Source organism: Podarcis pityusensis (assembly GCF_964106645.2).
Source record: "Podarcis pityusensis genome assembly, chromosome: 17".
Lineage (NCBI taxonomy): Eukaryota > Metazoa > Chordata > Lepidosauria > Squamata > Lacertidae > Podarcis > Podarcis pityusensis.
Genome location: NC_138042.1, coordinates 19,335,683 through 19,479,861, shown reverse-complemented (window position 1 = coordinate 19,479,861; position 144,179 = coordinate 19,335,683). Strand labels below are relative to the sequence as shown.

The following is a 144,179-nucleotide window of genomic DNA, read 5'->3' as shown; positions in this document are numbered from 1 at the left end:
TCACTTCTTCTTTCATCATTCTCATCATCTCTTCTACGGGTGCTGCTATCTGCCCTCTGTCTTTGAGCTCTTTGCTCTCCTACTTTTAAGGCTCGCTGGGTTCTGGGAGATGGTGGGTCTGGAATGCTTTCTAATGACAATGTGTCAGCCAGGTGTTGTTCTGGCTTTCTGATGATTTCCCACCTTTCCCCCTCATCTGCCTCTGAGCTGTGACCTCCTTCAAACCCCTGTTGTAAATCTATACTGTCTTCCTCTTCCTCCTTCCTGGAAGGGTCAGGATGGGGAGGTGGTCTCCACCATTCAGCTCAACTTATCTCCACAAGCTACGTGGTCTTCAGGTACAAGCCAGGCTAATTCCCTGGTAGCAACAAGGTAGACAGGGAGAGAACCATGGGGTGAATAGTGGGAAAATACTTCACACAGGAGAAAGGCAGACAAAACACACAATGTGATTTTTACAACAACAAAGTTTCTGCTGCTGTTGATGATGCCCTTGTTTTCGGTTCACACCCAAGTGCCAAACTGCGAATGTGAGAAGATCCTGTGGAGATATGGTCTCAGTGCAGTAGCAACCCATTCTCCTTTGACTCCATCTATTTTTGTTGACGTTGTCTGTGGGGGATACTGAATGAATCTCTCCACAGTTTTCCTCCTCTACTTTTTTTGGGCAGCCCTGAGCTGAATGTGAGAGATGAAGAACCACCAGCACAAGAGGTGGGGCAATGTCAGGGATCGTGCTGAGGAGGGCTGCACTGAGGAGGAATGGTGGGAGACTTCCCTTTTCCCTGCTTCTAAGCAGGATCCTGAATCTTCCCAGGAGCAGCGGGACAGTATAGATTTGGAACAGTGGTTTGCAGAGGGACATAGTTCAGAAGACAGAAGTTGGGAAATACTGGTTGGGGAACAGCTAGAAGAAGATGCACTGGGAGAGAGAGAGTTAACAAATTCACTGTCTCTAGGATTGGAACTGCCCAAAAAGGATGTTAGACTGTTTTTGTATGCCACTACAGTGGCAAGACTTTTATTAACCAAAAACTGGAAATTGCAAGAAATACCAACAATAGAAGAATGGCAGATGAAGATGTTGGACTTTTTGGAGCTGGCCGACCTGACTGGAAGAATCCGTGACCAGAAAGAGGAGAAGATACAAGAGGACTGGAAGAAATTTAAAGAATATTTAGCTAAATATTGTGATATAAGATAAATATAAAATTCTTGGAACTAATAAATAGGCTTACGGGTAGAATAAGAAGATGTTAGAGTAAATATTAAGGATTAAAATATTAATAAAGGGGAAGAGGCTAGTAAATGAAAGGAGTCAATATTATTAGAAATATGAATTTGGAGAACTGTTATACAAGTGACATAATGAAATTCAGTTAGAGGGGATTTGAGGAAGTCAGTTATCAATGTAATGAGAATTAGGTATTTGAAGAAAGAATTTTTTGTGTGTTTAGTTTATTGTAGTGTGATGTTTTTTTCCTTATTGTGTGTTTTGTTATGTTTGTTTTTGTGATAAATGTGGAAAATCAATTAAAAAAATTGGAAAAAAACCAAAAACAAATTCACTGTCTCTGGAAAGCATTCATCCACTCAGCCCAAGGTCAAGAAGAGCTGATAAGGTGGCAGCACAGAAAGCACAGTGGTTACAGGACAAGGTTACAAGATGCGGTAGTGACATGAGTGATTAGGTAGGAAGTGGGTGGAACCCTTAATTGGGAGCACCGCCATTCCTAGGAAAGAGATTCTTTGTTCTCTTGCTGTGATCATTAAAATCTCTAACTGGTAAGAGACTCCTTCGCTTTGTTCTGTTTATCTACTGCCAGCTGTGTGTGTGTGTGTGTGGAGCTGAGTCTGTGATGGGACGATGAGCTGCTTGTGTGTAAAATCCTAGTCCCTCAGAGTTTGGTCAAGTTTGCAAACCTCTGTCTGTAACGGAGCCCCTTAAACATGGCTCCGTCAGTCGCTGGCAGATTCCGACAGTGGTTGCTTTCGGAATCGCTTCCAACATAAAAGCTCCTTAACGGAAACACGTCTTCTGGACTCTCTGCGTGACAGTTTCCGGCGAGGAGTGGGTGTCCCTACAGGAGGTCCTGAAACCTCCCCACTGTTTTCGCTGGAAGTGTCTCTGAGCCATCCCTCCAGCTCACTTTCCCTCAGCTCAGCTCCTCTCCCCCTACTGGTTCCCTCTTCAGCTGCTGAGTCTCTCCCAACCTGTGTGAGCCCTTTCACTTCCCTTCCTTCCGATGGCAGTTCCCTGACATCCACCTCCCCTCCAGGGCCCCCTTCATCCCCTCTCGCCCCCTCCTCTACGGGCGGTGAGGAGGCAAAACCCCGGAATGAACTTCCTTCATCTTCCGATGTCCCGAACACTTCTCTCCACCTGTTGCGGTTCCTGGTCTCGAAGTACTCCTCCTCCTCAGAGTCCATCTCCCCTTCCCCTTCCGAGTCCGAGAATCCTTCCAACTCCTCCTCCTCATCGGTGGTCCCAAAGTATTCCCTCCGGAACCTCTCCACAGGCTGAGGTTTCCTTGGGAACCTTTGATGGAACGTTTCTATCAATACCTCGTCATTGATATCTTCTGCCATTACCCAAGTGTTTTCTGACTCCGGTTCTCCTTCCCACGCTACCAAATACTCCACCTGATCCCCCTTCCACCTGGCGTCGAGGATTTCTGCCACATGGCTGCTGCATTCCCTTTCTTCTATGACCGGTCCCCGAGTGGCCATCCCTTCTCGTCCCCCCTCATACGGTGACAGTAACGACCTGTGAAATACTGGGTGCAGTTTCATGTGGTTGGGTAACCGGAGCCTGAAAGCCACTGGGTTGACCTGTTGAATGACCTCAAAGGGACCCAATCTCCTGGGTCTTAATTTCTTACAACCTCCTTTGAACGGCAACCCTTGGGTTGACAGCCACACCCTATCTCCCACCCTTATGGTTTCACCTTCCCTTCGGTTCTTGTCTGCCTGCCTCTTGTATTCTTCCTTCGCCCTTTCTAAGTTGAGTTGGAGCTGACGATGGATTGCTTCCATTTCTTCTACAAAATGCTCGGCTGCCGGGACGCTCCATCTCTCCCCTTCTCCCCCTGGGAAACCCCTGGGATGACACCCATAATTAGCCAAGAAGGGGCTCATCCCTGTGGACACATTCTCGGCATTGTTGTAGGCAAATTCCGCCAGCGCCAACTTTTCTACCCAGTCATTCTCTCTGTCATTGACATAACACCTCAGGTATTGCTGGAGGACACCGTTTGCTCTTTCCGCCTGCCCGTTGGTTTCAGGGTGCCGGGCAGTCGAAAAGTTGACCTCCACCTGCAGTAAGCTCATGAGCTTCCTCCAGAACCTGGAAGTAAATTGTTTTCCTCGGTCTGAGACCACCCTCAATGGCACCCCGTGCAACCTAAAAATGTGTTCTACAAATAACTTCGCTGTCTCTTCCGCCGTGACTGCATGCGAGCAGGCTACAAAGTGGCACATCTTTGTTAGTAGGTCTACCACCACCATGATGGCTGTTTTCCCCTTGGACTTCGGCAGATCAGTCATAAAATCTATCGACACTGCCTCCCAAGGTCGTTCTGGGGTTGGTAAGGGTTCTAATAGCCCCGCCGGTGCCCGCCTCTCCCCTTTGGCTCGCTGGCATTGCTCACACCCTCTTACATACTCCCGTACATCTTCCCTCACCTTAGGCCACCAAAATTCCCTGGTGACCAACCACATGGTTTTGTGTTGTCCAAAATGCCCCGCCGTGGGGCTGTCGTGCAACTGCTTGAGTACCCTCCCCCTTAAGTCTCCTTCAGGGATATACAGTGCCCCTTTGTAATACAAAGCTCCATTTCTTTCCTCGAAACCCCCTGGTTCCTCTCCCTCACCCCTAAGACCTCTGAGCTTATTCTGGGCGTATTCATCATTCTCTGTTTCCTCTACCAGTTCTCTTTGTCCCACCAATGCCGCCCCACACACCCAGCGGTCCTCTGGAATGACATGTCTCTCTTCGGGTGCTCCCTCCCCCTCCAAATATTCAGGTTTGCGTGAGAGAGCGTCCGCCCTAATGTTCTCTGGGCCTGGCACGTAACAAATCTCAAAGTTAAATTTGGAGAACTCCTGGGCCCATCTCACTTGCCGTTGGTTGAGCACTCGTGCCGTCCTCCAATACTCTAGGTTCTTGTGGTCAGTGCACACTTGCACCTTATGTTGTGCGCCAATTAGCAGGTGCCTCCATCTCCGGAACGCCTCATGAATGGCTAGTAGTTCTCGGTCATACACCGTGTAGTTCCTCTCGGATTTGTTCAGCTTTCGCAAAAAAAAGGCACACGGTCTCCACTCTGACTCCTCCTTCCCTGGCTGCAGAAGCACCGCCCCAATCGCTCTGTCTGATGCGTCAGTTTCCACTCTCATCGGTTTTTGTAAATCCACATGCAGGAGTTGTTGTTCCGAGGCGAAGGCCCTTTTTAGTTCCTCAAATGCTCGCTCCGCCTCCTCAGTCCAAACGAACTTCTTCTTACTGCTGAGACAGTCCGTAATGGGCGCCGTCAGGTGGGCAAAGTTTCGGATGAACTTACGATAGAAGTTCCCAAATCCTAGGAACCTCTGCACATCCTTCCTTGTTTTGGGTGTTTTCCATTCCAGCACCGCCTGGACCTTGCCGGGATCCATGGCCAATCCCTTGTCTGACAGGCGATACCCCAGGAATTCCACCTCCTTGGTATGAAACTGACACTTCTCCAGTTTCACCCACAGCTGGTTGGCTTGCAGCCTGCTCAACACTTCTCTGACGTCTCTCACATGCTGCTCCTCATTCTCAGAATACACCAACACGTCGTCTAAGAAGGCCACACAATTCTTGTAAAGCAAAGGCCCCAGGACGTGGTTCATAAACGATTGAAAGCACGCGGAGCCTCCTTGTAGGCCGAAGGGCATAACTAAATATTCAAATGCCCCCAAAGGGGTGAACATGGTGGTTTTCCATTCATCCCCCTTCCTTATTCGTATCAGGTTGTACGCCCCCCTTAGGTCCAGTTTAGTAAAAATCTTTCCCTTCCTGACCCTTGTCAAAATGTCGTCAATCCTGGGCATAGGGAAAGCCACTGGTTCTGACACTGCATTTAAGGCCCTGAAGTCACACACAAGCCTCGGCTTGTTCGTGTTTTTTTTATCCACAAAAAACACTGGGCTGCCCCCCACCGCCCTGGACTCTCTGATGAACCCTCTCTTCAGGTTCTTGTCAATGAACTCTCTTAGCTCCTGCATCTCTCTGTCTGACATGGCGTACAGCTTGCCTACAGGGAGCTGTGCCCCAGGGAGTAAATTGATTTGACAGTCAAAGGGTCTATGCGGGGGTAGTTGGTCAGCTTCCCTTTCGCTGAAGACGTCGCGGAGATCTGCGTATTGTCGTGGTACCTTCACGTTCTCCGTTACTTCAGTCCCTGCTAGGGTGGCTTGGGCCCCTGCCAAACCCTTTCCCTCTTTGCAGTGTTCTAAGCAATGTGCTGAACCAAAAGAAACCACTCTCTGATGCCAGCCCACCAGCGGATCATGTAACGCTAGCCAGCTCATCCCCAATATAATGGGAGCTCCTCCCAAGGTGGCCACATTAAACGCTATCAGTTCGGTGTGCCTTGCCACCTTCATTATCATTGGGACGGTCTGCAAGCTGACTTCTCCTCCCAACAGCTCCCTGCCATCGATCGTGGTCACCTGCAGGGGGTTGCTTAAAGGGATCGTCTGTATCTGGTGTTCAGCTGCAAACTCTTTGCTCATGAAATTGCAGGAGCTGCCTGAGTCCAACAGCGCCTTTATCTTTAGAGGGTGTCCGTTTGGCAGCTCTAGCGCCACTTCTATCACTAGGGCGGGTTTAGGAGGTTCTGGCGTGGGCACTTTCACTGCTCTTTGGCCTGGCTGCTGTGCCCCGACGGTGGCAGCCAGGCGTTGGCTTTTACTTGCTTCGGTATTTCTTCCTCTCTTCCCTCCACAGCTCCTACCATCCCTTGCCATTCCTTCCTCTGGGGGCAGACTCTGGCAAAGTGACCTGGCTGTTGGCAGAGATAGCATTTCCGGGCGCCTTTTCCCTCCTTCTTTCCCCCCTCACTGGGCTTTGAAACTGCGCGCGCGCGCGCTGTTCCGATTTCCATCGGCTCTGCCGGCGGGAAAGTTGGCTCTGGAATGTCTGGAATGCGGAACTCCTTCCAACGTTCCCCCTTCCCTTCCCGCCTCTCCAATGCTCTCGCCTCCTGGCGCGCTCCTATGGTCAGCGCTGATTTGGTCAGCTGGTCCATAGACTCCGCCCTGGGCGCCCGGGAAAGTTCGTCTTTCACAGCCGAAGAAAGCCCTTCTTCAAAGAGCATTTGAATGGGTTCCGCCGATAGATCCCACCCCAATTTATGGATCAACATGGTGAACTCAGTCCAGTACTCACGGACAGATCGGCTCCCCTGTTTGCAAGCCATTAACTGTCTGCGCACCACTCCCTGTTCAATATCGCTGGAAAACATCAGATCCATGGCGCGAAAGAACTTCATCGTGTCCTTTAGGACGTCACTATTCGCTGCCATCAGGGGTCTAACCCAGTCTCTCGCCCCCTTTTCAAGATGCCCAATCACGAAAGCCACTCGTGATTCCTCGTCAGGGAATTCATCAAACTGCAGATTGAGGGCATATTGCATCTCTGTCCGAAAGCCATGATAGTCTTTGGGCTCCCCCCCAAACTTCTGCACCAATCCTGGTACCTTTCTGACGAGCTGGGTGTCTTTCCCCTTTTTGTCTGCATCCTGAGCCCTCCTCTCCTCAAGCCTCGCCGTCTGCAGCGCTAGCTGGACCTCCAACACCCGGTACCTTTCTTCCAGGCTTGGACCCGCTCCAGCTCCTGCTTCTCCGGTTCCGGCTGGGTTGCTCATGATGCCTTCTCCTGCACAAGCTGCTCACGGAGACTGTCGGAATGCTGTGATGGGACGATGAGCTGCTTGTGTGTAAAATCCTAGTCCCTCAGAGTTTGGTCAAGTTTGCAAACCTCTGTCTGTAACGGAGCCCCTTAAACATGGCTCCGTCAGTCGCTGGCAGATTCCGACAGTGGTTGCTTTCGGAATCGCTTCCAACATAAAAGCTCCTTAACGGAAACACGTCTTCTGGACTCTCTGCGTGACAGTTTCCGGCGAGGAGTGGGTGTCCCTACAGGAGGTCCTGAAACCTCCCCACTGTTTTCGCTGGAAGTGTCTCTGAGCCATCCCTCCAGCTCACTTTCCCTCAGCTCAGCTCCTCTCCCCCTACTGGTTCCCTCTTCAGCTGCTGAGTCTCTCCCAACCTGTGTGAGCCCTTTCACTTCCCTTCCTTCCGATGGCAGTTCCCTGACAGAGTCCATGAAGCCTGACAGGCAAGACCAGATCAGCACCCAGAGTGTCTTAAGCACCCATGCATACTCTGTGCCCTGGACCTCCCCAGCTAAGGAAGGCACGCATCTGAGAGTTAAGTCTTTATGGACCAAAGAAGTGTGTACAGCAACTCCCATGGTGTTCTGGATGCACACGCATCTAGCCACTTGGCAGCTGTTCCCCTCGGATTTGCACCCTGCAAAGTAGTTGCAGCAACAGTGAGACCTCATTGCAAGCTTCTATAACCTCCCCTGGTGAGTTGCATGCTTGCAACCTCTCCTGCACAGAGATCATCACTGCACTTCCTGCTTCAAGCCTCTACTAATTCTAGGAGACAGCAGGGCAGGGGAAGGTGGAGAGTCTACTGACTCGTCTGTCGCCCACACAGCTTCTTCTTCATCTGCCACATCCTGTGTGCCTCTCTTCCGTCCTGGACTCCCCTGACTCTTCCTCCTCTCACTGCCCTGGCTCCTGCTTTGTGGGTAGTGTAACTCACGCAACACGTTTTTTATTAATATACACAGAACAATAATTATACATACTTTATCAACCTTCTGAGAAAAATACAAAACATTAAACAAAGCCACAAAGACTTGTGAACTACCCAGCCTAAAATGAACTTATAATGTCTGGTTTCAATAGATTTTTCAAATGCTTCACTCAGTCTTTTAGATAAGTTCATGAAGGTACCAACAAAAGGTAAGTTCGGTGATATTCACAATACCAAGAGATGCTAGTAGAGTTGTAGATCGATGTTAATAGACAGGGTGCGGGCGTTTTGCACCTGTTTTGCCCTGGCAGTCCAAGTAATCAAAAGGTTGCTGTTCGCCCCCGATGAGGCCCTTTAACTGGGGCTTGCAGGTAGCACACTCCCAAGATAGTTTTCCGGGCTTCTTCAATGGTCTAATCTCAAAGTCTTGATATGTATATTGATATTCAGTCTTATAGAGGTCAGTGGCACAGTGGTACAGTGATACAGTGGTACCTCGGGTTAAGTACTTAATTCGTTCCGGAGGTCCGTTCTTAACCTGAAGTACCACTTTAGCTAATGGGGCCTCCTGCTGTTGCCACGCCTTTGGAGCACAATTTCTGTTCTCATCCTGAAGCAAAGTTCTTAACCGAGGTACTATTTCTGGGTTAGTGGAGTATGTAACCTGAAGCATATGTAACCTGAAGCATATGTAACCCGAGGTACCACTGTACTCTTTCTTGGTTTAATCTTAAGAGACTGATTTGCTTTGTGGGTGGCACCAAACCCCATAAATCACTGGTCTCTTGGGTTGCTCCCCTGGTCCCCTGCCTCCATCCCACCCTCTTCGGAGTCTTGCTATGGACCTCTGTGCAAAGATATCAACATGGCCCTTGAATGCATAACACTGGTATTAACTGCCTTGAGTTCGTCATGTCAATGAATGAACCAGTTGCAACAAATATTAACAGAATTTCAGCCAAAGGGATTCCCTGATCATTTTTTCATGAAAAGAGCCCTTTGCTCACCCCACCATTGTTAAACTTGTATTTTTCTCATCTGTCACACAATACAGCTGCCTTTTCTGTAAATAGGCTATGGGTTTTTCTGCCTTTGCCCTTAATTAAACGCCACCTCCATTTCACACAGCGTAAGGTTGTTCTACAAATATGTCTGAATATTAAGAATGGTAGACTCCCAGGATCTGTTCCTCTCTTCAGACATGAGCATGTATATGCTGCAGAAGAGCATCAAAAGTAGAAGGGGACATTATTAGAGGATTCTCTAATGTGAGGGGAGGAAATGAAGTTGTGAAAATGCAGAAGAAGATATGCAAAGAATAAGAAACATTGAAGATATGTACAAACTCACTTCACATCAACAAGTTGTCTTCAATTGTAGACTTCCCATGGACAAATTTAATGATATTTGGAATTCATTTTTAGAAACACCATATTAGGTTAAGTACGGCTGCCATATTTCACAAAGGAAAATCCAGACAAAAGCTGTGTGTGTGTGTGTGTGTGTGTGTGTGTGTGTGCAAAATCTCCCCCCCAAAAAAGTTTTTGAGCTTTTTTGTTTTTAAGGTAATTCGCAACAACAATGCCATAGTTGCCATATGCCTGGGTTTCCACAGACATTTTAACCGATTCTCAGGATGCTATTTTCAGCACACAAATCAAGGATATGGCAGCCCTAGGATAAGGTCTGGTTAACTACAATACCCCCCCTTTTTTAATTCTACTTTGTTTTCTACATGGGTACTATTGCTTGTTGCTTCTTCTTTTTTGTGTGTCCTATTTTACTCTGTGCACTTGTAATTTTGTACTTTATATCACACACACACACACACACACACACACACATAAAAGAGATTCTTACATTGCAATATCTTCACTTCAATGGAAGGACCCAAATTATATATGGGTAACAGTTTTCTGTTATTTACTGAGACTGTTGCTGCCACTATCACCCCCCCCCCATACAAACAGACCTAGAGATACTTTGGGTTTGTTCACGGTTTATTAGCTTATTGCTGTTTCATTTTTTAAATTGACTTTTTTTTTATTCTATCTATTAAGCAACCTTTTTAATGTAAGAAAGCCCTTCTTTACTATCACCTGTACTGCAATCCAACAAAAATTACGTCCCTCCCTTACCACTCCAGGCCCATTGACTTCAGATGGAGAGAATTTGTTGAATGCTTAACTCTCATTGCAGCCGGTGAGACTTATCAGGGTTTCAGCTGGCTCGTACCCATAAATCATTTTTACTGCTGTCATTCTCATAGTTGCTTCTGTTTCACCTTTCCGTCTGCAAAGCAGCTTGTACAACCTGGATAAAGTTTGTCACTGGTGCATTATCCGTATTACGGATGCACGTTGTGTGTCTCGGCCGCAATAAACCTTCTGCTTTTGCAATTATCCTCAGCGACCCATAACAAGATCTAAAATAATGTTTACCTACCAGTAAACTGAGGAGGATATGGAGCTCAGGGCCGAAGGATGTGACTGCACTCATAGTCTCTCTAAACAGGTATTGAAGCAAGCAGATGTCTGGCACTGAATGAATTGTGTTTCCTCGTACAGGTGCTCTACAGTTGCCAGGGCTCCATCTCCTCCTCCCAGCCCCCCATCACCACGCAGTAGATCTCCTTGCATGCAGTGACAACATTATGGAAAGTGTCCCAGGTACATGACTCATGCAGGGAAACACAGAGGCTTGCCTAGGGTCCCCCCCCCCCCCTGTGATCTCACACACACAAACACAAACACACAGTTTCCTGCTAATTGCCGAGGGGAGAGTAATGATAAGGTGAGCCACACACACACACTGCCCATAACTCAGTCCACAGGATTCCCCTTTTCGATTTCTTTGAAATAGTGTTTCTTGCTGCAACAAGGTGCGGAAATTAGGTGAGGAAATTAGGGGTCATACACCGTTGTTGTTGTTGTTCGTTTTTTGGGTTGCTTGATGCCAAAAAGAAATCTCAGAGCGACTTAACAATGCAATAAATTGCCAACAAGTAAAAGCAATACGTTTAAAGCAGGCAGAGAGAGAGAGAGAGAGAGAGAGAGAGAGATGCAAAATACAAAAATGAAACTCCGAAGTAGAGTCAACAACATTTCTATTCCCACGCATATATTAAGAGACTAGCAATTTTCAGGCTGTAGGACAGATATTAATTAGCAAATAGAGTTATGCCAGTTTAAGCCCCTGGGACTAATTTAGGGCTTGGTTAAAATGCCAGATATGACTGAAATTAGAGATGGCTGGATCAGTCTATTTCTGTCTGTGTCAGTTTTGCATTTGTTCATTCGTAAGTCAGTTCTGCCCTGTTTCTGCATTAATCTGCAATTATACATATTTTTTTTTAAAAAGCCACATGGAAATATGTAATTAAATGCATAAAAAGCACAAACATTTTCTTTCGGAACATGTACTTCTAAATGATTTTATCCTAAAATATACAATGGGTATAGGGCAGTATATAAATTCACTAAATAAATGAAGTATTTGGGCGTGTTTTCAGAGCTGTGAACTGCATCACAACATTTGGAGAGGTGAGAAATCTGATGGATAACGGCACATTCGTTCTGAAGATGCAGATCAGGTGAGTTTGCAGAGCAACTGGCAAAGAACGATTTCCTTGAGCATCTCTAGTTAAAATGCCATTGTGTTTCTGCTCCAGCTTATGCAGCGTTCATTCACAAGATATCCACCATCCTTGTGCTAAAAAGAGGAAGGTAAAGGACTGCTGGCAGTTAAGTCCAGTTGAAGGTGACTGTGGTGTTGTGGCACTCATCTCGCTTTACAGGCCGAGTGAGCCGGCGTTTGTCCGCATACAGTTTCCAGGTCATGTGGCCAGCATGACTAAGCCGCTTCTGGTGAAACCAGAGCAGCGCACGGAAATGCCGTTTACCTTCCTGCCAGAGCGGTACCTATTTATCTACTTGCACTGGCATGCTTTCGAACTGCTAGGTTGGCAGGAGCTGGGAAAGAGCAACGGGAGCTCACCCCGTCACGCAGATTCGAACTGCCAACCTTCTGATAGGCAAGCCCAAGAGGCTCAGTGGTTTAGACCACAGCGCCACCCGCGCCCCTTGTGCTAGCTGCTTCAAATTACTTAAGTGTTGGCCATGAGGATGATAGCTCCTTTGTGCACCCCAGTAAGTCTCATTTCAATGCTACAGTAAAATTCCACCTAGTTCTACTTCCCTAGAACTTTGGCTACAGCTGCTGCTCAAACACAGGTCTGAGGACACTTAAGTTTTCTAGGCCAAAGCAAGGACAGAATGTAGCCTTGGAGAGATGCTAGGCACATTGCATTTATCATCACCCTTTGATGTGCATCAGCACAAAGTGGCACCTCCTGATCATCTTAAACTCATTTATCAAAATGGGAGACAGGAAATATGCTTGGAGAATCAGAATCCAGGCAGATTAAGTTGATGGATTATGCTGAAATGGCAAAAAAATGACCAGAAGAATCAGAAATCAGGAAGGCCAATTTTTTAATAAGGAATGGGGAAGATTTATAATTTATCTTAAGAACCACTGTAAACAGCCAAAATCATTAGTAGGATTGGAATAACACTTGTAGTTTAATGTTGAATTTTGGATGTAATGGAGATGTAAAAGATTTGGATTATTATAAAAGATGCAGGAGGAAATGGTTAACAATGGGACACACAAAGGGAAGGAGGGAAGTTCGGGAGATCCTTTGGAATCTTGTTTTTATGTTGGTTGTTGGATAATTGACTGTAAAACTCTAAACTGAAAACTAAATAAATGATTAAAAAAAAACTAATGTGGTGTTTTTGCAAGCAGGTATCTAGATCCCTGGTGATGTCTAATAGCTGTGAGTTTAGACCAGAAATGCCCAGCTTCTGTATCTACAGGAATCACTTTATTATTCAGACATTCACATAGGCTGGAACATTGTATCCCTCTCACAAATTGAGAGGCTTTATAACAACAGTGACCTTGTAGATATTGAGCATATACACTCAGGTGCATGTGATTACTGACTGGAAGGAGCTACAGAATCAGTGGGACACGGGTGGCACTATGGCCTAAAACAGTGGTGTCCAAACTTTTTTCAAAGAGGGCTAGATTTCTTGAAGTGAAGGGCCATGAGGGCTGACCAAAGTTGTTGACCTTTGACTGAAGTTGTTGATTGAAGTTGTTGAGCTTTTATTAGGGTTGAAATTCTTGAGGTTTTTTTAGGATTTTACCCCAGGAAATAAACTGCCGCAAGGGCCAAATTAGGCCCCCAAAACAGACTTTGGACATGCCCGGTCTAAACCACTGAGGCTCTTGGACTTGCTGATCAGAAGGTTGGTGGTTTGAATCCCCATGACAGGATGAGCTCTCATTGCTTTGTCCCAGCTCCTGCCAACCTAGCAGTTCCAAAGCATACCAGTGCAAGTAGATAAATAGGTACTGCTGCGGCGGGAAGGTCAACGGCGTTTCTGTGCACTCTGGCACTCCTCACGGTCCTCCATGCGCCAGTAGCAGTTTAGTCATGCTGGCCACATGACCTGGAAAACTGTCTGTGGACAAACCGCAGCCCCCTTGGCCTGAAGCGAGTTGAACTCTGCATCCCATAGTCATCTTTGACTGGACTTAACCATCATGGGGTCCTTTACCATATTTATTTTACAGAATCAGTCCAATACCTGAAACGTTTCTTCAAGGGGAAGATTGGCAGCAGTGTGGTTCATTATGGCCAGAACAAGCATTGTGCTTGAGAATTCCCCACTGCCTTCCCTCCTGCCACAGGCCAATTCCAGTGCTGAGACAGGCTTGTTTATGCCACAGTTTTCTGTTACATCTGTACCAGGAAACTATGGTTCAATATTGGACTATTAAACCAGGTTCTGATACCAGGACTTGATTTTATAGCAACTTTTCTCTCTTTCTCTTCCCCTTCTCCTCTCGCTAGATTATTTATTTAATATACTATTAAAACTGTTATTTAAAAAAATAAAAGAAATCCAGGACCACAGTTTGCAGCAATAAATTTTGCATGCAATAAAACCAAATCCACAGAACACATGAGGAAATACCAACATGGGGGACGGGGGACAGACAAATTGGGAAAGTGGTGTAAGGAGAAATCAAACATCCCTCTGTCCCAAAGCTGCAACTCTAGTCCAACTGGAGCTTCCCCACAGCTGCTTGTGGTTTTGGAAAAAGATCCCCTCCCTTCTCTTTTGGTCCTGAAGCTCAAAACATAAATGGCTAAGCAGACCAGGATGCTTGTTATCTCACCATGCAAGCACATCACCTACTCATTCTTCTTTCTGCCCCAACCCTTTATCGTTTTCATCCAGCTTTTTAAAAAAATCCAACCTCTGTTCACCTAGTTTGTAGCTACTCGAGGGTACAAAAAGCTGCTGGGTCAAGAGGATGCTTAGCAAAACCTATTTGTCAAGAATTTTCAGCCCTCACATCACATACTGTGTTGCCATAAAATATTTATTTTAGCAATTTCGCTTTGCACATCAAGCCCTGTCTTCACTGTACATTCAGATATGGGAATCTTTGTTGCCTTACTGCCTAACTCAGGGAAAGCTGAATGTCTGACGAATGCATTGTTCTTTTGCTTCCATCTAGTGGTCTGGACCAAAACAGCACAATCCTGTTTTAAAGAATGAAATCCAAACATCAGTGCTGTATCAGAAGCTATAAACCCAGTCTGGGAATGAGCAGTAGCCAAGAAGCAGATGGAACACAGGGGAAATGAATGTGATCTTAAAGGGATCTCTGTCTTCAGAGTGTCTGCATTTAGAATTTACTACCCTAAAGAGAGAGGGAGGGAGTGTGTGTGTGTTTAGTACAGTCATACCTTAGATCAGGAACGCCTTGCAAGATGAATGTTTTGGCTCCCAAACGCTGCAAACCCAGAAGTGAGTGTTCCGGTTTGCAAATGTTATTTGGAACCCAAACATCCAGCAGGGCTTCCAATTGGCTTCTGGAGCTTCCTGCAGCCAATCAGAAGCTGTGCCTTGGTTTCTGAACATTTTGGAAGTCGAACGGACTTCTGGAACAGATTCCGTTTGACTTCTGAGGTACCACTGAATATGGTATACAGTAATTGCAGAAGACGTACAAGACACATACTAAGAAACGAAAAAGAAGGAAAGGAAAAACAACCCCTGTCCCCAGTATCAGTTCAGAGTCACAGAGGTGCTTCTGCCATTCTTCAACCGGGACGGAATATCAAGTCAAAGATGATTGTGACTGGAAGATAGCTGGCATGTGCTTTTTGTTAAATGTTCCTGCATTTTCCCTAATGCCAGTTCAGTGCATGGTAAGTTTCAGATCTGGCTTGTTGGGCAAAGAGACACTTGGTTTCAGAAGGGTAGAAGGCCGTGGACCATCTCACCAACCTGCTTTGGCCGTCTGCTCCTACTTCTGTACACCAGCTTTCAAATCCTGGGGGAGAAAGAAAGAGAGAGGGGCTCCTCATGCTGGGGTGAAACGAGGCTTTATTTCACCTGGGGTTCTCTCACCAAAGAGTCATAGCTGTCAACCTTCCCCTTTTTTTTGCAGGAAATTCCCTTATTCCAGCGCCGTTTCCCACTGCTTCCCACTGCTATCCTGGATTGTTAGATATCCTGTAGACTGTCCCTGGGACAGGTGAGGCTGCTGATCCCTTATTTTCAAATCTAAAAGTTGACAGCTATGCAAAGAGTACATGCCCCAAACTCTGATTTTGGCATCCAGACATTCTCCTTTGTATATACTTTTCCCCACCAACAAATAGTACATGCTTTACGCAAAGGATCGGGAATGATGGGCACTTAGCCAGTCCCGCCCCCCCCAAAAAAATCTTGCAAAAGAATAATTTAGGCTACAAACCTTTTCTTAACATGGTTTAAACTCCATTGAGCGCACTGTGATCAATTTATGAGTAGACATGCATGAGATTGTGAGGATAGTTTAAGGTTAGAACAGGTTTCTTTTCGTTTTTGTGAAGGACGAGATTAAACTTTCAAAAGGCCCCTAGAAAACTGTACCAATGATTCAGTATATATCTGTAATGTTTAGGCTACAAGACAATTAAAAAACTCTTAATTAAATGACCCAGATGGCATGATTATATCTGGAGAGATCAACAGGTTTGCCTTGTTTTGACACTTTGCAGTTGTTGCTATTTTGTCAAGGTTGTGCTTAAAACCCCCAGGCTTCATTACCTATATATCTTATCATATGAAGACACGGTACAAAATTGTGCCTCCCATGAGGAGTTTGGCATCCCTAATGAGAGGTGCTCGTCAGCACACTGCCTGGAGGTTAAATCAGGTTTCCCGTTCACAATTTTCTCCTGGAGTCCATTACTTGCAGTTCTTCCTCTTCCTAATTGCTGTCCTGAGGCAAAATTGCCAAGGAGTGCCCTCGGCTCTGAGAATGTACTGAGCTGATTGTACTAAAGGAGAGCAGTATACCTTCATTATACAGCTTTCAGGGAATGCTACCTCGTTGCTCTGACTTTTGACACTGGAGATGCTTGTTATAGGACCCACCTCATTTCTGTGATTGTGAGTTGACTGTTTTCAATTTTGCTGTAATCTTCCCAAGAGCCTCAGGGGGGAGGGCAGGTAAAGGTGAAAAGGTAAAGGACCCCTGGACGGTTATGTCCAGGCAAAGGCAACTATGGGGTTGCAATGCTCATCTTGCTTTCAGACCAAGGGAGCCAGTGTTTGTCCATAGACAGCTTTCCGGGTCATGTGGCCAGCATGACTAAACCGCTTCTGGCGCAATGGGACACCGTGACAGAAACCAGAGCACACGGAAACACCATTTACCTTCCCACTGCAGCGGTACCTATTTATCTAATTGCACTGGTGTGCTTTTGAACTGCTAGGTTGGCAGGAGCTGGGACAGAGCAACGAAAGCACACCCTGTCACAGGGATTCAAACCACCAACCTTCCAATCGGGAAGCCCAAGAGGCTCAGTGGTTTAGACCACAGCGCCACCCGCGTCCCTAATAACAATAACAATCTCCAACTAGTTGTTTCCAGTACAAGGAAACACCTATTTTGCTGTCTATACATATAAAAAGTTGACCAGCCCTTGTGAAAACTCTTCTCTCTCTCTAGATTTATCAGCCTTTTAGGATCAGACCTGATGTTACCATAATTTCATGGCCAATGTCCAAAATGGCTGCAATGCGTCTAGCTTAGCGGTAGGGGAAATTCAGACTCTCCCCCCCCCCCGGAATTCTGCAACACTCACTGGCCTTGTTTTACATCCTCTCCTGGTTTTTTGCCCAACTGGAATGTATTCTAGAACCATGATTATACCTCTGGCTTCCTCAGATGGTGGATGCTAGTGGCCATAATAGCATCTTGGCACGCACACACATATATATATCATTAAAGATTTTCTTGGGTTACAAAAGGACGTGCATTGTCTCTTTTTTCAGGTCATAGAATCATTTCTACTGATCAGTTGCATTCAGTGTGAGACATTTGTATTGTTGGGTCAAGTAAGCCATATTGATTTGCATACTATCAGCGGGTTCTTGTTGTTGTCTTGCAGGCTAAGACCCTACCTGCCCACAGACTGTCTCGCTTTAGTTATCTCCCACTTGGACTACAGCAGTGCGCTCTGCATGGGGCTACCTTTGAAGGTGACCCGGAAACTACAACTAATCCAGAATGCGGCAGCTAGACTGGTGACTGGCAGCAGCCGCCGAGACCACATAACACCGGTCCTGAAAGACCAACACTGGCTCCCAGTATATTTCCAACCACAATTCAAAGTGTTGGTGCTGACCTTTAAAGCCCTAAACAGCCTTGGTCCAGTATACCTGAAGGAGCATCTCCACCCCCATCGTTCTGCCCGGACACTGAGGTACAGCGCCGAGGGCCTTCTGGTGGTTCCCTCAGTGCAAGAAGTGAAGTTACAGGGAACCAGGCAGAGAGCCTTCTAGGTAGTGGCACCCGTCCTGTGGAACACCCTCCCACCAGATGTCAAAGGGAAAAAACAACTACTGTACTAGACATTTAGGAGACATCTGAAGGCAGCCCTTTTTAGGGAAGCTTTTAATATCTGAAGCACTATTGTATTTTAATATTTTGTTGGAAGCCACCCAGAGTGGCTGGGGAAACCCAGCCAGAAGAGCAGAGTATAAATAACAAATTATTATTATTATTATTATTATTATTATTATTATTAGGTTGTGGATGTGATAAAGGGGAGCTTACCAGGGTGAAGGTGTCCTCTTATATTTGTCCCTGGTTAGCTTTTCTAGTAAGGCTGTTTCCCATACAATTTCATACCGGTTGTCCATGTGCACTCCTGACAGGTCTCTCAAGTGTCTGGCTGTGATGCTTCTGGCTGCTGAGAGTAGGTGGGTTATGAGCTCTTTATAGTGTGAGTGCACATTATTGTCTTGGAAAATATTCAACAGGGCCAGTTCTGGGGTGGCTTCCAATGCCTGTTTGGTTATTTTGCATATTTCTTGTAAGATTGCCATCCAGAAGGCAAGGTTGGATTTGAGGGCATTCCCACCACATGTGGAGGTATGTGCATGTAGAGGTGCAGCCTCTCCAGCATTTTTGTATGGCCTGGGAATCCAATTCAGAGGGTGAACCTGAGGAATCCCAGCCTGCACAGGATTCCCCGCCTCCAGAACAAGCTGAGCCGGGGCTGGGGCTTGAGCCTGAAGGGTCCTCACCTGTGCTGGATCCTCAGGTGCAGGCATCAGCTGAGGCTGTTCTGGCTCCTGAGGTGATGGAGGACCCATTGCCTGCAGGTGCTCCACTCTCAGCCCTGTCAGGGGAAGCTGAGGTTGCCTCTGGGTCCGGTAACCCTCCAGCCTCTCCTGAGCTGCAGAGGCTCAGGGCAGAGAGGTAGAGGGAACTAAGTTCCCGCAGGAGGAGTGCTCGCCTCCAGGCCAGGAGATCTGAGTCACCTGTGGACCGGGGCCACCCTATGCCTCAGGGCAGATAAAAGCCAGCCCCAGTCCCAAGTTGCGGGAGCAACGTTGTTGGTAGCCAGTTCCTGCCTGCACCCTGTCCTGCTGGATCTCCTGACCTCGCCCGACTCCCTGCCTTGGACCCAGCTTCAGCTTTGATGGACGGCCTCAATACTGCACCCTCGACCTCAGACTGGACTCAGACCATGCCTCACGGAAACTCACGGGACCAGCACTCGTATGCGAAAAGGAGCACCGCAGGGATGATGACCCTGTGGAGGATTACAGCTTCCATCATCCCTGGCCATTGGTCATGCTGGCTGGGGCTGCTAGGAGTTGAAGTCCAAGACCTTCTGGAGGACCACAGGTTCTCCATCATTAGTGTACTGCCTCCTCCCCGTGGAGCTGATATAATATGGCAGAAGTACTAATAAATGTGGGAATGTTAAGAATAGTAGCAAAGGATATATTGAATAAGTATTATCCTTTCTTCACTCACGCTAGTAAGTGATGTAGCAGAACAGATTCCCCTCAATATAGCTGGAAGCTAGTTAGCAGATTTGCTTGAATCTTTTAGTTAAAATTATTTCCTGGTGTCCCCTTTAATCCCTCTTAAAAGAAGAAAGACACAAGAGTCTTTCTGAGTAAAGTAACAAAAAGTTTACTCACATTTCAGTTCATGATTTGATCGCTGAAAGGCAGGCTTTACTTAACAGTTACACAAAGAAACTGTGAGTTTATCTCACATGGAGATTGAACTCATGTGCTGCTAGCTGAGAGCCAGCAGACAGCAAATTACATTAATATAACAAAATGGCTGCAGGAGAGCAGCAGGGCAGCAAAAGACAGAACAAGACAACAGCAGTAACAAGACGAACAAAAGACTTGGGTGCATGACTTGGCTCTTTTATGGAGTCAGCCAGTGCCACGCCCATCTCCCAGGTCACATGCAGGGGGAAGATGCTCCAGACCAGTAGAAAAGGAAGTTACACTGACTGGATGTCCCCCTGCCTGTTCCCACTCTAGGGAAATAAGGAATGTTGCATTTGACTGCACCAGTGGATTACATCCCACAATAAACAGGACATCGTAAAAGCTGTGCTGAAATTCTCGGAGGAAGGGCAAGATGGAGGGGTGGGGAAGAACTCTTTCCAAAATGAAATCTCCCTCTCCCCCTGAAGCCTTTGTTGAAAAAAGAGGCATCAAAACTTCAAATATCATCCCTGGGCATGCTCTCTAGTGAGACTTGATTCCAACACGAAAACACTGAGTACATAAATAGCCATTTAAAAAGAAGGCTAGGCTACCCCTTTGCTAGAAGTCAGTTTAGGACATACTTATTTTTCGCCTTCCCAAATCTGTATTAGACTTGTAAAAAAAAGAGAGAGAGTTCATAAAGTTTTTCTTGGATTTTCTTTTCTTTTTTTAATGAGCTCTCCTAAAAACTGTGCTAAATTATGAAGTGCAGGTGGCACATATTTTCTGTCACTACATCTACCTCAAAGTTTATCACAGCATGGCGGCTTGCCTCCTGTTAGATTTGGTAGAATTGGGGGCTAAGATTATTTGTTAAATGAATTATTCATCGACAAAGTAGTCATCTGTAATTTTAATGCCTTTTCTATGCAGGACATTCATGCATTTTTAAAACAACCTTGGTTTTCAGTCTCGTTTCAGGAAGTGTGTTTTTATTTTTGGTTCCTCATTCTAACTGCTCCTGTTGTGAATGAGAGATTTTGTGAGAGAGACTCGCACCCAAATCCCAGGGGGTTGCCATGTAAAGTAGAGCAGAGGAGGAGAGTGCTCATCCATGTTTCACAACATGTCTCTCTCGCCTCCACATTCACTCCATGAATGCCCCCAGTTCCTCAATTCATTATCTAAAATGGTACCTCCTGCCTAAACCTAAATATTAATATTGTTTATCTGTCCACAGCACTCTTGTGCACAGATTATGTTGCTTATAAAACAACACTTAGCAAGAAGCACATAATTGTTAAGCAACAATTATGTTGCTTAACAAACAACACTTTCCTTTAAGAAACTGTTTTGCCATGGGTACCATTTTAGGGAGAAAGGTGTGTTTCAAACCACACATGAGTATTCCTCCATTGGGCTATCCAGTTCACTACTGTCAAACCTGACTGGTTGTCTTTTCCAGCCCTACCTGTGTCAGAAAGTCGCCAAAATTACTCAGGTGGAATCGAAAGAGAACAGAAATCCTGATAACCGAGGAAACTGAACAAAACCAGAGTAGAATTTCAGGAGAAAGGAATAGAGGGGTAGACAAGGAAGTATGGAGAAATGAGATGAACAAAGAGAATTCAAAGGGGTATGTATTAAATTTTGGAAAATACATTTTTTTAAAAAGGAGGGTTGTTTTTTCCCCATTCTTACTTCAGGCCTTCTGCGTAGTAGGGAGATATTCAACCGCATATATAGAGGAAAAACTCTTTCAGGATCACACAGCCAATCAGAGCGCATGCTACCTCAGAAAACAATGTGCCATTTCCCCATTGCTTGGTTAGTGGACTTACTGATAACAGAATTAGCCCGCCAGTTAGAGACTGAATGGTCCCTGTCGCTGTGCTTCCAAAAACTCAGAGTTGCCAGGTACCTGAGGCTGTTTTTGCATGAAAAGCATGTGCTCTTCTGCTGAGCTGAGGCCCTTTGCAACAAACCCTCTCAAAACACACTGCTTCTTTTGGTTCTTCTTCAATTTCAGTCTGAATATAGTCAAAGCTGGGACCCTGAGTCTTGCTATTAGGGTTTGCCCAAAATCTCTTGCTGCCTGCACTGGTAGCTCAATTTACTTTACTGGTCCAAACTAAGACTTTGATCTAAAAATAATAAAAACATTGTGTGTTGGGGGGGAGGGGAGAAAGGAATAAAGAAAGAGAAAGAGAGAAATAAAGAAATAGAAAAGAGGTTGAAAGAGATAGGAAAAAAATAAATTTCAGAAGGTAAAGGACTTCCAATTTTTCAACTGTCCACTATATATAAACAATATTCATTTCATCCACTCCAATATAATATGCAACAAAGACACTTTCTATAAACAAACATTATCTCCAATCCACAAATCCAAATGTCATCATTTCTTTCTCACGCCAAAAGGTCTATGAGAGCTTGCCAATCGTTAACAAATGTTAACAATGACTTTTCTCTGATTAACCATGTCAATTTTGCCATCTCAGTTAAGTCCGCTAGTTTTAACAACTATTCTTCCCTTGTTGTTAATAACGAGTCCTTCTATCTTTGAGCATAGAGTGGTACCTTGGTTGTCAAACTTAATCCGTTACAGGAGTCCATTCGACTCCCAAAATGGTTCAAAAACCAAGGTGCGGCTTCTGATTGGCTGCAGGACCTTCCTGCACGCAAGCGGAAGCCGCATCGGACGTTCAGCTTCCAAAAAACGTTCGCAAACCAGAACAGTCACTTCCAGGTTTGCGGCATTCAGGAGCCAATTTGTTCGGCAACTAAGCTGTTCGACAACCAAGGTACCACTGTATATAGAAGTCTCACAGCCGTAATCATGTATTGTAGCAAAGTTCCAATATATATCCATAAGTCCCAGCAAAAAGAGTTCTGGCTTCAGCTGAAAAGCGGTCTTCAAAATTCTCCTTTTCAATGTATGTATCTGTAGCAAATGTTTTTTGGCTCTTTTGCATGTAATCCTACTTTACGGGCTCTCTTGGGTGCAGGAATTTAATCTTAATTATCTACAATTTTTGTTTAACCTGCAAGAAAAAAGGGCTTTTTCGCTGGCTAGGTTCAATTATAATCCTTCTAACCTCCTTTGGGGTAGGTTTGCAGGTTTGGCAGAAGGAGATAGGATCTGCCCACCTGGTGGAAACTCTAGCTCACATGGCCCTTAAATGTAAATTGTATGATGATCTCCACCAACAATTTCTAGACCATCTATGTATTCTAACACTGGAAACCAGAGACGGAGGTTATGCGCTTCTTATTACAGGGGAGAGACTAGGAGCTCACCAAGACAGTAGCTAAGTTCCTCTATTTGATTTTTTTGTTGCCAAAAATGCTACAGGATCCTGCCCTTGCTGGAAACCCACAGAGATGAGGCGGATTGCTCGCCTCTTCTGCCCTTTGGTGGGTGACTGTTTTGTTGGGGTGGCAACAAGATCGCACTGGCCTATCTATTCTGAATGTATTCTGAATGTTCATAGGTGATGCCAATAAAGGTTACTTGACTTGACTTGACTTTACGGGCGATGGGTTCATTTCCCTCCTCAGAAATGTCTTTTGTAGCATTTCCAGGCTGCTTACCACCAGATGGCAGAAGAACACAAAGTACAGGATCAGAGCCCTGCATATTCTTCAAATTTAAACATACAATATATATGCATTATATTCACATCATGACTTCTCTCTGAGGAGCTCAAAATCCACACCTCCTTTCAACATCTTTGCTTATTTACTAAAGCCCCTTGAAATGTCCCTATTTTCCAGGGACATCCATGATTTAGAGAAGCCGTCCCAGTTTCTGAATTGATCCTGAAATGTCCCAGTTTCCCTGAGGGTGTCCCTATTTTCTTTTAAAAAATATTTTATTTTCATTTTTTAAACTTTTTTTTTATACATTCACATCATTTTCAAATTTTGCACTCCTGGGATTACTTAAATCCCTCAGACTCCCCCACCCCCACCCTGACTTCCAAATTTTCCCCTATATTCTTTGCATCTAATTACATTTTTCTAATCCATTTTATCTCTCCCCCCCCCCCAGCTAATATTACATTATATGTGTTACATTATATGTGCTACAACAATCCTGCTAGAAAATTTAAGTATACGCAGTGGTTTTTAAGATTTCATTGGAGAACTGTTGGAGGGTATGGAGTTATCTGACCCCCGAGCCGTCTGAAGGCAATCCTGTATAAGGAAGTGTTTTTAAAAATGTTTAATGTTTTATTATGTTACTATATACCGTATTTTTCCGTGTATAAGACTAGGTTTTTTCCTAATAATAATGTCAAAAATTAGGGGCCATCTTATACACGGATAGTATAGCCCCCCCCCCATTTTCTTAATTCTGAGTCCCCAAAAATAGGGAGCGTCTTATACTTGGGGGCGTCTTATACACGGAAAAATATGGTATGTTGGAAGTTGCCCAGAGTGGCTGAGGCAACCCAGTAAGATGCATGGGGTCTAAATGGTAAAATTATTTTCATTGGAGAAATGCTGGAGGGCATGTTGCTAGCAGATGCCAGCAGAGCAGACCATATCTCCCAACACCGATATTTAAGGGATGAAGTATCAGCCAAGCTATATGTGATGGTCATGCAATGTTCTCTCTCCGGAAGTCTGTTTGTTTTTAACAAAAGGGAGCTGTGGTGAGGGGCAAGGGGGCTGAAAATAGAAGTGCCAGTCTTCAGCCCTACCTGGACCTCAAATCTGAGGTCTCCTTTGAGGAGGAACAGGGTGTGATGGCCTGGGATTTGGACTTGTAGGCTGAACCTGAGGAATCCCAGCCTGCTCAGGAGTCCCCGCCTCCAGAACCAGCTGAGCCGGGGCTGGGGCTTGAGCCTGAAGGGTCCTCATCTGTGTTGGATCCTCAGGTGCAGGCACCAGCTGAGTCTGCTCTGGCTCCTGAGGTGATGGGGGACCCATTGCCTGCAGGTCCTCCACTCTCAGCCCCATCAGGGGAAGCTGAGGTTGCCTCTGGGTCCGTTAACCCTCCAGCCTCTCCTGAGCTGCAGATGCTCAGGGCAGAGAGGCGGAGGGAACTAAGTTCCCGCAGGAGGAGTGCTCGCCTCCAGGCCAGGAGAGGCGAGTCCCCTGTGGACTGGGGCTGCCCTATGCCTCGGGGCAGATAATAGCCAGCCAGCCCCAGTCCCAGGTTGTGGGAGCAACCTTGTTGGTAGTCTGTTCCTGCCTGCACCCTGTTCTGCTCTTCTGCCAGAGTTCCTGACCTCACCCGACTCCCTGCCTTGGAGCCCACTTCAGCTTTGACAGACAGCCTCCATACCGCACCCTCGACCTCGGACTGGCCTTGGACCTCGCCGCACGGTTAACCCTCGGGACCAGCACACAGGGTGAGCTATTAATATACACATGTACCCCAGCTGATCTGCGAACCCTGAAGAGCTGTTGGATCTGGACCTCCTTGCCCCAGGACTGGGCCTTCTCTGTGGTGGCACCCCATTTGGGAAACTCCCAACACCCCCCACTAGATCAGAATAGCACCCTCTCTGAGAATTTTTCAGCAACCCCTGAAGACTTCTTTGTTCTTGCAAGCGTTTTCAAAACACTGTGTTTAGTGCAGTTTTTCTCATCTTCCATTATTTTGAACTGTTTGTTATTTCAATGACTATATTTTAACCACCAGGAGTTTTTAAATTGTATGTGTCAGGGGTTCAGGAGCAGAGGCAAGGGCAAGGGAGGAAACAGAGAGCGAGGGAGAGGAGGCAGAAGAAAAGATGAGTGATGACGACGACCCGAGATCTCCGAGTCTTTCCAGTGAATCAGAAGATTCACAGAAAGGAGCACCAGTGGCCAGGGCAAGGGGGGAGCCTAGGGGGACACCCCAGGAAGATAGAGCCAGAGGGGACTCAGAGGGGAGCAGTTGGAAATCAGGACCAGCGTCACCGCCAGAGAGCAGGGAAGAGGAAGGGCGCCAGGGATCAAGCGCTGGCAGCTCACAACAGGGGGGAGGGCACGAGTCAGGAGTGGCCACACCTCCATCGGGGAGCGAAGAAACGGTCAGACGGAAGGTGGAAGGTTGGGCGCGCGTGCCAAGTTCAAATGCACAGGAAGGTGGCGCAGTAGGCAGCCCGGAAAGGGAGCCAGGTCCTAAAGCCCGCCGAAAGGAGGGAGAAGAGTCAGGGGGGTCAGCGTCAGCGTCAGAGGAATCCCGGAAGGAAGAGACCCCGGGGGGCAGAGGGACCCAGAGAAGAACAGTCAGGCGGAAAAGGTGGAGCAAGGCTAGGATATTAAGTTGGTGTACAAGGGGCGGAGACTCAGATGGAGCTTCGCCGATCTAACCATGAGACGTAGAGTTGCACGCAGCAGCTTGAGAATGGAAACTGTAACTCAATAAAGACTTTTATTTAATGATCGCTGGCTAGCGTGATCCTCTGTGAGCTAGGATCTGGAAGCACCTCTGACAGTAAGCTCCATCTCTTGATTGTGGGCATCTACGTCCTCGCGGAGAGGAGAGAAAGCGGGTGCCTACTAGCGAGCTCACGAACGGCAGACAACATGACGGCCGAACAGCAGATAGTGGAACTCAGAGAAGCAGTGACACGACTGAATGCCGAGGCTCTTGCATCCAGGAAGAGAGAGGAGGACGCAGCTGCCGCCTACAGGGATCTCCAGGTCAGGTTGGAAGTGCTTACGAAGCAAGGGCAACTGACACCCAAACCGGAGGGGATTGGGTTGGGGAGACGAACAGGCGGTCTGGTCTCTCACTTCGATGGGAATTTGCAACAGTACCCCAACTTTAGAGCAGATGTAATGTGTGCACTGCAACTGCTGAACAAAGACTTTAGAGATGAGCAAGAGAAGGTGGGATTCATCATGTCCCATTTGCATGGAGATGCTAAAGCATGGCTGCGCAATTTGTGGAGAGATAATGATCCGGCGCTCCAAAATGCGGATGCCTTTATTAAAGCGATGGATGGGTGCTTTTTATCAAGCATTGACGTGGATCTTGCTCGGCAGGAGATACATGGACTGAAGCAAGGGAGGGCCAGCGTAAGGCAGTACCATGCCCGCTTTTTCGCTTTGGTCAGTGCCCTGGAATGGGACAGAGATTCGGCTCCTGTAAGAGACCTGTTTTGGGAGGGATTGCACGGCTCGGTTAAAGATGAAATTGCGAGGGGGGAGAGACCCCGGACCACGCAGGAGATCGTTCAGAGGGCGCTGGCGGTGGGGGTGCGGCTGGAAGGACGTCCGTGGAGCAGGGACGAAGGGCGTGGAGGGCGCGAACCAGCCAGGGGCTCCTCCTTCCTTCCCAGAGAAGCAGCGCGTGCGCACTCCACGCCTCCGCCAGGAGGAGGAGCGGAACCTATGGAGGTTGGAGGTGCAAGGGCTCAGTCAGCAGCCAGAGCCCTAGCACCGGCAGCAGTGAAAGCGAAGCCTCCTAGAGGGAACAGGAAGTGTTACATCTGCGATGATCCACAGCATATGGCGAAAGAGTGTCCCCAGAGGCTCCACAAGCACACTGCAGCCTCAGCAATGGTAACTGCAGCAACGCAGCAAGGACAACCACAGCAGGGAAACGAAGGAGTCTGGTTGGAGGAAGAGGCACTGGGGCCCAACCAGACGTGTCAGTGAAGCAGTCCCCAGAGATTTTACAGCCCATGGACCCCCTCCCGCCCAAACCGGTAGTGAAGCTCACCGCGTCGCTCCAGCTGCCCAATGGAATCACCATGGACGTGCCAATCACCATTGACTCCGGAAGCAATGCGGACTTTATAGGGCAGGACTTTGTCGACCGGCACGCTATACAGTTGCTGCCTGCCACGCTGCCCCTGCAGGTTGTCACGGTGGATGGCAGGGAGCTGCTAGGGGGGCAAGTGGTGAAGCAGACGCCACCAATGGTGATGCGACTTGGGAATCACAGGGAAATCATCAGCTTCAATGTCACTCAACTATCGGACACGCCCATTGTATTGGGCATGAGTTGGCTGGACAAGCACAGCCCGACGCTGGCTTGGTACCAGAGGCAGCTGACCTTCGGCTCTTCCTTTTGCGCTGAACACTGCATCGTGCCCAGGCAGGAAGGAGGGGAAGAGGAGTCACAGCTGCAGCTAGGCACGCTGCAAGCGGTCCCCCACAAGTACGCAGAATTTTTGGAGGTTTTCTGCGAGAAAGAGGCAGACAGGCTACCCCCCCACAGACCATATGACTGCAAAATTGACCTGCTGCCGGGGGCGGCGCTACCCAAAGGGAAGCTGTATTCCATGTCTGAGGACGAACTGCAGGAACTCAAAGAGTTCATAGATCATAATTTGGAGCGCGGTTTCATCCGAGAGTCCAAGGCAGCGGGGGGCAGTCCGGTATTCTTTGTTAAGAAGCGGGACACGCCCCAAAAAAGACTTGTAGTGGACTTTCGCATCTTGAACAGTGTGACCAAGCCATCGGACTTCCCCATGCCCCGAATCGACGACCTCCTCGCAAAGGTACGGAAGGGCAGAGTGTTCACCAAGTTGGACCTGCGAGGGGCATACAACCTCATTCGCATGCGGGAGGGAGATGAGTGGAAGACAGCCATGTTCACGCCCCTGGGCACCTACGAATATAGAGTTATGCCTTTTGGATTGCAAAATGGCTCCCACGTTTTTCAAGCTTTCATGCATCACGTGTTGGCGGGGCTCCTCTACAAGACGTGCGTCTGTTTCTTGGATGACATCCTGATCTTTTCGGAATCGCAGCAGGAGCATGACAGACACGTCAAGGAAGTGCTGAGCAGGCTACAGCAACATAGGCTTTACGCCAAGCTGGAGAAGTGCCAATTCGACGTGACCGAGGTGGATTTCCTGGGCTACAAGTTGTCTGATAAAGGGCTCGCCATGGACAGCGCCAAGGTCCGAGCAGTGTTGGATTGGAAAAGCCCACGCAACCGGAAGGAGGTCCAACGGTTTGTCGGCTTCGCGAACTTCTATCGCAAGTTTATCAAAGGCTTTGCGATGCAGACAGCGGCCATCACGGACACGCTCAGCTCCAAGAAAAAGAAGTTCATCTGGACAGAGCAGGCGGAGCAGTCCTTTCAGGCACTCAAGCGTCTCTTCGCGTCGGAAGAGCAGCTGCTTCATGTCAACCCCAGCAGGCCGATGAGGGTGGAGACAGACGCTTCGGACAGAGCCGTGGGAGCAGTCCTGCTGCAGAAAGACCCGCAGGGGGTTTGGAGGCCGGGAGCGTTTTACTCAAGGAAGCTCAGCAAGTCCGAACAGAACTACACCATCTGGGACAGGGAGTTGCTGGCCATTCATGCAGCGTTCAAAGCGTGGAGGCACTTCCTGATCGGCGCCAAGCACACGGTGCAGGTCTGCACGGACCACAAGAATCTAGAGCACTGGCGCACGGCACAGTTCCTGAACCAGAGGCAGATACGTTGGGCTGAGTTCTTTGCGAATTTCGACTTCCGAATAGAATATGTCCCGGGGGACACCAACATCATGGCGGATGCTCTCTCCCGTAAGCCACAGTATCTGGAGGAGGCAACGCCAGCGGCCGCCATGCACATCTTCGCACCGACAGTGTGGGCGTGCGCGGCGGCAACAGTTGACCTGGATGCGGTGCGACGAGCGTTGCAGGATGACTCCTTCGCGCAAGCAAAGATGGCAGAGGTGCACAGGGGCACGGCAGCGACCGACGAGTTCCAGCTGCGAGATGGTTTGCTCATCCGTAAAGGGGCCATCTACGTGCCGGGAGACGAACTTCGCGCCAAGGTACTGCAGCAGCTGCACGACGCGCCCACTGCCGGGCACTTTGGCAAGGAGAAGACGGTGGAATTAGTAGCCAGAGACTTCTGGTGGCCCGGAATGAGAGGGGAAGTCGCGGACTACGTGGCGAGGTGTGACACCTGCCAGAGGTCCAAACCAGTGCACAGACCGCCGGCCGGACTGCTGGAACCGCTGCAAACTCCGTTCGAGCCATGGGAGAGAGTGGCCCTGGACTTTGTCACGGATCTGCCCAGCTCGAGGGGTAAGACGGCTGTGCTGGTGGTGGTGGATTTGTTCTCCAAGATGGCACATTTCATTCCGTGTGCGAAGGTGGCCACGGCGGAACAAACCGCCAAACTGTTCATAGACCACGTGTTCAAGGTTCACGGTCTGCCGCGGTCTATTCTGTCCGACCGAGGGCGACAGTTCATCTCAAACTTCTGGCAGAGGCTGATGGGCTTCCTGAACGTCAAGATCAACCTGGCGTCGGCTAGACACCCGCAGACCAACGGGCAAGCGGAGCGGGTCAATGCCATCATGCAGCAGTACCTGAGATGTTATGCGAATCAACAGCCTGCGACGTGGGTGGATTACCTGCCTCTCGCCGAGTTCGCCTACAACAACACGAAGCACGTGTCCACGGGGGTCACGCCGTTCTTCGCCAACAACGGGAGGCACCCTAGAACCTTCCCGGGACTGGAAAGAATGGGGGAGGGGGAGCCGCAGACAGCAGATGCGTTCGCGTCGGAGTTGCAGGAGGTCCACGATCAGCTGCGGCGGCACCTGGAGCTGGCTAAACACGCATACAAGGTACAAGCGGACAAACACAGAAGGGTTGGCGAAGAGATACATGTGGGAGACTGGGTCTGGTTAGCAGCCCACGCAGTGCCGGCCAGGTCGTTGGCGAAGAAGAAACTAGGGCATAAACAACTGGGGCCCTACCAAGTCGACGAACAGGTCAACCCGGTGGCTTTCAGGCTGGCTCTTCCGGAGGGTTCCAGAATGCATCCGGTGTTCCACAGATCGGTGCTCACTCCCTACAAGGCACCTCACAGGTTTCAGGAACCAGGAACGGCACCGGGTCCGCTCCGAGAGAGAACCGGGCAAGGGGGAGTGGCACAGGAGGAGCGCATCAACGAAGTCACGGAGATTTTGGACTCCAGATGGGGGGAAGAGGGGGTAGAATACCTTCTCGCCAAGGAGGGCACCCCGGCCAGTGCCAACAGCTGGGTGCCGGGCTACGCTTTAGACGAACCTCTGCTCAAAGAAGAGTTTCATGCCCTCTTCCCACATAGGCCAATGCCAGCAGATTTTTTCGACGACTGGCTTTTCACGCCCACGCTTTCAGCCAGCACGTTCCGGGGGTTCGACTCGGACGAGGAACCGACACGAGACGCCCGTTCCCCAGAGGGGTCACCCTCGGGATCTGCTTCAGAACCCTCGTATTGGTGGGATGATCGACCAGAGGAGCAGTTCCGCAGAAGGTGGCTGGAGGGTCCAGGACGAGCAACGTCTCCAGAAGGCAACGAAGGAGAGACGGACATGGACGTTTTCGGGGACGACCCGGGTTTCGAGCACGGCGGCACAGAGATGGAAGCGGAGGTGACCGTCGTCAACGAGAGCAGGGAGGAAGAACCGGAAGACTTCGGATGGCGGCCCGCCACGGGAAGCGAACTGTATCCGACATTCGTCCCCCTGACACGGCAGCACCCAGATCCCGCACCGGAAGGAGGGGAGGGGGGAAGAGGGGGCTTCGAGGGGGGGATGGATGTCAGGGGTTCAGGAGCAGAGGTAAGGGCAAGGGAGGAAACAGAGAGCGAGGGAGAGGAGGCAGAAGAAAAGATGAGTGATGACGACGACCCGAGATCTCCGAGTCTTTCCAGTGAATCAGAAGATTCACAGAAAGGAGCACCAGTGGCCAGGGCAAGGGGGGAGCCTAGGGGGACACCCCAGGAAGATAGAGCCAGAGGGGACTCAGAGGGGAGCAGTTGGAAATCAGGACCAGCGTCACCGCCAGAGAGCAGGGAAGAGGAAGGGCGCCAGGGATCAAGCGCTGGCAGCTCACAACAGGGGGGAGGGCACGAGTCAGGAGTGGCCACACCTCCATCGGGGAGCGAAGAAACGGTCAGACGGAAGGTGGAAGGTTGGGCACGCGTGCCAAGTTCAAATGCACAGGAAGGTGGCGCAGTAGGCAGCCCGGAAAGGGAGCCAGGTCCTAAAGCCCGCCGAAAGGAGGGAGAAGAGTCAGGGGGGTCAGCGTCAGCGTCAGAGGAATCCCGGAAGGAAGAGACCCCGGGGGGCAGAGGGACCCAGAGAAGAACAGTCAGGCGGAAAAGGTGGAGCAAGGCTAGGATATTAAGTTGGTGTACAAGGGGCGGAGACTCAGATGGAGCTTCGCCGATCTAACCATGAGACGTAGAGTTGCACGCAGCAGCTTGAGAATGGAAACTGTAACTCAATAAAGACTTTTATTTAATGATCGCTGGCTAGCGTGATCCTCTGTGAGCTAGGATCTGGAAGCACCTCTGACAGTATGTTTCTGTTCTTTGGCTGCCTTTGGCACCTCCAAACAGAAATGAGGATATTAATACATTGAAACAAACAATGGGGCGAATGGAACACCAAACAACATCCTATTTTGGGAGTAGCTTTCAAGTATTGGAACAGCATGATTCTTAACGTTAGACGATACAGCTAAAGTCTGCCACTTTTAAATGTCAGTGGCTTTGATGGGAGTTAAGCACATAAATTTAAAAGCGCTCAACTTTGGCTGACCATGCCTACTATCCAAGAGAGATTACAGCAGCCACCTTTCATATAGTCACGATAAAACTGAAAGATACAAAATATAGGCAATTTTAGTGGACCATTACGTGGATTGTGAATGCCAGACATAAGCAAAAATTGCAGTTTGTCATGTTAATGGTTTGGAAAAAAATTGGATTGCTGGCAGACTTTGGGTTTGTCTGTTTTCAAAGGAGAAACTCCATCTAAGCCACTAGAAGGAACTGAGCAACAATTTCAGACAGAAAGGGAGCAGGTGGGCAGGAGAGAGAAGAGAGGGAGAAATCCAACATCTCGAACAATATAACCTTTGCCACCTCACATTACATGCCAAGAGTTAGTAAGGAAAAACACAAAGCTACATACCGTGGATTATTTTTCCCCCTTCTGGAAAATGGTCTCATAGTGATTTACAATGGCAATCCCTGGAGTTTTATCAAACGCTGGTACAGTGGTACCTCGGGTTACATACGCTTCAGGTTACGGACTCCGCTAACCCAGAAATAGTACCTCGGGTTAAGAACTTTGCTTCAGGATGAGGACAGAAATCATGCTCCGGCAACACGACAGCAGCAGGAGGCCCCAGTGGCTAAAGTGGTGCTTCAGGTTAAGAACAGTTTCAGGTTAAGAACGGACCTCCAGAACGAATTAAGTACTTAACCTGAGGTACCACTGTATTTAAGGATAACCAAGCAAGCAAAAAAAATTAAAAAATAAAATAAAACCAGCAACACACAAGGCACAATGTGGAACATGGATAGGCAAACTAAGGCCCGGGGGTCGGATCTGGCCCAATCACCTTCTAAATCTGGCCCGCAGATGGTCCGGGAATCAGGGTGTTTTTACATGAGTAGAATGTGTCCTTTGATTTAAAGTGCATCTCTGGGTTATTTGTGGGGCATAGGAATATGTTCATTCCCCCCACCCCCCAAAAAAATACAGTCCGGCCCCCCACAAGGTCTGAGGGACAGTGGACTGGCCCCCTGCTGAAAAAGTTTGCTGACCCCTGAATAGAAGATGTTTCTCAGTGAAAACTTGGGAGTATTGTTCTAGGCTAAATATCTTTCAGTTTCAGCACCTGTGATGAAAGACAAAGGGCTTAGTTTTGCTCTTCTTAGTGGTCTTCAGCGGCAGCAGGAGTGATAGAAAATGGAGGTTGGGTTTTTCACCCTTCCATCATGCTCTGCCCATCATTTCTCATATGCAAAAGTGGTGTGTGCCCCCTGAACTCACCCCTTCTCTCCTGCAAATGGCAACGGCAAGCCTGGGGACCTCAAAATCACACCTTGCTGCTGAATGTCTTGTTCCAACCTGTCTTCCAGCCACACACTTAACTTCTGCATTGCGGGGGGTTGGAATGGATGACTCTTGGTGTCCCCACTCTACAATTCTATGATTCATATATATATATGAGTAGAATGTGTCCTTTTATTTAAAATGCACCTCTGGGTTATTTGTGGGGCCTGCCTGCTTTTTTTACACGAGTAGAATGTGTGCTTTTATTTAAAATGCATCTCTGGGTTATTTGTGGGGCATAAGAATTCGTTCATTCCCCCCCAAAAATATTCATTCATTCCCCCCTCCCCAAGGTCTGAGGGACAGTGGACCAGCCCCTTGCTGAAACGTTTGCTGACCCCTAGGGATTTGTGCCATACTTCATACATCTTTCTTTGGTACCAAATGCAAGATAAGCGATCCCAGGTGGTTACAGTGAGAAACAGGACATGATGAAATGTCTACCGGGTGTATCAAACTTTACAACGGCATTTAAATCTCCCCTCCTTCGCCCCCAGCAAGCTCCGGGTCCCTCCTCCCTCTGGCGCCATTGATTTAGTTATCGTGCAAAACCTGGCGACGTCTTCCCCGACAGATAAGACTCATAAAAGCTACTTTGGTGCAAAACCTTTCCCCTCGGAATAAGTCCAAAGATCCCCATGCCCATTAAACTGTGGAGTGCAAAGGTAGAAAGGCAGATATCTTTCAAAGCCTAGCTCTTCAAGTATGAGGACAGTTTGCTATGTGTAAAATTTGAACCTTTTCTTGCATGTGTGCGTGAGGACTGCAATACAGACAGCTGGGGTTAGTGTTATGCTGTTTCTCCATCCTCGCTGACTGGTTTTTGTCGCTGTGGTGCAAAAATCCATCCCTCCTTGCATTGCTGCACCCATTTATTGCTGTTTCCTGGTTCCATGTTTACAGAAGTAGCTGATTTATTCTGTTTGGGCTGAATTAACTTATACTGATAACACTGTTGTTTGTCTTGGGGTGTGTGTGTGTACACATTCTTCAGCAAAACAGTATCCTGACTTTCGTTTTCTCTGAGGAAATCATACTTTTCAAATAACGCCCTGGGGTTGAGTTATGGAATAAACCTTCATAAGCCTTCTATGGGGAGGACAGGACGACTGAGAGGGATTTTGTTGCTTTTACAGGGGGATGTTTGGTTGAGAGAGGTTTGTCTGTTTGAGCGAGAGCATTCTCTACTTTTGTTGTCTGCGTTTTTGTTTTTAGGGAGTGTAGGTGTGTAGTATATTTTTTGAGATGTGGGGTGGGATACTGAGCACCCCCAACTTGTGAAATGGGTATCTTGTGGTGCTTGCAACAGTTTATTAGATTTCCAAATATGTCCCCAGGCCACAAAAGCTTAGAGAATGTGCATATTGTCAGAATATACCGGTAGTACAAAAAAAATAAATCTGCTGAGACGTACACATTTCCCAAAGCCTGTTGGGATTTTGCATAATAAATAATGTTGGCTAGAGAAGGTTGAAAATTCAGCTGATATGTGCACATTGCCCAAAGCCTGTTGGAGATTATGCATAATGACTGGAGAACATATAGAATATCTGCTCATTTCCCTAGACCTGTTGGAGACAGTGTACCTTGACTTGGAAATGTGCATAATTTCCTCTTAATGGATGAATTATATGCACATTCTCCATAACACCTGGTGAATGTGCACAACGGCTAGTTCTTGCACACAATAACTGCTCAACTTACATTCCTTTCAACACATCCGTGCAGCAGTTAAGAAAGTTTAGACTCTTCTGAGGGCCATTCCATATCAAGTGATCCAATTTTTAATGTGGTTGGTTTTTTTGCCTCATGTCATCCAATTTTGTCCACTTGTTGAGCGATCAAAACCAAGTTTAAATCTAATTTTTTTTTTTAACCTCAGCACATTTTGAGTTATGAGGATTTGAAATTTTGTAACTTGACTTTAGACTTTGAAGCTAAGTCCATCATGTGCCATATCATATTAAAGCCCACCAAGTTCTGAAGAGATTAGCATTTTTAGTTTTGAAATATCTCAATTCTGGGCTGAGCTGGGCTGACCAATTCTTTGGTCCGGCAAGGCCAACATTGTCAATTTATTTGAAATGTCAAACTCTCATGACACAGAAACGGGCTGAGATAAAATAAAAATAAAAACTGAGATCTGGGATGTTCTCTTATACTACTCTATACTATTCTGGGATGTTCTCTTATACTACTTTCAGGAAACTGTAACTGAAAGCAATATAAAACGGTCACTTGACCCCTGAACTTAATCTTATGGAAGTCCTTCTCTTTATATGTTAATGTGTATTGTTATTTAATTTACATCAGAATATGGAAAGCCAGTCCTGTTGCTTTTGGGGGTCTTTCTGAGTGGAGCCCTAGCCTTCTTCCGACAGCACCACTGCTTCCTATACATTTTTAGGAATGTCAGCCTTTTAATATAGGATAATAGAGTGATGTTTCTTCATCGGTATGGGTTGCTTAAGCCTATTTGCCTCTGGAAGAAGTTCAGGACACACTGTGCAAAAAACCCCGACTCTGAAATCACATGCAAAGAAATTGTTCATAACGCTGCGTCAAGGTTTCCTAATGTACCCTCTTAAGAAAATCAGCTCAAAATCTATTGAGTCAAGTTTCCCCCGAGGCTAAATAAACCTCTTCAAATGTCTCTGGATGCCTGTTACAAAAGGACACATCACAGGGGTTAATTTTAATATGGCTTTTCTTTTTTATTATTTGATTTTGGTTTTAAATTAGTGTCTAGACAACATAAAGTGAAGCCATGCTTGGCAGTAATGAAAGACAGAGCGACTCAGAAAGAGAAAAAAGGACTTTGTTCTTATCAAGTACATTTGATGGCCCAGGGCAGGATCCAATTTCTTCCCTTGCTGATCCCTTAAGAGGACAATAATACGAAGGCTCCCTCAAAAGGAGGACCTATTGAATGCAACAGGCTTTATTCTCAAGGCTGCAATTCTATTTACAGAACAAAATTTATGCTCGATTATAAGAAAACCTCTAAGCAGTTTACAAAAGTAGGGAAAAAAGCATGGCAACCACGAGTTGAAAACAAGCATTTAAAAATACTCAAAAGGTTATTGAAACCAGCAACGGCTTAAAGAGAAGTAAAGCACACACAACTTGGACACGTCTGGGCAAAAATTAGGTAGGCATCTAAAAAAGTATGGCGATGTCCGTGGGAAGTACAATGTCCAGTCTGTCAGGCAGGCAGGATAATCCACAGGTCAGAATGAAGACTCAGGGCTCATTGTGAAGTCATCTTTGTTATTCAGAAAAGGAAAACACAGCAGAGTTCACCTAGAATCAACTGCCCTAGTTGAAGACATTGATGGGAATTGCATCTGGTGGATACTTCCTTCTCTAGCTCTCTCCCTCTGGACTCCTCCCAACAGCTGTAAACTACAGCGAGGAGGAGAGACCCCCATTCTGGACCTACCTGGCACATTCCTCGGGGCGGAGGAAGGGAGGCAGTGGGGGCGGTCCTCCCAAGGTGTCACCACTGAGGGGGGTGGCAAAATGGTGGGCAGCACTCACCACAGGGCCTGCAGCGTACCCGAGCCATGCATCTCCCCTGGGAGTGAAGCGGTGGCTTGAGTGCCCGCAGGCTCTGTGCTGCCCCAAACAGTCCGCCTGCCGCCTTATAATTCCAGGACAGTCCCTGGAAAATCAGGACACTTGGAAAGGGTCTCAGTCTACACAGACTGGCAGAGCCTCTCCAGGGTTCCGGATTATTTCCCAGTCCGAACTGCAGGTGCAGTTGCCTCACATTCAGCTGTAGGGCGGCTGAGAGGGAGGAGGCAGGCAGATTCCTCAGAGCCCCCACGGAGCATCCTGCCCCGGTTCGCCCCACCCATCTCTGAGGGGGCGGTGACAAGAAGGCACCCTGCGGGGGGCTCATGCCCCCGCTCCGGGTGCGGTGGTGCGAGCCACCGCCATCGCACTGATGCAGCCGCGAGCGCAGGACCGTGCTGCCATCACTGCAGCTGTGAGCGGAAGATTCCACTGCAGCCACGAACGGAGGATCCTGCCACCATCCGTATGGTGCTCATCAGCATCGTCAGTAGCAGCGCAGTACATGAGCCGCTGGGCGGTTTGCCCCGCACCTGTGGGCGGGCCGCCCCACCCCTCAACACCGGGTGCCAGAGAGCCTTCCTTCGCCTCTGGTTCCCCCCACAAAAAAATAATTCACCGCACACCACTGGCACTGTCAAAGCAGATGGAGAGAGATTACTTTATGTATCTATAGTATAGTGTATTTTATAGTGTAGTGTATTTTATAGTATAGTATAGTATAGTATAGTATAGTATAGTATAGTATAGTATAGTATAGTATAGTATAGTATAGTGTATTTTAAAATTGGGGTTTCAGAGTTTTTAGGGGTTTTTATAGTATAGTATAGTATAGTGCATTTTAAAATGGGGTTTCAAAGTTTTTAGGGGTTTTTGAATGTTTTATGTAGTTTTTCAATTTCATTGTTCTGTATGGGACAATGACAATAAAGATATCTATCATCTATCTATCTATCTATCTATCATCTATCTATCTATCTATCTATCTATCTATCTATCTATCTACTTTCCTCCCCACCTATTTCTACTACATCCAGAGCTGTATTTACAACTTAATGTCAGCAAAAGAAACAGCCCTTTAGTCAGTTTTTTAAATAAAAAAACCATCACACAAAACTCGAGGCTTCCTAGGAAAAGGCGCAAAACAAAACACAAACCACAGATGCATTTGCATCAGAGAAGAATGCTTTTATCCTCCCAACCAGATTTTAGGACCCCCACACCAAAGCATTTGTGGGCACAGCTGGAGGCTTAGCTATGGCACCATTTGCTAGCAGGGGCGACTAGATCCAGAACTTGCTTTGAATAGCAGGACTCGATCCAGGAGCTATAATGATGAAGTATGAATAATGAGAAGGGTAACTCTGAGCACGTACAGAATTCATTTATCTTATTATTGTGGAGAAACAGCAAGCCTTCCAACATCTGGGATTTGAGGAACACAGGGCCACCTCTCCTAACTTTGGCCACAGTACTTCTGTTTTTAGAAACAAAGTCCTGTTTGCTTTTGATATCACGACAACTCCCATTCCTGTCTGCAGATAAAGCCAATGTTTCTTTTAAAGGCAGGGATGGCTGCTGTAGGGGTGTACGGAAACAGGCTGTGCTGTTGCACACTTCCGAAATTTCCATTCCCAAGTGAATGAGTTGATTCAAATCTTTAATAGGATGCTTGATCTCTGGTCTTCTGGTAACAAGACCCTGTTCTATGTTCTCTCATCATTGAGTAAATCAGATGAATTCAGGTAGGACAGGGCAGTTTTAGCTCTGGCAAAGAGCAGTTGGCAAAGTCAATGGAGAAATCGGGTGCTCTCTTAAAGAGGGCACGTATTGCAGTGAGACCTGGAAAACCGACACCCTGTGTTGTGGGTGGGTACGATTGGTCAGCCACAACACCCGATTGGTAGGTCCCTCGAAGCTGGGTACAATCTGGCCAATGGGACGCAGTCCAAATGGTTCAAGGGACCTATTTATGCCCATGCACATGACCCAGAGCTTTCTCTTTCGGTGCATGCATTCGGAACACCCGCCCACCTCTCCCTACTTTTAGGGTTTGTTGCGCTTGACCTTGCTATGCCGTCGTGTGTCGTCTGTTGTCTGTCATTGGGACAGGGGCACAGCAGGAATTTTCCCCACTTGGCTGATTTGCTGTTGCCATTTGGGTTTCGCCAGCTGCGTAGCAAATCTTGTAAGGTTGCGGATAGGCTCTGGTTCAGGAGATAGGGATGGGAGAATGCTCTCGCCATCCCTATGTGAAGGGTATTCCGTTAAAGGAATCTAGGGACTCGATGGTTTGGTCAACCCCTGAGAGGAGGTTGTGCCCGTGCCTGAGTCCAGGAGTGTTGGGATACTGCCAGGGAGATATCATCCATCAAGACTCCACGTCGCCTCCGGACGTCCATCGATCTCCCGTAGACACACAGTATCAGCAATTAGCGACACGAGCTCCAGAAATAGCTTGCCACATTCCAGAGCTGATGCACGCTCTTATCAGCAGATAATGTCCAGCGAAAGATGCACGCAGGAGAGCATTATTTACAAGTTTATTTAGCGTTGGTCAGAACAAAGAAAAAACATGACTGCCTGCTTCAGTGTCCAGGCACACAGAGAGAAACGAAAGCAATAGAAAACATAAACTTCCTGTGAACAGGAAATACGCAGACTCTGTGACTCACAAAGCCTGCTCCCTTTTAAGGTGGAACGGAAATATCCTAACAAGGAGGACATTTGGGTGGCGGAGATAGCCTGTTCCTGGCTTTCCGCTTATCCAGGTGTTCACCCTTGGCTGACCTATGCTGGAACCCTGGGTCAGCGCTACCTGCAAGGCAGGGAGCTAGTCAAACCAGAGCCTATGCAACCAGTCACTTTCTGTAATCAATAAAGTTGTGGCCTAAATTATGCCAAAAACCAAACCAAAAATTTGAGTCAAGTGTGAATTTATTTAGGGGGGAGGTTTCTGGGTCTGAACACGCAAAAAAGAAAAAAGAATGCAGTGGAAGCTGTTTGACTTCTGAGGCGCTTTCGAAAACGGAAGCAACTGCTTCTGGCTTTTCAGCGTTTGGGTTCTGAAACCTTTGGCTTCCGAGATACTCAAAAACCAAGGTACTGAGCTAAAGTCTATTCTAGAGAAAATGATGTGAGCTTAATCGGTTCCACTTCCAAGTGGGACTGGGTTGTGCTCAGGCCACCAGGTCCCACCCCCGCCTCAGCGCGGTGTGGGGTAGTGCCCCACGTCCCGCTGAGGGTGTCCCAACCACGCCATTTGCCAGGCAGCCAATCAGGGCACTGTGGGGCGTGGCCGGGGCCAATTTAAACCACGGCGCAACTCTGGAAGCTCCTCTTTCAGCCTCAAGCCATGATCACCTGCCCCTCCTTGCCTAAGGGTATTCTGTTAAAGGAATCCGGGGGTGTGGATCTTGTCCGAAGCCCAGGGAGGGGCTAGGACCATGCCACGACCCCAGCGGGAACCCAGGGGGGCTCGAGTCGATCCACATCAGCGGGGCTCCCCCTACTGGTGGTTTACCCTTCCAGACTTCCTGCAAGGTGGGCAGGAGTCAGATATAGTCTGTTGATGCCAATGCTTAAGCCAATACCAGTCACATTCTGTAACCAATAAAGTTGTGGCCTAAATTTTGCCGATTAACATTATCCTAAATTCTGTGTCCTTGTGTCTTTATTCTCCTCGGGGTGGCTTGGGGGTCTTGAAGCGCAATTCAATACTGAGAATAAATGATCTGTTTCAAGCTGATTGTCTCCTATTCATTTTTGTAGACCTAGCATGTGGCAACCATTTTATTTCAGCTCCCCACGCATGTGTGTGCACATGTTCGCATGTGTCATACTCTCCAGACAAGTGTGTTATGCCACCTCATGAGCCACTGTGCCCATGACAAATTATTTTTGGATCACAGTGGCTGGTCATCAAATTTCTCCTCTTTGTTCCCGTCTCTGTGTATATGAGTGTTTCACCATAAACAGCACTCATCTTCCCACAGTTGCAAATTATACAGATTTGTTGTCCCCTCTAATGAGAAGCAGGTGAAAACAAAGGAAGAGAGGGCTGCTTCTCTCTGTACTGAACCAGAGTCTCTTTCTTTCTTTCTTTCTTTCTTTCTTTCTTTCTTTCTTTCTTTCTCTGTGGCTCTTTAATGCCAGGAATACTGAGTGAATCTCAGAAGATAAAATAGTTGGTTTTGTTTTGCTTTTTAAACCCACCCAGAATCAAAGTGCTGCCCACATTTTCAGGTCGATACAATTTGGAAGTTTGGAAATTATAAACGGAGTGGGCTGGCTTCAGTTTCATGCTTCCCTTTGTACATAAGGGAGGCCTTGAAGGGAAATTCTAAGCGCCAAATGTGCTCGCTCTCTTGCTCGCTCACTTGCTGATTTATTTATTTCGTAACATTTATACACCACTCGATCGCAAACAAACCCCAAAGTGGTTTACGAAAAGATAATATAATAAAATCGAGAGAGATTCACAGCCATGCTTTAAAACATGCAAGAGTTAAAATACCAAAACAAATTTAAATTGCCCCAATTTTCTAGGCATCTGGGTAGACTCATCCAAACAGGAATTGCTTTAGTAGACGCTGAACAGGGTACAGTGAAGGCACCTGGCGGATACCAATAGACAGGAAATTCCAAAGTTTGGGTGCTGCCACACCAAACAAATTGAGTTCTCACAAATGTGGAATGGGCATTATGTGACACCAGTAGACGTAGAGTAGCAGCCATCCCTGGGAACAAGGCTCTGTACAAAAAGGGCTCCCAGTTGTGGAGAAGACTGTCATCATATTTGAATAAACTAGTGTCACGGTCCGGTTCATGGGCGATCGAAGTCCTGGCAGGAAACGTCAGGACCAGGGGCAAGATGGCGGGGTGGGAGCAGGAACGGGGGTCCAGAAGCCAGGAGTCAGGAAGCCAGGAGTCAGAGGGTCAGAGAGCCAGGAGTCACAAAGGCAAGGGTCTGAGGATCAAGAAGCAGGGAGTCATGAAGCCGAGGTTCAAGGATCAGGAATCAAGAAGCCCAAGGCAGGAAGCATGTTGCTGTGGCCAAGAGCTGAAGGGAAATGCTGACCTTATATCCCTTCCCAGCTCTTGCCACCAGGTGCTGTGAGTTACCAATCGGCCTCACCTGTGTGGCCGCGCCTTGCCTCTTCAGAACAAACTTAGGAAGGCCCCAGTCCTGCAAAATCCTATTGGTCACAGGGCCTGGCTCCTGCAAGCAAACCTGACAACTAGCTTAGAATGCCTCTTCCGATTTTCTGAGGGAGGTTGGCAGAGATGGGGGGTGGGAATGTACAGTCCTGTGTTTCCCCCAGACATAGACCACCTGAGCAGGGCTCTCGTTCAGATGTCAGGGACTGGGCAGAGAAGGAGGAATGGTGGAGACCACCTCCCCATCGTAACCCTTCCAGGGAGGAGGAAGAGGAAGACAGTATAGATTTACAACAGGGCTTTGAGGGAAGTCGCAGCTCAGAGGCAGATGAGGGGGAAAGTTGGGAAATCATGGAAGAGCCAAAACAACACCCAGCTGACGCATTGTCACTAGAAAGCATTCCAGACCCTCCATCTCCCAGAACCCGGCAAGTCTTAAAAGTAGAAGAGTAAAGAGCTCAAAGACAGAGGGCACGTAGCAGCACCCATAGAGGAGATGATGATAATGATGAATGAGAAAGTGGGAGAGATTCGCTCGGGACAACGCCATAATCTAAGAGGCTGGGTTCTATAGCCTCTCTCTGTAAAGTTTGAAATAAGAAAGGACGGTAATAAACTTTTCCTCGTCTTTATGCTTTCCTGGGCAACCAGCCGGGAGCCGCTGACAGCATCCTGACAGTACATTGACAATGCCCTTCCAACCAGCATGCATTATCCATCTGCCACGGAAAGCGTTGGCAGATTGTGGACACATTGGCTTCAGTTCATGCTGACCATCTTTTAGGGAATATTGTTGGCATTCGTCTGTCTCGGAAGACAATGGATGAGGGTGCCTTTGGAGGTGAAGTCAAACTGTCAGAAGGTTACCTCTCTCTGTAAAGTTTGAAATAATAATAACGAAAGGACTGTAATAAACTTTTCCTTTTTTTTTAATAAGATATTTATTAAGATTTTTTAAAATATTACAATAAAAATGAAGAGAAAAAAATGACAAAAATACAAAATAAAAATAGTTAAAAACACACAGATTTTCCATTACTTATTTTCCTCTGACTTATTTCCCGGACCTCCTCATACCTCCCTTTTTTGTATTCCACTTCAATCTGTTGGTTCAGCAAATCCTTTAAAAGTAATAATATTAAATTTTTACCTATTTATAACCCTTTTTTCATATTCCCTTAAAGCATTACAGCTGGAAACCACTTAATTACTATCCAACATCATTCTAACATTCATTAATTTTACAGTATTTCTGTAGATAATCTTTGAATTTCTTCCAATCTTCTTCCACCGACTCTTCTCCCTGGTCTCGGATTCTGCCAGTCATTTCTGCCAGTTCCATATAGTCCATCACTTTCATCTGCCATTCTTCCAGAGTGGGTAGATCTTGTGTCTTCCAATACTTTGCAGTGAGTATTCTTGCTGCTGTTGTGGCATACATAAAAAAAGTTCTGTCCTTCTTTGGCACCAATTGGCCGACTATGCCTAGGAGAAAGGCCTCTGGTTTCTTCAAGAAGGTATGTTTAAATACCTTTTTCAGTTCATTATATATCATTTCCCAGAAGGCCTTAATCCTTGGGCACATCCACCAAAGGTGAAAGAATGTACCTTCAGTTTCTTTACATTTCCAGCATTTATTGTCGGGCAAATGATAGATTTTTGCAAGCTTGACTGGGGTCATGTACCACCTGTATATCATTTTCATAATATTCTCTCTTAGGACATTACATGCCGTAAACTTCATACCTGTGGTCGTGTAATAAACTTTTCCTTGTCTTTATACTTTCCTGGGAAACCAGCTGCTGACAGCATCTTGACATCAGAGCTTTCCAGACTTTTCATGTTGGTGACACACTTTTTAGGCATGCATCATTTCGCGACACAGTAAGTCAGTTTTACTAGCTAACCCCTTTCCAGTCCTGAGAGGAGCGGGGGGACTGTTTGCAGAACACACTGCAGCCGACACGCTAATGTGTTGTGACACACAGTTTGGCAAGCTCTGCTCTACTTGTTTAATCACCTGACTTCTAACTGATTGATTGCGTAGTGAAATACCGTAAGTGCATTTAATTAGCATGAGCACATTTAAATTATTTTGTATACTACCAAAACCTCAATATTGGCATAACATGTGTCACTGGCAAGTCTTATAGAATTATACACAGGGACTGGGATAAAAAGTGAAATTTCTCTCTTCGGTGCTTGGGCCTAGTGAAATACTGCATGCAGACACATTCAACAGAATCCCAATGACCATGTGTGTGTGTGTGTGGCAATCCAATTTAGGAGGAGCAGAGAAACAGAGAGGGGGCTGGGGTGCACTTTCCTTTTCCCCACTTGCCACTAGGTAAAGGTAAAGGGACCCCGACCATTAGGTCCAGTCATGACCGACTCTGGGGTTGCGGCACTCATCTTGCTTTATTGCCCAAGGGAGCCGGCGTACAGCTTCCGGGTCATGTGGCCAGCATGACTAAGCTGCTTCTGGTGAACCAGAGCAGCACACGGAAACGCCATTTACCTTCCCACCAGAGCGGTACCTATTTATCTACTTGCACTTTGATGTGCTTTCGAACTGCTAGGCTGGCAGGAGCAGGGACCGAGCAACGGGAGCTCACCCCGTCACGGGGATTCGAACCGCCGACCTTCTGTTCGGCAAGCCCTAGGCTCTGTGGTTTAACCCACAGCACCACACTTGCCACTACTCCACTTCAAATTCCCCAAACCAGTTCTCCCTTCCCCCCAGATACACAGGGTTACAAAGCTGTGTGTTCTGAAGGTAAATATGTGTGGAAGATATATTGGTGCGTGAAGACTGATTTGTGTTGAGGAAGCTCCAGCAAAGTCCTGGCTCTGTAGTTCTCCCTGCATCTCCTTGTAGTACTCTGCTCCACATTCATCCCTTTTGGGGTTTCGGAGCATGCATTAGGCCACATGTACCTCTCATGGAACAAAAACAAAATTGGCGGTTCTAGATGGCTGTATCTTGACAGAATATGCTCTAGTGCTAGTTCCTTCATCATATTACTTTTAAGTATGCTTATGGGACAGCCTAGCATAATATAATACAGGTTATTGCAACCTGGAGTAATGCTAAGTAGATTATTTAGGGGTCCCAAAGCATAATGAACCAGTGATCATTGAGTATCTTTTGCCATTTCGAAGCACAGTAAATGTACCTTGTCGTAGCCAAGTACACTAGGGGGAACTGTTCAGTCATGGAACATTTGCAGCAGCTTTTCTTTGTGTGTAACTTTCTCAGTTTCCAGCTATGATTCTACATGAACATTCCTGTCAGAATTTTAGCATATGGAATTACTGTGATTATAAGAAAAAACAAGGGGGGGGTGTATTCCGGAAAGCAATATACACATCTGAAATAAGACACTCTTTTTCTCTTCCTGACAGGCTATGAATAAACCCAGCACTGGCAAGGTCTGCCAGGCTTATGTGTTGAGCACACTACTTTATGGTATGCAGTGAGATTTGGACAGCTTACAACCGTCAGGAGAAATGCCTCAATACCTTTCACAGGCGCTGCATCTGGAAGATTTGGGCGGGACAGAGTTTCAAACAAAGATGTGCTCTCCCAAGCCCACGTTTCACAGCCTGTTTGCACTCCTGTCTAGGCGACATCTATGCCGGCTTGGCCATGTCCACAGAATGGAAGATGGCAGGATCCGCAAGGATGTGTTCTATGGGGAGCTGGCTTCAGGCACCAGGCCCGTTGACAGACCAACTCCGTGTTGCGCAGATGTCTGAAAATGTGACACAAAGGCTGGCAGCGTCAGCCACAGGTAGACGGGTTGTGCATCAGAGTGGTCTGCCATTTTGGAAAAGCTAAGGGGTGCAGCCAGTGAGGGTCAAGGACAGGTCGGCAGGGAGGTCATCTTCCTCTCTGAGAAGGCAGAACTAGATAGTATTTATTTATTTATTTTTAATTTTTAATCCCCCCATTCCCCCCCCAAAAAACACCCCCTCCCCTCTCCCCCTGACTTTCCTCAGTTCCCATCTCTGTTTTCTCTGTAAATGCTATTCTCTGCATGTTACAAAATTGTATAAATCCTTATTTTATCTAACTGATTAATAGCAATAAAAAGTTTGTCAGTGTTTATTCAAAACCTGCCAAGGAGTCCAGTTCACTTTGTTGCTTTTTTAAATACTTTGTGAAAGGTTCCCATTCATCTTTAAAGTCACAGTTATCCCTGTCCCGTAGTTTATGTGTCATTTTTGCCAATTCTGCCTAGTCCATCAGTATCTCTTGCCATAATTCTTTAGTCGGGATTTCTTCGTTCTTCCATCCTTGTGCTAGTAAGACTCTTGCCGCCATTGTCGCATACATGAATATATTTTTCAATAGTATTTTTAGATCCTCCAGCTAGAACTTCCCCTTGCCACAGAATTACCTGATGTAGCAGGAGAGGGATTATTTAAAAAAAACAAAACCAGAGGACGCTTTTTTCTGGAAACAAGAAGTCTTGTTATGTATGTCGGTTGTATGTCGTGTTTCTAGGGTTGCTTCCTGACTTCCCTATTTTGCGGGAGCAATCCTATCACATATTGGCAAATTCAGGCTGCACAATGATTGTGGATCTGGCCTCTTGTGCAACAAACCCAAGGGGTGTTTTTTTCCCGGTAATGAAAGTGTCAGGGAAATTGCTTCGCACGGCATCATATAAGCTCCCCACATGCAAATCAGAAGGAAAACTCAATAAATAGGTGGACTTCATATAACTTTCCTGTAAATTTTGTGCAAACAAGTAAAGATTGATGATTAAAAAATAACTACAAATCATCTGGAATCAACCTGTATCTCTGTAATGGCATCAAAAAGTTTTTGAGAATATTGGCTATGGTCAAAGGCCTTATACTTCCCTTCCCCAGCCATATATCCCATGTCTATGCACTGGAGTGCACCTCAGCTACAAGTGAGAGCAGGTGTGCTTGGTCATAGAGCTGTGAGAAAACTACACTGGCAATTTTTGTGTGCCTGTTATGTGTTTTCAGGACATAACATTTGCACCAATATCCTTAATATAATGGTCAAAACAGACCATACTGGTAAGGCCTCCGTGCACATCCTGCCACGAGCACATCCTGCCACGAGGCGATGTACTTACCGTGTGGGTCAGTTTAGCACACCAATGGGAGTGTCCCTGGCATGCTAAAGCTGCAAGAAAATGGTCTGGGGCAAATGAGACAGCTTCAAAGGATGTTTGAGAAAGCTAAATGCATTCACCAGTTAAATGAGAAAGCCCTGTTCAATTCAGCATTGAGTTTTTCACAGAGTATTAAAACAGCCCAATGCTCACTACTGAAATCTGGGATATTATTTGTGTTGGCTTCGGGGCTTTCAAGACAGGGCCTTTTAAGAGATATTTTTCAAGAGAATTGAGAAGTACAAACAAACTCTGAGTTAATGTCCAAAAGAGTCATGTCTGCTCCTTCCCCAGCCCCCATTAAAATGTCTAAGCCTTTAAACACAACAAATAAGATGAGGTCATTTTATTAACGGTGCCAACTTCAGTGTGGTATAACTCCTTCCAGCGTTGCTCATAAAAGAATTTATAACCAATATGCGTAACATTGATACTTGTAGAGCTGTCATCTTTAGACTGGGTTGCTGCAATGCGTTCAATGTGGGGGCCACCCTAAAATTGGTCTGGAGCTTGCAAGGACGCCCTTGCTGAGAGATTTGTACTGGCTCCCAATATGTTAATTCAAGGTTATGTTATTTGTTTCAAACCATTTCTATACTGTTTAATATCTGAAGAATCTCTCAGCAGCGTACAATATAAAATCAGTGTCCATTAAAGCAAAAATACAACCTAAATCTAACAAGGATTTCAGCGTTAAAGCATGCACAAACACATGAAAGCAAACAAAACAGTTTCAGGGGATTCAAACACATAATACAGGGTTCAATCTTATACGACAGGGAAATCGTGGGCAAAGCTTTTCAAGGTGTCTGAAGTAACTGGCTGTTGCGGCTTCATGGTATGGCAGAGGGAAGGTCAAATCAAATATCTTTAATACGGTCAATGACCAGGAAGGTCATTCTACAGAACTGGTGCCTGGGAGTGGCCGCCAAGACCATATAACACCAGTCCTGAAAGACCTACATTATCTCCCAGTACATTTCCAACCACAATTCAAAGTGTTGGTGCTGACCTTTAAAGCCCTAAACGGCCTCAGCCCAGTATACCTGAAGGAGAATCTCCACTCACATCGTTCAGCCCAGACACTGAGGTCCAGCTCCGAGGGTTTTCTGGCGGTTCCCTCCCTGTGAGAAGTGAGGTTACAGGGAACCAGGCAGAGGGCCTTCTTGGTAGTGGCTCCCGCTCTGTGGAACACCCTCCCATCATATGTCAAAGAGAAGAACAACTACCAGACTTTTAGAAGACATCTGAAGGCAGCCCTGTTTAGGGAAGCTTTTAATGTTTAACAGACCACTGTATTTTAATCTTTTGTTGGAAGCCAGCCAGATGGGCAGGGTATAAATAATAAATATTATTATTATTATTATTATTATTATTATTATTATTCTTTGCCAGCTGGAGATTCTTCTTGCTGATTTCAGCAGCCGAACGTCCACTGTAAACATCACAAATGCTTGCTCTTCTCTTAAGGCCCGGTGTAGAATTGAGGACTATTTCCAGGCTGCATGTTTGCATTTGGAAAACAACAAGATGGTTTCGCGCTCGGTCAACGCTACATGTTCTGAGTGCTGGAAGAAAAGTTGCTCTCAGCATGCCCATAGAAAGTGCAGCTTACTTCGGTGAAGCTCAACCGGCACATAGCAAAATGATCTGCAGAAGTATTTGTTGAACATGTATTCTGACATGTAGAATTACGTCCCAGTTCTTCGGCAGTTGAGAGTATTACCAACCACTCAGAAGAACAGTAACAATGTCAACAAATTTTGGCAGGTTGCAGACGACATTTCTTTCAAAGTGGATGCTGGTTGAACAAGCAGAGCCACAGTTGACGTTTCCACTCATTACACTGCCTTTCTTGTTTGCAGGCTTTACTTTCTATGGGCTTTATTTTCCTTTGGGGAGTGTTGTGGCATAATTTATGTGGAAGAACTAATCCCCACTTTCAATTGCTTGGGGGGCACGTCCCCAGTGCTCCATGCATCATCCGATGGTGGGTGCCTTGTGACAGGTCAACAGATGCTGTCGTGATGCACTCTCAAGCATGGGGTTGGATTAAAAGCACCCACAAAACACTGTGCTCAGAGCACCAGTCACCCGGTTTATTCCAAGGTCTACAAAACTCAAGCATCTTCTGAACACTGAAATCTGCTTCTCTACCAAGCTTTTCAGTGCATACCATAAAACGCTGAAACCAGCAAACCCACATCCTGGGAATGCTGCCGCTTCTTGGACTGCAGCTGTTGGGCCATGTTATTTACCTTCCCATCGACGTTTTGCAAGCCCTTATCCATGCATCTGTGTCCCTTTCCTGCAGGACAGAATGACGGGGTTAAAGTTAGCTGTTCGGTCAATGTCAGCGGGAGCACTCGGTTCCAGGAGCAAAATTCTGTCCTTCGTCTAGCCTGCCTATTTCCTCTCATTTTCACGCTTTCAGTTGGCACTGGAACCTGTTGAACAAAACACATAAATCAACCTGAACAATGGAGACTGTTGGTAATTCTATGAAATTTGCTGTGTTGCGAATCTTTAGCAGCAGAAGCAACAGAGTCTGTGGTATCTGGTGCCTTCATTATACACCTTTAGGTTCCTGGTTCCTTTTTAGCCAGGCCTTTGGTTGATCTGATTGACATCCTATGGCCTTTTAACATGTTTTTTTTGGGGGGGGGAAGGGGGGCTATTGGGTTGTTGTTTTTATTTTCAGTATTTATTTTGTGGTTTTATATCTAGATTGTATTCTGTGAATTGTCTTGAGATCCCTGGGTATAGGAATAATAATAATAATAATAATAATAATAATAATAATAATGGCCAACAATTTTCCACTGCAATCGTATGCATGCTTTCCTGGGAATAAATCCCATTGAATGGAGAGATACTGAGTGGATGTGCTGTCATTGCGATATCAGGCTTTGTAGGCTACGTGGAACGAGTCTGCCCCTGCGGCTTGATGGAGGAAAAACTGTCTCTCACGTCTTGTTACGCTGCCGTTTCTATGGGGATATATGCTTGGTATTTATCACTCCTGTTATACAAAAATCTCCAAATGGGTCCGAACTCCAATGTTTAAAACTCCTGGTAGAGGACAAGGATCCAGAGATCACACTAAGGGTGGCCAAATTCCATGCAACTGCCATAAAACTTAGGGAACAAGCTGTACTACCAAAATGATTAAAGTTTTAAATGATAATTTTAGGTTATATTTTACTGATCAAGATTTAATATATATATTTAACTGCCGCTATATTTGAATGGTCTCTGTTATATCCAATTGCAATTCAATGTATTCCTGTTGTGTTTTATGATTTCCCTGATAGTGTAAGTGACCCGGAACTGGTCTGTGACCGTAATAATAAAATTCAATTTGTAGGTTAAGCCTCCATCAGTCGTACTCAGTTGGTTAGAGCGTGGTGCCAATAATGCCCAGGTTGCAGGTTTGATCCCTGTATAGGGCAACTGCATATTCCTGCATTACAGGGGGTCTAGATGATCCCCGGGGTTCCTTCCAGCTCTGCATTTTGATGACTGACTTGAGTTGTATTGGGAATGAGGGCAAAGATAAAGGTCATCGAGGGGGATTCTACTCATGGCACAGCACCCATGGGTGGTGACTTGAAAACGTATTTTCTGCTGTTGCACCTGTTCTATAACAACAACAACAACAACAACAACAACAACAACAACAACTTTTCTTATTTATAGCCCGCCCATCTGGCTGGGTTTCCCCAGCCACTCTGGGCAGCTCCCAACAGAATATTATTATTAATAATAATTAAGCGATAAAACCTCAAACATTAAAAACTTCCCTAAAAAGGGCTGCCTTCAGATGTCTTCTAAAAGTCAGATAGTTCTTTATCTCCTTGACATCTGATGGAGGGCATTCCACAGTGGTGATGTTTACAGTGGATGTTCGGCTGCTGAAATCAGCAAGAAGAATCTCCAATTGGCAAAGAATAATAATTTCCCCACCCCATGGGGAATCTCCGGACCCAGGCCTGCCTTCCAAAGGCCAATCTGAACACAAGCCTGCAGTCTTCCCCAGCTGACTGGCAGATCACTGACCAGGCTTGTGGCCATTTAAGGTAAGTGGACTTGTGCCTTTAAGAAGAGCCTAATGGAAGTGGAAGGAGATCATCACTCAGAGTACATGCTTTGGATGCAGAAGGACTCAGGTCCAATCCCTGGTGGACCTAGGAAGATCTGGGACAATCCGCTGCCCCAAACCCTGTAGCTGCTGCCAGTCAGTCAATCCTGAGATAGATGGGCCCAGGGTCTCCTAAGGCAGATTCCTATGGCCCTATGAAGTTCAGTAGGTGAAGCTTTCCCCCAGCACTGGGTTCCCCACGTGAAAAACCACCTGCTGATTTTCTGTCCTTAGTTTTGCTTATTGTGCCATACACAAGATGCTCTCAGAAAAAGACAGCGTTAAATCTGTGAGCCCTCCTCTTGTCAAAGGAATCCAACTGCAGGCGCTCAGTTCCACTGGTTATGGGATTCTGGCTGACTCGCATGCTGGCTTGCCTTCTCCAGGAGAAATGAAATCCAGAGCAGTGACAGGCAAAGCGCTGTCCCTGGCAGATATTCGCTCCTGCTGCTTTGCTGCGAATGAAAGTATGTGCATGTTTTGCGCATGGGAAAGAACACTGGCATTGCCTCATCGTGGGAGGAATAGATTTGCTCCAGCAACAAAGCACAAGAGTTTCTTTCCCCGCTCAGTTGCACGAACGAAGGCCACACACAGCTATGTTTTCTCCGAGGCAACAATGTGCAAATGCACATTGGGAAGTCATGGTGTATCGGAAGTTTAAGGCCATGCCAGTGGAGAAATTACAATAAATATTATGCCATGCCGAGGTGAACCTATTGAAATCAAAGTCAGGAGTCAGGAGCAGATGAGCAACAAAGTTGTGTGGGGTCAGGCACAACTTTAGTCTTTCATCAAGAGCCAAGCTACATGTTGAATGTGTGGTAGCTTTTGTCAATAGCAAAGAGCAGGTGTGGCTCAGGCTCAGGCTCAGACCTGCAGTAAGAGAGGGTGTGTAAATTTAGGGTTGCCATATTCTAAAGAGCAAAAACCCAGATGCATTTGAGTCACACACACCCCACCATCCTGCATGCTCTAGCTATCTCCCACTTGGACTACTGCAATGCGCTCTACGTGGGGCTACCTTTGAAGGTGACTGCAATTAATCCAGAATGCGGCAGCTAGACTGGTGACTGGGAGTGGCCGCCGAGCCCATATAACACTGGTCCTGAAAGATCTTCATTGGTTCCCAGTATGTTTCCGACCACAATTCAAAGTGTTGGTGCTGACCTTTAAAGCCCCAAACGGCCTCGGTCCTGTATACCTGGGTGGGCGCCACTACTGAGAAGGCCCTCTGCCTGGTTCCCTGTAACCTCACTTCTCGCAGGGAGGGAACAGCCAGATGGGCCTCAGCACTGGACCTCAGTGTCCGGGCTGGATGATGGGGGGTGGAGACGTTCCTTCAGGTATACAGGACCGAGGCCGTTTAGGGCTTTAAAGGTCAGCACCAACACTTTGAATTGTGCTCGGAAATGTACTGGGAGCCAATGCAGATCTCTCAGAACCGGTGTTATGTGGTCCCGGCGGCCACTCCCAGTCACCAGTCTAGCTGCCGCATTCTGGATTAATTGCAGTTTCCGGGTCACCTTCAAAGGTAGCCCCACGTTGCAGTTGTCCAAGCGGGAGATAACTAGAGCATGCACCACTCTGGTGAGACAGTCCAGGGCAGGTAGGGTCTTAGCCTGCGTACCAGGTGGAGCTGGTAGACAGCTGCCCTGGACACAGAATTAACCTGTGCCTCCCTGGACAGCTGTGAGTCCAAAATGACTCCCAGGCTGCGCACCTGGTCCTTCAGGGGCACAGTTACCCCATTTAGGACCAGGGAATCCCCCACCCCCACCCACCCCCTGTCCCCCCAAAACAGTACTTCTGTCTTGTCAGGATTCAACCTCAATCTGTTAGCCGCCATCTATCCTCCAACTGCCTCCAGGCACTAACACAGGACCATCACCGCCTTCACTGGTTCTGATTTAAAGGAGAGGTAGAGCTGGGTGTCATCTGCATACTGATGAACACCCAGCCCAAACCCCCTAATCATCTCTCCCAGCGGCTTCATATAGATATTAAAAAGCATGGGGCAGAGGACAGAACCCTGGCTGGCTGGCCCCAGGAAGACCGCACAAGGCCTGGTAGCCACTGGAAACAACACAAGGCCTAGTGTGGCACAATAAAAATCTATTTATATATTTTGAAAAATGAAAACATAAACCAAAACCTGGACACATCATGTAAAATGCAAAAGTTTGCCCAGATGGGCCTCCAAAAAGAGAACATGATGACATCATGCAATTCTAGACTGCATCAACAGAAGTCAAGTGTCCAGATCAAGGGAAGTACCATAACATCCCATTCTGCCTTGGTCAGACCACAGCTGGAATACTGTGTCCAAGTCTGGGCAGCACAATTTAAGAAGGATATTGACAAGCTGGAAGGTGTGCAGAGGAGGGAAACCAAGATGATCAAGGGTCTGGAAACCAAGCCTTATGAGGAATGGTTGAAGGAGCTGGGTATGTTTAGCCTGGAAAAAAGGAGACTGAGAGGAGATAGGATAGGTAAAGGTAAAGGGACCCCTGACCATTAGGTCGAGTCACAGATGACTCTGGGGTTGCGGCACTCATCTTGCTTTATTGGCCGAGGGAGCCGGCGTACAGCTTCCGAGTCATGTGGCCAGCATGACTAAGCCGCTTCTGGCGAACCAGAGCAGCGCACAGAAACGCTGTTTACCTTCCCGCAGGAACGGTACCTATTTATCTACTTGCACTTTGATGTGCTTTTGAGCTGCTAGGTTGGCAGGAGCAGGGACCGAACAACGGGAGCTCACCCCATCGCGGGAATTCAAACTGCCGACCTTCTGATCGGCAAGCCCTAGGCTCTGTGGTTTAACCCACAGCGTCCCGGGGATAGGATAGCCATCTTCAAATATCTCAAGCCCTGCCACATGGAAGAGGGAACAAGCTTGTTTTCTCCTGCTCTGGAAGGTAGGACCTAGAATCATAGAATCATAGAGTTGGAAGAGACCACAAGGGCCATCGAGTCCAACCCCCTGCCAAGCAGGAAACACCATCAGAGCACTCCTGACATATGGTTGTCAAGCCTCTGCTTAAAGACCTCCAAAGAAGGAGACTCCACCACACTCCTTGGCAGCAAATTCCACTGTCGAACAGCTGTTACTGTCAGGAAGTTCTTCCTAATGTTTAGGTGGAATCTTCTTTCTTGTAGTTTGGATTCATTGCTCCGTGTCCGCTTCTCTGGAGCAGCAGAAAACAACCTTTCTCCCTCCTCTATGTGACATCCTTTTATATATTTGAACATGGCTATCAGATCACCCCTTAACCTCCTCTTCTCCAGGCTAAACATGCCCAGCTCCCTTAGCCGTTCCTCATAAGGCATCGTTTCCAGGCCTTTGACCATTTTGGTTGCCCTCCTCTGGACACGTTCCAGTTTGTCAGTGTCCTTCTTGAACTGTGGTGCCCAGAACCTGAACCTATGTGTTCAAGTTACAAGAGAGGAGATTCCGACTAAACATCAGGAAGAACTTTATGACAGTAAGAGCTGTTTGACAGTGGAACAGACTCCCTTAGGAGGTGGTGGACTCTGCTTCCTTGGAGATTTTTAAGCAGAGGGTGAATGGCCATCTATCATGGATGCTTTAGCTGAGTTTCCTGCATTGCAAGGGGTTTGGATGAGAAGATCCTTGGGGTCCCATCCAACTCTACATTTCTATGATTCTATGATTTCCCCAAGGCACAAGGCCAGTTGTATTAAGTAATAAATCAGAGATATAGGAAACTCTCCTTAGAATTGTTGATACATGCGGCAAGTGTAACGTATAAGGCAGCTTGGGCATAAAAGAATTTCTGTTTGTTCTCTGGAAGAGGGGAATGTGGTGATAATAGATATGCATTATATTCTAGAGAGGTGCTTCTACACATTCCTACGAACAGTGCAAACAGGAAATACAGAAGTAATCATATCATTGCAGAAGTACTTCCTCTTACAGGATTGAGGTTTAAACCGCAGTTTCCATTGCTAATGCTACCAGTCAATTAAGACTAGGAACAGAAGCCAAAATGGGGACTGGAAGTCCAATGAAACACTTAAGTTCCAGGTGACCAATGCTGAGGTTCAGATAATCAATCATCTGCAATACCACCAAAAAAAATTAGGTTCTCAAATAAGGAACAAAAGTACAGGACTTCAAAGAGCCTTACTTTTAATTTATCTTTGAGTTTATTTCACAAGAAAGAAACTGACAACAGTAAGTGCCCGTATCTTTGAATAATGTACACTGGAATGATGCCTAACAACACAGTTCTATACCTGTCTTATTCAGAATCAAGTCTTATTCAGAATCAGAATCAAGTCCTATTGAATTCGTAAAGGCGTATAGAATTGCAATCTAAGAATTACTTTGCCTTTCTGTATCCCATTTCTTTCAAGACTGGCAATCTTCTGTTGTATGACTGTCTCCCTGCCCACTTCTAATCACTGCTCAAGCAATTTCAACATTGAATTCCTTTTTTTCCTGCCCTCAGCAAAGATTGAAGATAAAAGCAGAATCCAGCTAAAAATGTTGCTTGATGAGATTTTTTTTTAATAAAAAAAATCATCTAGGCTTTAAGTAAAAATATAGTTTCTATTTTACCTTAATTTGCATGGAACTCAAATAATACCAAGGGAGGAGGTTCTTGTCTTTGTTTTCAAAGCCCTGGAAAGAAATCAAATACTCCTCTGCACATTTCTTTTCTTCTTCTTCTGGTAACATCATCTCCAGACAAAACATAACAACAAGAGCTGTTTGCCTGGCATCTTCGAGTTTCAGAGCAGCACCTGGTTTCTATTTGGAAATGACATGAGAAGTTCCGATTCTGTGCTCAGCGTTTAATAGAAGCCATGTGGCTGTAAATCAGAGCAGGGCTGGGCAGGGGCCTAAGATCTTCCAAATACCCCTAATTAAGGTGAAGAAACTAGTCACCTTCTCCTGCAACAGTTGAAAAGTATTCAGGTTAATAGTAATAATAAAAAAGCTGGCATGAAGTGAGGACCAATACTCCCTCAAAATAACTTGCCTTGAGATGAAATGGCGTCCTATGGAAAAGAAGGACATTCCGGGATCAAATCAGAAACCGGGACAGCTTCTGTAAATCCAGGACTGTCCCTGGGTAATAGGGACACTTGGAGGTTCTGGTATCTTCTAATGCAGGCATGTCCAACAGGTAGATCATGATCTACCGGTAGATCACAGGATGTCTGTGGTAGATCACTGGCTCCACACAAAGAAGCAACTTTGCCTCCCCTGAAAAACTTTGGTTCCCCTAAAGAAAGCTCAATAACTTTGACCAAAACCCCGAAAAGGCGGTAGATCACTGCCAGGTTTTAACTCTGTCCAGTAGCACCTTAGAGACCAACTAAGTTTGTTCTTGGTATGAACGTTTGTGTATCTGAAGAAGTGTGCATGCATACAAAAGCTCATACCAAGAACAAACTTAAAGGTAAAGGGACCCCTGACCAGGGTCCAGTCGTGGCCGACTCTGGGGTTGCGGTGCTCATCTCGCTTTATTGGCCGAGGGAGCCAATGTACAGCTTCCAGGTCATGTGTCCAGCATGACTAAGCCGCTTCTGGCGAACCAGAGCAGCACACGGAAACACCGTTTACCTTCCCACCAGAGTGGTACCTATTGATCAACTTGCACTTTGACGTGCTTTTGAACTGCTAGGTTGGCAGGAGCAGGGACCGAGCAATGGGAGCTCACCCTGTTGTGGGGATTCGAACCGCCGACCTTCTGATCGGCAAGTCCTAGGCTCTGAGAGATCAACTAAATTTGTTCTAAGAGTCGGAAGAGGTCACAAAGAGTCGGACACGACTAAACAACAAGAAGTTTGTACTTGGTATGAGCTTTCGTGTGCATGAACACGAAAGCTCATACCAAGAACAAACTTAGTTGGTCTCTAAGGTGCTACTGGACATTTTTTTCCCCTACTGCATCAGACCAACATGGCTACCTACCTGAGTTTTTAACTCTGTGAGTAGATCGCAGTCTCTTGGGAGTTGGCCACCCCTGTTAACTAATAGGTTCATCTGGCCAGTCTTTAAAGAGAACCAAAGACAGCCCCCCCAAATTATCAAAGGGCAGCTCATAACCATTCAGTGCAGTGTGTTTCAACTCCCCCTGGAAGCAGCAAAGCATTCTCATGGTCCTCCTTACAGACTTGGCAGCTGTTTCCACTGACTCCACACAGCAAGGATTTTCAGCACTTGATGTGTGGTAATGATGTGCTCAATTGCTATTTGTAACCCTCAGTTGGGGAAAGGGAGTGGGGGAGCCTTCTCTTTGATCTGCAGACCTGCACATCCTTGAAAGCTAGCCTATTGTACAAATTAGAAATGTCTGCAACCTGAAGCCCTGGCGGGTCTTGCCAACTCTTAGCATGCTTGGCACTGGGACAATATTATTTTTTATTTTTAAGGTCTGCCCTTTGGTGACATCCCCTCCTTCCCACCCACCCCCCATCTTAACCCCAGTTCCTTCACCCACATAATTTACTAGAGGTTAAAAACCCACCAGGCATGCAGGCAACTTTATACTGAAATACAACTTCTTGGAAAGCTGAGTGTGCTGGCAAGGATCCAGCAGGGAAACTCACAAAGCTTCCAGTGTTTCCTCTTCCAGGAAAGCTGGAAACAGGTCCTGAATGCTTTGCTGTCCCCCATCCCCATCTCTTTCAGTGACATCAAGCTGACATTTATGGTCCTTGGCTGTCTGCTCCATGGCATGTTGGAACAGGGGAGGGGAAACAGAGGCAACTGGCCTGCGTGTTATTTTCATTTTGGAAAACAAATAGCCCTCTGGATTCAGTAACACCGAGCAGGGATCTTTAGCTGTAAAATGCACAGTTAATTGTGGGAAATAATTCCTTTGCACAAGGCTAAGCTCTGAGCAACACTAGGAATGCCCAACTACAGTGATGTGGGTTTTCCTGGAAAACGTGGAATTGGAAAAAAAAAATGGATATTTTATTTTATTGCAAATTAAGACTAACATGCACAGGGTGATTTGCATCAGAAAATGTTTGGGAGTCCTAGAGAGTGATCTAGTTTAGCATGTTTATTTTACTTTAAGAAGCAAAACTTAAAATTTTTGAAACTGCCAGGCTCGTATAATGGACACAATTAGCATCCATTCATGTTACCAATGGAAATGGAAAATTTACCACGGGGGGGGGGGGGCTGAAGATTTTCCACTATCCCGTTGCAGCCAACCCATATCATAGGTAACGTTGGGGAAGAAATTATATGCACTTTGCATTTAAAGGCAAACATAGATAATCATCACTTTCCCAAGCAGCGTGTGAACCTTTGACAATCACATTTCTCCAAACTGTACATGTACTAGGGTAAAATGTGAATAAGGATGATTATATTACTGAAAATAACATACAAAAATGTGTTCTGTTTGGGGAAATTGCATTGGGAAAACTTATACATTGGGCAAAATTGCATATAATAATGTAATTTTAGGAAAATTCAGACAAAAAATGCTGGTGAATTTTCTTCAGGACTTTTTAAAAAATTGCAAACTGATGTGGAGATTTGGTGAATTTTAAAATGGAAAAAAGAAGAAACAGAGAAATTGAAATTTACTGATTCGCCCATCCCCAAGGCAATCATATCACTTCTCTGTCTTATGCCTAGAGCATCCACACCCATCCTTATTACGGATATTTTAGTTTCTCTATCTTGTTAAAAGGGATGCAGGTGGCGCTGTGGTGTAAACCACTGAGCCTTGGGCTTGCTGATTGGAAGATCGGTGGTTCGAATCCCCACAATGGCGTGAGCTCCTGTTGTTCTGTCCCAGCTCCTGCCAACCTAGCAGTTCAAAAGTACACCAGTGCAAGTAGATAAATAGGTACCGCTCCCGTGGGAAGGTAAATGGTGTTTCCGTGCGCTGCTCTGGTTTTGCCAAAAGCGGCTTAGTCATGCTGGCCACATGACCCGGAAAAACTGTCTGCGGACAAATGCCAGCTCCCTCGGCCAGTAAAGCAAGATGAGCACCGCAACCCCAGAGTCATTCATGACTGGACTTAACTGTCGGGGGTCCTTTACCTTTTTATCTTGTTAAAGGCTGTGCAAATCAGCAATTGTAATTCTAATCGCTAACATGGCTTCCTCATTGATGGCTAGAGGTTGTCTGCTTAAGAGTGTTAAATATGTTAAATGGTTTGGTGGCTAGTGCCTCATGGACACATCTAAATTACTTGGCACTAGAAGGAAACCAGCAGATTAAACCAGCAAAGAAGAAGAAATCTGAGTTTTGCAGCAAGATGGCTGAAGGATAAACTCCAGGGATCTGTTGTTTGCATTTGTGGGATATGGGGATGTCTGCTTGTGTGCTTGCCTTTTCTCTCTCATTGCCATATTATGCATTTTGCATTGTAGATAAGCAGGCATATTTTATTGAAAATAAAAAACAACAACCCATAATTCCCTGTAAGCTGCTTCACACAGGGAAACTGGCCTTGCAGAGTGGCGATGGAATGAACACCCAGAAGGGAATTATGGGCATTGCAATCACGACGCTCCCATAACGCATCTGTGTCTTTGTATAGCATCTCTCCCTCCTTTGTTTTTCCATAATTTTGGCTTCATGAGAGAATCCCTGCCCTGCCACACTGACTGCAGTCACTACCCAAGCGCAACACAGAATAATTGCCCAGAAATGCAACAATGATGGTTACTTTCATGGTAGAGTAAACTTCAAAGCAAGCTTCCACGTGGCCTTCAGAAAGCTCAAGATCTGCTTTTTGGTGTCCTGGCCCTATGTCATGCTTTGAAGCTGTGCTTTTCATCATCAAGAGTATTAGGCTCTCTTTTGACCTTCCCACTTGTAACTTACCGGAATTGCCAGATCAGATTAAACCAGAGGTCCACTTTGCAGGACACAATCTCCCTAATACTGGCTCTTTCCATCCGCTTCATTTTTTTTTATTTTAAATAATATTTATTAAAATTTCACAAGAAAAAAACCACATTAATGAAGAAAAAATTAACAATAAAAAGAAAAAATACAAAGTAAAAAAGGAAAAAACTATTAAAAACAATTTCATCTTTTCCTCACTTCTTTTACATTTACTTGTTACCCGGACCTCCTCTTACCTCCCTCTTTTGTATTCTAATTAAATATGTTAATCCAACAATTCCTTTCCCTCCTTTTTAATCCTAATCTTTAATCTTGATATAATATAACTTTAAATTTTAGATTTTACATATTAAAACCAATTTTTCCATATTCTTTTAGCCTGTACGGCTAGAAACCCCTTAACTTCAATCCAACATCATTCTAACATTCATTAATTTTGCAATATTTCTGTAAATAGTCTTTGAATTTCTTCCAATCTTCTTCTACTGACTCTTCTCCCTGGTCACGGATTCTGCCAGTCATTTCCGCCAATTCCATGTATTCCATCATTTTCATCTGCCATTCCTCCAGTGTGGGTAGATCTTGTGTCTTCCAATACTTTGCAATGAGTATTCTTGCTGCTGTTGTAGCATACATAAAGTTCTGTCCTTTTTTAACACCGATTGGCCGACTATGCCCAGGAGAAAGGCCTCTGGTTTCTTCAAGAAGGTATATTTACCATCTGCTTCAACATATATTTGACGTTAAAGAAAAGTGCCTTGGATTGCTCGTGCAAATTCTGCCTTGTGCATTAGTGCTTATTTAAAATCAAGGAAGAGGTGCATTTCGCAAAATGATTTTAGTCCCCACAAAAAACCGTCCAGCCCTTTCTGGTGATTTTTCAGAGCTGGATAATCAATCATTCCACAGAGGCCCAAGAATGTAAGGGAATTGTTTGTATTTTAAATTTCTATCCTACTCTTTCTCCAGGGAGACAAACACGAAAAAGTTAAAGTGATACTATTAAGTTCTTATTGGCTATACAGTGGTACCTTGGTTCTCGAACTTAATCCATTCTGGGAGTCCATTCGACTCCCGAAACCATTCGAAAACCAAGGCACAGCTTCTGATTGGCTGCAAGAGCTTCCTGCACTCAAGCAGAAGCTGTGTCAGATATTCAGCTTCTGAAAAACATTCACAAACCAGAACACTTATGTGATGGGACGATGAGCTGCTTGTGCGTAAAATCCAAGTCCCTCAGAGTTTGGTCATGTTTCCAAACCTCTGTCTGTAACGGAGCCCCTTAAACATGGCTCTGTCAGTCGCTTGCAGATTCCGACAGTGGTTGCTTTCGGAATCGCTTCCAACATAAAAGCTCCTTAACGGAAACACGTCTTCTGGACTCTCTGCGTGACAGTTTCTGGCGAGGAGTGGGTGTCCCTACAGGAGGTCCTGAAACCTCCCCACTGTTTTCGCTGGAAGTGTCTCGGAGCCATCCCTCCTGCTCACTTTCCCTCAGCTCAGCTCTTCTCCCCCTACTGGTTCCCTCTTCAGCTGCTGAGTCTCTCCCAACCTGTGTGAGCCCTTCCACCTCCCTTCCTTCCGATGGCAGTTCCCTGACATCCACCTCCCCTCCAGGGCCCCCTTCACCCCCTCCCGCCCCTTCCTCTATGGGCGGTGAGGAGGCAAAACCCCGGAAGGAACTTCCTTCACCTTCCGATGTCTCGAACACTTCTCTCCACCTGTTGCGGTTCCTGGTCTCGAAGTACTCCTCCTCCTCAGAGTCCATCTCCCCTTCCCCTTCCGAATCCGTGAATCCTTCCAACTCCTCCTCCTCATCGGTGGTCCCAAAGTATTCCCTCCGGAACCTCTCCACAGGCTGAGGTTTCCTTGGGAACCTTTGATGGAACGTTTCTATCAATACCTCGTCATTGATATCTTCTGCCATTACCCAAGTGTTTTCTGACTCCGGTTCTCCTTCCCACGCTACCAAATACTCCACCTGATCCCCCTTCCACCTGGCGTCGAGGATTTCTGCCACATGGCTGCTGCATTCCCTTTCTTCTATGATCGGTCCCCGAGTGGACATCCCTTCTCGTCCCCCCTCATACGGTGACAGTAACGACCTGTGAAATACTGGGTGCAGTTTCATGTGGTTGGGTAACCGGAGCCTGAAAGCCACTGGGTTGACTTGTTGAATGACCTCAAAGGGACCCAACCTCCTGGGTCTTAATTTCTTACAACCTCCTTTGAACGGCAACCCTTGGGTTGACAGCCACACCCGATCTCCCACCCTTATGGTTTCACCTTCCCTTCGGTTCTTGTCTGCCTGCCTCTTGTATTCTTCCTTCGCCCTTTCTAAGTTGAGTTGGAGCTGACGATGGATTGCTTCCATTTCTTCTACAAAATGCTCGGCTGCCGGGACGCTCCATCTCTTGAACGCTTCATGAATGGCAAGTAGTTCTTGGTCATACACCGTGTAGTTCCTCTCAGATTTGTTCAGCTTTCGCAAAAAAAAGGCACACGGTCTCCACTCTGACTCCTCCTTCCCAGGCTGCAGAAGCACCGCCCCCACAGCCCGGTCTGATGCGTCCGTCTCCACTCGCATCGGTTTTTGTAAATCCACATGCAGGAGCTGTTCTTCCAAAGCGAACGCCCTTTTCAGTTCCTCAAAAGCTCGCTCCGCCTCCGCCGTCCAAACGAATTTCCTCTTACTGCTGAGACAGTCCGTAATGGGAGCCGTCAAGTGGGCAAAATTTCTGATGAACTTCCGATAGAAGTTTCCAAATCCAAGGAATCTTTGCACATCCTTCCTTGTTTTGGGTGTTTTCCATTCCAGTACCGCTTGGACCTTGCCAGGATCCATGGCCAATCCCTTGTCCGACAAGCGGTACCCCAGGAATTCCACCTCCTTGGCATGAAACTGACACTTCTCTAGCTTCACCCACAGCTGATTGGCTTGCAGTCTGCCCAACACTTCCCTGACGTCTTTTACATGCTGCTCCTCAGTCTCTGAATATACTAACACGTCATCTAAGAAGACCACACAATTCTTGTAAAGCAAAGGCCCCAGGACGTGGTTCATAAACGATTGAAAGCACGCGGAGCCTCCTTGTAGGCCGAAGGGCATAACTAAATATTCAAATGCCCCCAAAGGGGTGAACATGGTGGTTTTCCATTCATCCCCCTTCCTTATTCGTATCAGGTTGTACGCCCCCCTCAGGTCCAGTTTAGTAAAAATCTTTCCCTTCCTGACCCTTGTCAAAATGTCATCAATTCTGGGCATCGGGAAAGTCACTGGTTCTGACACTGCATTTAAGGACCTGAAGTCCACTACAAGCCTGGGTTTGTCCGTGTTTTTTTTGTCCACAAAAAACACTGGGCTGCCCCCCACCGCCCTGGACTCTCTGATGAACCCTCTCTTCAGGTTCTTGTCAATGAACTCTCTTAGCTCCTGCATCTCTCTGTCTGACATGGCGTACAGCTTGCCTACAGGGAGCTGTGCCCCAGGGAGTAAATTGATTTGACAGTCAAAGGGCCTATGTGGGGGTAGTTTGTCTGCCTCCCTCTCACTGAAGACGTTGCTCAGGTCGGCGTATTGTTGGGGAACCTTCCCCTTCTCCGTTACTTCCGTCCCTGCTAGAGTGGCTCTGGCCCCTCCTTGAGCCTCCCGCTCTTTGCAGTGTTCTAGACAATGTGCTGACCCAAAGGAGACCACTCTCTGATGCCAGCCCACTAGCGGATCATGTAACGCTAGCCAGCTCATCCCCAAAATAATGGGAGCTCCTCCCAAGGTAGCCACATTAAACGCTATTAGCTCAGTGTGTCTTGCTACCCTCATTATCATTGGGACGGTCTGCTGGCTGACTTCTCCTCCCAGCAGCTCCCTTCCATCGATCGTGGTCACCTGCAAAGGGTTACTTAAAGGGATAGTCTGTATCTGGTGCTCAGCAGCAAACTCCTTACTCATGAAATTGCAGGAGCTGCCTGAGTCCAATAGCGCCTTTATCTTTAGTGGGTGTCCGTTAGGCAGCTCTAGTAACACCTCTATCACTAGGGCGGGTTTAGGAGGTTCCGGCGTGGGCACTTTCACTGCTCTTTGGCCTGGCTGCTGTGCCCCGACGGTGGCAGCCAGGCGTTGGCTTTTACTTGCTCCGGTACCTTTTCCTCCCTCTCCCCAACAGCTCCCGCCATTCCTTGCCATTCCTTTCTTTGGGGGCAGACTCTGGCAAAATGACCTGGCTGTTGGCAGAGATAACATTTCTTGGCGCCCTTTCCCTCCTTCTTCCGCTCTTCACTGGGCTTTGAAACTGCGCGCGCGCTGTTCCAATTTCCATCGGCTCTCCCGGCGGGAACAGTGGCTCTGGAATCTCTGGAATGCAAAGCTCCCTCCAACGTTCCCCCTTCCCTTCCCGCCTCTCCAAGGCTCTCGCCTCTTGGCGCGCTCCTATGGTCAGCGCTGATTTGGTCAGCTGGTCCATAGACTCCGCCCTGGGCGCCCGGGAAAGTTCGTCTTTCACAGCCGAAGAAAGCCCTTCTTCAAAGAGCATTTGAATGGGTTCCGCCGATAGATCCCACCCCAATTTATGGATCAACATGGTAAACTCAGTCCAGTACTCACGCACAGATCGGCTCCCCTGTTTGCACGCCATTAACTGTCTGCGTACCACTCCCTGCTCAATATCGCTGGAAAACATCAAATCCATTGCACGAAAAAACTTCCTCGTATCCTTCAGGATGTCATTGTTTGTTGCCATCAGTGGCCTCACCCAGTCTTTCGCCCCCTTTTCGAGATGCCCAATCACAAAAGCCACCCGCGATTCCTCGTCGGGAAAGTCATCAAACTGCAGATTAAGGGCATATTGCATCTCTGTCCTAAAGGCATGATAGTCCTTGGCCTCCCCCCCAAACTTCTGCACCAATCCTGGCAACTTTCTGGCGAGCGGGGTGGTTTTCCCCTTCTCTGCATCTTGAGCCCTCCTCTCCTCGAGCCTCGCCGTCTGCAGCGCTAGCTGGACCTCCAACGCCCGGTACCTTTCCTCCAGGCTTGGACCCGCTCCAGCTCCTGCTTCTCCGGTTCCGGCTGGGTTGCTCATGATGCCTTCTCCTGCACAAACTGCTCACAGAGACTGTCGGAATGCTGTGATGGGACGATGAGCTGCTTGTGCGTAAAATCCAAGTCCCTCAGAGTTTGGTCATGTTTCCAAACCTCTGTCTGTAACGGAGCCCCTTAAACATGGCTCTGTCAGTCGCTTGCAGATTCCGACAGTGGTTGCTTTCGGAATCGCTTCCAACATAAAAGCTCCTTAACGGAAACACGTCTTCTGGACTCTCTGCGTGACAGTTTCCGGTGAGGAGTGGGTGCCCCTACAGGAGGTCCTGAAACCTCCCCACTGTTTTCGCTGGAAGTGTCTCGGAGCCATCCCTCCTGCTCACTTTCCCTCAGCTCAGCTCTTCTCCCCCTACTGGTTCCCTCTTCAGCTGCTGAGTCTCTCCCAACCTGTGTGAGCCCTTCCACCTCCCTTCCTTCCGATGGCAGTTCCCTGACAACTTACTTCCGGATTTGCAGCGTTCGGGAGCCGATTTGTTTGACAACTAAGCCATTTGGGAACCAAGGTACCACTGTACTTGCATTTATTCCAGATTTTAATAACTGCATTCTGAATTTCATTGTTTGCAGTTTTCTCACTTTTGCTTAACCACATCCAACCTATTCACCCAAAGCTAGCGCTTTTTTTGTTTTCAGCTGGAGCGTGCTGGAGCAGGCTTCTGGCATCTTCCCAGTAGGTGCCATTGCAGGCCAACCAACCCCCCCCCCACCGCCGCCGCCTTTGCGTACTTCTGAGAAGCCCAAAATGAACATTTCAAGTCAAAACTGAAGCTGGCCAGTGTGTGCAAGTCTACACCGTTTTTTTAGATCTATGACTCCACCTAGCTCCTAGCCACCCCTAGCCGTGAATAGTCAACCTACGGGGTGGGGCCAATTAATATTTCCTTTGGTTCAATCCATCTCCCGTCTCCCGCAGCTTTGAGCTTTTCAGCCAGACCTCTACCATTGCACATGTGCATGTTTGTGTGTGGCCCCTTCTGAGCTGCACCAGCCATCTGTCTGAATCTAAGAGAAAGGAGGGCATTTATTTGACCAGAACCAGGGGCAACCCTCAAACCAGCTAGGAAGACATAGTTTTTAGCACTTCCACAGGTAGTGAACTTGGCTGTTGCCAAACAGACATCTGTTCAGGGCTGTCCTGAGTCACTTACTGTAACGGATTCATGGTGAGTTCCGGCACCTATTTTTCTTGGAAAAAAGCACGGTCCTTTGCCAATCACCTGGTGCACACACACATCCATGGAGGTATAGCCTTATTTGTCTGCTACCGCTGTTTGGTTTTTTGGGTTTTTTAGCTGCCTGTCATAGTGCCAACTTGCTAAGGTACCAAGATACACACCGTCGAGCCGATGTTAATTGCTATGCTTCATCACTTCATTCCGCTTCATGGCTGCCCAGCAAAATAACAGTTCACTACGCTGGTTGAGAAACTCAGTCGCTACTTGTAGGTAGTGAGGTTATTTGACCAAACCAGGAAAAATAACATTTAGAAATAACATTTAAAAGTTCTGTTATTCCATAAGACTTGGGTTCCTAGTAAGGCTGAACATAATGGCACTGTCATCCATCAGGTTTATGTCTCCCCTCAGTAAAAATATAGCTGGGCAGTTGTGTGCTCTACGTGACCTTCACATACCCTTCCTGTATGGCAGCAGAGCAGGGGGATTTTCAACAAGGGACTTATTGTTCTCCCTCACTGGACGAACCTCACCCGGTAGGAATATTGAGCCATGCTTCACTGAGTGCCAGACTTCTTCTTTTTTAAACAACTCTATTTAAAAGTAAAAGTGCTTCTTTTTGAATTTTCATAACTTTCAAGGCCCCCTTTGCCTTTTTTTTTTTTTAACAGACTAGTTGCAAAAAGCTAGTTTCTGCTCATTGCAGGTATTGTTTATAAGACTCTCCTGCTCAGCGAACAATACTGTATAGCAAGTCTGCAACTTATGCACATTTACGGTAACTTGTGCTTATTCAACTTTACAAACGTGGAAATTTATTTTGAAGGGGTCTGGAAAGGGGGCAGGGTTCAACCGGGTGTTGAAATTTTGTGCCCCCTAACAATTTTGTGCCGGGGACAACTGCCCCTTTGGTCTCTCCCCGCATGCTTTGCCATTGCATCAGTGGAAGTCCTGCCCACAGACTTTTGCCCCTCCTCCTCTTGCACCCCACAAAAAAGGCTCTGGAGAGGGTCCCCCAGAACAGCATGTGGGGAAAAGAGTGGGGGGGGTGTCATTCTATCTGGCAAGCTGCAAAGCGTTTGCAGACAGAACGACTGCAAAAGTGTGATATTGGATTCCATCTCTCAGGTTTGAAAAGAAGAAAAGCAACTATTCAATAAAATATCTCAGCATTTTTTTGGAGGGCGGGAGATTACTAGAGCATGCACCTGTGTCTACTAATTTTCAGCTTGCGATCCACACACCTCAGCCAAATGAAGAAGTTACTTTTCGCCAAGATGAAGAGGAAGATACGACTGGGCAGCTGAAAAACAAAAACAGCATATATCCTGACTGCAAATTTGCCAGACATCTGAGGCTGACCTGAGCAGTTCAGGTTTGTGCTGTTATTCCCACCAGGGATGCCAGAAACTGCTGTCAAGATTACATGCTACTGTCAAGATGGGATGTCTAGGGACAACTGGCAAATCTAACTTGGCTACTAGCAAATTTATGGATCGCTGGTAACTTTAACTATAAACATATTCTCTGAGACTAGATACACTTTCACAAATACTTTACCTCCAAGTCAGCAACAAGTTAAACCTGCCAAGTCTCAGACTTACTTCCGAGCCCCAGGAAGAGATGCAATTGCTTTCCTATACTCTCCTGTTTGGGCAACCTTGCCAACAGCACAGTTTAGAGGCTCATTCTGTCCCCTGTCTGAGGGCTGCTTTGTATGAAGATTTCACCTTGTCACAGGGGCAATAAAACCCACAACATTGCCGCATCAGAGTCAACATTTTAATAAACTGTCCCCCTTTAAGAAAAGAAAAAAGAAGAGGCATCTGCTGCTCCTATCTATTTTTAAAAAGGTTTTATTGTAATATTCATGTGCATAGTGTGTTTTCTTATAGGCTTGCAAACATTTTTAAGTTGTTGCAAGATGGCCTGAGGGTTGCAGCAGTAACAGAAGGATGGGCTATATGGTTTCAAATGAAAAAATAGCTTTTTTAAGGGTTTCTGGGCCCTGGTGACTTTAACCCTTTTCACGTGGAAGCAATGTTAGGCAGCGGTTGACCCTATGGCGTTAAGGTGGCAAAGTCACAGTGTGAGCAACTGCCTCTGAAGTCCGTTCGCCCCTTCTTGGGCAGGAAACTTTGTGAGCAGTGTCCAGGCCCCTGTCTGTGAACCAGCCTTTTGGAGGCTGGATTGAGGGCTTTCCCCTGCGCATGGGACCAACTTGATCAACAGCAGCGCTTGGCCCTACCAGAAGCATTTTTACTTGGTATTATAGGTCAGGACATTAATAAGCAAGATGTTAAATTGTTTTTATATGCAACGACTGTGGCAAGAGTATTGTTAGCCCAGAAATGGAAACAAGAAGAAATTCCGACGAAAGAAGAATGGCAGATGAAATTAATGGACTATGCAGAATTGGATAAAATGACAGGAAGGCTTCGAAACCTGCGGGACCAGAGATTTACAGAAGATTGGAAGAAGTATATGAATTATTTGAAGAGCAACTGTAATCAACAAATTACGCTAGTAGGACTACAATAAGTTCTGTAAGGAGAAATATACGAAGTGTTACACAGTAGAAAAAGATAGACATATTGGTTATGAGTTTGAAATGTAATAGGGAAAATAAGAAATGTATACTGAGAGATTAGATTGGAAAATTTTTAGACAGGATTGATGGAAGTAAAAAATTTGAATAAGATGTAAAAGTATGTTTAATTACTGTTGAAAACGATATGTTAAAAAAACATATATATATATATATATATAAAATAGCAGTGCTTGGTCCCGCGTCCAGGGCAAGGATAAATTCCCAGCTTGCTGGGCCATTGGCCTCTCACTCGCCGTGCCGGTTCTCCCACCTACCCTCCCTCAGATTAGGGTTTTGCGGATGGTATGACCTTGCTGTGGACAATGTCAGTTGCTGGATTCAGGGGCCAGTCAGGATTTTTCCCCATCTGGCAAATTGGCACCGCCATTTGGGTTTTTGCCTACCTTGTAGCAATCGTCACAACTTTGTAAGGTGGATAGGTGTTGGGTAAGGCTAGTCTTGCTTGGAGGGGAGGCTGTAACCAATGGGAACCACTTGGGGGATGCCCCGATTTGACATAGGTCATAGGGCACCTCCTCCCCGGTGGCTTCACCCTTAATAACACTCCCAGTGGACTGGTGGGAATGGCATATGTAGTTGCTTACCTCAGTGTCTATGGCAAAACCTTCACATCTGTAACCAATAAAGTTGTGGCCTTATTTGATCTCGATCCAATATGTGGTGTCTAGTTATTTGCACCTTAGAGAACAGGGTGGTTGCGGGGCCTCGATACGCAGTTGAATCTAAGGAAGCTGGTCCTGGAGGAAGAACTGTGAGGGGAGAGACTCCATCAGGCAAGGCCTTCTTCCACCTGCCTTGCCCCACCCTCCAGTCTCTGCTTCTCAGTTTGTATTGTATTATTTTATGCACTGTGGCTTGCTGTTGTTTCATTTATTGTAGTTTCGAAATTATTTATTGTAATTGTTAAGAGTGGGTTTCTGTTTAATTTTTATATGCTGATATTATTATTCTATACTATTCTAATGATTGTTGAATGTTACTTTATCTGATGTAGATTGCTTATTTTAAAGCTGTTTTATTATCACATTGTTGTATTGCATTAGATTGTTATAAGGTGTACCTTCTTTGTTTCTTCAGCTTGTAAACCACCTTGAGTATTGTAAGATAGAAAGGTGGTACACAAATTAAAAGTGATGATGATGATGAATGCAGGGGTTGGCAGAACTTAATGCGATGGTTGCAGGCATGTGTCTTCCAAGGCCATTTGCTGTCAATCAGCTGTAAAGTAGATGTGCTGAACCGCCTGCCCTACCTCTCAACATTGTTCTCTTAGAAAGTTTTACTTCCAGCCACTGGAGCTCACTTCGGAAAATGTGAGCAGCTGGCAGGGTGAGGTCTGCAGGGCAGAAGAGTTCAGCACCTCCCACTTTTCTGCTTGAAATCACCCCCCATTTCCCTCCAGCTTTACAGCTGATTGGCAGCCATCTGCATTTAGAGACTTGTCTGGTTCCACCATCTCCAGCTGAGCCATCGGTATACTTTCTCCCAGAGCCAATTCTGGATCTCTGCGTTCCAGCACATTCCATTATGATTCTGTCGGTTCACTTTGCTTCATGTTCTGCTCAGGTTGCCTTACAGTTTTACTTTGGGGAATTTCTAGAATTAATTTCAGAGTTAATTGAAAGCTTGACACTTGGCCAGTCTCAGTTCGCATCTCTCTCCGCCCTTTCTTACAGGCTGCCAAGGTGAATATGGATTAAATCGGTGTAATCCAAAATACTGATGCGATCACATCAGGATTCCTTGATGTGCTATGATTTAATCCATACACACATCCACTATGGCGGTGGGGAGGGGGTGGGGGAGCAGAAAGAAAGAGAAATCTCTGTGGCAAACCATGCATGTACGGCTGAGTGAACAAAGTATGGGATCAAAAGCAGAAAACGGGCAGATCACTAAAATACTGACAGCACTCCCAAAGCAAGATGAGATCACAGAACACTATAAATCTGGGGAGAAATGGCGGGGAGGATAATTTCATAAGAGTCTCTTAATTCTGATTTCAGATTCTGTACTTTGATATAGATCCCAAGGCACAACTATCTCGTCAAGATCTGAAGAGGTCCTTATGTCACATCCAGCACATTTCTCCTTTAACATTTTCAACATTCCTATCACCACAAGTCTTCTAAAGATTTTTAAGGGACACAACTCCAAATTGATCCCCCATATTTCCTTCATACTGGATGAGAGGTGTATTTTGCGCTAATGATATGTGAGGAACCACCCCTCAGCCTGGCAGTTCTGAAGAGCATTTTTCAGGGCTTTTGTGATCAATGCCCATCTCAGGCTTCCTTCCACCATTTTTTCTCTCACTGTTTTTCCTCTCACTGACTCACATCTGTCCGCCCTTTGGCTCACCTCACCCATTAGCTTTCATCCTCCCTTTCAGATGAGGTGATTCATGATCTCATTTTTGGAATGTGTCATCTTGCCATGTGACCTCTGCTCCAATGGCGAGGAGCTTGAAGAAGTTTACATTTCTTCAAGAACTCAGGATAAGATATAAAGATTTGCTAGAAAAGAAAACTCCAAGATGGTTATCACCAATGGAAGCAAAGGCACAGAAAAAACTCAATATGGAGGCCAAATGGCCGAAATATTGGGAAATTCTGGAACAAGATGGAGACAGACTAAAATTGCAGAGTTTTGAAAAATTGAAAAATAAAGTGCGAGATTGGCTCCATTATTACCAAATAATGGAGGCATACAATTTGGACAAAAAAGTTGGTTTCCAGGTGGAAAAATCAAAATTGGAAACAGAACTGTTAGATCCAAAAATCAAGAATTTGTCAAGAATGTATAACTTGCTGTTGAAATGGAACACTCAGGATGAAATGGTGAAATCAGCTATGATTAAATGGGCACAAGATGTTGGACATAATATAATGATGGCTGACTGGGAACAGTTATGGACCACAGGTGTGAAATTCACGGCATGTAATGCCTTAAGAGAAAATTTAATGAAAATGATTTATAGGTGGTACATGACACCAGACAAGCTTGCAAAAATTTACCATTTGCCCGACAATAAATGTTGGAAATGTAATGAGACTGAAGGTACATTCTTTCACCTTTGGTGGACATGCCCAAGGATTAAGACATTCTGGGAGATGATTTATAATGAAATGAAAAAGGTATTTAAATATACCTTCCTGAAGAAACCAGAGGCCTTTCTCCTGGGCATGGTCGGCCAATTGGTGCCAAAGAAGGATAGAACTTTTTTTATGTATGCAACAACAGCAGCAAGAATACTCATCGCGAAGTACTGGAAGACACAAGATTTACCCACCCGGGAAGAATGGCAGATGAAGTTGATGGACTATATGGAAATGGCGGAAATGACTGGCAGAATCCGAGACCAGGGAGAAGAATTGGTGGAAGAAGACTGGAAAAAGTTTAAAGACTATATACAGAAATATTGTAAAATTAATGAATGTTAGAAAAATGTTGGATGAAATTATATGGCTTTAGTAGAAATGTGATAATGTGACATAATCACCCAGAACTATCGGACCTGAATACTTCTTGTCATTAAAATAATCATTTCCAATCAAAACAATTATTCAACATGGCATTTTACCCCCACCAACTTCTTCTAAAATGCTCCACACAAGCGTACATGTGAACAGAAACGTAAAAAAACGACATGTGGCCATAGCTCAAAAACTTGACCTGATCGAGCAAAACCAATGTGATTTTTGGATTCAGCGCATCAGATTTGTCTGAAATCAACTGAAAAAAACGCAGACAACAAATTTGTTGCTGTTGTTGTTGTTGTTGTTGTTGTTGTGGGTGTTATTATTATTATTATTATTATTATTATTATTATATCCCATCCATCTGACTGGCTCGCTCCAGTCACTCTGGGCTGTTTAGGGTTGCCATATCTTGAAGAGCAAAAAAAGAGGGCAGCCCAAGCCTGCTGCCAGCCTGGGCCGGGGAGAGGCGTGTGGGCACAGGCAACTGCAACTGTATGCCTCTTTCCCTGGCTCACACTGGCAGAAGCTGTGGTATGCAGAGCACCCCAAGCTCAAAAAACCTGACATTTCCTTTAAAATGTAAAAATCTGCCCGGATGGGTATGTTGGTCCTCCAAAAGAGGACATGTCCAGGTTTTCCCAGACTTATGGCACCCCTAGGACTGTTTACAACATGGGTAGGCAAACCCAGATCCGGCCCAATCGCCTTCTCAATCCAGCCCGCGAATGGTCTGGGAATCAGTGTGTTTTTACATGAGTAGAATGTGTCCTTTTATTTAAAATGCATCTCTGGGTTATTTGTGGGGCATAGGTATTCATTCATTCCCCCCCCCCCAAAAAAAAAATCTAGTCCGGCCCCCCACAAGGTCTGAGGGACAGTGGACCAGCCCCCTGCTGAAAAAGTTTGCTGACCCCTGGTTTACAATACCTAAACTCTGTCCCCACCTTCCCCCCACCCCCAGTAACCTTAGTCTTAGCTATTCTGGCTCCTGAAGTAGAAATGAAGATACAGTGAATGTAACAAATGAATACTAAGTACATATATGACATTTGCAGTGCATTCCTGGTCTTGCATTAATTTCTTTACTACCAACAAACAAAGGAGCCCCAGTAGTCTTAGATCCAGCATTAGAAAGGGGCCAAGGCATAGCGATTTGCCAAAGGTTTCCCACATTGCTAATGGGTACGGCAAAATTTGCACCATGGAGGAATTTCCTATGTTAAGGGATGGTGATTAACAATAGACAGTCCCGTGTTTGTTATGTATTGCATGCAAACAATAAAATAATCTATTTCCCAAGTGCATGTACTGTATAAATATGCTAATGTTTACAATGAATACAGTGAAACAGAGTCCTACTTCGATGGCCTCCGAAAAGTCAAGGCCAGCTGCTCTGTGACAGCAGGGACCCTGACGGATCCCCTCCACACAAGAAGGTCAGGGAATGCTAATGAGACATTTAGCTACAAGTGCCGCCGACTGACATTTTGTTGAAAGAGGGTCTCAGGAAGAGGGCAATTTAATGATCCTACAAAAATGAGCATCGCAACAGCGATTCCAAAAATGCCTGCCTTTTCCCCTTCGTTTCCTTCAAGAGAATGATTGCCTTTGTTGGTTCAGGGCAGAGAGCTTCCTGAGCACTCGGTTACTTTCAGATTGTTTTATGCCAAAGGAAAATATATTTCAGGCTCTCCGGCTTCTTTCTGTCAGGCAAGGAGAAATTAAGCAATACACTATTTCAAAGAGGGTGGACAGATGCAAAGGATGTCCGGGCCCCTGCCCCTTTAAATAAGGGGTGTAGAACTATTGAAAGGAGCTGTTTTTTGCATCTTACTTCCAGATAAACTAGGGTCGTCATATTTCAAAAGGTAAAAATCGGGGGGGGGGGGCACAAACTTGTTGAGCTTTTTCTGCAAAATCTAAAAAATAATAATGAACTTTTAAAGCTACTTTTTAGGGAAAAGCACCCAAAACACCCCAACACTTCCAATATGGGCTACTATGCACCAAGGTTCCCCCAGACATTTTAACAAATTTTCGAAAATTCTGCCCGAAAGTTATTTTCAGCAGACGAACCCTGGATGCTGAGCCCTTGTTCCTTCCTGAAGAGCTGCATAGAAAACAGTTTCAACTTCTTTTCTGGGCCTGTAACATTAGCCTGTCACACAGAAATTAAGCTGGTGAAGCTTTCTTCGTCATTTTAAGTGTGCCATGCTGGGCTTAGGTGACAATGAAGGTGGAATTCCTAGCAAGTTTCATGGCTTACTCATTTACGCCCAATTTGCCCCAGTGGGGCAAAACTAAGTTATTAGTTAAAAATTTGAAGGAAGAAGAGGAAAAAGAGTTGATGCAAATGCAAAGCATTGAGATAGAAATTCATAAAAAAGTAAAATAGGGATATGGTTAACAGCAAGAAATATAAATGTGTACAAAGGCAAATATGAAAAAGTGTGGTCTGAGATAAAAAGAGATTTCGAAATATGGAGCAGAATGAACCTTTCCCTATTACGAAAAATAGCAGCGATAAAAATGAATGTATTGCCAAAAATGCTCTTCCTTTTTCAGACAGTCCCAGTAATGGTTAAAGATGATTGCCTCAAAAGATGGCAAAAGGAAAGCTCTAAGTTTCGGGGGGGGGGGGGGGCAAAAGGCCAAGGATGAAACATAAGATACTTACAGATACAAAAGAAAGAGGCGGTTTTGCTCTCCCAGATCTTTAATTGCATGTTTGGTGTGGATTTGGGTTAAACCACAGAGCCTAGGACTTGCCTAGGACAATCAGAAGGTTGGCGGTGCGAATCCCCACAACGGGATGAGCTCCCATTGCTCAGTCCCTGCTCCTGCCAACCTAGCTGTTCGAAAGCACGTCAAAGTGCAAGTAGATAAATAGGTACCGCTCTGGCGGGAAGGTAAATGGCATTTCCGTGCGCTGCTCTAGTTCATCAGAAGCAGCTTAGTCATGCTGGCCACATGACATGGAAGCTGTACGCCGGCTCCCTCGGCCAATAAAGCGAGATGAGCGCCGCAACCCCAGAGTCGGCCACGACTGGACCTAATGGTCAGGGGTCCCTTTACCTTTAAAACTGGAAAGGGAAGAAGGGAAGGGTGCAGATTCCTACCAGGCAGATGCCTCAATACTGAGCTTGGGAGTGCTGTAGTCAGTCCTTATGGGGAGCTCCCTTTACTATGTTGATCCTCCCCAATGCCATTTCCACTCTCATACAAACAATGTTCTTCACCTAAAAAAGGAAATGCCATAATTTCACTGAGGGAAAGGTGGGGGGAAACCCAACCAAGTGCCAATCAGGTTAAGAGGATGGGGAAATCCTTTCTGGTCCTGTCAACCAGCGACCCAAAATTGCTCAGCGAAGGCTCTAACCTAGAGGTGGGCGGGTGAACAGTTCTCAAGGCAAAATGGCCGTGAGCTCAAGGGGAAGCAGCTTTAGATAGGTTTTCCTCTCCCCAGGGCCGTCTTTAGCAGATGCGGCACCGGGGTGCAAATATCCGCCCAGCGCCCCCAAATCACCACGGATAGTGTTGGGGTGGCCGTAGCTGTGCACTGCCAGCCATTGGGGGGGCCCACAACTCTCCCCCATGCCGCTGCGGGAGAGTGATCCCCGCAGAGGCTTGGGAGTGAAGTTGCGCCCTTCCCAAGCCTCCTGTGATGGCCTGGGATTCGGACTCAGAGGCTGAACCTGAAGAATCCCAGCCTGCACAGGATTCCTGTGCACAGGATGCCTCCACAACCAGCTGAGCCGGGGCTGGGGCTTGAGCCTGAAGGGTCCTCACCTGTGTTGGATCCTCAGGTGCAGGCATCAGCTGAGTCTGCTCTGGCTCCTGAGGGAATGGAGGACCCATTGCCTGCAGGTGCTCCATTTTCAGCCCTGTCAGGGGAAGCTGAGGTTGCCTCTGGGTCCGGTGACCCTCCAGCCTCTCCTGAGCTGCAGAGGCTCAGGGCAGAGAGGCGGAGGGAACTAAGTTCCCGCAGGAGGAGTGCTTGCCTCCAGGCCAGGAGAGGCGAGTCACCTGTGGACTGGGGCCGTCCTATGCCTCGGGGCAGATAAAAGCCAGCCAGCCCCAGTCCCAGGTTGCAGGAGCAACATTGTTGGTAGCCAGTTCCTGCCTGCACCCTGTCCTGCTGGAGCTCCTAACCTCACCCAACTCCCTGCCTTGGACTCAGCTTCAGCTTTGATGCACTGCCTCCATCCTGCACCCTCAACCTCGGACTGGACTCGGACCTCGCCTCATGGTTAACCCATGGGACCAGCACACCTCCTCGGGAGGAGAGCGCAGCTTCCCTCCCAAGCCTCCTCGGGAGGAGAGCGATCCCTGCAGAGGCTTGGGAGGCAAGATGCGCACCCACCAGCCATATGGTTGGCAGGGCACAGCTTCCATCCTAAGTCTCTGCAGGGATCGCTTTCCTCCCGATGAAGCTTGGGAGGGAAGCTGCACACCCGCCAGCCTTATGGTTGGCGGGGTGCAGCTGGTGGGCATGCAGGGAAAGGGGAGGCCACCGGCAAAGCCATGCAGCTCCTCCTCCTGCTGTGGTGCCCCTGAGAGGCCGGCGCTCTGGCGCCATGCACCACTAAGCCCTATGGGAAAGACGGCTCTGCCCTTTGCAAGAGCTCACGGAACAGCTGTTTCCCACGAGTCCATCATACAGAGAGAATACCAGGCAAAATGTTGCCCAGCATTTTGCTGTAATCTATGAGCCACAGCGCCACCGAGGAATGGCGTTCCTTTCTCCCTCCATAATCATACCCAAATCTGAATGCTAAATTTGAATCATGCTCTTCCCTCAGTATGAGGGAAGGAAGGAAAAACAGAAAGGAAGAAAAACAGAAGATGTCATTTGCTTCTTTTGATTCCCACCCTAATCCTGAAACAACACACTCGGCTGTGCTAGCGAGAGGCTGGTCCTGAAATACTTTATGAAGTGTGCGCTTTTAGTGCTCTTCGTTTCGTTCTGTATTAATATGATGCTCGTTGACAGCAAAGAGATGTAAAAACCCGTTGGCTCTGTAGGGTTCTCTCCCACCCCCACCCCCCTTTAATGCATGTATATGAATGGGGAAAGCAGGAAGATACCAATTAGAAACACCGGGTTCAATTTATTCAACAGGGAAAAAAATTTGTAGAAAGGATTAGTAGAGAAAGGAGAGCAGGGAAATGAGAACCACCCATGTCAAGCTCTGGTGGAAGGCAGATCTGGCTGCCCTAGCTGCTATCTCAACAATGAGAAGGCCGGCTGCTCTTTTCCTTTTCCTTTTTCAAAATGTTATCATGTTCTCCTCATTAGAGATGCATATTCCTGGTGCCTCTCAGCCATAGCCCACAGAGGGGAAGGGAAGGAACCATTGAGAAAATTCCCAGCCCTGCTCTATGCCTCCATTAAACGTTAGCACGTTTACGAGCAGCGGACTAAGACACCCAGGGCTCTTGGATTCCTTTAAATTCACAGCTGGTCAGCTATGGGCATCTTTCCGCAAGCTACAGGAAATGAAGCCTGCCTGTTAAAAGAAAAGCGCAATATTTTCACGTAGCTTGCATGCTGCCGTGCTGAAGGGTCACATTTAATCGCTAGCAACCCAGTCCCGAAATGAAGTGTGATGGAAATTGCTCAGCACCTCAATGGTTTCAGCTAACATCTCTTTCCACCAATCACCCATCCTGTAGAAACCCAGAGGGGTTGCAACCACACTTCCCCCTCCTTGTGAATGTTTAATCAGGTGCGAGAAGCACCGAAAGGAAATTGAAATCTGCGCAAACTCAAGGGAGACGTGAGCAGAAATGGAACGCCAATAACGTGTGCCACTTCCCCTGGGGTCAAACCCTGAGGAAGCACTCGAAACATTTATGAATGCAGGAAGGGATGACCAGTAGCCCCGTGGACCAAATTCAGCCCCAAAACCATTTTCTCTGGTTTCAGGTGCCCCGACATGTCATTTGCCTATCATTTCACACAATTCTGTGTCCAGGGCAGCTGTTTACCAGCTCCATCTGGTACGCAGGCTGAGACCCTACCTGCCTGCGGACTGTCTCGCCAGAGTGATGCATGCTCTAGTTATCTCCTGCTTGGACTACTGCAATGCGCTCTATGTGGGGCTACCTTTGAAGGTGACTCGGAGACTGCAATTAATCCAGGATGCGGCAGCTAAACTGGTGACCGAGACCATATAACACCGGTCCTGAAAGATCTTCATTGGCTCCCAGTGCGTTTCTGAGCACAATTAAAAGTATTGGTGCTGACCTTTAAAGCCCTAAACAGCCTCGGCCCAGTATACCTGAAGGAGTGTCTCCACCCCCATCGTTCAGCCCGGACACTGAGGTCCTCCTTTGAGGGCCTTCTGGCGGTTCCCTCATTGTGAGAAGTGAGGTTACAGGGAACCAGGCAGAGGGCCTTCTCGGTGGTGGCGCCTGCCCTGTGGAACGGCCTCCCAGCAGATGTCAAGGCAATAAACAACTATTCTACTTTTAAAAGACAACTGAAGGTGGCCCTGTTTAGGGAAGTTTTTAACATCTGATGCTGTATTGTTTTTAATATTCGGTTGGAAGCTGCCCAGAGTGGCTGGGGAAACCCAGCCAGATGGGCGGGGTAATAATATAGTAATATATTATTATTATTATTATTATTATTATTATTATTATTATTTCACAAGATATGTGTCCACACATATTTGCATGCAATGCTATGCTGGGGTCCATTAACTGTGAAGATTTTACAGCCAGGAGGTGGACTGTATTAGGAAAACTCATCGTTCGTGATAGAGGGATACCCACACTGGTATCTGAAGAAGTGTGCATGCACATGAAAGCTTATACCAAGAACAAACTTAGTTGGTCTCTAAGGTGCTACTGAACATTATATATATATATATTTATATATTTATATATATATATATATATATATATATATATATATATATATATCTCGACCGCGTCAGACCAACACGGCTACCTACCTGAATCTATAATTTTTATACAACTTTAAGAATCAGGGCTCCCTCCACAAAGAATCATAGAATTGTAGGGTTGGAAGGACCTAGTCCAGACCCTTGCAATGCAGGAATCTTAACACCCGGCCCACCATCCAGTTTGAAACCAGACCAGACCCTGCTTAGCTTTGCAAATGTGCAAGCAGTTTTGGCACTACACCAATCCTGGGAACTGTAGTTTGCTAAGGGTGTTGAGAATGGCTGGTAGACTCCTGCTATCATCCTCACACAACTGCAATTTGCAGAATCACCTCAGAAAGAAGAACTTATTGTTCAAGCTGGTGGTGGTGTGGATGTGCCCTTTTTTGGTTTTTGCAGCAAAAGATGCTTCTGAATTTGCTTGGTTGGAAATACGAACCGTGGGGTCTTGTAACGCTAATGAGCTTCTGTTATGTGAAAACAAGCAAATAAAAATGAGTGAGACTCATTGGTTAGGACAAAGGCAGAAAATGTGCCTGATCGTGGAGCCTCCTGTTCTGGCTCAGTGAACAAAGGAAAGGATCAATTTGCCTAAGTCACTGTAAGTCCTCCATCACAAAGCTAGCATGCTGAGAAAAACCATCAGAGACCACAATCCTTGTTCCCCTGAAGTGCCGTGGAAAATCCTGAGCTAATAAATAAAGCCTGATTCCCAGTGCAGGCGAGTGGTTAAAAGCAGCATTCCTGAGCCAGAAAGTTAATAAAGAAGGGAAGCACTGCAAAATTAATATTATCTTCCAGATCCTGTTGCAAGTGCCGATTTTGAAATATAAAGCTCTTTATGGTCGAAAGATCTTCTGGAATGCCTCTCTTCATATAAACCTGCCCAGATTCTTAGATCATCATCTGAGGCCAGGCCAATTCTTCAAGGGAAACTTAGAGGAAGACAAGACAGGACTATTTCAGTTGCGGATGAATCTGTGGGACAATCTCCCCAGTGGGGGCTGCACAGTACCTTCGCTGATATCTTTTCAGAAGATTCACACACACACCCCAGACTTCATAAGGACTAGTATGATGATTAAGTCACTTGGAGACCTCTACGATACAAGAGGATAGCAAGTCTAATAAATGATGCCAGTGATGCCAGTGATAGTGTAAAATGTAAAATTCAGTGTCATGATCGAAATCTCTCTTATAAATAAAAAGGAATAAGGACAAACTCACACAGTGAAAAGCAGACTTTTTTTTTTTTTTTTAAAGTCCAGTTTGGCAATCAACCCACAATGAGCATCAAACATCATCAAACACTCATCTGAGATATTTGGCATCATGGCACACTATTCAGATGATTGATACACACACATTTAAGCAATATGACACATTTTAATGACCAGAAATTAATAGCCACATGTGTACTGACTAATGCTTTTGTCTGTTACTAATTCACTGGTCTTAATGGAGTGACTCATGGAATTTGTAAGAGTTAAAATGAGTCATGAATCCCGCATAACTAAACCAGCCTATTTCCTTACATAGGATTCCTGCCTACCGGCACAATCCAATTAAAGTTTAGTACCTTGAAGTCCAATGATTTAAACAGAAGTTTCAAAAGGGCTTAGATTCCCGCTATTGAACTCAAAGGCCCTTAAAAGTGCTTAACTTTGATTGGTGTGTGCGTTTGCATCTGATAGATGGTGATAATTCATACCACATTAAGACATTTTATGGCGAATAGCTGGTTCACATTCATATCTTTTCTCCCTGCCTTAAGCTTAGATAGTTCAGGTTTTTGCTCGATAGCCTTACAAATGTCTTTTTCACTTCCCTTCCTACACTTGATTTATTTTCTGATGAGATGCTAAGTGCATCTCAGGGGTTTATGTGTTTGTGCTTTGCATCTGCGACGGCCTCACATCTGGATCTGGACCCAAGAAAACCATCGGCTGAAGCTCTTTGTTTTAGTTTTCTAACCAAATGGCCCACGACTGCCTTTTGAGGTTGTCCCTCGCCACCTCCAAGCGAAACAACACTTCCAGCCAATAGAGAAGCTAGAAAGTTTAACAAAGAGCAGCACGTCACATGACGCCGGGGGGGGGGGCAAAATGAAAACAGAATGTTTCCCTCTTCAAAGGCCCGTGCTGCAAGAGAGACGCCCTGCAATCCAGATGTTCCAACCTCTTCCCTCCCCCTCCCGGACTTTCTGGGATATGAATAATGCCACAAGCCCTTTGCTCAAACAAAAGAGGAAAGGTACCTCCAGACATGGGGCTGGGGAGAGGGGGTGGGTGGGAATCATTTCTGGAGAGAGAACGGGGAAAAAACGGTGGAAGGGAGGAGAAGTGGTATGAACAAGAAGATTCCTGCCAGCGTGTCAATCCTTTTCTTCAACGCCTCTGCCAATTTGCATTTCATAACACGATGAGCTACAGAAGGCCGTGAACTGGCACAGTTACTTCATCCCCTTGCGAGGGGGCTGGACGCAAAGGCCTCACATCTAAATTCCCCATTGCTGTCATGCCGCTCTTTTGCCAGAATAGACCTTTTCCTTATTTTAATTCCTTAAAAAAATAAAAATAAATCTTACTGGTTTTTCACCCATAAAAAACCTTTGCAAATTTCAACGTAGACCTTTATTCAGCTGGATTTCTTCAGCCAGCCACATATGTGTCTTGTTTTCCTTTGCAGAGAATGCCCTTCAATAAAAGAGGCAGGAGACCAATTAAAACTGGGGGGGAAACTGAGGATATTAGAGAATTGTTAATGGATTGGTTGCAGTATCACCAATTAAATGATGTTTTTAAGCTTGACAGAAAGAAAGGTTTTGACACAACGAAATCGGGGGGGGGGGGCAAACAAATAATAAAATTATTATTATTACTATTATTATTATTATTATTAGCTAGTGATTCAACTAAGTGGTTGAAACCACTACTGCATCTTCACTTGAAAACTGGCAAGACTGATCTGAGAGGCCAGCATTATGTTCACGTTTCTTCATTTCTTCTTCCCCATGAGAAAATTCAAAACATATGTTCTTATCCATTAAACAGCACATATGTGAATGGTTATTAACAAATCCATTGATTCAAATTTATTGCCTTATATGACGGGGGGTTGGGATCATGCATCTAAGCTGTAAAATAGGCTACAAAGGCAATAAAAACAAAGGTTTTTAAAAGTTGGTCAAATGGCAAAGGGGCACTTTACCTGCATCTATGACCACTTTTGTCTATCCAAGGCCAACCCTGGGAACATGAATCTATGGCACGGACGATCCATTTAGCACCACTGTGAGAACATACATGTGTGCTGTGAACCAGCACAAAGCCAGCATTGCACAACTGGTGCAATGTGAGGTCAGCTGAAGCCGGGATAATCCTGATAAATTGACTTTATACCTGGTGGTTTCATCTCAACCAAACGTATGGTCCTAAAATGAAATGGCTAATCTTTCTGCAGCAAAGTTTGTTTGTTTTCAGCCAAGGGTGCCAATAATATGCGTTCATGGAATGAGGCTGAAAGAAATTGTGGTGGAGGGACACCAAGAAATTCTGTGGATGCCTGGGAAATCTCAAAGCTTGATGGAGCTGCACACATGCAAATGAGCAGGATTTGGCTCCCAGCAAAGGTGTCAGAGACTGAATGCAGGCAGAACAGAACTGCAGCTGTGGAAGGAAAGCAAACATACTGGATGTTAAATAACAGCGATGAGTGGAAGGCAGCAACCAGCTGCCCCTTTCTTCCTGACTCAGGAAAGAAAACAGCACTGAAACACACAGGTCACAGACAAGAGGAGAAAAGTAGTGTTATATTAGGGCACAAACTGGCCCTAATTTAAGCAACTGAGTAGGAAGGGGAATAGACCCTTTAGAAAGGAAATGAATGATTGAAAGCAGGAAAACCAGACCCTATAAATCTTGTCTAAGGGAATGTCTGTGCAGGAAACTCCTGGTTCACTGTTCTACCTTACAACCAGAAGTACATTACACTGAACTAGAGGAAAGAAGGTAACAGAATATTGTGGGGTTTGAGTATGTTCAAAGCATAAGCTCTCGCTGTTCGTTCCAAGTCCCTGCTAGAGTTGCACCAAAATCATGAGTGCTAACCTCTTGGCTTCTTCTTCTTCTTCTTCTTCTTCTTCTTCTTCTTCTTCTTCGGCAATCACTCATAGTCGAGGAAGATTGTCTTCCATGAACACAGTTTTAACAGTGAGTCTGTAAGTGACTGTGGTGGCCAATTCTGGATCCACACGTCCTTCCAAAGTGGGGACATAGGTTTCTGGGTGGGAGCTGATCACAATGAGGATTTGCCAAACATGCCTTCCTCTTAGCATGTTTCTCCCTTTCATCCTGAGTTTGAGCGTCTTCAAAGTCCATGACACCTTTGGTAAAGGCTGTTCTCCAACTGGAGCGCTCACAGGCCAGTGTTTCCCAGTTGTTGATGTTTACATTACATTTTTAAAGATTTGTCTTGAGGGTGTCTTTAAACCTTTTTTGTTGTCCACTGGCATTACATTTTCCATTCTTAAGTTCGGAATAGAGTAGTTGCTTTGGAAAATGATAATCAGACATCTGAACAACATGACCAGTCCAATAAAGTTGATGTTGAAGAATCATTGCTTTGACAGTGGTGATCTTTGCTTCTTCCGGTACACTGACATTAGTTCACCTGTCTTCCCAAGTGATATGTAAAAATTCTCAGAAACACCGTTGATTAAATCTTTCGAGGAGCTGGAGATGGCGTTTGTAAGTGGTCCATGTTTCACAAGTGCACAGTAAAATTAATAGTACATCAGCTTTGTAAGCAAGCATTTTGGTTTCCCTGCAGATGTCCCAGTCCTCAAACACTCTACACTTCAATTGGGAGAAAGCTGCACTTGCAGAGCTCAGGCATTGCTGGATTTCAGCATCAGTGTCGGCCCTTGTGGAAATATAACTGCCTAGATAGGAACAATGATCAACATTTTCCAACATTACACCATTAAGTTAGATTTGTGGTGCTGCAAAGGGGTTGGTTTTGTGTTTGTTGATGCAGCACATTGGGTTTTTTTGGCTACTGTGCAATAGGCCAAGCTTTTCATAAGCTTCTTTGAACATATTTAGGATGGTCTGGAGTTCATCCTCCGAGTGTGTGCACACTACGTTGTCATCAGCATAAAGAAGCTCTATGGCACTACTTTGCTATTTCCTATTGATGCAAACACATGTTGATACTCTTCCTTTCCGTCTAAAATAGGTTTTACTTCAAATACCCCATTTCCTAAGAAATAAAGAGAAAACTTGTCATGAAGGTTCTTATACATGTGACAATATATGCTCTATTTTAAAAATGGGTGGAACCATTTGCTTCTTCAATTACGTGGATATTATGTGTACTCAGATGTCTTCCCCCTCTGATCCCTATAATATGTGAATGTAGTTGGAAATTAATGAATAAAAACAGCACTCTGAAAAAAGAAATCCCACTCAGAAGCAAGGGTCTGTTGATCTCTCTCTTAAAAGCCTCAATTTGCATGATTCCAAAAGCTTAGCTCTTCAGAAGAGGTAATATTACCAGAACTGATGAGTTTGGATTGCTTGAGTAACATGTAATAAAGAATTCAGACCGGAGGCCTCTGTCTACTGAGTCACTGGTAATCACTACCTGTGGGAAAGCTCAAAACCATCACAAAAGGAGGTAACTCTGAACCTTTTGCTTTTTAGATCTTGTTCCCCTCGGGACAGTGGGATTTTTGCTTCCCATTTAAATGGAAATCAACCAGTTTGGAAATTGCGTGGCGAGTTCCCGCCCCCCACCAAGAATAAATAAACACACGAGACACCATAATTAAGGTTAATTGGGCGAATTAGGCCACAACTTTATTGAATTCAGGAATGAGAGGCATTGGCTTAGGCATTGGTCCTAACGACTATCCGGCTCCAGCCCATTTGCTGGAGGCACGGTGAAGGGTTAACACTGATCGGGGGAGTCTCCCGCCGAGGCACGTCGACTAGGAGCTCCCCCGGGTCACCGCTCTGGGGCGTGCCTTTGGCCCACACCTCCATAGGCTTCGGACAGGGCCACGCCCCCCGGAGTCCTTTAACGGACCACCCTTCGTTCACTGGGGGGAGGTGATGGCGTTCCTCCCCCCTAACACATCCTCTTAACCCCTTCTTACCAATGCCTACCGCCAATGCCGAAGAGTTGTGACGAGTTGCTACGAGGTAGGCGAAAAACCAAAAGGCTGGAAATTGCCAATTGGGAAAAATTCCTACCATGCCCCTTGCGGCGACAGGCCGAAGCCCATAGCAAAGTCAGACCTACCTAAAGCCCAACTAAAGGGAGGGAGGGTGGGGAAACGTGGGGCTAGCCGGAGAAGAGAGGGCGAGCCCCCTCCGCTCCGGCCCTAAATAGGGCAAGCCACGCCCCCTCCAGCCAGCCGATTGGCTGGCCGGGAGGCGTGGCCGGATGGGATTCCCCTGCTCTCGCGGGGGCTGAGACCAGCCCCCGCTCACGTGGGGAAGGGCGTGATGCCCGCAACCCCACCTCCAGGGGCAGGCCTGGAAGTGGCTTTGCAATTTAGTCCTGTCTTCTGATCTTTTGTTTTCACAGAATTCTCCCATCATCAAAAGAAACAAACAAATGTGTTCAGTCACATTTAAGCTTATTTGTGGATAATTCATAGCCAATTCCTGCTGGTGGGATGTCGGTTACTAATAACACAAGGACTGCTGAAACGGCAGCCCTGTGGGCATCTTTCATCTAGGAGCCACTGAGTGAGAAAATGATGGCCACTTCATTCACTCCTGTTCAGACTTCTATGTAAGATCATTCTCATCCCATCCCTTAGGATTGATTTTGTTGATGGCTTTTCACCTCCCCTTTCTGTGGGAGATTTCATGCCGTCAAACACAACTGTCTTTGCCAATAAGAAAGGGTTTAAGGACCACAGAGTTGTAAATTGTTAAAGAAGGCGCAGCTAGGCGCCTTACCTTTAAAGGTAAAGGTAAAGGTAAAGGTAAAGGGACCCCTGACCATTAGGTCCAGTCGTGACCGACTCTGGGGTTGCGGTGCTCATCTCACTTTATTGGCCAAGGGAGCCGGCGTACAGCTTCCGGGTCATGTGGCCAGCATGACTAAGCCGCTTCTGGCGAACCAGAGCAGCGCACGGAAACGCCGTTTACCTTCCCGCCGGAGCAGTACCTATTTAACTACTTGAACTTTGACGTGCTTTCGAACTGCTAGGTTGGCAGGAGCTTTACCTTTAGGGAGGAAGTATTGTTTGTTTCCGATTCATCTCTCCCCCCCACCCCCGCTTTGAACCGTGTAAGCTGTGCACATGGCTGGGACTTCAGACTCAGACCACGTGTCTGAGACCAACCTCTGTATTTTGTAACCAAGACTACCTTGCCTATGCTTTTTCTGCTGTAAGCATTGAACGATACATGAGTGAGACGCCTATGGCTACTGTAAGTAAAGCATTTAAACTTACTTAAGTTTGTGATCTATTTGAGAGGAGTAAAGGCGGGGGAAGCAGCATTTTAAGCGCTTAACACTGGGACATTAAAGGTCTAACAATCTATATTTCCCGTGTTTTACACTCAGCTGGGGGCTGTTTTGGCTAAAGAGTGAGTCAAGCCCTGCATGCTTACTTGAATTCAGCCAGCCAGCCATTTCTTCTTTGTAGTTCCCCACGCACGTGGGACTTCAGGATTAACTGGTATTCCCCAGTTATTTCCCAGCATTTTCCAGGGCACTGCTGATTCTAGAATTTTGGGACTGAGTAGCCAAGCTTTATAATGGCCTGCCTCCATCGCCCTGGAATTTCCTGTGATGAAGTGTGAGCCACCATCTATCCTAGAGAAAATGGTGTTTTTCCTCTTCACCGCTCATGGTTTTAGAGTTCTGAGAATGAGTTGGAATCCCAAGTGCCTACACTATAAAAAGACAGGAAATTAGTATAGTTCAGTACTAATGGAAAATATAAGACTGTATCAGATCTTTGTAAATAGTAATTACTCAGCTTGCAGGGTATTACTGTAATGATTTCCTAGTGGAACAATAATCGCGGAAGAACATTCAGTACATTTCCTTCTGTATGGAGCGTAGATGTCTGCACAAAAAATAATCAAAGGCAACTTCTGAAGTTGCTATGTTGCAAAACAGGACATAGCAGCACGGAATCCTAAATGGATCGAGGCCTTCATGCTTTAGGGATCACTTTCTTTCCCATCAGTCCCCATCATATGTGGTTATATTGATTTATTTACAACAGTCATATGTCACCATCAACCACATTGATCTCTAGATAGCTTACTTACAGTATTAATAAAAGATTAAAATACAAATATCAGCTGCAAAACAACAAAAACAGCAAGCTTAAGCTATTTCTAGCATGCAAAAAGGGAGAGAAACAGATCTCATAAGAGCCCCCAAAGGGACAGGATCTTTATTTGCCGAGGCAGACACATTATGTGACCCATGAGAGCAGCAAAATAAGCAGACTGTATAACAGTGAAAGAGTAAAATCAGGCTGAATCTTCATTGACAACCGCAGGCAGGGCAAGGGTTGGCATGGCATTGAAGCCAGGATCAGTCGATCATTCCAGAAGCCCCATGTTGATGGAATGGATCCACTGGGTTTGCACCACTTCAAGCTTGTGCGATGGGAGTCAAACAATGTTGAACCTTGCCGTGGTGCAAGCCAAGCAAGCTCTCACTGGGCGACCCGGGTGCAGATTCCTACGAGGCTGATACCTCAAGCCTGGGGGTGCTGTGCTCAATTCTCCTCTCAGGTACCTTATGGGGGGCCCCATACTATGTTGATCCTGCCCAATACCATTTCCGCCCTCGTACAAACGTCATTCGCCTAACAAAGGAAGGCCATAATTTCACTGAGGGAAAGGCGGGGGGGGGGGGACCCAATGAGGTCAACCAGCGACCCAAAATTGCTCAGTGAAGCCTCTATCCTGTGGGTGGGAAGGCAGGAAGCTCCCGAGCAAAATAGCCATGAGTTCTAGGGGAAGCAGCCTTATATAGGCTTTCACTTCCCCTTTGCAAGGGCTCATGGGACAGCTTTTCCCCATGAGCCCATTGCACAGACAAGATACTGGGTAAAACCTTGCCCAGTATTTTGCTGCAATCTATGGGCCACAGCCCCACTGGGCAAAGGCACTTACCAGGCAAGGAACAGGCTTATACAATTTGCCCAATGATATTTATTAAACAACTGCTCAACGACACACAATAAAGTTTAAAAACTTAGAATGTATTATAATAAAAATTCTAGAGCTTCAGATATCTAATGAAAAACCCTTAATTAAACTAGAAGCAGCCACAACACACAAAGAACCAAGGATCTCTTCTTAGATCACTGAGATCAGTTCTTGATTGCCATTTTCAAAGGCAACACATTTGACTTCTCGATAAAGTCCTCTATATAATATTACACTCACAAAGACATGCATTGATAGACATTCCCAATGGCTGCTCTCTAAATCAGAAACTTCCTCTCCTTCACAACTGCATTTGAGTCAAAGCCTGGACATATTGTAGAAGCTGTGGAAACGTTTTAGCTGGTTTCTATGAAAAGGCAGAAATGTGGAGATTATGGAAGGAATTCAATGTCACGCTAAGTTCCATCAGCGCAAGGAGCTTGCCAGACAGAATGCTGCCCCCCCACAATCCCCCCAATATGCTGTTCTGGGGGTTCTCTTGACCACCACCACCGAGTCAATTTGAGGGACACTGCCAAAGCAGGAATCCTCGTTGCGCAAGCACAAAACTTTGCACAGGGCTTCCGCTGATGGAACGCCTTAAGTGAATCCCACTCTATTTATTTATTTAGTGAATTATTATTTCACCTTCTGACCTTTAACAGGGGCTGAAAAGCAGCTCTCAAAACATTTAAAAATCAAACGGACAACCTATTCTCACACATGCACAGCTGCAAATCCCGGGAGAAACTGGCTCAGAGGAATAGTCTTTTCCCCCCTTCCCAGCTGGTCTTCAGCATGTGTTTGTTGCTCCATTCATTTTCAATATCAAAGGGGGAAATGGTTTAGTTGCTCATTTGGTAAAATCACATTTAGTTCATTACTCATTTGTTTCTGCTTATTTTATCCGTTTCATGTTATTTTTGCTACCTGCTGCTTTCAATAGGGGACCAGGCTGCCAGGGCAAAAAGGACCTTACTGCCGGACTTCCGGGGTGGCGCCATCGGCAATGGCGGACTCCCTCTGAACTGGAGGGACTAGCTCCGTGGGAAACGGGTCTTCTCCGCTACGGCGAAGCGGGGACCCTTTTAAAAATCACAGGCGGATGAAGCCTGTGACCATGGGACTCAGCGGGCACCATTAGCACCCCCCCAACTCGCTAAGGAACCCACTAATGGGCTCCGAAGTGAAGAGGGGGAAGTGGCGCGGTGCTGTGAGTCAACTGCTATTTCCGTGGAGCGAAGCCGCATAGCCGTTGCCGGAGAGTGCTGCCTTTTTCCTGGGACAATTTGGACTCTAAAATAAGCACACATGAGTACTTAAACTTTGAACAACTTGACCTTAAATAAAGACTTGCGAGCAGAAAGGAATTGGATTTTTAAAAAAGTATTTCAATTTGGTACTGAACGGGAAGGTCTAAACAGGAAGTCAGCCTTCCGTTCTTTTGTAGACAGAATAAAGCAAAGACAACGTAAACTAGAGCTCAGAAAATCGCCTTTAAAGGATTGGATTTCATCATTTAAAATTGTGGAACCCCCCTTCGACAGCAGGAGAAGAAGGGGGATCTTTTTCGGACTGTTTAAAGTGAGTTTAAAGTAAAGCAACTTTCCTCCGTCCTGATCCTGGAGCGGGGTGTCAGGACTGACGTTTGAAGTTCATTGACCAGAGACAAACGTTTTTGACAGATAGCTAAAAGAAGAGAAACATAGTGATTCCACTGTTTCCCTTCGCATTTTAAAGGGACAAATATTGACAAAGTATCTCAAAAAGGGAAACTTTGTTGCAAGAACAAATAGAAGTTTTCCCCCTAGAGGGAGACTGTGAAACTGTAACCAACTCCAGGGAGCCGGCAGCTGTTACAGATTACAATCGTGGGAATAGGCATTTGACCTTGCAGGACAATGTATTCAGAAGCTCTGTTGTGTGCTTTCTATAAAACAAATGCCCTACTGGAACAGTTACATGAGAAGATTAATTTGATGGCAACCTCGACTAGAAATTTTGAACAGGCAGTGGAAAATTTTGAACAGACAGTGGGAAAATATGTGGAGCCCACCCAGGAATTAAATCAGGAGTGTGTCCTGACAGAACAGGCCCAACAGGAATATGGGTTTTCGGATTTGACAAATGAACTTGGAAAAAGCCAGATTTGGAAAGAAAAAGTTTGGTTTGGCTTGGAAATGGGGGGCTGGATTGACCCCCCCCATGCTGGGATGTTTGGACTTTTCAAATCTGGCAATGGGCCGTGAGATGTTTGGGATTGTGGGGGCTCTTAATTTTGGAGGATTTTTGAAACATGCCTTTAAATACCATATGGAATTTAGTGCTGAATATGGAAAAGGGGCTGATCTGTCGAGAAGGGTTAAAAATATTGCCAAGCTGGAGTTACCACGAGCAGGAGACAAGGGAAAATACAGATACAAATATGAAGAAGAGCTGCGGAAGGGACCTCGGATATAAGGTTGCCAGGTTAATGGGCTAGATCGATGGGATAATAAGGACTGACAAAACCCGGAACCAGGAGGAAGGGACGTTGGATGAAGATTGGATCTGTTTGTATTTCTTTTTTCTACCATTAGGACTGTTTTATAAAATTGATGAATGTCAGAAAAATGTTGGAATGAAATTACTCGGCTTTAGTAAAGATGTTTAAAGAATTATGAAAGAATATTATGGTTATGAGAAGTTGGTAAGGATAAGATTTAAGTTTTAAGCTTTAAGGTTTATTTTCTTATAGAAAGATAAGATTAAAACAGTTTAGGGTAATGTAATGACAGAATATTATGAAATATGGAAAGGATTTGCTGGGATAATTAATAACTAGGATACAAAGAAAGGGAGGCGGAGGAGGTCAAAGAAAGAAGGTAATGACAGTTGAGGATTTGAGAATAATGAATTTGTTTTTAAATGTTCTTAATTGTTGGTGGTGTATTTTTGTTTTTTTTTCTGTCTCTTTTTCTTATTTTTGAATTTGTATTTGTATGGTTGGAAGGGGTTTTGTGTTTTTTTTGTTTTTTGTTTTTCCATTTTGTTAATCATTTTTATTTTGTATTTTTTTCCTGTTTTTATTTTAGTTTGTAACACTTTGAAAATTTCAATAAATATCTTATATATATATATATAAAAAGGACCTTACTGCCCACATCCATTTCCCAGAGCTCAGAGGGTTTAAGTCGCCAAAATATCCCAGTGATGTGGCTTTGCTCTATTATAGTCTATGGGCAATTTAAGCACCCCACTTTTCTGGGGTAGAGGGTTTGGGGATCCTTCACCCACACCTGAAATGGGTTCTGAATTTATACCAGAGTGATTATGAAGCCAGACAGAATGATAGCCCCCCATTCTCCCCAAAGTTCTGGGGGTTCTCCTGACCACCACCACCCACCCAATTTTAAGTGCACTGGGAGGTACCCAACTTTTGTAACACTATATATGGTTTGAGCTCTGACCGACACACACATACTTAATTTTGGCCGCAGAAAACTCTCCAAAAGGTATTTAGCATGAGAAATCAGGGGTGTTGTTAGGCGATGGCTCAGAGGGGCCCAGGTCATCTGCATCTGTCTCTCCCCCCACCCCACCCCACCCCCACTTTTTAAAACTTAACACGCTTTTCCAAATGTTGTTTATAGGGTGGCTGGCATCACTCCTGTCACACACAGTCTTACATTCCCAGAGGTATCTCTAGACATGTAAACCAGCACGTGCAAATTTTAGGCACCTTTCCGCCACATGCGTTTGTGCCCCAGGCAGGAACCTAGTAACGTCCCTGGGGGAAATGCTGTCCGAATCTACTTTGGTTACCCAGTGAGATATTGCTGTCTTGTGAAGAAGGCACAACGCAGGGCCTATCAAACCTCCAATTATTCTGGAGGTGGTTGGAGGATAAATGGCGCCAACAGATTTAGGTTGAATCCTGACAAGACAGAAGTACTGTTTTGGGGGGGGACAGGGGGCGGGCAGATGTGTGGGACTCCCTGGTCATGAATGGGGTAATGGTGCCCCTGAAGGACCAGGTGCGCAGCCTGGGAGTCATTTTGGACTCACAGCTGTCCATGGACAAAATAAAAAAATTCCTTCCAGCAGCACCTTAGAGACCAACTAAGTTTGTTATTAGTATGAGCTTTCATGTGCATGCACAATTTTTTTCTTTTGTTTTGACTATGGCAGACCAACGCGGCTACCTACCTGTAGCTGTCCATGGAGGTATAGGTCAATTCTGTGTCCAGGGCAGCTGTCTACCAACTCCATCTGGTACGCAGGCTGAGACCCTACCTGCCCACAGACTGTCTCACCAGAGTGGTGCATGCCCTGGTTATCTCCTGCTTGGACTACTGCAATGCGCTCTATGTGGGGCTACCTTTGAAGGTGATCCAGAAACTACAACTCATGCAGAATGCGACAGCTAGACTGGTGATTGGGAGTTGCCACCGAGACCATATAACACAGGTCCTGAAAGACCTACATTGGCTCCCAGTACGTTTGGTGCTGATCTTTAAAGCCCTAAACGGCCTCGGCCTAGTATACCTGAAGGAGTGTCTCCACCCTGATCGTTCAGCCCGGACACTGAGGTCCATCACCGAGGGCCTTCTGGTGGTTCCCTCAGTGCAAGAAGTGAAGTTACAGGGAACCAGGCAGAGGGCCTTCTCAGTAGTGGCGCCCGAGTGGTTCCACAGCCCTCCCACCAGATGTCAAGGAAATAAACAACTACCTGACTTTCAGAAGACGTCTGAAGGCAGCCCTGTTTCCAGAAGTTTTTAACATTTGTTGTTTTATTGTGTTTTTAATATTCTGTTGGGAGCTGCCCAGAGTGGCTGGGGAGGCCCGGCCAGACAGGCGAGGTATAAGTAATAAATTATTATTATTATTATTATTATTATTATTATTATTATTATTGTTATTATTCAGGGTCTCTAATTTAGGGTCCTGCCATACAAGAAAGCACCATTGACTGAGCAAGGGTGCAAACAGTGAGCCGCCCTCAATGGCTGCTTTGAGAAGGCAGCAGAGTTAATTGGGGAGGTCGGCCATATATTTGTCGAGGGGAAAATGTTTGTTTCGAACACCTCGTCAGCGGGGATGTCATGGTTTTAATGAGCCGCTCATTTACTACGTTGCGGGGTGGGGGTGCGCGAGGGTCCTTGGCAGGAATAGGGCAGCCTCTGTACAATCCCAGGGTTTAATTAAGGAGATGGAGCATTGGATTCTTTCAGCCAAGTCTTGTGTAATTCCATCTGCTCTGAACTCAACAGGACAGGAAGCTCTTGACAGGGCACTTGGGGCCTACATCTGGAAACAACATGTTTCAAAGCTTCGAGAGAGGGGGGGAAGGGGGGGAGAAAGGGGGGGAATAACAAGCAACGAGGGACAAGGGAGCAATGGAAAGATCTGGGTAGGGAGGCAAACTCACCAAACAATGGCCGTTTCTTTGAAAGAAGCATTTCTGGGGTGCATAATTGGTACTGCTGGATAAAATGTTTATCTAGGGGACGGGGAAAAGAGAGACAGGGGTTCGTATTCCTACAGTAGTTGAAAAGGTTCATGCATCCAGGGCTGGCTTCTATCATGATTGGGAACAGGCCAGTCCTTTGTTCGTTGCTACTCCAGCCTGTAAAGAAAAAAAGCAGGCAAGCAGACACTTTTTCAGTCATGAAAGGTTGGCTTGGTCCCAGAGGAGTTTTGAGAGCTACAACCTCCATCCCGCCTGCAATACCTACAGGTTTTTGTGGCTGTTGCTCTTTGCTCGGTCTAAGTTCTGCTGGCTTCAATCTCCCTAGAAATGTAATGTTCACATTTCACATTCTTCGATCGGTGGCTTCCGTACTACAAATCTCACAATTCTACATGCACTCGCCTAGTAGAAAATCCCATGTTACTTCTGAGTAGACATGCTTACATTTGTGCTATAAAATGTTAAGTTCTCGGCCATCCTTCATTAACGTGAATAAGCACCCATAATGAGTTCTGGATAAACCTCCTTTGTGTCAGTTCAGCTTGCTACAATGCAGAGGATCAACCTATTAAAAACATTTACCCCTGACTTAATTGGTTTTATTTTCTCTTTTCTGGTTTTCCCTTGGTCAACAACTACAGTGGGCATTTTGTGGGGAACTGTAAGCAGAGCCAACAGTTTTCGATGTTTATAGTGAAGTATATTGTCTCCCTGCTTATTAAACATATGCAGAATTCATCATGCGAAAGGCTGGACTGGATGAATTCCAAGCTGGAATTAAGATTGCTGGAAGAAAGATCAACAACCTCAGATATGCAGATGAGACAACTCTGATGGCAGAAAGTGGGGAGGAATTAAAGAACCTCTTAATGAGGGTGAAAGAGGAGAGCGCAAAATATGGTCTGAAGCTCAACATCAAAAAAACTAAGATCATGGCCAATGGTCCCATCACCTCCTGGCAAATAGAAGGGGAAGAAATGGAGGCAGTGAGAGGTTTTACTTTCTTGAGCTCCATGATCACTGCAGATGGTGACAGCAGTCACGAAATTAAAAGACGCCAGCTTCTTGGAAGAAAAGCAATAACAAACCTAGACAGCATCTTAAAAAGCAGAGACATCACCTTGCCAACAAAGGTCCGTATAGTTAAAGCTATGGTTTTCCCAGTAGTGATGTATGGAAGTGAGAGCTGGACCATGAAGAAGGCTAATCGCTGAAGAATTGATGCTTTTGAATTATGGTGCTGGAAGAGACTCTTGAGAGTCCCATGGACTGCAAGAAGATCAAACCTATCCATTCTGAAGGAAATCAGCCCTGAGTGCTCACCGGAAGGACAGATCCTGAAGCTGAGGCTCCAATACTTTGGCCACCTCATGAGAAGAGAAGACTCCCTGGAAAAGACCCTGATGTTGGGAAAGATGGAGGGCACAAGGAGAAGGGGACGACAGAGGGTGAGATGGTTGGACAGTGTTTTCGAAGCTACCAGCATGAGTTTGACCAAACTGCAGGAGGCAGTGGAAGACAGGAGTACCTGGAGTGCTCTAGTCCATGGGGTCACGAAGAGTCGGACACGACTAAACAACTAAACAACAACAAAATATGCCAGAGAAGGGACAGCACCACCAGTTTCAACTGATTGTGTATATTTAATTTTCTTATTCTGAGTTGTGATATCGCATTCTCCGATGCATCAAAGTAGTGGCAAGCCAGAAAAGTGTCCGTGGTCCCGACGAGCCTTGCAGTGGTGGTCAACAAATTGCTATGCAAATGGGGCTTAGCATGTGGCATTCATGCTGATGTTTCACCTCCAATCTGTTTCACATTTGAAAACCATATGGCACCTATCATTTCGCTCCCATCACCCCCTTAACTCTCCTTTGACCCTCACAGACCTTCACTGCAGAGAACCTTTTTTTAAAAAAAGCGGGCAGTGGGGGTGGGAAGAGGTCAGGATTAGATTTCTGTCTGTTGTCAATTAAATCATATACCTAGCACTAACCAGACATTGCTAGGATACGTCGCTACGAAGCAGTGCTTCTCCACAAAGACAGAGAGAAACCATTGCCCTGCATCCAACCTGCTCCGCAAATCTTTCCCATCCCTCTGGCCTCATTTGCATGTTGAAATTTGCAAGGACTGCATTATCCTCCCTTCACCTTGTTATCCTGGCTAAATGCATTCCCCAGTTCCACTGTCTGCAAGGTCACACGAGGGGATTTCAGAAGGCTCGTGATTCCAGTGGATGGGGTACCACAGACCAGGGCAAAAGAGCATCTTCTATTCCAGAACAGTAGCTGTACTGAGAGTGCCCCACTTTGATCTGCAGGTGGTGGGCCACATGACTTGGGGACCCTCAATGCATATGAATAAATAAACAATCCTGCACATAGAATGCTAGAGAGATTTTCTTTTAGGCAAGAAAATCTCTTCCCCCTGGAGCATGCAGGGATTTTGCTGGTAATGTAGGAATACATTCAACCATGTGATTCCCCCACCTACGTCCTGAAGTCATTCAGACCAAGAACATTTTTACCATGTGATCTAGTGTTTGTTTAGGCTAGCTCTTAGCAGAGATTGGTTCTGGGTCTCTGGACAGATTCCTTTCTGTAAAGCAAATTCAAGGTTCCTTAAGTCATATTCTTCCTGTACTTGGTTTCCTCCTTTGCCTCAGTCCTTCTCCTTTTCTTTGTTCTACACATATTTGTCCTCAGACAGCCACTTTTGTCAACAAAGTTCTCAGCATTGGAGAATCGTTATTTCCTATTTTTCTAGGAAAAGAGGTGCCAGAACCCACCACAGATGCCTCCTTTGTTCTCTTATAATGGCAATGACGCCCACCTGAGAGGTGCCAGAACTGAGTTCCAGCCGGGGGGGGGGGGAGAGCCCTAGTTTCAGGAGATTGTGAAGCCCACATCAAAGTGAGCTTTACAAGCCCCAAAATTCTTCTACAGCTCAGATTCTTCTTCCCCAAATTCTTCTCCAGCTTAGATCAAAATTAAGGCAACCTCTCCCCTCAAAAAACCCATGTTCGGTTTATACTTTTAAATCAATATCAGTCATAAATATACATCTCACTCCTAACCCCACAATACAAAAGATGCCATTTCAGAAATATTACTACGGGTTCTCATTCAGAAACGCCCCCTTGAACACACCAACATTTCAGCAAGCATTTCAAAAAATACTTCCTGTGAATTGTTAACGTTTCAAAATATAGAAACATCACTTGAGAGAGAAACACAAAAGCTTAAATTGACAGCCTGGTTTGTTTGCAGAGATAATATATGCCAATTTGGAGAAAGAAGACATGCCACTGGCTATTTAAGAAGGATTCGTCCTGATTTGTTTGTGGGAAGATTAGATGACGTCATGTCAAGCAAGTGTTATGAACCACCCTGAGATCTGTGGTTATAGGTATACAAAATTACGGTAATGAAGAAGAAGAAGAAGAAGAAGAAGAAGAAGAAGAAGAAGAAGAAGAAGTGTTGCCTCACTCTTTACGGTATGCATCTCCTTGTCGTGAAAAGTCCAATCTTTAGAGAAATCACCTTTAACTGAGCAGCCTGAATTTGCCAGGATGTGGCTGAATCCGACCCAAAACCGAGGACAGTCTGGAAGCTCTCTTAACATCTAAAAACAACCAAGTCAAAGACAGGGAGGCGTGCAGTTCCTTGGCACATGACATTCTGCCAAGTGTTAAAAAAGGCTCTGAAATTACCTTTCTGTCTAATTTCCTGCTCACTCAAGCCCATTAAGATCTCTCTCCTTGTGGAATTTAGCCAGCATTGGATTGTTGTCTTGGAGAAGCAGGCCCGTCTTAAAAGCACAGGCCCACCCCATTGTATCTTCACTGCTTCTCTTCCTTACCTCAGTCCCACAGTACGGCAGCTGCAAAATCAGAAGAGTCCCATTTTTCTTCCCTTGTCTTAACTGAACATGTGCGTGGGGATACACTCAGGGCCGGATTTAGGTTTGATGAAGCCCTAAGCTACTGAAGGTAATGGGGCCCTTTATATGCCCAGCTGTCCTTTGTCAACAACAAATTGTCACTGTTTTTTGTGTTGAATATATGCTATATGGTAATTTATGAACCTAAAGGTAAAGGGACTCCTGACCATTAGGTCCAGTTGCAGACGACTCTGGGGTTGTGGTGCTCATCTTGCTCTACTGGCCAAGGGAGCCGACGTTTGTCCACAGATAGCTTCCGGGTCAAGTGGCCAGCAGGACTAAGCTGCTTCTGGCAAACCAGAGTAGCACACGGAAACGCCGTTTACCTTCCCGCCGGAGTGGAACCTATTTATCTACTTGCACTTTGGCGTGCTTTCAAACTGCTATGCGGGCAGGAGCAGGGACCGAGCAACGGGAGCTCACCCTATCACAGGGATTCGAACCGCCGACCTTCTGATTGGCAAGCCCTAGGCTCTGTGGTTTAGACCACAGCACCACCCACGTCCCTTCAGTTTATGGACCTAATAGGTATCTAAAGCCATTTGCACATTAAAAAATAACGAGTCCATGCAGAATGTAGGCACCCTATATATAGAAATGAGCAAACCAGTGATATTTTAGGGAGCAGGCTAGCAGGCGGGGCCCATTACTTACATCATAGGAGCCTACACAATACAAAACATTGTTGCTGTATGTAGGTTTTATTTTATTTGTTTTTTATCTTATATTTGGGAAATGTACATCCAGATCTTTTTCATTTAAGTTTTTTTGGGGCCCCCAAGAGAGTGGGGCCCTAAGCTATAGCTTGTTTAGCTTATGCATAAATCTGGCACTGGATACACTTCTGATCAGCATTTCTAGCCTGGGGAAGTAAGCTTTTAATGTGCATTTGTTTCCTTGGCTGTTTGTTTTTAATGATCTATTGAATTTGGTTTTGTGTTCCTCCAGTCACCAATATGTTTCCAATGAAGCACCATGGTTGCTGTTTTCCAGAGCTGAATGTCTTGCCTATTGCCAGAGATATAATGTTAATTAATTCAATATACTTTAGGAGGGGGAGGGGCAGAGGAATAAATTTCCCGCATCTACATAAATGTTAACAGAATCCAAAAAATTAAGAGATGTGTCTCTTTTGATCTCTTAGTCAAATCTTATACCTGAATCAAACATTTCCTAATCTGACTGATGCTTTCAACAAGCTGAGAGGTACGTCGTTATAGTTCCTATTATGTTTTTATAGGGCTGTGTGAGTTCTTAAGTGCAGCAACCCAATTTTTAAAATGTTTTTAATGGTTGATGTTTTATCATGTTTTTAATATTCTATTGGGAGCCGCCCAGAGTGGCTGGGGAAGCCCAGCCAGATGGGCAGGGTATTAATAATAATAATAATAATAATAAGCAATTCTAAACTTCTATCTGATTTGATAGTGCCAGAAAAAGTCTGCTCCTGGTTCAAAAGAAAGTCATTTCCCCAACTTTTTCAAGTAACTGGGACAATATTCTAACGTAACCTTTGGGTTATATAAGGGTTGCGTTCATAAAAGTGAGAAGGGCTTTTCTTACCTATTAGCCAAAAATGTAATTTTTAGAGCTGTGCAGATATTTTTTAGCTCTCAAACTTTGGTTGTTTGGTAGCAAAATGATACTCAGCTTCCCCATATATATATATACTGGGAGAGAAAAATATATTTCTTCTGAATTTTTGGGAGAAGGTTGCCAACTTACCTTACTGAACTTTATTGAAAGGGCCAGAGTTTTCCATTCCCCAAGCCTGCCCATCTTGTTTGTTTTGCTTTAAAAAGTTCCCATGCTGCCCACATCAGGACCAGGCTGTCTTCTGATAGCTGTCCTCGCTTGGAAGCCATTACTCCCGAAGGTCTGTCAGAAGAGATAGCCAGCAAGAAGCAGTGAGAGATGGCTTCTTTGAAGAAAAGCACTGAGCCCTCCAACATTTCTCCGGTGAAAATAGGGACGTTCCATTCCACAACGATAATTTTACTATTGATGCCCCACACACTTGGACTGGGTTTCCCCAGCCACTCTGGGCAGCTTCCAACATATTTGGAAACATAATAAAACATTAAACATTAAATAAACTTCCCTATACAGGATGGCCTTCAGGCGGCTCGGGGGTCAGATAACTCCATAAAGGTAAAGGTAAAGGTACCCCTGCCCGTACGGGCCAGTCGTGTCCGACTCTAGGGTTGTGCGCCCATCTCCCTTAAGAGGCCGGGGGCCAGCGCTGTCCGGAGACACTTCCGGGTCACGTGGCCAGCGTGACGAAGCTGCTCTGGCGAGCCAGCACCAGCGCAGCACACGGAAACGCCGTTTACCTTCCCGCTATAAAGCGGTACCTATTTATCTACTTGCACTTAAGTGTGCTTTCGAACTGCTAGGTGGGCAAGAGCTGGGACCGAAAGACGGGAGCTCACCCTGCCGCGGGGATTCGAACCGCCGACCATGCGATTGGCAAGCCCTAGGCACTGAGGTTTTACCCACAGCGCCACCCGCGTCCCATGCCAGATAACTCCATACCCTCCAACATTTCTCCAATGAAAATACGGAAAGAGGGACATTCAGAATCCAGGAAACAGCTTCTCTAAATCAGGGACATCCCTGGAAAATAGGGACGCTTGCCGGGACTGGGAGTGACAGTTGGAGCTTTCACAAACTCTAACCGTCTTGGAACCTTGAAGAGCATCGCTCCTCCTCCATCATCTCTTGTGCATCTCCTGAGAGACTCACTGAGCAACTCACTTCGCCATTAAGATGTACGTTTGTCCTTCCCAGCCAGAAGTCCCCCAATGTAGCAGAAATTATTGTGTATATTGTAATTGCTTATTTTTTTTAAAAATTAAAGAACATATTATTCCATGTAAGGCCCAGGTTTCTAATGTAACACCTTGAAAAATCCTTGCTATTTTCAGGTAGGCCTGAACACCTTGTCCCCTCATTGTCCACCCGCAAGGAAATTTTCACCTGTTTGGTCAAAATTCTTTTGGATCTCCTGGACCCATCATGGGGCTTTCAAATCATTCATTGGGGACTTAAGGGTTTATGACTTTCCCCCTTCCCCATTCCACTCCCCGATAAATTTGTTTGGATCTTAATGAAACTGTCTTGGCTTATCTCATGAGACTTCAGTGACATAAAAATCGAAGTACAGTGGTACCTCAGGTTAAGTACTTAATTCGTTCCGGAGGTCCGTACTTAACCTGAAACTGTTCTTAACCTGAAGCACCACTTTAGCTAATGGGGCCTCCTGCTGCTGCCGCGCTGCCGGAGCACGATTTCTGTTCTCATCCTGAAGCAAAGTTCTTAACCTGAAGCACTATTTCTGGGTTAGCGGAGTCTGTAACCTGAACCTTATGTAACCTGAAGCGTATGTAACCTGAGGTACCACTGTATGTAAGAGAAGAATAAAGAAGACTTATGGGGTATATGCAGAATGAAAAGGTTTTTGTTGAAAATCATTTGGTGCTTTCTCTCTTCCCAGCTTTCCTTGCTTTCTCCCCCTGCTTTTTTCCTCTCATTCAAATTTTCCTGATTTCTTTCTTTGCTGTGCATATGTAGAGGCCTGAATGTGTAACAGATTCAATAACAAATACGTAGGTTTTAACTGAACCTTTTAGGGTGGGTTTGAAATTTCAAGGGTTGTGTTGAAGGGGAGGGGAAGGGAGGACGGAAGACTAAGTTGGGATGCATGAACATGTGATAAGTTGTTTGATTGCAATGGTAATGGTTAGCAACTAAGTACTAAACCTATTGTACATTTTGGAAAGTTGTCTGTTTTCTATGCATTTGGACAGCTCTTAAGATATTTATTGATATTTATTTTTTAAAAATTATATACTGCTTTATGGGATGCGGGTGGCGCTGTGGGTTAAACCACAGAGCTTAGGACTTGCCGATCAGAAGGTCGGTGGTTCGAATCCCTGTGATGGGGTGAGCTCCTGTTGCTCAGTCCCAGCTCCTGCCAACCTAGCAGTTCAAAAGCACGTCAAAGTGCAAGTAGATAAATAGGTACCGCTCTGGCGGGAAGGTAAACGGCGTTTCTGTGCACTGCTCTGGTTCGGCAGAAGCGGCTTAGTCATGCTGGCCACATGACCCAGAAGCTGTACGCCGGCTCTCTCGGCCAATAAAGTGAGATGAGCGCTGCAACCCCAGAGTCAGCCACAACTGGACCTAACAGTCAGGGGTCCCTTTACCATTACTTTTATATCGCTTTATATTTTTAATAAAAAGCTCAAAGTGGTTTAGAGCATATTAAATCAATAAAACAATAAAACAATAGCCAGGCAATGTTCCTCCAGCCTCATGAGGAGCCTCTTCAGTGGGGCTGGTGAGTGTGGGCCTCACCCTCTACGCCAGGTGGAAAGGGCCTTGCGGGGAGCGACCTCCACGACTCACAGCCAGGAGATGTTCCTCCGGCCTCATGAGGAGGAATTGTTTAATTCATGCAATTGTTTAATTGCAATGGTAATGGTTAGCAACTAAATACCAAACCTACTGTACATTTTGGAAAGCTGTTTGTTCTCTATGCGTTCAGACAGCTCTTAAGATACTGTAACCAAATCTTGCTCGATGGTTCCTGAGATCAAGGAGCTGTTTTTCATCTATATTTGGATACAATCAGATGGCATTTTGAATCAAGATGGCAGACAGAACCTTTCAAAACTACAATGAGTTTTTGCTTTCCTCGAATTCCAGAAGGCTGCTATTAACATATAAAGCTAAATAAGGCCTTAGAAGCTTTGCCTATACAAAAGTTTACATTTGTCCTGAATTTCTGTCTGGGTGCTATTGCAGACCCTCCAAGTTTCCCTATTTTCCAGGGATGTCCTTGATTTAAGGAAGCCGTCCCAGTTTCTGATTTGATCCTGGAATGTCCCGATGTTCCTTAGGACGTCCCTGTTTTCCTTGGAGAAAAGTTGGAGGGTATGGAGTTATCCAACCCCCAAGCTGTTTGAAGGCAATCCTGTATAGGGAAGTTTATTTAATGTTTAATGTTTTATAGTGTTTTTTATATATGTTGGAGGCTTCCCAGAGTGGCTGGGGCAACCCAGTAAGACGTCTGGGGTATAAATAGTAAAATTATCACTGTGGAATGGGGCGTCCCTATTTTCATCAGAGAATTGTTGGAGGGTCTGCTGTTGGGTGGCAATAGTGTAGCGCAGCCTCTAAGAGATTGAGATTTGAGTCTAGTCCAAGAGTGGTATGAAGGGTGAGTACCTGAGAACAAGCCTTATCATTGGTGCTCCCCAATTTGTGGGATGTTCTCTCAGGGAGACACACCTGGTGATACCTTTGTCAGTTTTAGGCACCAGACTAATCCAGGCCATTGGTTAATAAATGATGCCTATGGTGGCGCTTGCCTTTTAGTGGTGTGGGTAAGACTTGGCCCTTATTGTTATGTTGCTGGGTGAGCATTTGTATACAGTGGTACCTTGGGTTACAAATGCCTCAGTTTACAAATGCTTCAAGTTACAAACTCCGCTAACCTGGAAGAGTTACCTCGAGTTGAGAACTTTGCCCCAGGGTGAGAACGAAAATCATGTGCCGGTGGCGCAGCAGCAGCAAGAGGCCCCACTAGCAAAAGCACGCCTCTAGTTAAGGAAAGTTTCAGGTTAAGAACGGACCTCCGGAATGAATTAAGTTCGTAACTAGAGGTACCACGCTATTTCTGTATTATCACTGTTTTAAAATTTTCTGAGTTTAGACTGTTTTGGTTTGTTGCACTTTACTTTTGTCAAACCGGTTTGAGACTTTTTATCATTTAAAATAACTGAAATTAATAAATAATAATAATAATAATAATAATAATAATAATATGTACCAGGAAGCTTTGGATTCAAATTTTGCCTCACCCTTCAACAAGCCACTACAGCGGTACCTCAGGATGTGAACGGGATCCGTTCCGGGAGCCCCATTTGCATCTTGGATAGAACGTAAGATGCGACGGCGCGTCTGCGCATGCGCGGGTCGCATTTTGCCGCTTCCGTGCATGCGCGCAACATCATTTTGAGCATCTGCGCATGCGTAAGCGGCAAAACCCAGAAGTAACGCGCTCTGTTACTTCTGGGTTGCCGCGGAGCGCAACCCGAAAGCACTCAAGCTGAAGCACATTCAACCCGAGGTATGACTGTATCTTTAAGTTTCAGGTCCTCAGTTGGGAATACTGATGTTGTTCAGCAGGTCACTGTAAAGGTTACATGCCAAATTGCTCAATACCACGTGAAGGGAGCCTGTGACCCTCCATGTTGGATCCCTTCTTCCGTCCGCCCCAGCCAGCATTGCTAAAGTCCAGAAATAACAGGAATTGCAACGCAGTAACATACCAGAGGGCCACAGTTTCCCCACCCTTGTTCTGTACCTTCTTAATAGCACTGCGGATGCTAAAATGTTCCTCTTCTCACTTACAGATCCAATGTCACTAAATGAGGAGATCACAGAGGCCAAAAGCCCTTCGCCCAAAGCTGGCACAAAGGATTTGCACCAGACAATAAGGGCGCCTGATGCGTCTCAATATTCCACGTGCCCTCTCTGTTTCCGAACTTTTGGCAATATGCTATATGTAAACCCTTGTTTACATAGCTTCTGCTTTTCTTGTACACAGGACTTGTTGGAAACCAAGGCCGAATGTCCTTGCTGTAAGAAACCTTTCCATTCTGTTTTTCACTCAAGAAAGTTCAAAAGGCGCCCTGAAGACCTCTCGTCCCCAAGGCACGCAAAAGGAGATTCTTCACCCACCAAAAAGCACCGCAGAAGAGAACATGCTTCCTCGCATTCCAAAAAGCACCCAGAAAAATGTCCTTCTGTACCTTGCTGTTCTGGAGATCGCCTCACTCGCCCCGCTCTTCCCAGCCCTAACTTGGAAACACCTCTCCTGCCTCCTCCTTCTAAGGACCCTGCAAAAGACAACCCATTCCTAAGTGAATTCACAAAACCTCAGGAGTCCTGCCACTCGCCCTTCTTAAGGAAGGCACAAACTCCAGACCAGCTCTTCGAAAAAGTGCTGCAAAATGAGACTGCACTCAACTCTGCTCCAGAATGGATGGCGTCTGGAGATGGTCTTCACTACAGAACAGTATCTGCCGATCTGTCTAAACCAAGCTTTCTGGAAGCTGCCTTTTTGCTTCTTGCTGCTGGGGCCACACTGTTCATATGTATTTATATCTATTTCAGCTTCGTGAAGCTAGGTGAAGGCCAGAGAACTGCCGGGATGAGGGAAGGAGCATAATGATTTCTGAGGAAATGTGCCGTGATACGCCGTTTGATCCTAAGCCTCTGCACGTGCTGTGTTTTTAGGTATACACCTAAATGTGTGAATGTGACAGTCCAGGTATTTGGGAACATATCTAACATACACAGTCATTTAACACTGAGCCAGGGTTGGCTACTGTTCAGTGTATGCTCTGTGGCAAACCCCTCTCCCCTCTGCCTTCCCCACATCTGAGAAACATCTGGTGAGGGCCTGCTCCAGATTCTTATGGAGAGGCCCGATTAGCATCCACATAAAACAGGTCCTTCTCGGTAGCAGGCCCGGGTATACTAGGACTCTCTGCTGAAAGAAATCCGTAAAGTCCTGCTCCCTGCTGTCATTTGGGAGGCAGGTAGCTCTGCCTCTTTGTGAAAAGTTTTTTATCACTGCACTCAGCATGGCCTGCTGGTTTTCGAAATGGCTGTTGTTTTACTATTGATTGCTAACTTAGGGTGGATCTAGACACAGGGGAAAAACCTGCCATAAATAAGTCAGAAATTTGATCGGTTTAACAAAAGAAAAAAATCTCTATGAAAAATCACACATTTTAAAATTCCTGTTCTCTTGCGCCATCTGATGTTGAATGTTTATAGTGCATTAAAATTGCTGTTTCTTCACTAATGTAGCTGAGTCCTTACTTTGTTGTTATATATGCACACCAGTTACTTGCATAGTGACAAATTAAAAAAATTAATCACTGAAAAGTCAATTCTCAAGGAAATTGGTGTAGAGCAGAGTGGCAGATTCACATCCCAGGCCCTATCGCCTCACACTGGCCAGGGCAGAAGTTTGTTTCTTGCTTTCCACTAGATGAAAAATTAGGCTATTGGTGATGGGCCTGAGTGTTTACCTCCTCCGGGATTTGCAGTAAGGCTACAATCCTATTCAATCCAGGGTGGCGCTGTGGGTAAAACCTCAGCACCTAGGACTTGCCGATCGCATGGTCGGCGGTTCGAATCCCCACAGCGGGGTGAGCTCCCGTCTTCGGTCCCAGCTCCTGCCCACCTAGCAGTTCGAAAGCACCCTTAAGTGCAAGTAGATAAATAGGTACCGCTTTATAGCGGGAAGGTAAACGGCGTTTCCGTGTGTTGCTCTGGTGCCGGTTCGCCAGAGCAGCTTCGTCACGCTGGCCACGTGACCCGGAAGTGTCTGCGGACAGCGCTGGCTCCCGGCCTCTAGAGTGAGATGAGCGCACAATGCTAGAGTCTGTCAAGACTGGCCCGTACGGCCAGGGGTACCTTTACCTTTACCTTTACCTTTACCTTTACCTTACAATCCTATTATTTGCATGTTTTAAATTTTAAATGGTTTTGTTCAAAGAAGTAACAGAAGCAAACAATAAATGTTGCAAACAGACACATGGAAAAACCAAATGAAAGTAAATAAACAGGTTAGAACGCCATCAGCAGAAGGTAGCGGACACCAACAGAGGCCTTGTGGCAGAGGAAGAGGCCCCAAAATGCACGCTGGGCACCCACATCTGTAGCCCAAGTCTGCGGATCTAACCACGTCTAAAACAAGCTGAACACCTATTGCCAGAAGAACTGGTTACCTGATGATCCAGCAGTCCTTTTTCAGTCCAGATTCACTTCCTATGTTTTCCCACATCCAGTCACTCGCAGCTGATAGGTAGTTAGTTTATGGTTCCCAATGCATCCTTGTTGTTGTTTAGTCATTTCGTCGTGTCCGACTCTTCGTGACCCCATGGACCAGAGCACGCCAGGCATTTCTGTCTTCCACTGCCTCCCGCAGTTTGGTCAAACTCATGCTGGTAGCTTCAAGAACACTGTCCAACCATCTCGTCCTCTGTCGTCCCCTTCTCCTTGTGCCCTCCATCTTTCCCAACATCAGGGTCTTTTCCAGGGAGTCTTCTCTTCTCATGAAGTGGCCAAAGTCTTGGAGCCTCAGCTTCAGGATCTGTCCTTCCAGTGAGCACTCAGGGCTGATTTCCCTCAGAATGGATAGGTTTGATCTTCTTGCAGTCCATGGGACTCTCAAGAGTCTCCTCCAACACCATAACTCAGAAGCATCAATTCTTCGGCGATCAGCCTTCTTTGTGGTCCAGCTCTCACTTCCATACATCACTACTGGGGAAACCATAGCTTTAACTATAGCTTTAATGCATCCTTAGGCTCTGGCGAAAAGGGGAGATAGAGAGATGAGTGCCATCAGTCTACTGATGCCCAAACCTCTGGACAGCAGAGTGACTGAAAAGCATACGGGGACAATATGGAACCCTGCAGCACCTCATAAGTCGATCGCCCTGGAGGAGAACCACTATCTGGGACCTGCCTCCCAGGAATGACAAAATCTGTCAAAGTATCTTCTTATGCTCCTGTGAGATGGTCCAGAAGGATACCATGGTTGATGGTATGCAACACCAAGAAGGAGAGATTCAGGGTTGCACTCCCTGAATGTCCATCTCTTGCGGTAACTCCTCCACCAAGATATTGAATCAACCGGACTTAAAAGTTTAAAAAATGCAATGACTTGGGCTACATTCATGAATATACAATGACAGTGTGTTTGGAAAGAACTGTATTCCTTCATTTACCCAGCCACCCCTCCCCGGTCTAATCCTATTTAAACACAATTTGTAATTTTAAGGCACTTGTAAAAGAAATTTAAAATCTAGGATTAGCAACAAACTAGGTGCTTATGTAATATCCTTTCAGGTGCATTCATTTGCCAAACAGATGGCTACGGCTGGGCTTTGGGGGAATAACAGGGGAAAGGGGTTGTGTTTGGGGGCTGGGATTGGGCGAAGAAGGGGAATGGTTTTTAAAAGTTAAGAAACAGTGAATTATCTTCCCAGAGAATTGGGGATCCCTACTACAGCTGTCTGAAATACTCAGGTGAGAGTCGAGCTGGAAAGTTTCCAAACTGCTGGGAATTCTTTTCCTGGAAGTGGAAAACACAGTGCATTTAAAGCTTTAACCCTCTGCATGTTTTAATACTTGATTGGAAGCCGCCCAGAGTGGCTGGGGAGACTCAGCCAGATGGGCGGGGTATAAATAAATAAATAATAATAATAATAATAATAATTTGCTAGTACATACCCACAGAGGGTTTCTTGTCCAAATAAACATGCATAGCAATGAACTGTTCAAAAGAGCAAGAAAAAGCCTTGCTAGCTCGTTTTCAAAAGGTCCTTTCCAATTGCTTCCAAAGTGTATTTGATGGGGGGGGGGGGAGTCCTCCCTGATGCTACATCATTTTGAACAGAATTGTTCAATAGGCGCAAATTCTTGGATCACTGCATAACCCACAGAGGAAGAAAGAACAGCTTATTCCAAAGTGTCTGAGCTTCCTTACCCAAGAATATCTTGCCATTTCTACCAGCTGCGACTGCACCTGCTGGAGAAGGATGAGTCGATCAGCTTTGGACAGCTGCTGCATTTCAGACAGGCAGCAAATCATTTGGCTCCGTGTGCATCATCACCTTTTTAGGCCAGGGGGAGTTGTTCCTTTATTAACCTCCTGAGGAAATAACAATAAGTACAACTATAACTATAACAGGAACTAGGAGCCGGGCTAGAGGAGCTACAAGGAGCTACATTATCAGCCTCTTCACAGCTTCCCCCCACCCCTGAATTTGCAAGGAAGCTGCAAATTTGACTGACACAACAGCAAGGAGAAGAAGGTGTCCAATTCTCTCCCTTTCAGCTGTTTGCCGTTCAAAAACTGGGGTGCCTCTCACGTGATACCCAGCCACCGGAAGAACGATACAGTGGGACCTTGGTTGTCTAACTTAATCCATTCCGGGAGTCCGTTCAACTCCCGAAACGGTTTGAAAACCAAGGCACAGCTTCCAATTGCCTGCAGGAGCTTCCTGCCCTCAATCGGAAGCAGCGGCGGACATTCAGCTTCTGAAAAACGTTCACAAACTGGAACACTTAGACGCCCGGGTTTGCGGCATTCAGGAGCTGATTTGTTCAGGAGCCAAGCCGTTCGACAACCAAGGTACCACTGTATAGGGACTGGGATCCTTCTCCCACTGAGAGGGGGAGAAAGAGGGGCATCTTAAATAATAATGAAGTGAATATAAAAAGGTAAAGGGACCCCTAACCATTAGGTCCAGTCGTGGCCAACTCTGGGGTTGTGGCGCTCATCTCGCTTTATTGGCCGAGGGAGCCGGCGTACAGCTTCCGGGTCATGTGGCCAGCATAACTAAGCCGCTTCTGGCGAACCAGAGCAGCGCACGGAAATGCCGTTTACCTTCCCGCTGGAGTGGTACCTATTTATCTACTTGCACTTTGAGGTGCTTTTGAACTGCTAGGTTGGCAGGAGCTGGGACCGAACAACGGGAGCTCACCCCATCGCGGGAATTCGAACCGCCGACCTTCTGATCAGCAAGTCCTAGGCTCTGTACTTTAACCCACAGCGCCACCCGCATCCCTGAAGTGAATATAGGGGTATCCTAAACAACAACAACAACAACTTGTTGGGAAATTGTTCTTGTTGTTGTTGTGTGGTTTCCAACAGATACAAAAACACCATAAACATTAAACATCAAAAACTTCCCCTTTGCAGGGGATGTCTTCTAAAGGCTGTATACAGTGGTACCTCAGGTTACGTATGCTTCAGGTTACAGACTCTGCTAACCCAGAAATAGTGCTTCAGGTTAAGAACTTTGCTTCAGGATGAGAACAGAAATCGTGCTCCAGCGGTGCAGCGGCAGCGGGAGGCCCCATTAGCTAAAGTGGTGCTTCAGGTTAAGAACAGTTTCAGGTTAAGAACGGACCTCTGGAACGAATAAAGTACTTAACCCGAGGTACCACTGTAGTTATTTATCTCCTTGGCTCAGGGGTCACATAACTTCATAACCTCCAACGTTTCCAATGAAAATAGGGATGTCCTAAGGATAAGCAGGACATTCTGGGATCAAATCAAGAGACCTGGATGGCTTTTGTAAATCCGGGACTGTCTCTGGAAAACAGGGATCCTTGGAGGGTCTGGAAATATAGGTGGTTTTTATGCATTCAGAGGAGGGACCTGGGTATCTCTTGCTTTTAGCAAATCAATATCTACATAAAAAGTGTATCTACTTTTCTTTCCCTCACAACTCCATTAAGAGATTGGCTGGTTTCCCCTGGACTAACCCTCTTAAGTAGCGTTCTCCGCTGATGAATGCACAGCCACGGTTTTTGCTTACGGTGCTAAGAGGAACAGTAACTCCACATGACCCCAACTTAGCCTCACGCCCCGTAGCGCTTCTTCTGCACGGAGCCAGGACTTTAGATCATTTTCAAACAAGTAACAAATATGCTTGTATGTCAGCTTCTGAGCCAAGAAAGGTTAATCAGCGGCTTTTTCCTTAATCGTTTAAATACAGGCCAGCTGTAAGCCTGCAAAGCCAGATCCTACGTTATTTCGCGAAAATGTGTATGGAAAACTTTTCGCTTCTTTGGGCACAGAGATCTTAAATGTATTTATTCTTCTGCCTTTTCATATTTTTCTGCGTTTCTTCCAAACTTCCTCCTCCATTGTTCGCTCCACCTCTGCCTCAAAGCCTGCCATTTTGGCTTGAAATGAAATTGCAAACAGACCTAGTGCTGAATTCTGAATGTTTTGGTCGCAAGCATGGCTGTAAAGAAAACCAGTGACTTTTGGGGGCGAAAAGAACTTACTTAGGCCCAGTTCAGATGCTCAATGGACCTCTGTATACACACCAAACGTTTCAAGAACCCCCAGACCCCCCCCCAAAAAATAATAATCCTGGGAACTGTAGCTCACCCTTCACAGAGCTAAAATTCCCAGCACTCTGAACAAACTACAGTTTCCAGGATTCTTTGTGCTCTAAAGATACTTTTAACATGTTATATATATATTATACCCCCTTCATGGATCACTGCCTTGCCGTGGCGAAGGGGCTTGAAGAACTCAGAGAAGCTATGAACTATGCCGAGCAGGGCACCCAAGATGAACAGGTCATAGTGGAGAGTTTTGACCAAACGTGATCCACCTGGAGTAGGAACCGGCAAGCCACTCCAGTATCCCTGCCAAGAAAACTCCATGGACAAAGACAACAGGCATATAAAAGTTATGACGCTGGAAGATGAGCCCCTCAGGTCGGAAGGTGTCCAACATGCTACTGGGGAAGAGCGGAGGACAAGTACAAGTAGATCCAGAGCTGATGAAGCGGCTGGGCCAAAGCCGAAAGGACGCTCAGTTGTGGATATGCATGGAAGCGAAAGGAAAGTCCAATGCTGTAAAGAAAAATATTGCATAGGAACCTGGAATGTAAGAACCATGAACCTGGGTAAGTTGGATGTGGTCAAAAATGAGATGGCAAGAATAAATATTGACATCCTGGGCATCAGTGAGCTAAAATGGACGGGAATGGGCGAATTCAGTTCGGATGACTATCATATCTACTACTGTGGGCAAGAAATCCGTAAAAGAAATGGAGTGGCCCTCATAGTCAACAAAAGAGTGGTGAAAGCTGTACTGGGATGCAGTCTCAAAAATGATAGAATGATCTCGATACGAATCCAAGGCAGACCTTTTAACATCACAGTAATCCAAGTTTATGCACCAACTACTGGTGCTGAAGAAACTGAAATTGACCAATTCTATGAAGACTTACAAGAACTTATAGAAGTGACACCAAAGAAGGATGTTCTTCTCATTATAGGGGATTGGAATGCTAAAGTAGGGAATCAAGAGATAAAAGGAACAACTGGCAAGTTTGGCCTTGGAGATCAAAATGAAGCAGGGCAAAGGCTAATAGAGTTCTGTCAAGAGAACAAGCTGGTCATCACAAACACGCTTTTCCAACAACACAAGAGACGACTCTACACATGGACATCACCAGATGGGCAACATCGAAATCAGATTGATTATATTCTCTGCAGCCAAAGATGGAGAAGCTCTATACAGTCAGCAAAAACAAGACCTGGAGCTGACTGTGGCTCAGATCATCAGCTTCTTATAGCAAAATTCAAGCTTAAACTGAAGAAAGTAGGAAAAACCACTGGGCCGGTAAGATACAATCTAAATCAAATCCCTTATGAATACACAGTGGAAGTGAGGAACAGGTTTAAGGATTTAGATTTGCTGGACAGAGTGCCTGAAGAACTATGGGTGGAGGCTCGCAACATTATACAGGAGGCAGCAACTAAAACCATCCCAATGGAAAAGAAATGCAAGAAAGCAAAGTGGCTGTCCAACGAGGCCTTACAAATAGCGGGGGAGAGAAGGCAAGCAAAATGCGAGGGAGATAGTGAAAGATACAGGAAATTGAATGCAGATTTCCAAAGAATAGCAAGGAGAGACAAGAAGGCCTTCTTAAACGAGCAATGCAAAGAAATAGAGGAAAACAACAGAATGGGAAGAACCAGAGATCTGTTCAAGAAAATCGGAAATATGAAAGGAACATTTCGTACAAAGATTACCATAATAAAGGGCAAAAGTGGTAAAGACCTAACTGAAGCAGAAGACATCAAGAAGAGGTGTCAAGAATACACAGAGGAATTATACCAGAAAGATATGGATGTCTCGTACACCCCAGGTAGTGGGGTTGCTGACCTTGAGCCAGACATCCTGGAGAGTGAAGTCAAATGGGCCTTAGAAAGCACTGCAAATAACAAGGCCAGTGGAAGTGATGGTATTCCAGCTGAACTGTTTAAAATTTTAAAAGATGATGCTGTTAAGGTGCTACACTCAATATGCCAGCAAGTTTGGAAAACTCAGCAGTGGCCAGAGGATTGGAGAAGATCAGTCTACATCCCAATCCCAAAGAAAGGCAGTGCCAAAGAATGCTCCAACTACCGCACAATTTCACTCATTTCACATGCTAGCAAGGTTATGCTTAAAATTCTACAAGGAAGGCTCAAGCAGTATGTGGACCGAGAACTCCCAGAAGTGCAAGCTGGATTTAGAAGAGGCAGAGGAACCAGAGACCAAATTGCAAACATGCGCTGGATTATGGAGAAAGCTAGAGAGTTCCAGAAACACATCTACTTCTGCTTCATTGACTATGCAAAAGCCTTTGACTGTGTCGACCACAGCAAACTATGGCAAGTTCTTAAAGAAATGGGAGTGCCTGATCACCTCATCTGTCTCCTGAGAAATCTCTACGTGGGACAAGAAGCTACAGTTAGAACTGGATATGGAACAACTGATTGGTTCAAAATTGGGAAAGGAGTACGGCAAGGCTGTATATTGTCTCCCTGCTTATTTAACTTATATGCAGAATTCATCATGCGAAAGGCTGGGCTGGATGAATCCCAAGCCGGAATTAAGATTGCTGGAAGAAATATCAACAACCTCAGATATGCAGATGACACAACCTTGATGGCAGAAAGTGAAGAGGAATTAAAGAACCTTTTAATGAGGGTGAAAGAGGAGAGCGCAAAATATGGTCTGAAGCTCAACATCAAAAAAACGAAGATCATGGCCACTGGGCCCATCACCTCCTGGCAAATAGAAGGGGAAGAAATGGAGGCAGTGAGAGATTTTACTTTCTTGGGCTCCATGATCACTGCGGATGGTGACAGCAGTCACGAAATTAAAAGACGCCTGCTCCTTGGGAGAAAGGCGATGGCAAACCTAGACAACATCTTAAAAAGCAGAGACATCACCTTGCCAACAAAGGTCCGTATAGTAAAAGCCATGGTTTTCCCAGTAGTGATGTATGGAAGTGAGAGCTGGACCATAAAGAAGGCTGATCGCCGAAGAATTGATGCTTTTGAATTATGGTGCTGGAGGAGACTCTTGAGAGTCCCATGGACTGCAAGAAGATCAAACCTCTCCATTCTGAAGGAAATCAGCCCTGAGTGCTCACTGGAAGGACAGATCCTGAAGCTGAGGCTCCAATACTTTGGCCACCTCATGAGAAGAGAAGACTCCCTGGAAAAGACCCTGATGTTGGGAAAGATAGAGGGCGCAAGGAGAAGGGGACGACAGAGAGTGAGATGGTTGGATGGTGTTCTTGAAGCTACCGGCATGAGTTTGACCAAACTGCGGGAGGCAGTGCAGGACAGAAGTGCCTGGCGTGCTCTGGTCCATGGGGTCACGAAGAGTCGGACACGACTAAACGACTAAACAACAACAACAACAACAACATATATATTATACAGGATTATAGCCTCCAACATTTCTTTGAAGAAAATAGGGACATCCTATTCTATTCTATTATTATTATTATTATTATTATTATTATTATTATTATTACCCCACCCATCTGACTGGGTTGCCCCAGCCACTCTGGGAGGCTTCCAACTAATAATAATAATAATAATAATAATAATAATAATAATAATACAGTGGTACCTCGGGTTACATACACTTCAGGTTACATACGCTTCAGGTTACACACTCCGCTAACCCAGAAATAGTGCTTCAGGTTAAGAACTTTGCTTCAGGAGGAGAACAGAAATCGTGCTACGGCGGCGCGGCAGCAGCAGGAGGCCCCCATTAGCTAAAGTGGTGCTTCAGGTTAAGAACAGTTTCAGGTTAAGTACGGACCTCCGGAACAAATTAAGTACTTAACCTGAGGTACCACTGTACATCAAACATTAAAAAACTTCCCTATACAGGGCTGCCTTCAGATGTCTTCTAAAGGCTGTGTAGTTACTTATCTCCTTGGCTTGCATAACTCCGTAGGCTCCAACATTTCTCTGATGAAAACAGGGACATCTTAAGGAAAAGTGGGACATTTAGTCTGTCAGGCATTAATGCTACTTTACAGATTAGCAGCGCTTGCCTGCTTCCTCATGCTCAATTTCTAACTTTCTATATTTATAAATGTAGTGCACTTCTTTGAGAAAAAATGATCATCTGTCGCCAATATTATTTTTTTCCTTCCCCCAAGAACTATGCCTGTAACAGCTGCCTCTGGAATATCTTTACCACTCACTCCGGAGAAGTGAACATGTGGCTCTTTTCTTTTCTTTTTTTTACCCCCTAACCAAATGAGGCCAAACTGCAGTCACTTGAAGGGCAGCTATTTCTCGAAAGGGGGCCTGTGTTCTGTGAAAACTGAGATGCCCAAGAGCACTTGCCAAAATTACAGTCTGCCGGAGCTTTTCAGAAGCAGGTAATCTACAGTGCATCAGGTCACCCGAGTGAAATAGAAGCCTAAAGAGAGATAACTCTCCTTTTGAACCAACCAATTTCTCATGATTCTAGAAAAGCAGGATTATTGGTCAGATCCGTCTCAAGGTGTCTGGAATGAATCCACTCGAGCATGACCCAAAAGTAGGCGTTTCATCTATCATCATCTCTCATATATATATATATATATATATATATATATATATATATATATATACAAAAAAAATTTTTGGAGTATACAGAATTAGCTAAAATGACTTATAAAATTTGAGACCAAAAATGGACAAAGTTTGAAGAAGAGTGGGGTAAATTTGTTACATACATAAGAATTAACTGTAGAAGTTTAAAAACTATAGCAGGGTTAACATAAATCCTGTGATGTGTATAGAGAGTGAATAAGAATCTACAAGAGAAGATATATATTGAGAAAACCGAAGCAGGGAAGGAAGGAAGTCTGGGCGTGAATATACGCAGTGTAAATAAGATGACATAAAAGGATGACTGTAAAAGATTGTTTTATTTCTGTTTGTGAAAAACTCAATAAAAATATTTTTTTAAAAAAAATTATATATATATATATTACTGGAGGTGGAAGGAGGGAGGAGGGTTCAATGCACAAAAGAAAATCCCTTTTAACAGAATAAGCAATATCAGAATACCTGTTGGCAAACAAAATAGACAAATACCAAGCCTCAATGAAGACTAACAGTCTAAGCTACTCATTTCTCCCTAGGCTTTCAGCCTACTCAAATATTATTTTAAGCCGCCATGAAGAAATGAAGAGACATTTAAATGCCACATGTCTTCTACTGAAACTCAACGAGTCCAGAAATTATCTCACCTAGTTTAACGGGGGGGGGGGCACACTGGGTTGAATGGTACATAACACCGCAATATGACATTTGAGTCTTGATTGATCTCCAGAATTATTTTGTCAGAGCACATTTCCTCCAATTGTTATATAAGCCACTCCTTCCATGGTACAAGAATCTCTTAGACTGTTTTATTTTGTTTTCAGTCGTTCTTAAATCGCCCGGTGATGCAAAAGCATTCAGTGGGTATAGGATAAATTTTCTTAATTAGTCAATTAGCCGACACTCCCTCAAAAGTACAGGCAGAACTGCTTCCACAAGTCAATTAGACACACAATGTCTTTGTTGTTGTTTAGTGGTGTCCAACTCTTCGTGACCCCATGGACCAGAGCACACCAGGCACTCCTGTCTTCCACTGCCTCCTGCAGTTTGGTCAAACTCATGCTGGTAGCTTCAAGAACACTGTCCAACCATCTCGTCCTCTGTCGTCCCCTTCTCCTTGTGCCCTCAATCTTTCCCACCCTCAGGGTCTTTTCCAGGGAGTCTTCTCTTCTCAAGAGGTGGCCAAAGTATTGGAGCCTCAGCTTCAGGATCTGTCCTTCCAGTGAGCACTCAGGGCTGATTTCCTTCAGAATGGATAGGTTTGATCTTCTTGCAGTCCATGGGAGTTTCCTCCAGCACCATAATTCAAAAGCATCAATTCTTCCGCGATCAGCCTTCTTTATGGTCCAGCTCTCACTTTCATACATCACTACTGGGAAAACCATAGCTTTAACTCTACGGACCTTTGTTGGCAAGGTGATGTCTCTGCTTTTTATGATGCTGTCTAGGTCTTATAAGGTCTTATAAGCCCTTATAAGTCCATTCAGCTGTTCAATGTGAGCAAAAAGTCCCAATAAGGAGCTACAAAGATGGATCTGCTTTCTTTACCTTGCCAACTTGGTATGGAAGGACTGCCTTGGACCCTGCCATCTGCCTCTGGCCCTTTGGATCCTTGTTTCCTTGTGCTAACACTGGATCTCCAATCTGCTATGGAGGCAGAGTTGGCTAAGACCTGTGTCAGAGAAGGTCCTGGGGACGGAAGAAGAAGAAGAAGAAGAAGAAGAAGAAGAAGAAGAAGAAGAAGAAGAGGAGGAGTTTGGATTTGATATTCCGCTTTATCACTACCTGAAGGAGTCTCAAAGCGGCTAACATTCTCCTTTCCCTTCCTCTCCCACAACAAACACCCTGTGAGGTGAGTGTGGCTGAGAGACTTCAGAGAAGTGTGACTAGCCCAAGGTTACCCAGTAGCTGCATGTGGAGGAGTGGGGAAGCGAACCCGGTTCACCAGATTACAAGTCCACCGCTCTGAACCACTTACACCACAACCTGCCCATAGCAGGGCTATGGGTTGTTCGCATTGAGGAGAGCCTCGAGGACCCAGTTCCCTCTGCCAAACTTAGAGAGGGAAATGAAAAGTGGAGGGGTTAGGTTACAGCAACAAATGAGCTTTCAAGTTCTTTAAATAAAGCCGGCAAATCCATTAAGAGAGACAGACCGCTGTGTTTAGTCTGAGGATCGCATGGTTCCTCTATGCAGCAGTATTTCATCCTTGTACGTTCCCACTTAATGGAAAAGGAATACAGAGAGAGAGAGAGAGAGAGAGAGAGAGAGAGAGAGAGCGCCAGGAGCCATTTACAGTATCTTCGCTGCTTCATTTTCGTTCTCTAGGCCCAGTGCTCAGTAGCAGACTTCCAGGGGGAGGGCAGGTTTTCCCCACGGCCGCTGCAAGACCGACAAGGCACTGACAGCAGAGATACAGCTGGAGATGCCTTTACTCATCCCTCGAAAGAGCCTGTGAAACCCAGCCACTCAAATTCCTCTCAGAAGACTATATAGGAAGCCAGTGCCGACGCAGCTGGGGGTACAGATAAGGGGTGTCCTCTCGTGACCCTAACTGGGCATGACATTCTGCGCTACCTTCGCATTTGTGGAAAAGCAGGCCACATGACAACAATCTGATAATGAAGCTGACTGACATCCCACCCCCAAGACCTAGAGTACCACAGAAGTCACTGTGGGATCTTTGCAGAACGCAGCTTGTTTTCCTCCTTCCGCCCCCCTCTGCATGAATGGGCTGGCTGGAAGGAGCACAGTAGTTTTCCGGTGCAAAACTCCGCCAGACCTGGAAGCCATTTGCGTGTCGAGGTCCCCAAGACACCCCAAATAACTCACACATCACACAGAATTTTTGTTGTTGTTTTTTTAAGAATAATTTTTTACTAACCGACCAATCACATCAAATCAAACCAAATTACATAAATTCCAAATTACACAGCCGAATTTTAAATTTTTGTTGGAGGTACCCATATTTCAAGTTCCGAAGGGATCCAATCAACTTCTTGCTTCTTACTGCTGTTTTAATGTCCACAAATCTAACCTTATGATGTTCACAGTACTATCCAGTCCTTTCTTATTATTTTTCCACATCGCTTGTTGTTATTTTCATATATTTTTCCTTTCTCTTTGTGACCTCTGATAGTCTCCGCAAGCTGGTTAGAACAGTTTGTAATCCTGCGTGGATATTATTTTTTTTGTCCAGTAGCCATATCCAGACGTTTTCCATATAACATCACTTCCATACATCAAAACAGTCTTAGCGTCATTAATCTTCACCAATCTGCCTCCTTTCTCAAAACCTCTGAGGAGATTCACTAGGAATGCAGTCTGAAAACAAATCCGTTCTGCCTCCCAGCTATAAATCCTTTGGCAAGATGGTGACTCCGAATTAGTTGCTGCGCCATTCCCAAAAGCTCTTATTGCTTCTCGGTCTACATAAAGCATACTTTTGGTTAAAGTTTATCTCCACACAGACCTTAATCATCCTGCTTGGGTCAGTTCAACCAACGGTTCTAATGAGGAGGGGTTCTTGTAAATCACATAGAAGGAAAGTAAAAAAGGTTCCCCCCCCCATTCAGCCCCGTTGTCAACATACCCCGCCTTTGGTGTATCTTCATCGTAAAATATTCCTGTTTCTCCAGCCCGTTGTCTTCTTTCGCAGAGGTCACTTAAATTAGCAGACTTCACTCCCCTTCTTCACTTGAAATATGTTCATTTGCTTCTTTTGTAATTAATTATTCCAAATTGCTGCAACTAGTGCGTGATCAGAGACAGCGTCCAGGAGAGCCGATGTCCACACGGGGGCATTCTGCCTAGGGCCCTCACCCCCTTCTTTCGAATTAGGGGGTGATTTATGGGCACAGCAGACAAGGGCAGTGTTCCCCATTTCCTTGGGGGAACAAGGGAGGCTGCCTACTCCCATAACAGCCTCTTAATTACCCCGTGTGGGTCGGAGAGATGGTATTGTCGGCCATCTTCCAATGCGCCCCCTAGTGGCCCCCCCACAGAATTTTTGTTTAAGGTTTTTGGCATAATTTTGGCCACAACTTTATTAAAATACAAAAAATGTGAGTGGTTGCTTAGGCATTGATTGCGACTATCTGACCCCAGTGGGGACAGACTGACATTTTGCAAGCCTGCGAAAATCAGAAAAGGGGAATACACTTGGGATAGCGACGGAGCAGGGAACCTGCCCTCAGCCCTCCCCAAATGCAACCAGGGGCTCTTGTGTGGCCCTAGCCCCTTGACAGGGTTCGGACAAAAGCAATGTTGAGCCCCTGTATTCCTTTAACGGAATACCCTGCTGCAGCAGAGTTTGAGGGGCAGGCACAGCCAATCCATGGCCCTCTACCAACCAAACCATAAACCAATGCCTAACCGCAGCCTTACAAGTTGTGACAATTTGCTACGCAGTAGGCGATAACCAAATGGCCCCAGCCAATCAGCCAGATGGACAAAATTCCTACCAGGCCCCTGCCCCAAGAGCAGACGACCCCATGACAGGCATAGCAAGGTCAATGCGAACAACCTTAAATATGGGGGGGGGACGAGCAATCCGATGCACGGAGCGAAAAGAGGAAGCTCTACGCTTCGTGCAGGGAGTTTTAACATTTCTGGCTGTCAGTCACATAATGGCAACATTAACTTCATCCCAACAACAAGGGAAGCCCAATCACAACAGTGGCCAATGATCAATTAGCCCGCCCCACAACTTTGGAGTATCTTGTCGGCCCCCACCGCAACACGTGCTCTCCATGAAGGAGAACACGCTTTGCCAGAAGACACTGCGCTTAGCTAAGCAGCAGCCGTTTCTGTGCTGTCGTGAATATACTTCCCTTCTGACGATACGCTAGCAGGGGAGCTGTGCATTGAATGTCAGTAACAACGCTCAGTGGGTCATCATTGCAGTTCTCTCAGTCATGAAATAGGTAAAAGGTAAAGGACCCCTGGAGGGCTAAGTCCAGTCAAAGGCGACTATGGGGTTGCAGCGCTCATCTCGCTTTCAGGCCCAGGGAGCTGGCGCTTTTCCACAGACAGCTTTCCGGTGGCCAGCATGTGGCCAGCATGACTAAATCGCTTCTGGCGCAACAGGACTCCGTGACGGAAACCAGAGCGCACGGAAACGCCATTTACCTTCCCACCGCAGCGGTACCTATTTATCTACTTGCACTGGTGTGCTTTCAAACTGCTAGGTTGGCAGGAGCTGGGGCAGAGTTACACAGCTGGGATGGGCACACCACCAGAAGGGACTTTACTAAGCACTGAAAGCCATGACCATATAACACTGGCCCTAAAGGATTTACAGTACATAGGCTCCCAGTATGTTTCCGAGCATAATTCAAAGTGTTGGTGCTGACCTTTGAAGCCCAAACGGCATTGACCCTGTATACCTGAAGGAGCATCTCCAGCCCCATCATTCAGCCTGGACACATTGACGTCCTCCTCCAAGGGTCTTCTGGCAGTTCCCTCACTGCAAGAAGTGAAGTTACAGGGAACCAGGCAGAGGGCCTTCTCTGTAGTGGCCCCCTCTCTGTGGAAGACCCTCTCTTCAGATACCAAGGGGCATAAATGCCAAGGGGATAAATAACTACACAAGGAGATAAATAACTACAAATTCTTAGAAGACATATGAAGGCAGCCCTGTATAGGGAAGTTTTTAATTCTTGACATTTTATTATGTTTTTATATGTGTTGGAAGCTGCCCAGCATGGCCAGCGTATCATAAAATTAAAATACATAGGTCTATCCACTTATGGGACTTGGTTCTGCAGGAAGTCAGGCAAGCCTCATCACTGACCCACCATCTGCAAAGGGATATTTCTGTAATGTCCTTTGGGAATTAAAATGTGAGATTGGCTGCAAGGCTTGAACCTCAGCACACAGCAGTTTTCTGACTAAAAAAACACATTTAGAGATATGTGTCTTTATAAAATAACTTAAAAGAGCCCTGAGTTTCATGCATTATCCAATCAGTAGCATATTTGCTAAAGAAGTCATGGGCAGACTGAGAGGGAATGGCATAGAAGACAATTTAAAAAATAATTTGTATTTCTTTAAGGAAATTTGATACTTTTATATATATATATGATACCTGTATAACCATACAAGCTTCCTACACTGCCTGACCCATGATGTTGTTTGTCCAAAAGCACCCTCAGCTTACCAGGTTGCAGAAATGGGTCTTTGAGTCATCCCCATTTCCAAAGGCAGAGATACACATATGCGCTCTCTCGCTCTCTCTCTCTCTCTCAGAACAAAGACACGTAGGAAAGCAAGAAATCAACGGATGTTAGAACATCCGCATCTGAGCGTTCTTTGGACAAAGAGGAAGCTCTCTTTGAATTTGCCAGTTTAACAGACAGAACTGGTCTCAGATGCCGAGGGAGGGACAAACCCTCTATTGGACCTTGGCCAATCCCCACCCTTGGAAGCCCAGATTGACACCATGACCAGCCAATCAAGAGAAGGGGAGCTATTTTGACTACCGCCCCACCGCAGAGCCTGCCATGATTTCTGACATTCTCTTCCTTAGAGCATTGAAAGGTCACTCACACGTGTTCATGGCATGTACCTGACATGACAAAGCAGTGGGAAGATTGGGGAAGTTTCTGCTCCCAGGTGACAAATACTTACTCTATAAAGAGAAGGACACGCGCATTCAAATCACCAACAACTGAATTTCCATGTAACTTTGTAATCCCACTAATTTCCTTCACTAGGTGGTAAAGGACCCCTGACCATTAGGTCCAGTCGTGGCCAGCTCTGGGGTTGCGGCACTCATCTCACTTTATTGGCCAAGGGAGCCGGCGTACAGCTTCCGGGTCATGTGGCCAGCATGACTAAGCCACTTCTGGCGAACCAGAGCAGCGCACAGAAACGCCATATCCCTTCCCACCAGAGCGGTACCTATTTATCTACTTGCACTTTGATGTGCTTTCAAACTGCTAGGCTAGCAGGAGCAGGGACCGAGCAATGGGAGCTCACCGCGTCATGGGGATTTGAACTGCCAACCTTCTGATTGGCAAGTCCTAGGCTCTGTGGTTTAACCCACAGCGCCGCCCACATCCTCACTAGGTTGTAGGCAATGCTTTTTTTCAGCCAGAGCACAATTCCAGCACCTCTCAGTTGGGCGCCATTGTAGGCCGGTGCCCCCCACTCTGTTTCTTGACTCCACCTAGCTCCCAGCTGCCCCTAGCCACGACTGGTCAAGCTACAGGGCAGGGCCGATGCGTATTTTCTTTTCTTCAATCTGTCTCCCATGTAGCAGGGGCAGTCTTGAAGCTTCTGATCTGCCCTAGTCATCTGCCTGAATCTAAGAGAATGAGGGGATTAGGGGTGTGTTTATTTGACCTGCACCAGAAACAAGGGCAACCCCCAAAACAACTAGGGAGATCACTTGGCATAGTTTTTAGTACCTCCACGGGTGGTGAATGTGGCTGTTGTCAAACTGGCATCTGTTCAGGGTCACCCCGAGTCATCTGGCGACTTACTGTAACAACTTCATGGTGAGTTCCGGCACCTATTTTTCTCTGGGGAAAGCACTGGTTTTAGGGAAGCCATCGGATCAGAGGAAATCGATGGCTATATTCTGAAATACAGTGGTACCTCGGGTTACATACGCTTCAGGTTACATACGCTTCAGGTTACACACTCTGCTAACCTAGAATAATAATAATAATAATAATTTATTATTTGTACCCCGCCCATTTGGCTGGGTTTCCCCAGCCACTCTGGGCGGCTTCCATAGAAACAAAAAATACAGTAAAATAGTGCTTCAGGTTAAGAACTTTGCTTCAGGATAAGAACAGAAATCGGGCTCCGGCGGCGCGGCAGCAGCAGGAGGCCCCATTAGCTAAAGTGGTGCTTCAGGTTAAGAACAGTTTTAGGTTAAGTACGGACCTCCGGAACGAATTAAGTACTTAACCCGAGGTACCATTGTATAGAAATGGCACCTGAACTAAGGCTTCTTATATTATTATATTATATGGTGCTGATTCTAATTTACCTGCACACATTGAAAACGTATTATTTGAAAACATTTTTGCAAAGAGAGCACTTGGCTCGTGGAACAATTAAAAGGCATCTTACGCCATGAAACCTATATGCTGCACAATGTTTTTTGGGAAATGTAGGGGGAGATGTTTATGATACCAAAACATTAATTATATAGGGGATGACTGGTGTAGCCTATGGACCAGATCATGATGATGATGATTTATTTATACTCCGCCCATCTGGCTGGGATTCCCCAGCCATTCTGGGTGGCTTCCAACAAAATATTAAAATACAATATAGTCCATCAGACGTTCCCCATCACCCCGACTTAACAATGTCCTAGGCTGAACTTTCCTGGTGCCAGGGTACCTAATGCATGGAGGCATGTTCTCCACCACTGAGCTATAGCCTCATCCTCAAGGCATTTGTCGTGGTGACTCAGTGAAACCTCATGTTCAGAGACTATAGACCTCGGAACATCTGTTGCTGGAAAACAAGGGGTGGAGGAGAAGCGCTGCCTTTAAGCCCTGAGCTTTTCAGAAGTATCTTGCTCAAGGGTGGCAAACCTCCAGATGTTGCTGAACTACAACTCCCATCCATCCGTCCTAATCATTGGCCATGCTTTCAGGGACCGATCGAAGTCATAGTTCAGGCCTTCCAAGTGTCCCTATTTTACAGGTATAGTCCTGGATTTACAAAAGCTACCCCAGTTTCTGATTGTATCCCGGTGTGTCCCGCTTTTCCTTAGGACATTCCTATTTTCACCAGAGTAGTAGTAGTAGTAGTAATATTTATACTCCGTATATCTGGCTAGGTTTCCCCAGCCACTCTGGGTGGTTTACAGCACATAAAAATGGTAAAACATTAGACATTAAAAGTTTCCCAATACAGGGTTGCCTTCAAATGTCTTCTAAAAGTCAGATAGTTGTTTATTTCCTTGATATGATATCTGATGGGAACGCCCAAATGTTGGAAGGCATGGAATTATGCAAGCCTCGAACAAAGGAGATGAATAACTATACAACCTTTAGAAAACATCTCAAGGCAGTCCTGGACAGTGGAACCTTGGTTCTCAAACTTGGTTCCAGAAGTCCATTCGACTTCCGAAACATTCAAAAACCAAGGCGCAGCTTCTGATTGGTGCAGACACCCTGGAGACAATAGCCAACAGCTGCATCGGATGCTTGGCTTCCAAAAAATGTTCGAAAACCTGAACACTTGCTTCTGGGTTTTCGGCATTCGGGAGACAATTTGTTTGTCAACTAAGCCATTCGAGAACCAAGGTTCCACGGTATAGGGAAGTTTTTAAATGTTTGATGTCACAGATTAACCATCCCTCATCTAGGCACATGCTGCTCTCAAATGGTGGGCTTAGATGGACCTTTGGTCTGGCAAGAGTATTGTTAGCCCAGAAATGGAAGCAAGAAGAAATTCCGACAAAAGAGGAATGGCAGACAAAATTAATGGACTACGCAGAATTAGATAAAATGACGGGAAGGATTCGAAACCTGCGGGACCAGAGATTTACAGAAGATTGGAAGAAATATACGAACTATTTGAAGAGCAACTGTAATCAACAAATTACGCTAGTAGGACAACAAGAAGTTTTGTAAGGAGAAATATATGAAACATTGCAAAGTAGAGAAAGAATAGAGATATGAGTTATGAGATTTATATGTAATAGTGAAAGTAAGAAATGTATATTAAGTGAATAGAATGGAAAATTTTCAGATGTGATTGATGGAAGTAAAAAAAACTGTATAAGATGTAAAAGTGTGTGTGTGTGTTATAGATAGATAGATAGATGATAGACAGATGATAGATGATAGATGATAGATAGATAGATAGATAGATAGATAGATAGATAGATAGATAGATAGACGGACCTTTGGTCCATCTAACAGACCTTGATTTGATTTGATTTGATTTGATTTGATTTTTATGGATCTGTGAGAACTAGCTGAGGAATATTTCTTTGTACATCTGCTGAAACAATCTTGTGCAAGGAGCAAAGGTGGGGAGGGGAACACTGGGAACTGGGTTGCGAATAAGTAAAGACTGCAGTGAGACGTAGGGTGATGCTGTTGCTGAGAAACTGACTTGAATGGACAAATTGTGCATCTTTTGAAGGCGGCTGCAATGGACACTGCTGGCTCCACTACCTTAGGGAAGGCTGTGCCCATGGAATCCAGCGGCAGCTGCTGGAATCCACTGCCATGCCAAGACATTAGAGGCTTAATCCATTTGTCTCTGTGGTTGATTCATTCACTTCAAAGCAATGCAACCCTAGGAGACAAGAGCATGATAGGGAACCTTTTCATTTGAAGAATGGGGAGGGGGGAATTAAGGAAGGGGACACTGAACAAAGGGAGTCAAGCAAATGGGAGCCAGTTCTCGATATAACTTCACAGAGCCAAGAGGAAGAAGGCACATATCTTGAGCTCAGACCAAGAAGGAAAAGGCATGGGATGATGCCAGGCACAGTTGTTGTTGTTTTTAAAAAGCCCACATTTGCGAGTGGATGAGAGAAACCAAGCTGGAAAGGAACAGATACATAAACAGAAAAGGAAATTGCCAACCGGCAGGAGGAAGGGGCTCAGAAAAAGAAAACGGAGAGCAAGTTTAAAGGAAACCACCTACTGACTTCTGGAAGTTGTTCATGTACTCTGTAATTATGTTTGCATCGACTCTCTTAACATAGCTAAAATCCATGGCTCATTCTTTATTTTAAGGGTTGCCTCTCCATACAAACACTTCCTCCAATACTGCAAATGAGTATTATTTATGTCTTAGATGTTTAAATACTCTTGGCTGCCCTTTACTTGGATGGAAATTGTAGCCGTACAGAAATGACTATTGCGGCTTCTGACGTCAGGCAGCAAGGTCTGTTTTGTGGTCTCATCTCTCTATTGCTTAATCTGCACTGGAGAACAATCGTCATTCCTTTCACATGGGAGGTTTCCGTGAAGCCGAGATGCCTCTGTTCAACTTTAAGGACTCATCACAAACAAGAGATGTAAACACAAACGCTGGGAGATGCCAAGAGACCTAAAGCCTAAGAGACTTGGGGTTGCAGCCACATCTGCACATACCACTTTGAGCAGTCATGGCCTCCCCCCAAAATCCTGAGAACTGTCGTTTGTTAAGGGTGCTGATAGGTGGTAGGAGACCCCTGTTCTCAGAGTTTCCTGGGAAGAAGGTTGGTGGTTAAATCACACCATTAGGAGATTTGGGGTGAGGTGTCACCTGTATGCTGATGACACCCAGCTGTTTTTCTCCATAACATCTGCATCAGGTGAGGCCTTGCAAGCCCTGGACCAGCAAATAAAATAAAATAAAATACTTATACCCCACCCACCTGGCAGGGTTTCCTCAGCCACTCTGGGCGGCTCAGAATATTTAACAGCATGCAGTGGACACTCGGATTGCGAACATGATCCATGCGGGAGGCACGTTCACAACCCGCAGAGTTCGCAACCCACAGCACCATGTCTGCGCATACGCGGGTCGCAATTTGCGCTTCTGCGCATGCACAAAGCACGATTTAACAGTTCTGCGCATGCGCGTGTGCCGAAACCAGGAAGTAACCCAGGTTTGGTGCAGTGCGCAACCCAAGAACACACAACCTGAAGCGTCTGTAACCCAAGGTATGACTGTATTAAAAACACGATAAAACATCAAACCCTCCAACATTTCTCCAATGAAAATAGGGATGTCCTATTCAATAATAAAAATGATGAGGAGGATGATATTATTTATAGTCTTCCCTTCTGACTGGGTTGCCCTATCACTCTGGGCAGCTTACAACATATAAAAAAAAACTTCCCTATAGAGGGCTGCAAAGGTATTTTGAAGTGAGTTGCCTTTGGGTCTTTTGTCTCAAGACAGTGTGGCATGAAGATGTAAACAAAGCTCTCAAGGAAAACAGCTCCAGGCGAAATGGGTGCTGAGAGAGAGAGAGAGAGAGAGAGAGAGAGAGAGAGCTTTGCTTATAGGTCTGTTTGGATTATTTCATATTTTCTAAGATGCTGAGCTCGTGCTGGACAGCACAAGATATTGTAAGCATATTTTTGGATGTTTCATTTGATGTTTCTGTTTGGTTTCAAAGAGATCTGCAATTAAAAGCTTGCATAATATTTTCATGGGTCCAGACAATGATTTCTTTCCAAAAGGAGTCAGTTCTCATGCTTCCAGTCACTTCAAACTGCACAGTTTTAATACCTGCAATACTCAATAGATAGGGCAACAGTGGATTCATTGCCAAGGGTACAAGCCACTCAGCTGCAATCGTATGCCCACATACTTGGAAAGTAAAACTCATTGAACCTGGTATAATGGGAAGGCTCCTAATATCACAACTGGGTTGTTTGACTACTGACTACTGCACGTAAGTCACTGGCAATAGGTTTGTTTTCTTTTAAAACTCAGATTTTGCCCAGACCTACCGAATCCCAGGGACGCGGGTGGCGCTGTGGGTTAAACCACAGAGCCTAGGACTTGCCGATCAGAAGGTCGACGGTTCGAATCCCCGTGACGGGGTGAGCTCCCATTGCTCAGTCCCTGCTCCTGCCAACCTAGCAGTTCGAAAGCACATCAAAGTGCAAGTAGATAAATGGGAACTGCTCCAGCGGGAAGGTAAATGGCATTTCCGTGCGCTGCTCTGGTTCGCCAGAAGAGGCTTAGTCATGCTGGCCACTTGACCCGGAAGCTGTCTGCAGACAAACGCCGGCTCCCTCGGCCTATAGAGCGAGATGAGCGCGCAACCCCAGAGTTGGTCACGACTGGACTTAATGGTCAGGGGTCCCTTTACCTTTACCTTTTACCGAATCCCAATAAAACAGGAGGAAAATATGAGCTGGCTTTTTTTTAATGCCAATGACATCATGTGTGTGGTGGAGGGGGAGGGGACCATGAGGAGCACCAATTCTATAAAAAAAAAAACCACACACCTTAAAGTGCACATAAGGACCAGATAATGGCAGGAGGGTGAGGAAGAGTGAGAGATGTGAAATCATTAAAAAGAAAACAAATGAACGGTGCTTTTTTAAAAAGAGCTATTAAAAAAAAGCTATAATATATCACTTTACCCATTGTAGTTGTTGGCTGCAATATCAAGAGAAAACTGAACAACTTGGTCTTGGCACCTGCACGTTTTATGCTGTTTTATGAAAATGTAAAACAGACCTTTTTCTCCAAAACAATGGCACGCTGTTTGAACTTTTGACTTTCCTGCAAGGTAGTGCTAAATTGATTTGCTCGGCTACTGCACACTGGCAGGGAAAAATGATGCCCATTTGAAAGGTGACAGTGTTTGCTTTCCATTGGCAGACCAATTAATTTCACTCTCCTTCAAACCACAGTTCCCTCCATTGTAACGAGCCGCGCTCTTCTTTCAACAGATATGACAGACACCCAACTGGGTGTCAGTATTTGCACGCTGGATCGCTGTGGCTAGCGCTATTTCACAACATAAATATGGTGCCAGATTCAATGCCTGTTGAAGCTTCTGCCTGAACGAATGAAATGAAAACCAAGACTTTGTCTTTGTTATTATTGCCATAACAGATTCACTAAACAGTTAGGTCAAATTAGACATGATCATTCTCTGATCTTACTGCAAACCATACATCTCAACGCTTCCCTAAATGTAAATCTCAGGCAATGAGCTAAAAGAACTTTCCTTTCTCTGCAGACTTTTAACAGTCTTGCATTTCAGTGATGGACTTCATAAGTTGGGGGGTTTTTTTACTTGTTTATAATAGTAGCATTGCTAGATGGGGAGTTTGGTGCTGACTGGTTGTATGTTTTTGTCAGCCTTCCGGAAACTTATGAATAAAGCTGAGTATCCTATTTTCAAATACACAAATAGAATTGTAATACCACTGTAACAGAAGCGGAACACAGGGCAGATTGTAAGGCATTCAGCATTATTCTGCATTTCTGCTGCTTAAGTCTGTTTCTCAAGAGGAAAGGATGTTTATCTTACTTCCTATCTCACTCATAAGTAGCCTGATACATAGTCTCAGCAAGATGGAATGGGTGAGACCCACAAATGAGTTCCACCCATTAGCTACCAGAAGCCTGTCCAGATTTTTCTCAGTTGTTTTTTCCTCTGCTCTGGTCGTCTCTCTTTGTAACTAGAATGGACAGAAGTTTCGTCTTGCAGCAAAGAAGCAAAATGCCATCCTAGTTCACGCAAAACACTAAGCCCAAGTTGTTGTTCTTGTTGTTTAGTAAACGTATTTATATACAGTCATACCTTGGAAGTTGAACGGAATCCGTTCCGGAAGTCCGCTCTACTTCCAAAACGTTTGGAAACCAAATTGCGGCTTCTGATTGGCTGCAGGAAGCTCCTGCAGCCAATCAGAAGCTGTGGAAGCCCTGTCAGTTGTTCGGGTTCCAAAAGAATGTTCGCAGACTGGAACAGTCACTTCCGGGTTTGCGGTGTTTGGGAGCCAAAACATCTGAGTTCCAGGGTGTTCAGGATCCAAGGTACGACTGTACCTTCCTCTCTCCAGTGTGGTGTAGTGGTTAAGAGCGGTAGACTCGTAATCTGGTGAACCGGGTTCACTTCCCCGCTCCTCCACATGCAGCTGCTGGGTGACCTTGGGCTAGTCAGTTCTCTGAAGTCTCTCAGCCTCACTCACCTCACAGGGTGTTTGTTGTGGGGGAGGAAGGGAAAGGAGAATGTTAGCCACTTTGAGACTCTTTCAGGTAGAGACTCCTTTCGGGATATCAAATCCAAACTCCTCCTCCTCCTCCTCCTCCTCCTCCTCCTCCTCCTCCTCCTCCTCCTCTTCTTCACAAAACGTATCTGTGCCATGGAGCAAATGAGTGGGCATTCCCACACACACACCTAGGTGCAAGGTAGAAAAACAAAATCCAGAGCTGTGTGTCTGTGTGTGTTAGCTGAGCTGGAAGCAGACTGGAAGCTGGAGACCCAGAGGCAAACTTGCTCCATGATGGATCCAAAGCTGTAACTAATGGAGATGCAAGATTTATTATTATTATTATTATTATTATTAATATACCACCCTATACCCGGAGGTCTCAGGGCAGTTCACAGAACAAAAAGAGTGGGCAGTGTATATTGTAAATAAACAAATAATCAGTTCGTTACAATCGACAAAAACCAGGTGACAAAAAAAAATTATACTTTTCAGATACATACATTTCGCTGATTTTACAATCATTTCAAATCATTTTAAAACTCAACTTCTTTCCCCCTCTTTCTGCGGTTCCTTAAATTTATTTTTAATATCTTCTACATATCCAAATTCACTTAATTTACTCATTTGTTTATCTTCTTTAAATAGATACTGTATTTTTCTGTGTATAAGACTAGGTTTTTTTCCTAAAAAATAATGTCAAAAATTAGGGGGCATCTTAAACCTGAGTCCCCCAAAATAGGGAGCATCTTATACACGGGGGCGTCTTATAGACAGAAAAATACGGTACTCTTATGTAACTGCAGGTTATTATCCTGCCAGTGTTTTCATCTGTTTACAATTTACCATTTATAAAAAGTTTGTTATCTTGATTTCTAATTCAGGTGACATTTAAAACCTTTATTAGAAACCCAGAAGCTGTTCGTCATCCTAAACTTTTTTTTTTTTTTTAAGTTCTATTCTTCTCTCTCCTCAGTGTCCCAGCTCCACGGGGAGGTGTTCATTTTGTGAGCCACTCCAACCTATGTCCAAGATGCATAGATGTGTAACTAAAACAACATATCCAAAAGACAGCACAGTCTCTGCTGAGCTTCATTCCAAGGGAACCAAACTTTGGGCAAATGCCGGAACTTCTCGCTGCTCAAAGATCAGGGTGTGTGACAGGATAGTGCAGATGGAATCAAAACTGTCTTCCTCAAGGTTCAGAGGCAGAGGAAATTGACACTTCTCATCATAGGCGTTGGAAGAAAAAGTTATTCCTTCAAGTGGTCAAAAGGTAAAGGTACCCCTGCCGGTACGGGCCAGTCTTGACAGACTCTAGGGTTGTGCGCTCATCTCACTCTATAGGCCGGGAGCCAGTGCTGTCCACAGACACTTCCGGGTCACGTGGCCAGCTGACAAGCTGCATCTGGCGAGCCAGCGCAGCACACGGAACGCCGTTTACCTTCCCGCTAGTAAGCGGTGCCTATTTATCTACTTGCACCCGGGGGTGCTTTCGAACTGCTAGGTTGGCAGGCGCTGGGACCGAGCGACGGGAGCTCACCCCGCCGTGGGGATTCGAACCGCCGACCTTTCGATCGGCAAGTCCTAGGTGCTGAGGCTTTTACCCACAGCGCCACCCACGTCCCTGCCTTCAAGTGGTAGCATGTTTCAAAACAGAATAAGAGGAGGAAGCGCTATTGGTGCTTCTGTTTTCAACACCTCTTCATAATGTGTGAAACCGGCCAGGAAACCTCTGAGCTAAGGACATGCCGCACGCGAGAAAGGCCACTGTTATTCAAGCTATTTCGGCTTTCCTGAAAATTCCTCGGTCCCGTCCAAGGAGGAACCTCCAACTCTACTTTGTGTCAGCCAAAATCCAGCGGCAACCAAGTGATGTACAGAACTCGCCCACATCCAAAGAAAATTTTGCTAGGTCTCATCAAAGCCTCCTAGCCTGCCATCAAAATCCCTCAGATGTTTTGCCTGAGAGACCCACAGATTCTCTTTGAATTTCATTTGTGGTGATAGAGTAGCAATTTTGCTCACTGGAGGGGGTACAATAAAACCATGTTGTGAAACCTTGCACTGATAGATGGAGGGTGGGGGGCTTGCAAGGGCTGCCGCAGCCTTCCTAATTGTTCCATTCCCATCTTTAGAATTTTATATGGGACTTCTGCCGCTGAATAAAGAGGGAAATTGTTTCCTTATCTTGATGAGCACCAGCCGTTTGCATGAAGAAGACTATTGCAGGAAGCTCATCCAATGCGCTGTTTGATGTGTCGCTGAATAAAAGACACACAGTAATAATAATAATAATAATAATAATAATAATAATAATAATAATAATAATTCATTATTTATGCCCCACCCATCTGGCTGGGTTTCCCCAGCCACTCTGGGCGGCTTCCAACCAAACATTAAAAACAATACAGCATCAGACATTAAAAACTTCCCTAAACAGGGCTGTCTTCAGTTGTCTTTTAAAAGTAAAATACCATATTTTTCGCTCTATAACACGCACCCGACCATAACACGCACGTAGTTTTTAGAGGAGAAAACAAGAAAAAAAATTCTAAACGAAACAGTGGATGTATGATTTTTGTGGTTCATGCTGTGGCCACAGACATGTGATCTAACAGTGAGTTTGGAGTAGCCCAATGCAAAAATCCTGAGGATCCATGTGGATCCATGCTTTGTAACCATGTTTTTGCACCACTGCGGCCCCAGGCAACAGTGGGTGCATGATTTTTTTCGTGCAAGATGTAGCCATGGACATGCTATGTGATCTGATGGTGAATTTGGGGTGACCCAGTACAAAAATCCTGAGGATCCATGTGGATCCGTGCTTTGTAACCACGTTTTAAGTGGGGAGGGAAGAAAAAGCACTCAAGGGACAAGGAGCACGCGTGGGGTGTGTGGAGAAGGATGCTGCTAATAATTCAGAAGAGGGGTTTAAGGGGAGAAGGAACATGCATGGGGTGGGTAGAGAAGGATGCTGCTAATAATGCAGGAGAGGGGCTTAAGGGGAGAAGGCTCCTCTCCTCTCCCGCTTTGCTCCTTTAAAGCAAGCAGGCTCTGCTTTTCTCCCTCCTCCCCACTCATCCCCGGCTTAGCGAGCTGAAAAACTTTGCTGCTATGTAGCGAGCTGAGTGGGGAGGAGAGAGGGACAGAGAGCCTGCTTGCTTTAAAGGAACCAACCAGACAGGAGCTGCTTACACGAGTGTAAGCAGCTCCTCTCCTCTCCCACTTTGCTCCTTTAAAGAAGCAGGCTCTCTGTCCCTCTCTCCTCCCCACTCAGCGGCTCTTCTCCCGCTTTGCTGTTTCAAAGCGAGCCATGGAGGAGGGAAGGAAGGGGAACCATGGATCCTCTGCTCACAACTGCAGCAGATCCCCCCGCCACCCGTAGGCATTCCCTCCATAACACGCACAGACATTTCCCCTTACTTTCTGGGAGAAAAAAAGTGAGTGTTATGGTGCAAAAAATACGGTAGTTGTTTATTGCCTTGACATCTGCTGGGAGGGTGTTCCACAGGGCAGGCGCCACCAGCAAGAAGGCCCTCTGCTTGGTTCCCTGTAACCTCACTTCTGGCAGTGAGGGAACTGCCAGAAGGCCCTCGGCGCTGGAGTTCAGTGTCCGGGCTGGATGATGGGGGTGAAGACGCACCTTCAGGTATACTGGACCAAGGCCGTTTAGGGCTTTAAAGGTCAGCACCAACACTATGACTTGTGCTTGGAAACATACTGGCAGCCAATGAAGCTCTTCCAAGACCGGTGTTATATGGTCTCGGCGGCCGCTCCCAGTCACCAGTCTAGGTGCCGCATTCTGGATTAATTGCAGTTTCCAAGTCACCTTCAAAGGTAGCCCCACATGGCTGATTATGGGAGTACATCAGCCTCCTGAATTCTTCCCAGGGGATGGGAAGATGCAGCTTCATCCGCGGTTGGCCATAAATCACCCCCGAGTTCGAAAGAAGGAGGGGATAGGGGCACTGGACGGAAAGCCCTCGAGTGAGCTCTGGATCTCCCTGACGCTACTTCTGAGAGTTGCATTACTTAAGATTAACGACTGGATATAAAAAGTAAATGCACATGTTTCGAGCGAATGAAAGGGTATATTAACTGCTAATTAAGCGAGCCACTGAGAAGTTAAAAGTGTCAGGAATGAACTGAACAGAAGATTACCTCCAAGAATTACAGCTATGTCGTATGTTGAAACGGAACGGAAAGGAGGGGGGAGCTTCTTCTTCTTTTATTTACGATACTGCCTAACAACCCCTCCCCTAGAAGAACCGTCACATGACTGATAGCAAGTGAGATTGGAAAACAACTGTGTGGAATAGATTGTGTGGAAACAAAAATATTAATTAAAGGCTTTGCTTTTTGGAAGATATGGAAGAAAATGAAAGGCTCTCCGGTGACGCAGTCCTTAATCAGGATCCGCCATTATGAGACAGACTAAGTTGCGAGATTGATAGTCAGAGGGGGAGGTGACCCATTGCTTTGTTATCATGTTTGGATTGTGTGTTTGAGTTGGCAAACCCTCCCCTGGAAAGACTCATTTATGGTGCAACTGGTCTGGGAAAATTAATGAGCAGACGCTTAGACTTTATTACATTGGAACAGACTAAAATGGCGCCTGCCGCTCGAGCAGGACTGTTGGATCAGCGTGTGGTGATTTAAGGAGAGCCTTACAAAATTCACACAGAAATATAACAATGTTTGGTTTAACTCGCCTGCGGAAACAACTCAGAGGTTATTAAGAAGAAAAATGATAACAACAAGAAGACTGGAAGATGGGATTTGTGAACATCAAAAGCAGCAGAAATATGAAATGATTGGACCCTCACTGAGCTTGAAACATGGGAACCCCCAACAAAATTTAAAATTTGGCAAAATATTCGGACTATATAATATGTATTGGTATAATTAATGTGATATGATTGGATTGTTAAATGGAAAACTTAATAAAAATTATTATTAAAAAAACAAAACAAAGGTAGCCCCACATAAAGCGGATTGCAGTAGTCCAAGCGAGAGATAACTAGAGCATGCACCAATCGTTTATACAACAAGTTATTGCCACATAGACTCTTAGGCTCAACTGTTTGCAGTGGCGTGCGGTGAAATCTTTTGTAGGGAAACAGTTAGGGCCAGAGGTGCCAGATTGTGAGGGCGAATGAGGGGGTGACATCACGCACGTGACGTCCCGATGTTGCACGGATGAGCATCACACCTTCCTCCCTAAGCCAGGCAGAAACTTCCCAAGCTTGGGAAGGAGGCACCAGGTTTTAGAGTATTAATTAGAGTATTAATTTACCAGGAACATTTAGGGGACTAGCCTAATCCCCCTAGTCTACTAACTACATGCCACTAACTGTTTGTTAGTCGGGACACGGGTGGCGCTGTGGTATAAACCACTGAGCCTCTTGGGCTTGCCGATCGGAAGGTTGGCGGGTCGAATCCCTGCGATGGAGTGAACTCCTGTTGCTCTGTCCCAGCTCCTGCCAACCTAGCAGTTTGAAAGCACACCAGTGCAAGTATATAAATAGGTACCACTCTGGCGGGAAGGTAACCAGCGTTTCCATGCGCTCTGGTTTCTGTCACGGTGTCCGTTGTGCCAGAAGCGTTTTAGTCATGCTGGCCACATGACCCAAAAAGCTGTCTGTGGACAAACGCCAGCTCCCTCAGCCTGAAAGCGAGATGAGCGCCGCAACCCCATAGTTGCGTTTGACTGGACTTAACCATCCAGGAGTCCTTTACCTTTTTACTTTTAGGCAGTTGTCAACACTAGCTGGGTGCCCTGCTCTGTTAACTTTCTCTATGATATTGGATTGGTGGGCTGATGTCCACAGATCCAAGCTGGGAATGCTGATTCCTCCTGCCTGTTATTAGGAGCTCATTTGTGTTGAGTCAAAACAATGGTCCTCCTGGACCAGAACACCCTCGCTTGGCTTTGATGTTGATTCTTTGAGGTCTCAGGCAAAGACCTTCTTGGGTCTCCTCTGCTCTCTATTATCCATTGTACTCAACCTGGGACTTTGTACATGCCAATCACTCTCCCTGTGATCAAAGTTCAGATCAGGGATGTACAAAATCCCTGTTTCTCTTTTAATGGATTATTTCTGCGGAGCTGAAAAGCAAACTTGTCTATTCGGGGCATGTACAGTATATGCAAATGTGGGTATTTCACATGTTAGCCTATTCAAGGCATGTATGTGCAAATAGTTATTTCATGTGTTAGCTTGAACCTCACCTCCAATGCACTTTTGGCATGGCACACCCAGCCTGGTATTGCTTTTTTCCTTACTCAGGTGATTCGCAGGAAACAGCCCCAATCTATAGCAATACCACCACTTGATTCAGTGATTCCTCAGGCTACTTTTACCATTGCAAATTTCCATTGTGGCGAATTTCCACGTGACCCACCTGCCTGCTATTATAATTATTATAATTATTTTCAGCAAGGGCAGCTTCCATCCTGCAGAACAGGTGCGGGTGTTTTAGGCTGGGGCAAACTAGCCAGATGGGTGGGGTATAAATAATAATATTATTAATATTATTAATTATTATTACTACTACTACTACTTCACAATGTATGTTGTGCTAATGCTTAATGCGAATGTCCTTTCCCCAAAAACCTTTACAATGTTACTGGTTATCAAAATATCATCACTTTCTCTCCCCACCTCCACCCCATTTAATCAGATTTCCTTTTCCAGGGGAAAATGGATAAATTAAAGGGCGGGCACCAAATTGTTTCCAATTTCTTAATGATCCATTTGCCATATTGACCCCTGCATGGGGAAGCACCCACACCATGAAATCTGTTGGAGAATGCGTGTTGAGTTTTTCTTGTTGTTGTTTGTTTTTTTGTTTATATATTTATGGTGGATCATTCTAGCCTCCGTTATAATTTAGCACAGTGGTGGAGAACATACAGAGGCTCTTCTGCTTCATTGTGGTGGGTGCTTTCCAAAACATGAAGGCCAAAAAAAAATTTCAACAGCTGGAATGTTTTATAGAAATGTTGCATGACTTTTGAGATGGAGGGGGATGGAGATGAAAGCAGAAAAGAAACTGGCTTGGGGAGCCTTGTTGGAAAATTGGTTTTTAGTGCTAGATAGCCCACTTGACTCCTGCATAATTTGTACTATGGAAAGCTATGGCAAGCCCATTTTTCATTTGGCTGGCGACTGTTGAAAACAGACGCGATGGACCTCTTGTCCCATCAAGGGGGACTCTCCTCCTGCTCTCAGATGCTCAAGGAGGAGAGCTCTAGCCTTGAGGATGCTGATGTGTGGTATCTTCTTCCTTCCCTTGAAGAAACGAACAAAAAGCAACAACTCAGCGGAAATAGGTCTTTACATTGACATGGGTGAAATCAATGCATACTCTTTTTCTTTACAGAGATGCCTTTTCAAGGGTGAATTTTCAGAGCTCTCGGGGATGGGTGTGCTTCATTGTAAAGACAAGGTGGTTTAGAGGGTCAGGAGGCGTTGCAAAATAAAATTTAACAAGATCCTTTGCAACCACTTCAAGTGGCAAATAGGCTGCTCTCAGTCCGGTGACATTCCTGCCTAATTTGGGATAGAATGCCCCACGGAAGTGATGCTATGTTGTTTGTGAGAGACAGCTGCAACACAAGTGAAAATTCAGCAAGCGAGGCTCTTGCAGATATGGTTGGATGTCACATGGTTGTTAAAAGACACAAAAGTCCTGCCAGGAATAAAGTTGGCAACCCTCCACACACGCACACACGCAAACAAACCTGACAGCGGATTCAATTTTTCATTTCTTTTCTCACGGCGAACGCCTTAGTCGCTTAATGTTAAGCAAACTCACCATTTTGAAAAGAACATTCCAGAATGTTTTCGCAAGAAGGCACCTCTTATTTATCTTTCCCCTTTTCTTGCTATCCTTTCCTTGTCACCACAATAGATTTCTTTTCTTATAAATATTTGTACCTAAAAGAGGTGGAGGTGATGAAAAAAGGGTGGTTTTAATGGGTGCAGACCTCAGAGGCAATGAAGAAAGCAACAAGTCCAAGCTCGTTTGGTTGCTTGTTTATTGCCATGCAATATTGTCAATTATAAGCCTAATGGAAAGTTCAGGAATGTGGGTGTGTTGTCATGAAGGGCAGATCAACAGCACCATACATTCAAAGAACATCTGGTGCACATTTAAAGCACATGACCTCACCAAAGAATCATGGGAAGTGTAGTTTGTTGGGTAAGCTGGGGACAGGAACTCTGTGAGGGGGAAACTATAGATGCAAGGAAGCTTTTTCTACCTGGGCAGTTATCTTTACAAAAGAGCCAACACCGCCTGAGCTCTGTGAGTGCAGCTTTCTCTCAATTGAAGTGCAGAGTGTTTAAGGACCAGGGCATTCGCAGGGAAACCAAAATGCTTGTTTACAAAGCTATGGTACTACCAACCTTACTGTATGCTTGTGAAAAATGGACCACTTATAAGCGTCATCTCCAACTCCTTGAAAGATTCCATCAATGGTGTCTCTGAAAATTTTTACACATCACTTGGGAAGACAGGCGAACTAATGCCAGTGTACTGGAAGAAGCAAAGATCACCAGTGTCGAAGCAATGATTCTTCAACATCAACTTCGTTGCACTAGTCATGTTGTGCAGATGCCTGATTATCGTCTTCCAAAGCAACTAGTCTATTCCGAACTTAAAAAAGGAAAGCATACAGAGAGAGAGAGTGTGTGTGTGTGTGTGTGTGTGTGTGTGTGTGTGTGTATAATCACAATATGCAAGCTGCCTTGTAGACTCTGTACCCTAAAAGGCAGGCTATAAATAAATGTATAAATAAATGGCTCTATTCAGCAGTTCTCTACATGCACACTGTATGCCTGAATCAATGGGCTGCACCACTGACACATGCCCTCCAACACTTCTCTGATGAAAATAGGGATGCCCTAGTCAAAAATAAAAATAAAAATAAAATAATTTCATTATTATTACCCCACCCATCTGATTGGGTTGCCCCATCGGCAATATAAACACACCCTCCAACATTTCTCTGATGGAAAAAGGGATGTCCTATTCCATCATCATCATCATCATCATTTTATTGTTTATACTCCGCCCATCCAGCTGGGTTGCCCCAGCCACTCTGGGTGGCTTCCAACAGATATAAAAACATATTAAAGCATTAAGCATTTAAAACAACTTCCCTATACAGGGCTGCCTTCAGATGTCTTCTAAGGGTTGTATAGTTACTTATCTCCTTGGCTCATGGGTTGTATAACTCCATACCCTCCAACATTTCTCCAGTGAAAATAGGGCTGTCCTAAGGAAAAGTGAGACATTCCGGGATCAAATCAGAAAATGGGATGGCTTCTGTAAATCCAGGCCTATCCCTGGAAAATAAAGACACTTGCGGAGTCTGTTCATGTCGTGCACACCACTGATCTTACTGTCTCCATTATGAGATGCTTGAGTTATGGAGTGGAATTCATGAAGGATAATGCTATCACTGGCTACAAGTCATGATGACTATGCTCTGTCCAGAGGCATTAATGCTTCTGAAGACCTGTTTCTGAAAGCCACAGGAAAGGAGACTGCTGCTGTGCTCTGTTTCCCACAGGCCACTGAGAGAACAGGATTATGAACTAGATGGACCATTAGTGTCACGGTCCGGTTCATGGGTGATCAAAATCCTGGCTGGGGACGTCAGGACCGGGGGCAAGATGGCGGGCTGGGAGCAGGAATGGGAGTCCAGAAGCCAGGAGTCAGAAAGCCAAGAGTCCGAGGGTCAGAGAGCCAGGAGTCAAGAAGCCATGGGTCCGAGGATCAAGAAGCAGGGAGTCAAGAAGCCGAGGTTCAAGGATGAACCCCAAGGCAGGGAAATGCTGACCTTATATCCATTCCCGGCTCTTGCCACCAGGTGCTGTGAGTTACCAAGCGGCCTCACCTGTGAGACAGCGCCTTGCCTCTTCAGAACAAACTTAGGAAGGCCCCAGTCCTGCAAAGTCCTATTGGTCACAGGGCCTGGCTCCTGCACGCACACCTGACAATTAGCCTCATCCAGCAGGCTCTCTCTTATATTCTTTACTGCAGATATTGCAGAAATGCAGAAAGAAGAGGAAGCACAAGTTATACACGCTTTCCATGGTCTCCACATTCAGAACTGCATTCAGGATTCCAGAGATGTTGTTTGCTTGTTTTTAAAAAACCAGACTTTTAGATCCCACAAGTGATATCCTATTCATGAAAAAGACCAAGGAGCTTTGGGCATTTCCCTAGAAAGTGTCTAATTCTTTCTTCTTCTGTAGTTATTTGGTAAGTGTTTTGTTGGTGTGGGCGTGGGGGGGGGGGGAAGAATTGGATTTGTTTCCCCACCTGATGACCCCACCTGCAGATCCTTTGTGAAAAGACAAAGCACCACCAATTGGCATTTTCGAACTTCAGAGCAAAAGCTAAAGCTGGAGGGTTTGTTTTGACATCTGCTGTTTGTGGAAGGTTTCATCTTACAGGGTCAGATAAGCCATGTCTAAAGAAGAAATGAGTTAATGGAGTGGTTCTGATGATTGGGACAGGTGAGATGTAGCCCTTGGGAGGGAAAGAAGCCGCAGGTATGCTTCCTTATTTAAAACAAAGCACAAGAAACAGCTCCTGGAAGGATATAGAGGGGAGAGCCTCCACCATAAGCTTCCAAAATCTGTAGCTCTGGTTATTTTAAAGGAAAACTCCATACATTCCTCAGCTGCTTCCGTGCAGAAAACTGCATTATCATCATGTGACAATCATAAGCAGGTGTGGTTAATTTTACGTGCACACTTAATGGGGACTGCCATCAATCCCGACTTCTCAGTATACCTATGCTGCATGTGTACAGTATGTATATGCTGCAGTAGACGCAGGTGGTGCTGTGGTCTAAACCACTGAGCCTCTTGGGCTTGCCGATCAGAAGGTCGGTGGTTTGAATCCCCGCTACCATCACTCTGTCCCTGCTCCTGCCAACCTAGCAGTTTGAAAGCACACCACTGCAAGTAGATAAATAGGTACCATTGCGGAGAGAAGGTAAATGCCGTTTCCATGCGCTCTGGCTTCTGTCACAGTGTCCCGTTGCTCCAGAAGTGGTTTAGTCATGCTCGCCACATGACCCGGAAAGCTTTTTGTGGACAAACGCCAGCTCCCTTGACCTGAAAGCGAGAAGAGCGCCACAACCCCATAGTCAGCTTTGACTGGACGTAACCATCCAGGGGTCCTTTACCTTTTTTTCCTAAAAGGGGAAAAACAATTATCTTTAAAGTTCTGTTATGGTTCTCCCAAAAAGCAACCTGACACCCTTGGGGATCAGCACTCAAAAACATGAGGCAGCTGCCGAGGCCCTAACACCTTGCCCAGTTCTGCCCACCCAGGCTGGGCAGCTTTATCTGCATGCTGCTCTTTTCAATTTTAATAATTTTTATTGGAATTTTATTCACAACATAATATAAACCCCCACCCCCAATACACAAATCTACCCTCTTTAAACGTGAACATAACATACAGTGAGCATAACATACAACAATACAAACAACGAAATAAAAGACTTCCTTTCTCTTGTATCTGGGCTCCTTATTTACTTCTTATAAACTGTTTCCTTTATGAATAATTATTAAGATTTTTCGAATTATAACTTAAATATCCACAAAGTCTCCTGCAGACATTAATTGAAGCAAGTCCAGGTATGTATTTTAGGGCACTGTTTTGTGAAGTATTCTCTGCATTTTCCCCATGCTTTTTGAAACTCTAGTGTGATCTCTAATTGTCCCTGTTAATCCAGCAAGTTCAATATGCTCTAACGGTTTGTCTTGCCATTCCTTTTTTGTTGGCACAGTTTCTTTTTTCCAGTTTTTAGCAATTAGGATCCTTGCCGTGCAAGCTGCTGTTTTCATTTCTCACAGGGCTAGAGTGGGGAACCTCTGGCACTCCCGATGTCATTGAACCACAACTTCCATCAGCCCCAGCAAACATGGTCAATGACCAGGGATAATGGAAGTTGTTGTACAGCAGCATCTGGATGCAGAAGGACTAGCTTGAGAGGGCAATGGGAGGTGGCCAGTGGTGTGCACATGACATCACCCTCTTTTCAGCATCACCTTCTAATATCTGCACCCTGGACTGCTGTTCAAGGCACAGTTTAGAAGAGATCTGTTCATAACAGATTGCACCTACCGAAGATTCACCTGACTTTGAAAACTGAGGGAGCAAGGATTTTAGGAACATGCCTGGAACTGAGTAAGACCATTGGTCCATCAAGCTCAAAACTGTATGCACTGACGGTTAAGTATAGTAATGTAATTCACTGAATTTGCAAATCCTTGCATGCGTTACTATGTGTTTAGATTTGATTGGCTGGCAACTGAATTCTAGAGAGTTCTGTAGTAGTTCTCATGTGATTGGCTAATGTTGGTCACATGGGAGGTATCTAGTGAAGAAGAGACTCCATTTTATGTGTAGCAAGATGACTCTGTTTTAGAATCCACTGTGAACACTGCTAAGTTGAATGGAGTGTTGGAGTGCTTCTTCTCTGCTGGAAAGAAAGAGAGCAGAGCTTCAGGAGAAGGTAAAAGTGGAAATCTCTCCTAGGAGCTGCAAGCATGGCGTAACCGAGATACAGAAGGCTGAGTGCGGAGCTCTGGAAAGGAAGGAAAATACAGTTGTTTGGAAGCTGGAAGAAGAGACTGTAAGCCCATGCTTGCGACTGTAAATATCATGTTTTAATTCATCAATAAGATTCTGCAAGTAAAGCTTTTCAGTGTTAAACTCTGGACATGGGTTTAATTCCCAAAGAAGAGTGTCAGTCACATATACTTTAAGATTCTCAGCTGCAATTTCACTACGCTTAATTCAACACTGACTGCAGGGAGCCTCTCTCCATGCTTCCAGGTGGGAGACAATTTCAGGCTCAACCCTACCCAAAGATGCCAGGATTGAACCTGCATGGAAAGCCAGGTGCTCTACCAGTTTTCCTGGGCTGGCAGCACGGAGGGCATGATCCCTTTTGAACTCTCCGCCTACACCTCCTGGCAGCGCTTGCTCCTTCCGGCAGTTTCCTCGCTGCTACTGAGGTCCTGTTGAAGCAACGTTGACACAAGAGCAGATAATCACGGTGACACCAGCCCTCGAGGTCGCCATAGGACAAAGCTGCCGTTTGTTTGGCTTCACACATTGCGGCTCTTTATTCCACAGCTCTGCGGTGGCCTGTAAAACTCCCCCCCCCCCAAAGTAATTGCACAGCCGGAGCATGAAGAGCGAAGCGAATGAAAGCAATTTCTGTTTTCTTGTGTTGGTAAGCTGATGATATGGATGGCGATTTGTTGGCCTAGAGACCAAAATGATCCAAATTAGCTGAGAAAATCGGGACAGCTTTCTTGGCTCTTCAAAGAAGAAACTTGGATAATGCTTACTGGGATACCCATCACCAAAGAGCAGAGCTACTTTGGTATGCGTGTGATTTCGCCCACCCCTAAAAAACTTTAAATCCTTTGATTAGGTTGAACTTGTTTTTTGTTTTTGTTTTTTAAGTTTCTTCCCCAATGTTAATGGAAAAATCCGAGGGCTCCCTTGGACAAAAACAAAGACACCAACTAGGATAACTTGGAGCAAAACAGCAGGCTGTAGGCTTGGCCTTTATTGAATACTGTCGCGACAGGACTCCCACCCGCAACAAGATGAAGCAAAATGGAAGTCCAGAACAAAAGAAGACCCCAACTTTTATTAGTTACTAATCCCCCAAACTACACCCCTAAGACTACATCACAACTACATCACAACTAGGAGGGGTTGAGGGAGGAGTTGTGGAGGTAACCTGAGTGTCTTGTCGCCTGGCTGGTTCCTCCTTTCCCCCCTCCCCATGAGTACTTTCCAGGTGACAAAGGGGAGCTTGCAGTTTCCTGCCCCCAGAGGGAAGAGCTGATCATTGTCCTTTGTTCCAGTCAATGCTGAATCCACTCCCATATGCAAGTTCTTTGTGATCTTGATGGTCTTCTGTCTAGGA

At 45.7% G+C, this 144,179-nt stretch overlaps 3 long non-coding RNA genes across 11 annotated transcripts; 2 read left to right on the top strand and 1 right to left on the bottom strand.

Annotated features, from left to right (window-relative positions):
* Nucleotides 1–84,364: 84,364 nt before the first annotated feature.
* LOC308466796 lies at nucleotides 84,365–121,843 on the bottom strand. 9 transcript variants are annotated; one of them, XR_013980939.1, is made up of 10 exons: nucleotides 121,693–121,843; nucleotides 108,595–108,759; nucleotides 106,832–107,413; nucleotides 104,840–104,926; nucleotides 99,744–99,896; nucleotides 97,789–97,958; nucleotides 94,339–94,394; nucleotides 94,032–94,229; nucleotides 88,862–88,988; nucleotides 84,365–84,686 (listed from the first exon to the last, which is right to left on the bottom strand). It is a non-coding gene; the product is annotated as an uncharacterized lncRNA (long non-coding RNA). The 9 variants fall into 9 exon arrangements; XR_013980940.1 differs by lacking the exon at nucleotides 84,365–84,686 and adding an exon at nucleotides 87,029–87,338; XR_013980941.1 differs by lacking the exon at nucleotides 84,365–84,686 and adding an exon at nucleotides 87,030–87,343.
* On the top strand, nucleotides 100,659–105,900 carry LOC308466807. The gene is made up of 2 exons (XR_013980963.1): nucleotides 100,659–100,789; nucleotides 104,441–105,900. It is a non-coding gene; the product is annotated as an uncharacterized lncRNA (long non-coding RNA).
* Nucleotides 121,844–122,002: 159 nt separating the features above from the next.
* On the top strand, nucleotides 122,003–131,239 carry LOC308466827. Its single transcript, XR_013980990.1, has 3 exons — nucleotides 122,003–122,248; nucleotides 122,604–123,034; nucleotides 131,169–131,239. It is a non-coding gene; the product is annotated as an uncharacterized lncRNA (long non-coding RNA).
* Nucleotides 131,240–144,179: the final 12,940 nt, after the last annotated feature.